The sequence below is a fragment of the Protopterus annectens genome, chromosome 7.part0 (genome assembly GCF_019279795.1).
Source record: "Protopterus annectens isolate FY-2018-M chromosome 7.part0, PAN1.0, whole genome shotgun sequence".
Classification (NCBI taxonomy): domain Eukaryota; kingdom Metazoa; phylum Chordata; order Ceratodontiformes; family Protopteridae; genus Protopterus; species Protopterus annectens.
The window spans coordinates 1945678532-1945822710 of record NC_056739.1 but is presented as its reverse complement, the minus strand read 5'-3'; positions in this window follow the sequence as shown (position 1 = coordinate 1945822710).

Genomic DNA, 144179 nt, shown 5'->3' with positions numbered 1-144179 from the left:
AAGTCGTTGAGGGCTTGCAACGTTAAAAGCACTGCTCTCATCTCTAGGACATTTATGTGCAGGTGGTATTCGAATGGTTGCCACATCCCATGAACCATCCTGCCCTGATAATGCCCCCCCACCCGATCAGGGAGGCATCCGTAGTGACAGTGGCTACCGGGGCTGGGGGTACAAAGGGTCTGCCTTGGTGAATCTGGGGAGAAGTAATCCACCAAGAAAGATGATTCTTGCAAATCTGTGTCACCAGTATTTGGTGACGCATCGGAAGTTGTTGGTAAGACCACTGAGTGAACAACATCCACTAAAGAAGGCGCATATAGAAGCGGGCCAGGGGAAGAAGGGTAATGGCCGCAGCCATGAGGCCCAACACCTTTAGAACCATTCTGGCTTGTACTTTCTTGCTGGCTAGGATGATTCTCACGTGACTTTGTATATCTGAGATTCTTTGGTCTGTGAGGGTAGCTGACATCCGAACAGTGTTTAAGTTTGCGCCTATGAAAGTAATAGACTGGCAGGGCAATAAGGAGGATTTTCCGTAGTTGATCGAGATGCCCAATTGAGTGCAAAGATTTATTGTGTAATCCCTGGCTTGAAGAAGCTGATGCCTGGTGGTGGCTGAAAGGAGCCAGTCGTCGAGATACGGAAACACCTGGAATCCTTGGCGTCTCAGGTGAGCCGTGACCACTGCCATACATTTGGTGAACACTCTGGGGGCTGTAGTGAGACCAAAGGGCAGGGCTCTGAATTGGAAATGACTGGACCCCAGCCGAAAGCGGAGAAACCTTCTGGAGCGTCTGTGAATCATGAAGTGAAAGTACGCAACCTGAAGATCTATTGAGCACAACCAGTTGTCCCTCTGTAAGAAGGGCAGAATTGACTGAAGTGTGACCATTCGAATCTTGTCTTTCTCACAGACTTGTTGAGTCTGCTGAGATCCAATATTGGTCTCCAGTCTCCCGTCTTTTGGGGACCAAAAGAATCTTGAGTAGATTCCGGGCTCTGAATGGTCTGTTGTAACTGGCTGAATGGCTCTTTTTTGCAGAAGTTTTAAAACTTCTAACTCTGCAATTTCCCTTAGACCAGGTGGTACATCTGGAAGGGAATTTGAGTGAGAGAAGGGAGTTTCCTCGAAAGGAATTTTGTAACCCTCGGATATGATCGACTGTACCCATCTGTCTTGAGTTAGGGAAAGCCAGGCTTCTGGGTACAGCGATAGTCTTCCCCCGACTGCCTCCAAGGATGGACAGTCGGGCAACATCTCAGGGATGCTGAAAGGGCTTGTCAGAGAGAGGCTCTCTGCTTCCCTGGTTTTGTGGACCCCCTCTGCCTCTAGAGTGGTGTCTGTTATTGTTACCCCCTCTGCCTCTAGGGGTAAACTGACCACGTGAATCCGGTGTGACTCCTTGGGATTTGCGGAACCACATTTTGCCACCCTTCTGTCCTTTAGGGTAAGGTCTAGAAGGGGTGGAAAAACGGACCACGGCAGAAAGAGTCTTGCCGTCCTGCTCACACCTGGTCAATGTTTCCTTCACTTGAGGGCCAAACAAAGCTGACCCATCAAAGGGAGAGTTTGTGAAGGATGCCTTAAAGGGATCTGCAAAATTACAGAGCCGCATCCAGGCTTGGCGTCTAAGAGCCACACCTGTACCTGCGGCCCTACTCGCTCCATCTGCTGCATATGATATCAGTCGCATGGAGGAGTTAGCAATAGAATTAAGGGTTCCTAGCTGCGAAGCAATTTTGTCTTGAGCCCCTGCAGCTGTGGGATCCTGTACTACTTCACCTAGCTCCTTAAGGATATCCCTTTGGAGTCTGGTGAAGTGACATAAGTAGTTCAGCGAGCGCATAGCAAAGGTCGCTGAAGAGAACATCCACTTACCATACCTATCCATGGTCCTAGAGTCCTTATTAGGAGGATGGACAGGTACGGAAGGATCTGCAAGTTCCTTCTTAGTGGCAGCCGCCACCACCATGGCATCAGCAGGGACACCTTTCGTAAGGAATTGCTTGTCCGAAGGGGCAGTAATAAATTTAGACGGCCTCCTAGGAACTGGCTCTACAGAGTCAGGAGCAGCCCAAGCCTTTCGAGCAATAACCTGCATAAGGGGGTCGAAAGGCGGAGACACACAGGAGGTGGAGGGCCGAGATCCAAACGCCTCCAGGTATACCGACTCCTCCTCAGAGGGATTATTGGAGGGCCAGTTTCCCCTCTGTTTAAGGAGTTCTAGGATGTCTGAAAAGGAGACATCCTCAGAGGGGGATCTTGGGGATCCCTCCGACTCATCTAAGTTGGTATCTGAAGTGATAGACTCGGGGGAGTCTACGTGTTTCCTCTTACAGGTCCTCTTGCGCGGAGGATCCCCTGACTGATCAGGAGAAGGGGGTTCTTCCCAGTGGGGAAACCTGAGGTGGAGGATCTCTGGGTCCGGGAGCAAGAGAGATGGCAGAGATATCGACAGGCACCGTAGAGGGAGGAGCTAAGGGAACAGACTGCTGGCTGAGTCCAGTGGCCAGCACACTCTTCATCACCTCGAAGGCTCCCCTCCCAGGGAGGTCCGAGAGAACCCGTTCCGAAGAACCAGGAACTCCAGGGCCCACCGAAAGGGAAGGCTCCGAGGCAGATGTCAGAGCCGAGCTCACCAAGGCCTAGGATCCAAGGGGAAGAGTGGGGTCGGACAAGGGTCCGATGCCACTCACCCCCTCGGAGGAGACCAGGGAAGCCCAACCACCGAATCCCTCTAAGGAAGGTCTCGAAGAGGAGATAAGAGTAGAGGCTGAGGGAGCAGAAGGGGGGGGGGGTATCTGTCCCTCAGCCATAGCAGAAACTATTTCCGAAGACTCCAGCTCCAAACTCTGAGGTAGAGTTGAAGGAGGAACTGCAAGGGGGTGTGGACTAATAGTCGTCTGCTGAGACGGACTATGTAGCATCTGGGCCAGTGCCTGTGATTTTAATAATCTACTGACCACCCTCTCTAAATCATGGTCAGAAAGCCTGGATGACCTGGATGATCGGCTCCGATGGCTCCGTTCCGAGAGGAGAGGCCGGAGCCGAGAGTATCGGTTCCAAGGAAGGGGACCTGGACCTCTTCCTCGAAGGAACCATCGGAGCCGAGGAAACCATGGATGCTGTCGGAGCCGACAACTTTTCGGCACCGACAGAAGGTCTCGATGCATCGGCTCCAGCCGGAGCCGATACAGACATAAAGGTAAGGGTGTCGGAGCCGGTCGCCGCCGACACCGAAGCCTGAGCCACATGGTGGTCGGAACCAATCGGAGCCGACACCGATGTGACCGAACCAGTATCGGCACCGATAGCCATCGGTGCCGAGGGTTTGTGCAAACCAGGATCGGCTCCAGCCGGAGCCGATCTCGACTCTGAAAGAGTCGGAACCAAGGCCGCAGGCTTAGACACAGAAGCCTGGGCCTTGGAAGACTTGGAAGTCTTACTCGGGGCCGACTTAGCCGGAGAGCCCTCCGGTTTAAGTAGGCCCCTCAAAATCAATTTGTTTCTCCTCTCCTGCAGGACTCTCTGGCTAAAGGAATGACAAATCGCACAGGAGTCCTGCAGGTGGAGAGGTCCCAGGCAGTATAAGCAAGAAGTGTGACCGTCTGTCAGAGACATCTTCTGACAGCACGAGTCACACTTCTTAAAGCCTGAGACCCTTTCCTTGGACATGGTTGCAAAAACACACACACAACACAGTCCCAAGAAACAGTTATCCCAAAATAATCAGATAACTAACCTCTCACACACACACACACACACACACCCTAACAAGGGGGGGGATGGGAGGGGAGAAGGCCTGACTAAAAATATAAAGGAGTGAGGGATTTTCTAGTCAGAAAGGGACTTAATCTAACTAAAAACGTTAAAAATAAAGTTTTAAGATGAAAAAGGGGCAAAAACAGTAATATCTAAATCACTTACCAGGAGCTGGCAAAAGGAGGACCTCATCAGCGAAGCGGCAAACGAGATCTGGGTACTTACCGCCTTGCATCATGGGATATGGGGCTGCCTCGAGCTGGTAAAAGTGACTCTCGAGCTTAGCAAGTGCCGAGTCGGAGCCGAGGATCGGCTCCGAACCCATCAAGCAAGAATGAAGGCGAGATTGACAACTTAACATCTAATATTATTGTGAAGCATTCATTACTCATTTTATATTACATACAAAGGTCTGCATAAGCGAAACAAAGTTACAGTTATCAAAAATAATATTATTGCGAAGTATTCATTATTCATTTTTATGGTGCTGCTGCCATAGCGTTGTCGCCTCACAGATAGACTTTGCCCGTTCGATTCTCAGTTAGAGTGTCTTCTGTGTGGCGACATGCGCGAATGGGCGTTCCTTCGTTGAAGGTTGTGCGTTAGGCCCGGCAAGCCAGCACGTCAAAATCTACTGCCAATCATTAGCAGACCGGAGTTCCACTGTGGCGACCCCTAACCGAAAGAAGAAGAAATAAATTCATTATTCATTTTTATAAGGCAAATTCAGAGACATTCTATAACATAGTATATTCATAGACATCCCACCCCAATCGCTTAATAAAAAAGGTAAAAAGAAGGAAAAAAATGAATGGATTGTTTTGTGGACAAGCATGTACTGTTATCATTCATCACAAGTGTAATCAGTGTCCTGCAGGAGAAAAACTGTCCCCGAAGTGCATTAGTGCTTGCCCGGGAAACAGATCAGTTAAGCACTGAGATCGGATCCTGCAAGTATTTGATCTGTTTACTTTACATAGTACCAGGATTTGCTAATTCACAGCCATACTACTAATCATGCCCTTCCATGTAAGTAATCACAGAAAGATAAATTAAATGTTGACACATTTGCCTTGTCCCCCGCACCCCCCAGCCTCTTCAGCCATTAGCAGATAGATACCTTATACTGTGATTAACAGCCATCCCAGTGCCAGTTAGTGTAGGAGAAAAAAGGATAATTTCTGTGGTCAATGGTGCATTTTGTTAACACACTGCCCATAGATATATATATATATATATATACATACATATAAATATATATATATACATTGTATTCTGCTTGCATCTTAAAAACAAAATGTCTCCAAGAGAAATACTGCTTCTCAAAATTAGGTGCCTTTGCTCCCATTAACATTTCAGGTATGGTCTGGGATTAGCTGTTCTTGGCAACTGTTTTTGAGTATACACTGACTGACCTTTACAATTTTGATCACTACTGCTACCACTGACCACAGACATTTCTACAGTCAGGCAAGAACTAAATAAAGCACTTGCACCGTGATTCAAACAGGACCCCTATCAACGTCATTTTCTGTGTGATCTAGACTGCCTATTACAACAGCTGAAGTAAGAAAAATGTCAGTATGCAATCCACAGTGCAATCCTGGATTACCAAGTCACATCAATACGATGTTATAGTTTTATAAGTAGCATGTACTACTAACAGCTTAGCATTTTGTTATAATAATTTAATTTATGATTGTAATGTATAAGCAAGCAATAATGCCGAATAGGGTGCGTGTTACTGTGTAAATAACACCCCCCCGGGTTGTTATGAGGCTTGGCGCTGCAGGTGAGGGGCATTATTTACACAGTAATACACACCCTGAAGGGGATTATTGCACTTAGAGAATGGGCTGTATGTAAAATTGTTGTGATTTATTTACCTTATGTATTTTCTTTATTATTTTTTTATATACATGTTCTTGATGTAAAGTAGCTCCTCTGCCTAATGTTTTAACCTTGTTGCAGTATACGTAAATGTTGTTGGAGGAAGTATTTTACACTCAAAATATAACATTTTCAAAAAATACCCAAATATTTACTTCATTTTTTGAAGGGGGTCCTTTATTCCTAAAATGTTTGGTTTATTGAGTCATTGAATATTGAAGTCACTAAGTAATGGCATACATTTGAGTTTCAAACATTTTCTTCAGAAAGTGCATGCTAAAACGAATCCTGTTATTCAAGCAACTCTGTAATTTTATAAGAGCAATATTTAAAATTCATTCCTATTTTTGAGCCTTTTCACACCTCTCAATTGTCCAGATTTTCACAGAATGTCCAGATTTTTCCATCATATTATTGGTCTGCTCCTCATAAAATTTCTGGTTTTCTAGTAAATCACTGAGGACTGAAGTCACTAAATAACGACACACATTTGAGCTTTAGACTTCCTAGTGCTCTGAAATGCAGGCTAAGACGCACCCTGTTATTCTAGAAGCTTTCTAAGTTTGTAAGAGCAACACTTAAAATTTGTCCCTACTTTTGGGCCATTGCTCACCATTATTTTAGGCTTTGACCAGAGTTCTTGATGAAAGACGTTGAAAGGTACAGCCACTGTTATTTTATGCTTTATACATAATATCTTGAGCTAAGAGGATGAGAAGTATGCAAACCTGCTGCCACTGCTGGATCGCTCTCACTCTTCACAAGCTTATATATATATGTATATATATATATATATATATATATATATATATATATATACACACACACACACACACACACACACACACACACACACTTTTGCTCTCATTCACACAAGCATGCATATACTCACACGCAGACAGAAACATACAATCACACAAACATACATACATTTCCTTCTTTTTTAACAATTCTTTTACACTCACTAAAAAGCAAAAGAGCTGCTTAGTGAGTGTAAAATGCTGGATCGCTCTCCCTGTTCACACACAGACACACTTTTGCCCTCATTCACGCAAGCATGCACACACACACACACACACACACACACACACACACACACACACACACACACACACAGAAACATATACAAACACACGTGTTCATACTTTTCTTTCCTTTTTAATGATTCTTTTACTTTTATACTCGCAAAAGTGCTGCTTAGTGAGTGTAAAATAATGGCTCGATCAATCTTGCTTGCACTCTCATCCATACATACATACACACACACACACACACACACGCGCACACACACACACACACACACACACACACACACACACACACACACACACACACACACACAAACACACACACACATACACTTTTCTTTTATTTTTTAATTTTCTTTATTTTTTAACAATTTTACGCTTGCTGAACAGCAAAAGTGCTGATTAGTGAGCGTAAATCACTGGCAGCCATTTAAAGTTTCCATGGAAATCCAACCTTTGCTAGGATGTGGGCAAGCACAATCGTAATGCTTAGCTATGACTGCAATTGAGTCACATGAAATAGCTGCCCAGGGGAGTTGTGACATACATCTTTAAAACTAAATGAAGGCAAGCACATTAGGGAAGGTTAAATCATTATAAATGTAGCACAAGATAAATAGAAGGAAGGAGCAGAAAGATGACACACATGCCTGCAGATCAGAGTGTAAAGTGTGTGTGTTTACTATCTCTAAAAAGCATGCCACAACCTTAGTGCCATTTTGAAGGAGCAGCTTGGGAGTGAGTATGCATGATCATAATCACTAATTTTATACAAGTTACTTAAGTTACAGTCTATAGTCAACAATAGTAATGTGTTTGTATATAATAAAGCTGCTTGAACAGAATCCACGAAGACTTATTTATTCATGTCCTAATACAAAAGTGACATGGTGTCAGAACCGGGATAGAAGAGAGAAGAATATTTGTAGCCATGCGATGTAAAGACGACAGTGACAGTAAAAGCTAGAGAAAAGAGCACAAACATAATCAAAAAGAATCAAAGGTAATGAGAAATAAAACAAAATATATACTCAATGCGAAAGACAATAAAGGGGCATTACAAGGGCACAAACCGCAATATCAGGCAAGCGGAAAGTATGAAAAGTTTGTTAACTAAAGAAAATGTTTAAAATAAAAATATTTGATGAAACAATTAACTGTAAAGCAGAAAACAAGCATGTTTAAAGCAAAACAAGTGTGTTTGAGGCAAAGTTGGGCATTGTTAGAGTAAAACGAGCACTAGAAAAGTAAGTTGGGCATGAAAAGGGCTTAAACAAGCAAAATGATTACAATAAGAAAGGAAAGGGCACATGAAGCGAAAATAAAGCAAGCCGACTGCGTGTGTTTTGGGCAAAGTGCTGTATTTGGGCATAACTATGACTTCGTATTGTATCAAGGGCATGACTAAAGTTATTCAAAGTATCTCAGAGTGTGTAAAAGTGCTTACAGTGTGTGCTTATTACTGTGCACGTATTTCAAAGAGTTCATTGTGTGCAAAGTGCAACAATTTCGTGCAATCCAGTCAAAGTATAGCTATTTCGAGAAAAGTTCTTGTGCTGGGTGTGTCTATTCGCAAAGTACCATCATTACAGAGTGCTGCTTGTACTGTAGAGAGTTGCCTAGCAAGGTACCACCATTCTGGGGATATTTCAGTGTGCTCTATGCAGTTTTTCAAAGGACAATTTCTTTGAAAGTTATTGTGTTTTGGGCAACAGATGTTAGATTTATTTGCATTGTACAGTTGCTTGACATGTTTCTTACACTGATAAGAGGTGTTTTCATGCAAAAGATGACATTACAAGAGTATTACAGTGCTCATGAATTACTCAGTCACATCGTAAAGCTCTCAAATGTTTCTTAAAGTGATTACTTTAGTAAGTCATGGTAAATTACTGTAACATTTCTGCCTTTGCTGACAGTATTCCAAAAGCATCAAAAAGCCCAATAAGTTATTTCTCAAAGCTCAGTAAAGTATCGAAAAGCTTGAGAAGTTTATTTTGCAAAGTCCAGTTATTCGAAAGTACTACAAGTCATTAATTTGCATAATTCCGATAAGCCCAACAAAAGTATAAGCTCAGAGCATGAAGGCATTGGACAAGTTCTGTTTATGCCAGAAACTTATGCATATATGCATGTGTGTATATTTATGCTTACTCACAAAACCCTTCAATGGTATCTGTTAATATGGCAGACAGATTTCAAAAACCCCTACCACTTGTGTTTGATCAGAATATTGTAGAGAACTGGAAATATTTGAACAAGAGTACAACATTTTCATACAAGCAGCTTATGCAGATAGAGATGCATGCACCAGGGCATTCATTTTGCTAAACCTACCCGGGTCAGAGGCCATAGAAAGAAAGCGCTCATTTCTGTATGCACCATCAGTGTAAGAAGGAGAAGGTGCAGACCACCATACTGTTGTACAAGCTGAATCAAGGGAAGACCCTGAGTGTTTGAAGCGCAGGTTTAGAGAAATGTGCAACCCCAGATGAATATTACATTAGAGGGGCATTTGTTTTACACAAGAGATCAGAAACCAGGGGAAACATTTGCAGCTTATATAACTGACTTGAGAAACAGAGCGAAAATGTGCTGGTTTGGTGATTTAAAAGATGATCTGATAAAGGACAGGCTTGTATGTGGCATTAATAGTGCTGCTGTGAGAAATATTTTACATCGTGACAGTGACTTAACGTTGACCAAACCAATAGAGATCTGTCAAATCTATGAGGTGACAGAAAAACATACAAGTATGCTTGTGAGTGACAAGAGCATGGTTTCAGTTGGCTCCAGAGCACATGCAGATAGTATGCAACATGTGACAAACAAGAACAGGCCTAAGCATGTGGCATCTACAGGTTTTCCAAAGAAGCCACAAGGTTTTCTAGAAAGTTCCAAGAAAGGTCCAGGCTCCAGCACCATTTCAGTGCAACAGAGGTGTGAATCAGCAAAACCTAAATCTAGCTTTATTGTTAACTGTCACAACTGTGGTGTGAAACATGAGTCTAAAAGAGAGAAGTGCTTAGCAATGTCACATGTGTAAAAAATAGAATAATTTCCAAAAGTTTTGTAAATCAAGTAAGCCTCACACAGTTGTGAAGAAAAGTCTCCCAAAAATTCAAGTGGATCAAGTACAGCCGAAACAGTCAGCTTTCCATGTAGATGGTGTATCAGTGCTTGGTGAAAGAGTTGATGCATAAGCTTGTTAACAAGGAGTGAAGTGTTTTGTATGATCCGGATCAATGGAAAACCCACAGAGCACAAAGTAGACACTGAGTCAAAGTGGAATGTTATATCAGCAGACACATTTGCAAGAGTGAGAACTAACGAACAACTCAATGTAGCCAGCAGTGCGAGACTTGTTGCTTATGGAGGTGAAGAAATTCAAATCGAAGGTTCAGTGACACTTCCATGTTATTTGGCCGAGAACCGTTACAACTTGTTATTCTACTTAGTCCGAAGACCAATGCAATCTTTACTGGGTCTCAAAGATAGTTTCTGCTTTCTTTTGCTAAAGAAGTTCATCATGTAAGTGCAGTTCCGAGTTATAATTTCTCAGAAGCCATTTTCTCAGAGTATAATGATGTTTTCTATGACAAATTAGGCAAACTTCCAGTAGAACCAGATTTCACTCCAGTGGTCAGACCAGCAAAGAGATTTCCGATAGCTATGCAAGATAAAGTTAAAGCTCATTTGGATAAAATGGTGCAGCAAAGGTGTGATTTTTTCCAGTCACAGAACCAACTGAATGGGTGTCGTCCATGGCAGCTGCTCACAAAAAAGGCTCAGATGAAATCAGAATATGCATTGACCCAAGAGATTTGAACAAAGCATTAAAGAGACTATATCATCCAATGCGCACAGTTGAAAAGTTGCAGCTCTAATACCGAATCCCACTGTATTTTCTGTTTTGGATGCAAGAGTTCATTTTGGCAAGTGATGCTTGATCGCAAATCCTCATTTCTAACTACTTTTGGTACTCCGTTTGGCAGATACAGATTCCTAAGGATTCCATTTGGAATAAATTCTGCAAGTGAAGTTTTTCAGCGTGCAATGGAATACATTGTTCGGGTTATCCTTGTGCCATAATAGTAGACGATCTGTTGGTTGGAGGCAATGGTAAAACAGAGCATGACAGAAACCTGAAGTAAGTACTGGACAGAGCATGTGAAGTAAACTCAATCCTCTGAAGTGCAAATTTAGACTTCCAGAAGTTACATACATAGGTCATTTGTTTACAAGTACAGGCTTAAGACCTGACCCAACCAAGCAAGCAGCTATTCTAGAGATGTCAGCGCCAGACAATGTACAAAGTTTACAGCGTTTTTTGGGCATGGTCAACTATTTAGGCAAATTTATACCAGACTTCAGTGAGTTAACAGCACATTTAAGAGAGCATTGATGCAAAATTGTTGCATGGTTATTGTTGGAACATCATCAGAAGGCATTTGAAGACCTTAAGCAGAAAATTGACACCCCACCTAAGTAAACATACTATGAGGTGAGCAAACCAGTTATTCTTTCCTGTGATGCTTCAAAATTTGGCCTAGCAGCAGTTATACTTCAAGAGGGCAGACCAGCAGCCTATGCATCTAGAACACTAACCCAAACTGTGATGTAGGACGCTCAAATTGAGAAACAGCTTTCAGCTATAGTATTTGCATGCTCCAAGTTTCATGATTATATTTGTGGTTGAGCTATTCAGATTGAAACGAATCCTCAACCTCGTTACTATTCTGAAGAAGCCTATGCATTCCGCTCCAGTGAGATTACAAATAATGATGCTCAAATTGCAAAAGTACAATTTCAAATTGGCCTATACCAAAGACAAATTGCTATATCTGGCTGATACTTTATCCAGATCTCCTAGAAAAACAACAGAACAGTTTGATGTGGCGTTTTGACTTTGAAGTGATGTCAGTGTGTAATTTTTCCACCACTAGACTTAATGAGTTAAGAGATCACACTCAGACTGATCCAATTTCACAGAAGCTCAATCATTATATTAATGTCGGATGGCCATCAAAGCAATCTAGTGTATCATCTGAGGTGCAAGCATATTTTCCTTACAGAAATGAATTGTTGACAGAACATGGCATTATTTTCAAAAGTCCTAAAATTGTTGTTCCTGCTTCCTTACAATAAGAATATATTCAGACTTTGCATCGTGGTCACCCAGGATCTACATCCACTAAGAGAAGAGCAAGAGAACTAGTATTTTGGCCTTCATTATCAAAAGACATTGATAGAATTATTTCTTCTTGTTCAGTATGCAGTAGTACTAGACCGCATTTCCAAAGAGAACCGCTTCAGCTAAGCCGAGTTCCTAAACTACCTTGGTCTACTGTAGCAACTGATTTCTTTGAGCAGAACAATCAACACTACTTAGTTTTGGTAGACTCTTATTCAAACTAGTTTGAGATTGATCTACTACCAAACTTAACCTCAACTGCATTCATTACTAAGTGAAATGTCGTTCCTCAGCTCACGGTAGTCCACATAAACTTTTGTCTGACAATGGTAATCAACTTACTAGCTAGTTGTTTCAGAAATTTGCAAAAGAATGGGACTTTGTACATATCACTAGTACTCCTGAATATTCTCAGTCCAATGGTCTAGCTGAACGAGCAGTACAGACTGCAAAGCAATCACTTGAAAGGTCAAAGCGTGACAATACCAACCAATTCTTGAATTTGCTTAATCTCGGAAACATAACCCGTGATGATATTCTTGGCTCACCTGCTCAAAGACTATTTTCCAGGCAAACTAGAACTATACTACCTATTTCTTCAAGTTTGTTGCAGCCTAAGTCTAAGAGCACTAAAACCATCAAGGCTCAATTGTTTAAGAAGTGTAATAACCAGAAATTTAGTTAAGAAAGATCAAGCAGATTACTTTGTCCATTGAGGGAATGAGAGACGGTACGAATCCAGACAACAAAAGGTTTTGATCGAATAGGACAGATTACAGGCATCTGTGCCGAGTCAAGATCCTACTTGGTAAATTCCAAAGGAGTGAAGTATGAAAGGAATCGCAAACATCTTCTTCCTGTACCAGAACCATCATCATCATTGCAATCACAACATTGTATCCATGATGCAAACTTTAAACCGAAGAGCGAGTCAGATACTGTTTCCAGACCAGAATGTGTTCAAAAGTCTGACTCTGGGGGGCGTGGCCAAGGATGAACACAGGATAGCAGCAGATTTCTTCAGCTCCACCAATTTCATTACATTGACAGGAATTAATTACTTAAAAAATTAATTCTTGAAGTAATTTTCTTTCTAAATATGTTTGTTTTATATAGTTCTTGAACTATATCTAAAAAAGAAAGGAAATATTAATAATATTCCTGTCAGAAATTACTTTGGAAATTTTCCTGTCAGTTTATCAGTCTGAAATGAGTTCCAGTAAGACAAATTCTCAAGACTCCAGCATCAAGAAAGAACTTCAGTCTCTGATAATTATAGTCCAGCAACTTACTGCTAAGATGGATAAAATGGATACTAAAATAGACACTTTCATAGAAAAAACTACAAAACAAATAGACTTGTTACATATGGACCTGCAACAACAGAAGATCCAGATGACAGGCATAGAAGAAGCTGTGAATGACATGGAAAATAAAATACAAGAAGAGGAAATCAACATTGAGTTTCTGCTGAAACAAAATACACATTTACAAACAAAGCTGGATGACCTGGAAAATAGATCTAGGCAATAACATTAGGATTTTTGGACTGCCAGAAAATATTGAAGGTAACAATATTACTTCTTTTTAACAACATGGCTCCCTAAAACTTTAGATTTACCAGAAGCATTCTCTTTTGGTATCGAAGAGCACATAGATCTATAGCTAATACCAACTCTAACAAAAACTATCATAGATCAGTTATAGTTAGATTTCTATCATCTTTGATAAAGAGATGGTTCTTAAATCTGCTTGGGCTAAAGCTCCTGTTAAGTTTAATGAGACAACTGTGCTTTGACAATGACTATTCTTCCATGGTAATTGCTAAAAGAAAAGTTTTTCTGCCACTAATAAGGGAGCTTAAAAAGCACAGTTTAAAACATACCTTCTGTTTCCTGCCAAGCTTAAAATCTTCCTTCCTGATGGTCCTAAGGTCTTCGATGATTTAGACTCTGCTTTACTGTTTGTCAAAGAAAAAGGATTTTGGATAAAATAGAAGAAATGGAATGGGCTAGTTCTTCATTAAAGAGATTGGCAACTGAAGCTTCCTGGAAGACTTCAGAGAAGAAGAAGAGACTAAAAACAAATGATTTGTTATATGTTTTTTTCTCTCTCATCATTTTAGTTCATTATTAATCTTTTGAATATAATTCCTGCATTTCCAGAAAGCCACAAATATTTTGGAAAAGATTTAATCAAAGTTATTCTCTATGTGCAAAGAAATGTTTTGTTTCATAACCAGTCAAAATGCCTGAGGATTTAATGGCAGGCTGTGACTCGATTTGTTTTCTTTCTGAAAAAGTAAGGTTAGTAATTTGATACATTTTTTTATCTTTATCTTTTTTCCTTCTTCTTTATTATTTTCTTTGTTTAAACAATGACATTCTATTTAGATTATGTAGTGGGTAAAGGGTGGGGAGGGCAGGAGAGAACAGTAATGAAAATATCATTAATAGAATAATAACATATTTATTTCTTGTAAAAGTTTATAAGTTCTTCAAATGCTATTTCTAATTATACTTCCTTGATTATACTGCTTATGCTTGTTTGTAAATAATCTGTCATGCTTTAACTAATAATAATCAGAACTAAATAAGAGTAAATAATATGTTTTATTTTTAACTCTATTAATATAAACAGTAAGTAACATTCCATTGTATATACTTCTTACAGCTTTCTCTTACATTTTTTATTTCTGCCTCACTCCCTTTTATTTTCTACTCTCTTTTCTTTTCTTTATTAATATATAGAAATGCTTTTGACTGTGTGGGCACAGTGAATAATAGGATTTGTATGAAAATTGAGTTGGGAGAAGAATGCTGAGTTTTATTGCTTGTTGGTAATTTTGAGTTTAATTTCACTTGCATAGAGGCTGTGATGATCTGTGGAATACATTGTGGAGGTTCTGTCATGTTTAGATGCATTTACACTGCTAAATGAATGTTTGTCACTAGTTTTAATAAGTTTCCGCCAAAATGTTAAGAGAGACAATCTGGGATGTGGGCTGTCTTATGCACAATGTCCTTGAGTTACCTCAGAATCTTCAAATCACAGAATTCTCACAGAGAAACTGAAAGCAGTTAGTATAAACATTGACAAGGTTATCACACTGACACACCACAGATTCAGGAAAAATACTCTGTTCATAAAATATGTCAGTTATAATGAGTTTAAATGATGTAGTTTCTTGTAGTAAGTAAATGTCTTATTTTAGAAGGCATAAAAATGAAAAATTTATTTAAATGTTTTTGAAAATCTACTTAACAGCAGCATAATAATCTGTGTTAAAATTTGTGTTCCAAACATATACTTTACTATAACTCATTTAATTCATCTGATTGACAAACATAAATAATCTTATAACTCTATTCTGGAAGAAATGTCATGTGATATATTTTAAAGCAGTAGGTTAGCATGATTGTAAAATCTGGTTACCAATATGTGTTTGCTGTGCATTGTTTTGTATAAAGCAGACAGATTTATTCTGGGGACAGCAAGTGGGATGGTGCTCTGCAGGGACACAACTCAGTGAGATCAGATATATATATATATATATATATATATATATATATATATATATATATATGTGTGTGTGTGTATGTGTGTGTGTGTGTGTGTGTGTGTGTGTGTGTGTGAGTGTGATGGCTTTTTCTGAGAGTCTGCATGGCTATCCAATATGATTTGTAATGATTTCTATGAATACAATGTTTTACTCTATTGACAAAATGAATGTTTGCCACAAGTTTTAATAAGTTTCCCAAAATGTTAAGGGAGACAATCTGGGATGTGGGCTGTCTCATGCACAGTGTCCATGAGTTTCCTCAGAAGCTTCACTCACAGAATTTTCACAGAGAAACTGAAAGCAGTTAGTATAAACATTGACAAGGTTATCACACTGACACACCACAGATTCAGGAAAAATACTCTATTCATAAAATGTGTCAGTTATGATGAGTTTAGATGATGTAGTTTCTTGTAGCAAGTAAATATCTTATTTTAGAAGGCATAGAAAATGAAACATTTATTTAAATGTTTTTGAAAATCTACTTAACAGTAGCATAATAATCTGTGTTAAAACTTGTGTCCCAAACATATACTTTACTATAACTCATTTAATTCATCTGATTGACAAGCATAAATAATCTTATAACTCTATTCTGGAAGAAATGTCATGTGATATATTTTAAAGCAGTAGGTTAGCATGATTGTAAAATCTGGTTGCTAGTGTGTGTTTGCTGTGCATTATTTTGTGTGAAGCGGACAGATTTGTTCTGGGGATGGCAAGTGGGATGGTGCTCTGCAGGGGCACGGCTCGGTGAGATCAGATATATGTGTATATATGTGTGTGTGTGTGTGTGTGTGTGTGTGTGTGTGTGTGTGTGTGTGTGTGTGTGTGTGTATGTATGTATATGTGTGTGTGTGTGTGTGTGTGTGTGTGTGTGTGTGTGTGTGTGTGTATGTGTGTGTGTGTATATGTGTGTGTGTATATGTATGTGTGTGTGTCTGTGTTTATGTGTGTGATGGCTTTTTTTTTTTTTTTAGGTAATAACGCAGGTGTTTCTGAGAATCTGCATAACTATGCAATATGATTTATAATAATTTTTATGAATACAATATTTTACTCTATTGACAATAATGAGTTTAAGTAAATGCTCATATACAAACAATTTCAAGATTTTTTTGGAAGCTGTTGATAGAATTCACATGACAGAAAATAGATGCATCTTAATGCATGTAATGTCTGAATCATATTAGCCAAAGTTTTGATTTAAATGAATGTTAGAATATAATTTTCTCTCCTCTTGATTTCTAACATTAAGATTATTTGAATGCTATTAGAATACAAGTGTTATATATTACATAGATCTATATAATAGTATGAACAGTTTAAAAAAAAAAAAAAAAAAAAAAAAAGTTTATTTTAGTTTATATGATGCTGTTTTACCAAATGTGTAGTTTTGTCTTGATAGATAATTGAATTGAAAACTGTTAACCTCAGTTAAATATAACTAGTATTAAATTGATAAGGTGGTAGCTGAGGTACTGCTGCTTAGGGTACGGGTTAACTTGAGTAGTAAATACTGCTCTAAGTTGGAGTTTTCAACTCCAGGCGGGATGCAAGGTTTAATCCTTACATTATTTTCACTTGTTCATTGTTATATGTATATAGTTTTGACATCCACAATATATTTTGTACACTCATTGTCACTACAAACAAAATTGAATCCTATACAAAATCCCATAAGAGATTTAATAAATACAGCTATGTTTAAAGGTACACCTAAAAGAGGAGATGTAACATTATTTATCTTGTTATTTGTTATTTCGATCATAAGATTCTTGAGTTTTAAAATGCCAAATGACATCTTTAAAAGGAATTTCTTTAAACATTAATGGATTGAATAATCCGTGTAAAAGGGCAAGCCTAATAAGATACATTAATCTACACAAGGCCAATCTAGTCTTCCTGCAAGAAACCCATCTCTTGAAAAAAAGATATTGATAAACTAGCCACTAATAAGTATACAGTATTGGTTAGTTCAGAGCACACTCAGAAAAAAAGAGGAGTGGCTATTTTATGGAATAAAAGTATGCCCATTCCTAAAACCATTAAGTCTTATCAGGATGACAAAGGAATGTTTTGTATGGTTACATACAAATTAATGGGAAGACTTACACTTTAATTAATGTATATTGGATACCTGGAATTGGTATTAATACAGTGAAACATCATATTGATAAGATCATATCATTCTCTGTAGGGGATATTATTTTAGCTGGTGATTTTAATTGTATACTACATGAAAGTGATACTACCACTATAAAGAAAAGAAGAATTACATCTAATGCAAAACATTTAAATGATTTTGCTAATTCTTATCATTTGAATGATATTAATAATCAGATAGAGTCAAAATCATTACCATACACCTTTTTTCTAACAGATACAAAACTTATTCAAAAATAGATAGGGTCTTTATTTCTAACCAGATGGTAACAGATTTAATTAATTCCAAAATCATTTCATGTCCTATATCTGATCATAACTCAATTGTTTTCGAATTCATGATAAAAAATACTCATAATGTTCAGATCAAAAGGATACCAGCATACTTAACTCAGCTAAAAGACTATAAAGAATATATACTTTCAGAAGTACAACATTTTCTAGACATAAATAATACTCCTGAAGTATCCATAGTCTATGTTTGGGATGCCTTAAAATCATATCTATATGGACAAAGTATCAGATGGTATAATAACAAAAGGAAATCTTGGGATAAGGAATTGTTAGATATTCAAAGTAAACTAGACTCTTATAAACATAATAATAAAGAAAATATTATGGACAAGAAAGTTATTGAAGAAATAAACAAACTAAATGAGAAATACAAAGAAATTTTAACTCATAAAGTTAAAATAACTTTAGAGAAATACAAGTTTTTGTCTTATTCAATAAGCCCCAAATACTTACATAGACTTAAAAATAAAACAAAAAGATTGAATAAACAAAACCATATCAAAGAAATATGTTCTCTAAGGAAAAAGAAGAATGTTTCTAGTATACCAGAAATGCTGGATGAATTTAGAAATCACTTTCACAAGATTAACCATAACAACATTAACATGGAACCTAAAGATAAAATAAAGGAGTTTATAACCACAAACATGAATAAAAAGCTTAATAAACAACAGATTAAACTATTGGACAAGAGTATTTCATATACAGAAGTTATTACACAAATAAATAAGCTTAAATCAAACAAAGCACCGGGTAATGATGGTATTATACCAGAGATATATAAAATCCTTTCTAAAACTACATATTCATTAATACATAAGGTTTTTATTCTGGCCCAAACTGAGTTAATAACCCCCCCATCTTGGCAATATACATTTATTTCACCAATTTTAAAACCTAATAAAGATCCAACTAGATGTTCTTCATATCGACCCATCTCATTACTTAATGTTGATTATAAAATGTTTATGAGTATTTTTGCTGATAGATTGAAGACAATTATCCCCAGCATTATAGACATAGATCAGACGGGCTTCATTGTAAATAGAAATACTTTTGATAATATAAGAAGAACTTTAACATTAATTGATTTTGCAAATAGGAAAAAGAAAGATTTAACACTTATTAGTCTTGATATAGGTTCAGCATTTGATTCAGTAAGTTGGGACTATCTGTTTACCTTACTGAAATGCACAAATTTCTCTGATGCATTTGTAAATTTAATTGAGCATTTATACAAAGGAACGCTGGCTTATATTAAGGTAGGAACATATGTTTCACAAAAATACCCATTCTTAAAGGTACAAAGCAAGGATGTCCACTTTCTCCACTATTATTCACTTTAGTAATGGAGCCTTGGGCTAATTTGATTAGAAACAGTACTGACATAGAGGGTTTTGAAATAGAAGAAAATACAACATCAAAAATTCAACTTTTGCAGATGATGTTCTAATTACATCAGCAGGATCTAATTCTTCTATGCAGTCTTTATTTGATAAAATGATGAATTTTAAAAGTATTTCTGGTTTAATATTCAATGAAGAAAAACTAAAATACTACCTATATATACACGAAAAATACTCTCATTAGTGATTTTACTAAATATGTACCCAACTCAGGTCAGATAACTTATTTAGGTATAATACTATCTAAAGATATTAAATCTATTATATATAATAACTATAATACCTGTTTTCTTAATATACAAAATCTTTTTAATACCTGGAATAATATGTTTTTACTATGGAGGAGAGACTTACAATTATTAAAATGATAATATTCCCCAATATTTTATACTTAATACAATCAATAATACTTTCACCTACAAAAATAACTATCAAGAAACTGAATACACTAATGTTAAATTTCTTATGGGCACCTAATAGACCTAGGATTGCATTAAAGAAACATACTAATAGCTGGTCTCAAGGGGTATTTCTTTTCCAGACTTTAATTTATATATTATCTCTTCTATTATAAAAGTTATTACTTTATTAATAGATCGGTCATATGTCAAAATGGAAAGATTATTGGGAGCTAATTAGTATGCACTTCATGAAAATCTCCTTAACACATAAAAATATGATTATAAATAACTCCATGTTGTGGTTGCTAAAGGAATTTTGTACTTCACCTATTACACCTAAACATATGGTCTGTTACCCATTAAATATTATTATTAGTTATCGTAACTTTATATTCATGCACCCTAAGTATAGGGAATGGAATTTTATTGTATTCCCTATAATTTATACTCAGGGTATGCTTATGTCATCTACTTCTGAAGGAGCTCATTTAGCTATAGATAATAATCTAAAGTACTGGTATCAGCTGATATCTGATAATAAAGTTAAAAATCTAGATTTCTTAAAACAAGAATTTGATCTAAGAGAAACTTGCTGGTTAGAGGTTCAGATCTTTAGACAACATCTCATTGATAGAATAGATCTAATGTCTATAACAGTTAAAGAATCTATTCCAAAACTGATTGATTACTTGATAATAAATTTACAGCATAAAGTTTCTGATAAAGGTAAACTTTCATATATACATAAAATTATCAGACAAGAAACTTTTTACAATGTAGATTCATACTGGAATTATTTCACCTCTATTAATGGGGACCCACTAACTCAACAAGATAAACAATATATATTGGAATCTGCTTATAGAACTACATCTTCCATTGTCTGGAGACTTTATACATGGAAATTTTTACATAGATCTTTTATACACCTTTGATGATGAATAAAATTAATAATAAAGATAATCTATGTAAGAGATGTAATGTAGAAATTAATGCTGACTGGGCTCATATGTTTTATGACTGTATGAAGTTGAAAGAACACTGGAAGTCAATTAATGAATTTTTGCAGGCTCTTTTTACAGATAATTTCATTATTTCTAAGTCTCTTATATTATTCAACACACCTGTACCTCAATGTGTTAAAAAGATTAAGCTTCCCTTGTTATGGTCTATCCTAGCAGTGGCTAGGAAAATAATAACTAGAAATTGGATTTCAGATACACCTCCTTCGCTCAATGAATTTAAAAATGTTATGAATATAATGTGTCATATGGAAATAAGCACAATTAGAATGAGAACAACTAGAAAAACATCACATTTTATTGTATGGGATAATTTACAAAATTTGTTAAAAAAATTCTAATTTCAATAGCACAGTATTTTAGTTTAATTAATTGATCTGATTGTAGTGGATGTCTTTGTAAATACTTTAGTTGTTTTGTTGAATATTATAATAATACCTATTTTAATTATTTGTATAAAATTGTTATGATATTTCTCTTATATGTTAAAACAATAAACTTGTTTTGAAAAAAAAAAAGTCTGACTCTGTTCCAAAAAGTGATTTGAACATTTCACAGGTCAACCATTTTGCAGAAACTGTCCCAGTTGCTAAATATAATTCCCAGTTTTATGTCACACGATATGTACAAGTGTCTAAACCAAGTGTGAAGTATGCAGCAACGTGGACTTGACTGTACATACCTATATGCTTAATATTGTATAACACATGTCTCTACATTACCTGTGATTTCTGTATGCCAAACAGTCTCATAACAATTGTATGGTCTATTTCTCAAAGAGGGAGGCTGTAGATCAGAGTGTAAAGTATGTGTGCTTATATCTTTAAGAAGCATGCGAGGCTGTATGTGCACATATATAACATGCACATATGCACAACCTTAGTGACATTCTGAAGGAGCAGCTAGGGAGTGAGCATGCATAATCATAGTTCGTAATTGCATATAAGCTACTTAATTTACAGTCTATAGTCAACAACAGTAATGTGTTTGTATATAATACAGCTGCTTGAACAGAACCCAAGAAGACTCTTTTATTCGTGTCCTAACACGAAAGCGACAAAACCCATAACAGATAAAGTATTTCTTACAGAATACTGGCTCCATGATAAGCAGACATAAAAGTAATCCTTCAAGAAAACAGATGCGTCTAGCAACTACACTTAGGAGAATAGTTCCTAGAGTTGCTCAGGATCACATTTTTATTGGATGCATAAGCTATCTACTGTACAGATAATTAATGGAGGCATTTCCTGGGTGAAAAGAATGCAGAAGGGCAGTTCATGGGTGGTCCTTTGGCAGCAACAGAGGAAAGAGTGGAAAATAACAAAGGGCTTTATTACTAAGCTGTTCAGTGCCCTTAGAGTTTCTACAGCTCTGCAAGATTGCTATAGGCTTAAAGATGGCTCACTGTACCGGAGCTGTAAGAAACATTCGAAATTGGGATCTAATGTAGTAGTCTGTCTACTCTACAAGTGGTACAATCAAAAGACAGGAGAGAAAAAAATGTCTTGGAAATGAGGAAACAAGCAAAGAAGCAAGTAGTGATCTTTAAATTGTCCCACACTTCATACATGTCCATTTCTTTGTTTTATTTACTTTGAATCTTTACCATGTACTTCTGCTTTTCATTTTCTTCTGCCTTCTTTTCTACTACTCCCCTTTGTTTTCATTTATTTTCGCTGTATATGTTTTTCATCTCACCACTATTCTTCATGGTTGCCTCTGCATCCTTCTTTAGTATTTTCTCCATAATGCCCCTCAGGAAAAGTCTCCTTCATCTTCTGTCTCACTCTGCATCACCATTTCTTTAAGTAAATCATCCTGCAAACCTCACAACTGGAAGGTTGTACTTATACATCCATCATTTACAGACTCATCTCCATCAAGCACATTTCTTTGAAACATCTCCTCAGAATCATGCAGGCATTCTCCGGCCTCAATATTTGCTTTCTCCTCCATTTCTCTCACACTCCACTATCTCCTTCTCTCTCTCCATCTGCATTCCCTGTTTTTCTGGGCTGCCTCTGCACCTGGAATGGAAACAGAAAGTGCTCCTGCAAAATGGGTCCCACTTGCAACAACGATGAGCAGGGAAAGTTCTCAAATGCCCAGGCCAACTTTCTCCTAAGAGCATAAATACCACCTCTGGACTCCCTTGAAAAGACACTGCTATCGTAATGGGACTAACCTCGTTAACAAAGGATAAATTATTTTCAAAACTGGTGGTAGAAAACATGTCTGTACTGAGGAAGCATAAGAGCACAGAGGGATACATATGTAAGAAGTTCTTTTCATGTAGCATGCATCACTAATCCAGATACAACTCTGCGTAGAACTACCATATTAAGGTCAGCATAAGCTGTACATGCAATATTTCTACCACAGCATAATGATACATAATTACTTAGCACTAAATAACATAGAGTAACATCATACAAGCAGTAACTAAGTGAAAAAAGCTAACTGTACATCAGGTCAAACATAGTCTGCAGTCGTGCACCAATAGACTTTGCAATAATCACCAAACCAAAATTAACTACAGAAGGCTACACATTCTTTAGAAGCCAATAGTCCAAAGTCTTCTATTATTTAGCTACAAACAAGAAAATGTATGGTAAAGAAGTAGAAAATACTTACCTTTCAGTTATATATACAGAAAATAGAGTTAAGTGGCAGTTCAGGCACCTACTATGTTCCATGATCCAAGGAGTAACTTGCTTAGTTTTGAAAGTTACACCCAAGCATCAGATAATCCAACTATCTGCAAGTGTGAGCAACTAAGCAACGCAATGCAATGGTAATAGCAGGTCTTCCTTCCTCTCCCCGACCAAATGAGAGATCAGTGACTTGCCTGCTATAAAAACATCTGTGAAATAACGGTCAGTATGGATGGTGTTCTACAATTACTAAATGACCAATATAAAAGGACCAGAATAAAAAAGAACACAGTTACGTAAAATCACCAAAACCTATTGCAGCAAAGCTTTTGGGTTTCCCTTCCTCAGTGCTATGATAAAACTATTTCAATTCACATTTAAATAATGAGAAAGTAATTGATCATATGACACAGCCACCCAATAGAAACATTTGAAAAACAAAACAAAATTAAAAAACCTCACCACAGCAAAATAATTTACAAAATAATAAATTTTCAATTAATGCAGCTTATGCTGCTTCTTAATTAAAACAGGCTTCAGACTTACTGCACTATTAATGCCTGGATATACATCTGCTTGTAGTTTTACTATCCATGAGTAACTATATTTTCCAGTATATTGTTAATATCACCTCCCCTCATATTATGTTGTATAACCTTTATTACTCTAAATGTAAAATTATGACCATTAATATTATTATGTATATGTTTTGCTAGTGCATTAGTGGGTACATTTCTTCTAATCTCTGACTTGTGCTCTATAATATGATCCTTTAGCTTTCTGCTACTCTTATCAACATAAAAAGAAGGACATTTGGTGCAGGTAGCTAGGAATACTATATAGACTGTATTACAACTGGCATAACAGTCAAATTTATAAAGAAATACAGTAACTGGATGCCTAAATTCTGTATCAGACATCAGATCTTCACAACAGCTCTTGCCGTGAGGCGACAACGCTACCACTGCAACACGTCATCCATTTACTGTGTGGCAGTGGTAAGTATTTTTGAGATCTCACACTTGTAAAACACTTCACACTCGTAAACATTTTCCTTTTGAAAGTAGTAACATATCAAAGCAGCTAAAGTTCCATGGACTGCAAACTATTATGATTCTGTCACTAATAATGATTCACTTGTTATATGTTGCAAGTATGGATGTCACCTCTCAAAATCTGTCTCGCATTGCTCTTGGCATGAATTTCTTCATAACCATGTCTCAAACACATAACAAGCTGGCTATGATCAGAGACATGGCCATAATCCTTTCTCTATATCTGGTACTTCCAATCCAACTTTCTATAAACCCTCTACCAGCATTCAGGTAATCAAACCACCTTGCCTGTTGCCTTTAGACAAGTTAGCAATGAAATTCACTCTTCAGTCTCCCCCTGTCACTACCATTATTTTTTCTGCAAACCGATTAACCCATCATAAGTGTCTGACTTTCTGGAATACAAACTCTTTCTGACTGAGGTCAATATACCACCCTAAATCCGTAAATATTAATAAACAAATTACATGACAGATTCTCTTCAGGTTCAGTACTCACCTATGAGCTTACTCCATCTGCAGAGGTAGACCATAAATGCACAATATGCATAAAAACGTTTCACCAGCTGCTGTCAGTTATTTGGGTTTCACTGAAGACCATGCTGTGGATATAAACCATATCTGGACTACTATTATTGATTAATAGAGTACTAGTTAGACCTGCAATTTTTAACTATAACAGTATTCTACAATAATGTCAATAACATCATTCTTTTCTACTAAGAGAGTCACCTAAGTTATTTCATGTTTTAGTATATAATCCAGGGCTAAAATAAAACCATCGCTTCTCAGCAAAGTTGCAAGAACTTTAGTTCTGAACCTCCTCTGACTCTTCCTTTTTCTCTTTGCATATTTATGCATTTTGATCAGGCTGACATCCAAACATACCACAGAACAACATTCTGAATGAATGGCAGAAAATGCAACCTTTGGGGGAATATGCTTGCTAGTTTCACTGATTCTTCTACTTGCATGTATATTATACCTGGTTAGCTTTCTAACCTGCACTTTGTCCTCCTGCATTTTTCCTCAGTTAGCTACAGATCGTATAGTAAGTAAAGCACTGATTGTTCACAACCAACTTTACCACTGTGCTGTTTGTGTGAACATAGTACATGCTTTTCTCCTGCAAAGCCAGCTGAGGCATGTCATCTGTGTCACAGTCAAACTTCAGGTTTTGTGACTCATATCAAACTGGTTTTTACTCACTTTGCCTGTAGCCATTTTCAAAGCATTATTTATTTATTTTTGTTTGTTGACTGGGAAGATCCTCCACCCAGAGCATGTTTTTAGACGAACTATGGAGCAAAGCTCATTAAAAAATTACAAGATAAATGGACTTACATATATTAAAACTGCATGACAAAATGGACAGATACAAATTCAGAAAAAAACAAAGCACCATCTACTACGCAAATCTGAATGTCTATTCCAATAATCCTTGTAATTTCCATTTTTGAAAAAACTTAGAACTGTAACTTGTACAATAACAGCAAAGGCAAACAGAACGTACATAAAGAAATGCAATTTATTCAAATTGACTGCAGTAAAAACTGTATATAATACTTACACACAACAGCATTAATTAAAGCAATACAAAACAGCATTGTAATAAGTTTGTATTAAAAACGGAAAAAATGTTGTACCGATAGTTGTGATTTGACAATATCCAAAGTACTCAAGTGATACTGCATGTTCAAAGTGAGCCACCTTTAAGGTGCTGAAGTGGAAAAAACTGGTGACTATATGGCTTTTTTAAACACCTTTATTAAACTCTTAATTTTTTACATTAGGTATTCATGCAATAACAAAAAAGAAAACACAACAGTTTTCATTGTCTTGCATTGTTGCAAATGCTTTTTTAACAATCATTCAACCTAACATTACATAAACTGCTCAATTTCCATCTTCCCTTAAACATCACTCCACCTCCTGAAGATTATTCTGTGTGCATTGTTCCATTTATTATCACCAGTTCTTTTATCTCGTATGACGTATTCAGTACTTCAGTCAGAAGAAAGTGAAAACTGAGACAGAAGCAAAATAGTGGAAAAGGCTAACAGCTTTAAGTGTCTGGGAGGGGTGGTTGAGAAGAAGTGAAGTCTGAATGAGAAGGTCAAAGCTAAATTCAGAGAGACTGTAGCCAACTGGCAGTGTGTCAGAGGTAGTGTTAGGAGAAAGCCAAAAAGCCGAAAAGGTGGGTGTACAAAACAGTGGTGTAACCAGCAGTACCGTATGGCACAGGAACCCAAGAGGTGAAGACAGAACAGTTGAGGAACCAAGAAGAGGTAGAGATGAAGTGCCTGAAACAGGTGGTAGGAAACATACTGTGGGACCAATGAGGAAATCAGATCTAAACACAGACAACAGTTTACAGTGGTTTGGGCATGTGTGCAGTTGATAATGACGATGAAGACAATATGCAGTAAATTATCAGTGGTTTATATTTTGATTTTGTTTTTCTAGCAACTGCTTTTTTGGTAGACAAATAAATTAGACTTAGTAAGGCCTTCCCATGACTGGGTAATTCAGATCCATCCTACATTCCAGCACCAAAGGATCATTTCCTCAGTTACAGCCATTTGCTCCTCAACATTTCTCACAAAGTACTCTGTACTCGATTTTTAAAATCTACCAGCTCACAACATTCCCCAAAAAACAAACACATGCAAACACTTCTAAACAAAAATCCTAAACCTTTCGACTTTTTTGCATGCTTATGAACCATAAAGATGTCCGCCTATTGCTCTTTGGTCCATTGCCTTTTCATTTACTCTCATCCCAACCTTTTCTAACCTCCTGTGATTGATTCTTATAGTTATCATGCAATATTTCATATGCCCTATGTTATCCATCCCTCGCTAGGTATTTGCTTCCCAGTACCTTGGGTTCCTTTGCTAATTTTTCACCAGTAAATTCTATCCCTCTCATCTATTTTCTAGATCCATACTTGCAGTGAATCCTGTCAGTAAAATCTCCTTTCTCCATTCCTACTTTGGCTAACTTCTTAGAATACTTTTTGCTACTTTTTGACTATAACATTCGGTATGGTTGTTGTTATTCTCAAGGACTTGTATTCAAAATCACATTATCTCCTTAATTCTTACCCCCCTCATTTCACCATCATCCCTTTCCATTTTGATTTCTAACCTTCTATTTGTGCTATGTTTATGACCATTAATTGTGTAGCTCTAATGTACCCCATCAAATCAGACGACCCTAAAACACCTTGTTCTATGGGGAGAATCAACTTATCCTCCTTAACTGTCCCCCCCCCCCCACGACAAATAAATTATTTCAACCCTTTAATAATTATGGTCCATAACTTTGTCTCTGGTTGATAAAAAGATGCCTGACCTGTATATAAAACTAAAGGGAAAAGAAACAATTTCACTGAAACAAAACTGAGCAAGTCTACATGAAGCTTGGTGTAAAGGGTATTTACCTTCTTTGGTTAATTCATCCATCAAAGCTTTCTTCCAAGAAGAAATATTGTTAAACATAACCTTACAAATCTTTACCACTTTCTTCCCTCCCAACATCCGCACTTCCACAGGAATACCAACTGTTCCTGGAAACTTCCCTAAGAGAATAACAGATTACTTTTATTCTACAATACATTAAAACTTCCCTAAGAGAATAACAGATTACTCTTATTCTACAATACATTAAAACTTCCCTAAGAGAATAACAGATTACTCTTATTCTACAATACATTAAAACTTCCCTAAGAGAATAACAGATTACTCTTATTCTACAATACATTAAAACTTCCCTAACAGAATAACAGATTACTCTTATTCTACAATACATTAAAACTTCCCTAAGAGAATAACAGATTACTCTTATTCTACAATACATTAAAACTTCCCTAAGAGAATAACAGATTACTATTATTCTACATTACATTAACCTTTGTCAGCCTCTCTAAATAATTCCTATTACTTTTCCCATCACTCTTTTCCTCTTATTTCTACCATGTTTTTAAACTCCATTTTCATTTTACCCCACTCACTGGCTATATATTTTGAAGACATTTCTATCTTCCCTAACAACTGTCAAATAATTACCACTGTTTATACCTTACATTCCAGTCTTTTAACAGATAAGTAGAAAAGCACTGGTGTCTCATTTTTTTACTTTATTACTCTGCATTTTTATCTTAGTGGGTTTTTTTGTGCATGATTCATGTCACTGGATGGGATTCAGAGTTTCAGTTAAATATACATGATCCAATGAAAAAATAATTCCTATCCAGTTCAGCCCAATTACTGTTCACAATATGTAAATTCTGTCTAGGTCCTACTATTGAATTCACATCTTCCACACAAAACATTCTCATATATTTCTTTAGAAATATATCCTCTTTTGCTGTACGTTCTCTTCTAGGTCACCCTCAGCATTGCAAATCAGGTTCTAGTCTCCACTCATAAATAATATTCCCAGCTGAAAATGTATTTTTTGTAAGCTCCATAACAGCAGTTTTAGATGGAATATAAATAAATGCATGCCAGTGCAATCCTCATTCCCTGCCAAATGGCCATTTCCTACCACAAAACAACCATCATTTTATTTTCTTCTATCATAACTGGTACCCCACTAGCAATCAGTATTATTACTCCCATTTTCATTTGTGCTGATATTCTGATGAATGTCCACCCTGAAATCTTTTCCTTGTCAAATTTGCATGCTTATTTCTACCAAAATGCATCTTCAGTGACAATGCTACTGGTGCTCTACACTTGTTAATATAATTCAATAATCTCTGTTTTTTGTGGATGCCTGTATGGTTATTTACATTCCATTATAATATGGACATAGTTGCCATATAAAGCTATTACTCCAACCTAATATACATGACAGTTATTTCAAATAAATGTTTCAGCTTTTAGCTTACATACATGCATTAAAGTTTGGTAGGTTAATCTCTTATGAAATTGCTTCTTTTCATTTTCATTTGAATTTGTGTCACCTTTTAACGGTTTTTGCTTCAACAAAAACATTCACAAAAGTAAATAAATGCTCAGATCCCTTTAAACATAGATCAAACACACAAAATGACATTTTTTGCAAAGCAAATGTACCCCTCTTGAATGAAGAAGTTGCCCTAAATCAACTGCTGCATCTACAAGGCACTACCTAAACTAAAATTAAGGTTACCCATGCTAAAAAGCAGGCTGCAGCCTGTGCTCCCACTTACTCTGTTATATGATCTTTTCTTACCTATATTCCCCTCCCAGATGTGAAAAACAACTTGCACTCCATCAATAAATATCAACTTTTAGACCTAAGGAAAAACTGCACTTGCTGCCTTTAAATGAATAAATTAAACTGTGTGCTGTTATATTAAAACTAGTGATGTACTAAGGCTGGCAGGGTGTCAAGTATTTATATAACATATTCACTTTCCACATTTCAAAACTCAGGTTATTTTTCACCAAACTGCTTGCCAGTGTACCTCTAAATCTTTATGTGCCTTGCACTATTCTCTGAGCAGACAGTGTTCAAACCTCGGATGGTTAATTGCATGCACTTGCAAAATTCTGGTCTCCAGCATGGTAATGAAAAAAAATACTGCTCTTGCAGATGCACAAAAGAACCTCTGAAAATTTCATACAAAACACATTGTTTTGCATTCTCTTGATTAATTGCTTGCACCTGTAGACTTCGTCTCCACGTAAAGCCTTTGCTAATGGAAAAATAGCTAATGATTTTGAAACTGCAACAATGTGCTACCATTTTCCATGCCTTTTGTCATTTTATTTTAATTTAATCATACTTGTTTTTTAAAAAAAAAACTTGTATATAGCTCAAGACCAAGGATATCAATCTAGATTTCCAGAACTATAAAAAAATAGGGGAAATTATTATCTTTATTTTACATATAATGCAATTGGTACACTTTTAAATCCCCCACCCCAGCAGCAATAATATCACAACATTATATTAACTTTAACTTGTTTCTAACCAGTCTTTCCTATTTTGTTACAGTGTACAGCCTTCATACCGTACAACTAAGAAAAATTTCTTTCTTACTTTAATAGCTTTAATATATACAGCAATTACTGATAAGACCTCCCTTACCTTGCATTTAAATACAGATGACTGCACACTATACAAACTCCTTTACAATACAATATGCAGTTATATCATGACATGTTTATGCAAATATCAGTAAGAACAAAAACTGTTTTAGTTATCTTTACCTCTTAAGTCCCTTTAGTATCTTTCTAAACATTAATGACAAAGTGGGGTAATACGCTTAACAGTTCATCCAACACATTAACACAGTCGGCAAAACTCCAGTCTTTCTCATCTACTTCTTGCAATAATACATTTCACATGTCTATTCCTACATCTACTGGGACTGATACTTTATAGTCTCCTGTTTATTCATTAACTTCAAAATATTGTTAGTCTTCTTCTCATCCTTTCCACTTCCCAACAACATTCTCTGGTTAAGTCCAAGGTGCTCATGATTCTTCGGGTCTATATTGGAACATCAAAGTTTCAAAACTTTGAATGTTCTAATATCGATCCCTATTCAGTGACAGCTGAAAATATCGAAGCAACAGAAAACCAAATTTTTTCCTAGGGAAAGAATTCGGTTGTCCATTTCTGTTGCTTTGGTATTTTCAGCGCTGTGGTGGAAAGTTACGGGTTGGGTTCAGGTAAGTGTGCAATTGAGTGCGGGTTAGGTTAGTTAGGGGCAGGGTGTGAGTTAGGTATGTGTGCGATTGTGTGGACGTGAGGGTTAGGGCGGGTTAGGAGAGTTAGGGCGCAGGTTAGGTATGTGTGCGATTGTATGGACGTGAGGGTTAGGGCGGGTTAGGTGAGTTAGGGCGTGGGTCAAGTAAGTCTGTGATTGTGTGGATGTGAGGGTGAGGGTGGGGTAGGTGAGTTAGGATTAGGGCGTGGGTGAGGTGAGTGTGCGATAGTGACGGACCTTAGGGTTAGGGTTTGGGTTAAGATAAGTGGATAGTTAGTGGTGTGTGTATAGTTTAGTGCAGGGTTAGGTGTAAGATTTTAGGAGATTGCTGTTTGTTTGGTGTTCTTGTGTTGTGTGTATGTGTTTTGGAACAGTAAATTTTTTCCCTAGGAAAAAAGTTGCTGTTCTGTATGTTCGATGTTTTCAGCTTTCGCTGAATAGGGGTCGATATTAGAACATTCGAAGTTTTGAAACTTTATGTTCTAATATAGACACTATTCTTCTAGCAAACTCCTTTGCTTTTGTTCTGTCACGCAAGCACTTTCCTGTAGAACAACAGAAAATGTTCCACTGGCAAGTCTCCCTATGGGCTTTGTTACTGTCAGAAGAATGAAAACAGAGCCCCCTTTTTTTGGCTAAACATTGTTGTTTCCTTCTTAACCTATTCTGCTTCCAAAAATGCATCTGATCCTCCAGGGGAACAAAATATTCTAAAGAAAGCTGGATATAGCAGCTTGAATCTCACATCTGCCTCTCAACATCTCCTTGCTGCTCTTCTGACTGGTGAATAGTGAATAATCATCTTTCACAAACTCTCTGTTGCTCCCAGTCTCTAATACTTTTCCTTCTTGCAAAAATTTTGTCAAGAGTAACCCATTCTGCTGGTATGACTGCATAATTACTAATACAGGTCTCGGATTTCTCATGGCCACTCTTGGAACACACACATATAATGTTCCTTCTCAATTAGCAAACTCTGCTATGGAAACCAGTCCAGCTGCTTATAAATCATGCACTTTGGCCTTCCAGTATCAATGGCACAGCAGAAAATCTCAGTTTTTTTCTGTGTATTCTGTTATTTCATTTTACCACCATGTCAAGCAGCCTTTTTTTTCAATTTCGGTATGATTTTCTGCACATTTTTCAGTTCATCTGAATAGCTAGTTAAAGCTTTTTTCTATTTTCCAGCCTTTTGTTATACAATTTTATAAATTCATATGCAAGTATTAGTAGTCTAGCTGCCCTTTCAGGCCATTTTAAGCCTAGCCAATTTCCCTTTTTCTGCTCAAATTAACCTATCCCATTTGGATAGAGACTAGCCTTACCCATCCCATGGTCAACAATTATATATTACCCCTAATGAGAATAACTGGGATCATACCATAAAAAAATTTGAAAGGACCCAAATACGGCATAAAGCACTTACAAGCTGCCTCTGTCCACTAGCAGCACAGGAGGCAGTCCTGTGGTAAATGTTCTGTTCCCATCCATCAATCCCACTTTACCTTGAATATGGATAGGGATGAACTTTGTTTTATGTGGATAGGGAGCCCGTTCTAGAGGAGCGTTAACCTCTGTAAGACATACTTGTGCCTCTAAACTGTTCTGTTGATATTGCAGAAGAGGTTTGGATCCCTAGACTAAGTATTCATGATGCCATTTTACTTGTTAATGTACAATACATCCATCAGTTTCTGGTCAGAGGTTGCCTTGTATGCCAGACACAGGTCACCTCTTAGCAGCTTATAGGACACCGAGTATAGTGACAGAGCTTTGAGTCGGTGCATGCAGTACATGCTGTTTAGGTCTTGTATCCTTTTAGTAAAGTAACTCAATGGACGTTCCAGTTGTTCCATGTGTCTGGAGAGATGCATACCAAAGGGAACATTATACTCAATGACTGGCCTAATAAGGGCTGAGTAAAGGAGGACAATGACATCCACAAGTCTAGACACAAACCTTTTACTCATAAGCTGTGCAACTTAGAAGCTCTTTCTTACAACAATGGAAAATGCTGGTCAAAGGTTAGGTCACTGTCCACATAAGTTCCCAAATCCTGAACAACTCTTAGGGGTGTATTGTTAATGTGATAGTTCCCTGAGATAGATGACTTTTCAAAGGATATAATAATGCATTTTTTGACAATTGGTTTCAGTCTATGATTTTGGTGCCAATTATGTACCTGGGACAAACCTTCCTACAGGATGTCTAAGTCATTTGGGGCTTCTATGACTGCTCATAGCTTGCAGTCATCTACAGTTATAGTCAGCCAGATCCCTTTGGTATTGATTTTTTACTTCAGAAAAGTAGATGCCAAACAGGAGAGGTCCCAGCACAGAAGCCCAACTGCAGATAAATAAATACACACTAATTTTAAACTTGTAATTTTTTTTTAAGATTACTGGAAGCTATGCTCAGAAGAAGGAGTTAAATTTAAGGGAAGGCAGGAAAGTACAGTTGTGTAAGTTGAACGTACCATAACAGTACAAGACTCAACCCAACAGCAGACACTGGACCCAAGCCAATTTGGTTTTGTCAAAGGCAGATCATGCCTACTCCACCAAATGGACTTCTTCAAGAAGGTCATCAAAGCAATGGATGAAGGCAAAGGCATTCACACTGCCTACCTTGACCTGGCCAAGGCATTTGACACAATGCCCCATTTGGGTATTGCTGACAAACTCAAGAGGTTAGGTACAAACCTGTATGTCACCCGGTGGACAGCCAACTGGCTCACAGATGGGACCCAGGAAGTTAGTTGAGGAGTCCACCTCTACAAAGAGGCCAGTCACAAGTGGGGTCCCTCAGGGATCAGTACTTGAACTGCTCCTTTTTGGCATTTACTTCTCAGATGTCAAGGCCAATGTCAGTGGTCTCTGGCTGACTAAATTTGAAGTTGATTGCAAATTAGGAACTGTCAATGAATCTCACGCTGACACAAATGTTCTCTAGGAGGGGATGACACAGACAAACAACTGGTGTCAGAGCCATGGACTAAAACTAAACGCCAAGAAATGCATAATAGTATCCTTTGGGAAGTCATCTATCCCTGGTAACTATCATATTGACAACACACCCCTTAAGACTTGACCAAGTAGTCAGAGACTTAGGGATACACATACAGTAATCTATTCTTTGATAATCACATGTCTACAGTGGTGAGGAAATCATTCTATGTTGCACAACTTATAAACAAAGGTATGGCATCTAAGTCCAAGGAAGTCATTGTTCCACTGTATTCAGCATTTATCACACCTATCATTGAGTACAATGCCCCCTTCTGAATGTATCTAACCAAGCATATCCAACAATTGGAACACCCTCAGGGGTTCCTCATTAAAAGAAAACAGGGTGTAAGTAATATGTCCTATGAAGACCATCTCAAGGCCCTATCTCTGTATTCTGTCTCCTACATGCTTTTGAGGGGAGATCTATGACTGGCATATAGGGCATTGTCAGACTGAACTCTGATGGACCTCCTGCATATCCACAAAACAAACAGCACCAGAATTACCCATTCTAATGATTTAAACCTTACCTTTGATATAAACAGGACCTGCTAGAGAGATAGGTATATATCCCAGAGACTACCCCATCTATGGAACAGTCTTCCCATCCATGCGAAGCGGAGTTCCTCCCTGACCCAATTCAAGTGCAGCTTGGACAATTGGATGGGAAACCGGAAATTCATCCCTGGTTTGGCACTAATGGACAGAGGTAACTTGTAAATAGTTCATCTCCCAGGCCCATGCTTACACTTATCAAGGGTATCAGAACTTGTCAGAAATTTGGGATGCATGCCTAGGCTTAAAAAGGCCTTTGTGGTTGTTAGCCTAGTAAACACCTAATAACCTATGAGTGATCACTGCTGCAGCAGCCTTAGCTACATGGGTTATATCCTGGCAAGGATATAATGGACTGCCAGCTTCTAAAGTTTCAGGGCACTTTGCACACTCCCAAACTGTCAAGCAGCTTGAGCTGAGCTGACTAAAAGACAAGTTTGGGTGCAAAACCCTTCAAAGTCTTCCTGCCAGCAGAAAGAGGGAGGCTAAGCCCTGAAAGGACTACACTAGAAACAACAAAACATAAATGTCCACACTCAAGCATAAAAAACTCACCAGAAAACAAGGGAGATTGAGGGAGGGAGTGCCTACTGCAGCAGTGATCATTCGAACGTCTACTTTTATGTTTAGTTCAACTTACACAACTGTACTGTGTTTGTCTTATTGATCACTGATGCATTATCCATAGCTATATGGATAGATTACCATAGCTAATTACATTTGGGAGGTGGAAAGAGAAGACTCTAGGAACCCCTAGAAAATGGTCCTAGCAAAGTTTGATTTGGATCTACGGACAGAATCAAGCTTACAGTGCTTTGTAAAAATATGTACTGAGGACTAAGTAGCAGCTTCCAGAACATTTTTAGAATCCAACACTTTCCAAAAATTACAGATGAAGCCAAGGCCCTGGTAGAGATGACCTTGACCCTGCCGAGAATAAATCTGTTATGGAGAGTATAACAAAAGTAACAGCTTTTGACAACCATTAGAAAACAGTCTGTTTTGACATAGGTTGCCTCTTCTGTACCTTTCATAAGAAATAAACAATTGATCTGAAGATCAAAGAGCTACAGTTGTCAAGATAGTACCCGAGTTGTCTGTGGACATCCAAGGTATGGAGTATCCTTTCTCCCTCATTTTTAGATTCAGTAAAGAAAACTGGAAGATAGAGAGTTTGAGAGAAACTTTGATACCACTTTAGGTATAAAAGAAGGATTAGTTATCAAAGAAACCCTGTTCCTATAGAAATTGTGGTAGGGTTAACTCACCATAAAAACTTGCAGCTCAGATACCCTTCTTCCCATGGTCAGAGTAATCAGAAAAACTGTTTTCCATATTAAGAACTACAAGTCAACTAAAATATGAAGTATGCCAATGAGTATCCTTCAGTGCTGACCAGCTCCACCACTACTCCAACAGAAAAAAACAATACCAACTTAAGAAAAACGTTTCATTGTCTAAAAATATAAAACTACATAAAACTGCATAGAACTATTAGATCTTACAATAATAACTTGCGCAAATATTGTAAAACCAGAGAACAACTAGCCCTGAGTGGGTGCTGGTTATGCTGTTGGCACAAAGTAGAAAACATTTTCCATTTGTTAATATATGATTTTCTAGTAGCAGGCTTTCTTGCCTCCATTAATACCTGCTCCACGTCCACAGTAAACAGGAGCCTAAAGGAATTAAGACCTTATCATCCAGACAGTGAATTTAAAATGATTGATGCTGAAGTGAATTAAATACCCCTGCTCTTGTGTGAGTAGATCCAGCCTGTGATTAATCTTGTGGTAATTGCCCCTGGCCATTTCCAAAAGAAGGGAGAGCTACAGTTGACTGGGCCAGAAAGAAATCACCACAGTGATCTTAGGGGATTCCTTCTGAATCTTCAGAAGTACCCTGGATATTAGTGGAAAGGGTGGAAAAGCATAAGGGAACATTCTGTCCAAAGAAAAGAAAGGCATCTGTCTTCCAGGTCTTCTTGCACAGAGTCCTGGAATAGAATCTCGCTAGTTGACTGTTCAAAAAGGAGGCAAAAAATTGAGAAATTCCCCACAGATGGATCAAATGGTGGAAGACTCCCGATCTAATTTCCATTCATGAGGATATGCCCTGGTCCAGTTCAGCTCATCTGCAACACAAGTTTGCTCTGACAGACTGTGGGATTCCTGCAGAGTGAGACTGCCCTGTGAACCTATATCCCAGGCTAACCTGGTTAGTCTGCAAAGGGGGTATGACCTGGTTCCCCATTACCTGTTGATGTACCAAATGACTGTGGTATTGTCTGAAACCAGTTTGAACAGTTGCAGGCCAAAGATGGTTCAGAGAGCTGAATGCCTTGATCAGGGCACGCATCTCCTACACATATATGTAAAATGAAACAATCCCTCAGCACTGGATTAAGTAACCAACAAGTAAAATGATCCAAGATATAAGAAAAAACACACGTTGGTTACACAAAGCAGATATCTTTAATGAAACAAGTTGAGATAGTAAGTGCTTTCACGGACACACTCTGCTTCATCAGACACAATACATGTGCCTGCATCTGTCCTTAGTGTCCCACACTCTTGCACTTTTATCCTTCCTGAAACTGATGCCCAAACAAAGTCTGAAGCATCTGTGCTGCCCAACTGCTTTGCAGCAGGGAGGAAGAAGGGAATACCTGGATTTAAGGATATCTGTTATCACCACCAAAAGATTTCTCTTCTGACAAACCACAGTACTGGGATCTGAAAAGATAAAAGGCATTGATGCTGAGACCAAAGAGATTTCAGATACCACTGTATCTTTGTCATGTGGAGTGTTGCCAGGGGTATCATGAGAATCACAGATACTGAGAGACCCAAAATCCTGAGGTATTCCCTTGCAGTAACCGAAGTCTGAATGGAAAACCTTAGCAAAAGATCTAAATAAAAATCTATTTTTCCTGTGGAAAAAAGCTCTTTAAACTGAGGTGTCTAGCTGACATCCCAAGAACACAATCCTGTGTGAGGGAGTCAAGAAAGACTTTGACTTTTCTCTTGGAATCCCAGCTTGTTTAAGAGATCTCCGACCCCACAGAGTGATTCCTGACTCTTTCAGAAAGACTCTGCAACTAAGCAAGTCATCTAAATTTGGAAAAATGTGGACCCCTGTAGTCTGAAATGAACTATATAACTGGAGCTAGACACTTCTGAACACTCTTGGTTCAGTGGATAGTTCCAAGGTTAAGGTACAGAATGGATAATGTGATCCAGATATACAAAACCTTAAGAAATGTCCGAAGTCTGGATGAATAGGGATGTGATGATAACAATCTTATAAGTCTAGTATTACAAGGCAAACTTGAAAGATGAAGAAGAGGTAACAGGTTGTGAAGTGACATAATTTAGAATTAGGGAGGTATCACAAACAGTTTTAATAAAGAATGACCCAAAACTGGTCCCAAGCATTTTCTTTCTTTGGCACTAGGAACATCCTTGAATAAAAATCCTTCCCCACTTGTGATGGAGGAAATAGTTATATCAATCACTGGGATATTATGTGATGAAGAACAGGTGGAAACAAGAGTCTCTAATCTGGACGATGAAGAATGAGCCTCTGGAAAGGAGGAATTTCCTCTCACTGCCATCTGTAACCTTGATGAATGATTTTCAGAATCCATTTGTCTGAAGCAATCTGTTGCCAAAGAAACAGCAAAATGGAAATTAAGACTTTCTGTAAGAAATAGGAGGCCAGGGTGGGAGTAGGACACAAGGTCTCTTGAATAGCCATTCAGACATATTGGACTGTGCTTGGTTTTGAGAGGTTAGAGACTTCTTTTTGAACTCACTTGCATGCCTTCTTAAGATGCCTGTTTTTATTAAATTCTGCTGAGACTGTTTACCCTGTTTTCTGCCAGAAATGGAACAGAAGAAAATCCCTTGGACAATTTGAAAAAAGGAGGGCTGAAAATCTTATAGATTCCCTGGATCAGCTTGCCCCTTTCATAACACTTTTTGATCACATCAACAGCAGAGAGATAATCTCTAAACCTCAAGCCACGGGAGAAATTAAAATCTCTTATCATCATCTGGAAGGTTCTGGGATTTCAGCCATTCAAATCTCTTTAAAAATATACCACAGGCCATAGCCCTGGAAGAAGTATCAACAGAGTCATGCACACGCTGCAAAAAATAAGCATACCTCTCAACTGTCCAGATTTTTGCCTCATATTTTTAGTCTGTTCTTCATAAAATTTGTGGATTTCTGGCAAATCAGTGAAGACTGAATTTACTAAATAATGATAGCCATTTGAGTTTCAGATTTCATATCTTTCTGAAAATGCACAGTATCTCAAAACCTTTATTCTAGCAACTTACTAAGTTTATAAAAGAAATGTTTAAAATTTGTCCCACCATTATTTTTAGCTTTGTCCAGATTTCTTGCCCTAAGATGTTAAAAGGTTTGCAATAAGTAGTGACCTGTGCAAAAGAAGAAACTAAGTTATTTAAAGCAAATGTTTTCCTTACAATAAGAAACTGGAAATAAATAATTCCTCATACTTTCACAGTTTGTCATGACAAATTAACATAAGAAACCGACAATTCAAAATTTTGAAAACCAAAGTTGCAGAAGGATACATTTTCCCCTTACCTACCTGACAATAATATTCCCATCTTTATCAGAAAGAGTAGGAATGGAATTAACAAAGTGCTTAGCAGCAGTGGGATCAACTAAGGCTATAGCTGCTGGGTCAGGTTTGGGAATAGTGTATACAAAAAAAAACAAAAAAATTAATTTCCGTGGTATTCCCAAAGTCTCAAAACAACCCACTAAACAAGTACAGTGGGTCCATAAACAAAACAGCGTAAGAAACTTCTCTGTGTGAAAGATTTTCAGTCCATATATCTCTAGTTAATCACTGCATATTAATCAGATCAAGTAGTAGAAGTAGTGAACTTAAACTCGTGTAAAAAAAAAATAATAATAAAAAATATATAATTGTACAGAATTACTAAGTATTCGAAAGTAATCCAAGCAAGGCAGGCAATCTGGTTCCAGTCGAAAATCCTTATTAAATACACAGACAAGCAATCCAAGTAAAACAAAAATAGAGTAATAGTTTCCTCACAAGCTTTCTAAATATATATATACTTTGTATCAGGTAAGGGAGTGGTTTATTGTGCTGTAAAACAAAGAGTTATTGGTTGTTGTTGTTGTCTTTCAGCTTTAAAGTGTTATTGGTACACATGTTAAATTCACATCCCTTCCCCCATCAGTGTGACATTCGAGGTGGTGCTGCCCTACTTAGTAGCTGTCATAATAATATAACCCTTATGTACTTTAAATAAAATTTATAATGATGTGGTACCTCTTACTTAACCAGATTATTAAGTAGATTATTAAATAGCTTATTAAATCTGTGATTTTATCCAAGACAATATAAAGGACGAAAACGATCTTTGTTAACAATAAGGTTATGAAAATAGAATATGATTTTTAGAATTGATTTTTTACATGCAAAGTGTATATGTATATATTTATATATATTTTTTGATTGTCAAATGGACTAAGGTTGATATATTTCCAGCCATGTAGTACATTGTCTTGGATAAAATCACAGACTGACAAATTTTATATATTCTGTTTGCCTTTTTAGGGGCAGTTGGCTGACTGCAGGCAGTAACACACACATGGATCAAGCCAGAAGCTTCACATTGTCTCAGGAATAAAAGTAGCATCCACTAAAGTATGAATGGCTAGGATAGAAATGGTAGGCCAGGGAAACAAATGGGGACAAGGGAGATTGCATTGTAAGGGTGATATTAAAAATACCTGAAGGTATTGTCTCTACACACAATGGTAGAATCCTAACATGGAAAGGATTTCATATTTTCAATTACAGTCTTTTGACAACTGATACATTTTTTTCACGATTTTTCAGAAGGGATTTAAAATGTGTCCCTACTAGAAGGGCCAATATTTCTGATGCCACATTGGAGTTGAAATTATATATTAGAAAATTAAACTGATCATTATTAAACAACAATGCAAGTTTCTTGTTAGACACTGATGACTGTAGAAAAAGACTTTACACCCCCACTTTAAATAAGACAATCTCACTTTTTGAGAAAGCTTGTGAGAATGACTTGTATTTCATTTTTAGAGAGAAATGAAAAAGTATTTTCAGCTTAATACAGGATGAGTGTCAACTCCTAGACATCCTATTTCAACATAAATCTATAAGAATTTTGAAGCCAGATAAGGGCAATGGGGTTTTAACAGCTAACCAGACTGACCATGCTAGTAAGACTTTTGATTTGCTACAAGATGATACTAAATATAAAGTAATCTCTAGAAATTAAATGAAATTAATATTGCTTATATAAAAACTAACTGGTTCAGGCATCCAGGCAGCGAGACATTTTTCTGTGGTACATTTGACTGGGGACACATGGCTGAAGTGACATTCAGCTGTAGAGAAATATGGCTGTTTGCAAATCCCCTGTGGCAGGGACGTCGGGAGGCATACGCACTGTACTGATTTCAGTACAACGTATGTAGAAGGGGGGGTAGCATTTTAAATTTTCTTTTCCTTCGCGCTTTACTGCACAATGACGTCAGCGCGCTTTAGGCAGCCAGTCGGAATAGCGCTCCAAATGCTTTCCGAGCGGGTAGCGTTTCAAACTTTCTTGTTTTCGCACTTTAAACTTTCTTTTTGTCACGCTTTACTGCACGTTGGAACTGGGAGCTCCAAATGCTTTTCGAACAGGAGGATTAAGGATTCGTTATGTTGGTCTGAGCGGGAGGAGGATTCCCGAGCTGGTCTCACTTCATGGAGGGTTGGTAAGTACTATGAAATGGAGGTAGGTGTAGGTGTGTGTGTGTGTGTGTGTGTGTGTGTGTGTGTGTGTGTGTGTGTGTGTGTGCAAATGCCCCAGGTGGGATGTACTGGTGTGATTACTCATGGTGGTGTGGTAGGGAATACCTCAGGCTTGAACCCTGTACCTTGTATGCAGGTGCTAAAGACCTGAATTCCCTACCCACCACCATTTGTAAAAAAATTGCAGATTTTTGCCTCATATTTGATCTGATTAATATTTGTATGTATCTGTGGGTTTTAAATATTGCAATGCTTGAAATTTGATGGTGCAGTGGTAGCAACGTAGCATTGATGCCTCACAGCTGTAGGTTCTTGGGTTTGGTTCTTGGCTGGGGTGCCTTCTTTGTGTGTGGGGGGTCTGTATCTTCTCCCTGTGTTTGTGTGGGTTTGCTTTTGTGTCCTCCCATGTTACAAAGACATGTCTGCATTATTTCTTCCTGGGCCTCTGCTGAGAATTGTGTTTTCTTTTGCTCCAAGTCAGACTGTCCTGATTAACAAATTGACAGGCATTTAAATGTCAGACTTCAGGTTTCTGAATGTTTACTTCCTTACATATTTGATGGTGCAGTGGCAGTATTGTTGCCTCACAGCTGTAGGTTTTCTGGTTTGATTCTTGGCTGGGGTGCCTTCTGTGTGGAGTCTGCATCTTATCCCTGTGTTTGTGACATAGTAAAACAACTTTTATTCTAGCAATAAATATATACTAACACAACCTTTTTTATAGCAATTTTTTTAAGTTTATGACTATTTGAAATTTGTCCTTATTTTTGGGACTGTAATACCCTGTTATTTGCTTTGTCCAGGTTTTTTGTGCTAAGGTTGACAGCTATGGCAAGTACTGAATTCACTGAATATGTTTGAGGGCTGCATTCCCTCATTACTGGGTTTGTCCAGGTGTTTTGTGCCAAGAGGTTGACAGCTATGGTGAGAACTGAATTCATTAAATGATAGCCATTTAAGTTTCAGTCTTCCTCTCTTTCACAAAGCAGGTGATTTGGCATAGTGGTATGATGTTCTGACTATTTTTCACAGTGACTTTGGCAGTAAAATGTATGATGGTAACACAGCATTTTATTCTAGCAGCTTTCCAAGATTATACAAGCAATGTTTAATGTGTTCCTGTTTTTTGCCCTTTTGACCCACCCCAATAAATTTGGCTTTTTCCCGATTTCTTGTGCTGCGAAGTTGAGATGTAGTTGAGTATTGCGTAGATTTTACAAGGAACTGAGAGCTGCAGGGGAAGAGAAGTTTAGTGCTGATTATGCAAAGTTGGCTCACATTGCTAGTAGCACAAAATGTTGAGTACTTGCTTTTAATGCAGAAGGTTGTTGGTTCTACTCCCATAAGGGGTGAATGCTGCTGTACTGAAAGTTAAGACACTAACTATGAGCCTGTTATCAGTTTGCCATCCATTTCCTATTGCAATATTACTAGCTGCTTATTAATGTAATTTAGGCAATTTATTCCTCAGGGGCATCAGACACTATTTTTCGGTGAAGTCATGAAATATAAAGGTGATTGCTAGCAGCAACCTCTTCATTAGTTAGATTTATTTAACGTGGAATTATTTAGATGACTTTTTTTACTACTTCAGAGATTGTGCATATTATTTACTGATAATGGTGGACTGTAGAAGTTTGACTAGACTTTTATGATGGAAATGTTCTGAATTGGGCAGTTTTGTTTCATTGTTTACTGGAAAAATGTTCAAAGCAATAGGAAGGTGTATCAAAGAGCACATGTATGTTTCATATGCAAGGGGCCTATGATTTAAAAGCAGCCCAGAATTAATTTTTATCTGCCACGGGTAAAATGTATTTTTCTTTGAATGTGGGTTTTAATGTTGTTTCAATGAATGTGAGTTTCAAGGGCAGAGAAGTTTTAATGCCAAGTTTGTTTAGCAGATGTCTTAGTGTTTGTGCTGTAAAATGCAAAATAAAACTTTCAAATGAAGTTCAAATCATCATAGAAGTAAATCAGTATGTACATTAGTGTTTATGGTAAATGGAGTGAAATAGCAAAGTAATGGATCATTGGAATGGCTGCAGGGGAGGCTCCATTCGACCATGGTTTTGTGAGGGGAAGGGCGGCAAACTTAGACAGCCCCAGCTGAACTATACCTCCCAACTGTCCAGATTTTCAAAGAATGAATAGATTTTTGCTTCTTTTGGTTTGTTCCTCAATTTGTGGTTTTCTGGCAAATGATTTAGGAATTAAGTCACTAAATAATGACACACTAGTTTCAGACTTTATAACCTTCAGAAAAATGCATGCTAAAATAAGACCTGTTCTATCAACTGTCCCAGTTTATACAAGAGCAATTTTTAGTACTGTTTATATGTTCCCTCAATATATTTGGCCTTGTCCAGATTTATTGCATTAACAGGTTGAGAGGTACATGCAAATTGCTTTATAGAATTAGGCATAGCCAAACCTCAACTGTCCCTGATTTTGGCTCAAAATGTTGCTCTTCCCCTAATGATCCCTCCACAAAATATCAATTTTGGAAGAAAACATAGAGGGTTTACTTTACTTTTATAAATAACTGTAATGATCAGAGTTATACATTACATTTATTTCAGAAATGCATGTAGATTCTCTAATTTTGTCGGCTGCTCTGTTAACTGTGCTCATATTAAAATGGTGTCCCTCCTTTGACAGGTTCCCAGCTGTATTGTCTGGCAATTTTATATTTTTGCATCACATTTTTGGTCCGTTTTTCATAAAATTGTAGTTTTCTGGCAAATTAGTGGCAAATTGTTAAAGACTGAAGTTAGAAAATAATGCAGACATTTCAGTTTCAGATTTCATACCTTTCAGAAAATTCGTACTGATGCAAGACCTACTACTATTCTATTATCTTTCTAAGTTTATAAGAGCAATATTTAAAAAAAAATGTCCTTATTTTTGGGCCTTTGCCTCAGTTTTATTTATGAGTTTGTTGCTGTAAGAGGTTGAGAGGTTGTGTGTGTGTGGTAGGTAGCATACCTCTCAACTGTCCAAATTTTGCAGAATGTCCAGATTTTTGCCCCATATTTTTGTCTGTTCCTCATAAATTTTGTGATTTTCTAGAAAATCATTGAAGGCTGAAATTGCTAAATAATGACAGACATTTGAGCTTCAGACTTCATGTCCTTTAGAAAAATTCATACTAGCACAAATCCTGTTATTCTAGCAACTTTCTAAGTTCACGAGAACATTACTTAATATCTGTCCCTGTTTATTTTAGGCTTTGTCCATATTTCTTGCACTAAGAGGTAGGTAGGGGTGTGTGTGTGAATGAAACATCCTAGTTAGTGGTAGTAGGTGGTTAGTAATTTACTCAAGCTCAAAACCTGTACCTTAGTTACAGAAAACAAAAGCATAAAGTCTCTACCCCAACTACCATGCTGCATTTTTCAAAGAACTGACATTTCAGGTTAATTTTCAATTCAAGGAACCGAGTTTGAGTGAATTTATATTATATTACTGAAGAGGCATTACAGCGAATGCCTCTTCATCGACACTAAAAGAGCGAACCGTGAATTACGAGAATGGCCGTAGGTTGGCTGGAGAGGGGGGTAGCAGTTTGAGAGCTGTCAGTACAAATTTGAAAATCCTAGCTACACCCCTGCCCTGTGGGCAAAGAGAAGCACACCCTGCCATGCTCACAGCTTTAATAACCAAATGAATGGTGGCAGAAGAAGTAATGAGTGTTGTGCTCTGTGTACAGTACATGCTTATGTAACTACAACATGTCGAAGTGTGCTAGAGCATGGAGGAAATCCTGCAGGCTACTTTAGTCACATTTATGTTCCAGTATGTGTTTTAGGTAATGTTCCCTAGACACTGTGAATAGGGTAGTGGTCCACACACTCCAATTATAAAGGCACTGTCCAGTGTGCACCGCATTTTTACTGCCACTGACATGCCCTCTGGCCAGCCTGCTGCTGATGCCTGCCATATTGCCTGCTGTCTCATATTCCCTTGGGGACCATGGACATTGTTTTCCCCCTGTCCATTTGGTTACTGAAGTTGTGGGCATGGCAGCATATGCTTCTCTTTGCCCACAGGGAATTTGCAAACAGCCATATTTCGCTGCAGCTGAATGTCACTTCAGGCATGTGTCCCCAGTCAAATGACCACAGGGAAATGTCTTGCTGCCTACGTGCCTGAACCCAAAACTAACTGATGTCTGCAAGACACTTTGGTCATGGTTTGGTAACGTTAGATACAATTGATTTTTTATCTAACAAACACCCCTTGATTCCTGCTTTATTTGGGATTCATAAAATTCATAAAGATATGTTAGACTCCCCTTATAGATGAATTGTTTCAAATCAGGGGTCCAAGATTTATCCCCTGGCTATTTACATTGATAGGAAACTGAAGAATATCCTAAGTCAACATCCCCATGTTCTTAAGGAGTCTTGGGATTTTTTGAGGAAACTAAGCCCAGAACTGTGTAATAATAATAATAAGTTATGTACTCACCATAACGGTCCATCTGAGTAGGTAAACTTCATTTGCCTGGAACCTGTGGCAACATTACAAAGCTTAGATCCGAGCTCCTAGCTCCTCCCCTTACTCACAATCCCCTGCCAACCCTGACTGACCTCAGATCAAGTTTGCCCGCAAGCACTATAGTGGATAACTAACTACATTATCAGAAATGGTACATCACTATATGACATGAAACACATCTGAAGGTCAGGGGGACGGAGGGGGGGAACGGTTGCAGACAAATGAAGTTTACCTACTCAGATGGAACGTTGTGGTGAGTACATAACTTCTTAATCTGAAGTAGTTAACTTCATTTGGTCTGCAACCTGTGGGACAGTCCCCAGCTACCTAAACCTTGGGCGGCCTTCATGGAAGGATATTCCGGAGCACTGCGGAGCCAAAAGAAGTTCTCCCTCTGGAGGTAATGCCCAATTTATAATGATTGATGAAGGTATGAGATGAGGCCCAAGTGGCTGCTGAACAGATATCATCCAAGGAAACCCTGGATTTAAAGGTGGCAGATGTAGCCATAGCCCTAGTTGAATGGGCACGAACTCCTTGACGTGCGGGCCTGCCAGAATTTTGATACGCTGTAATGATATACTGTGAAATCCAACTCGATAAGGAAACTTTCGAGACCGGTTTACCTAGGTTAAATTTGGCAAAGGAGACGAACAACTGGTTGGATTGTCTATGACCAGATGTCCTATGAATGTAAAATCTAAGTTGTCTGTGCATGTCCAAAGAATGTAGTCTGTACTCCCCTTTGTTCTGGTAGTTAGGAAAGAAGACTGGCAAATTGATAGATTGCTTAATATTAGATTCAGAAACTACCTTCGGGAGGAAGGAGGGATTGGTCCTGAGGTAAACCCTATCCTTGTGAAAGGCTAAGTATGGGGGTTTCACAGAAAGAGCTTGCAATTCAGATACTCTCCTGGCTGAAGTAATAGACACAAGAAAGGCTGTTTTCCAAGACAAATATTTGATGTCTACTGAAGACGCCGGTTCGAAGGGAGGGGCTGTCAGGGCTTGTAATACCAAGGTCAAATCCCATGGAGGTACCGCTTCCTTTACTGGAGGTCTAAGAAGAAAGGTGCCCTTTAGGAACATTTTGCACAATTTTGTAGTAATCAAAGGGCCCATTTCAGTACCTACGTGGTAATGAGAGATAGCTGCTAACTGAACCTTAACCGTAGAACAGCTAGCTCCGTCATTAAAAAGAGCTGAAAGAAAGTCCAGCACCGCAGGCAAGGGAGCTGTAAAAGGGTTCAAATTATGGCGTTCTGCCCAGACAGAGAAACGCTTCCATTTACTACCATAGACCTGCCTAGTAGAGGGCTTGTGCGCTGCTACTAGGATAGTTTTAATTGGAGAAGAGATACCGGGAGTCCTAGCTACAAGTGGAACTGGAGTAGCCAAGCCGTAAGCTTGAGGCTGGCCAGGTCGGGAAGTGGGAGCCCCTGGGGGTGGGAGATTAGATCCGGATGGGGATCTAGAATCCAGGGCGGATTCACTCGATGAGACCAGAGGTAAGGGAACCAAGCTTGGCGAGGCCAGAATGGGGCAATGAGGATCATCCTGCTCCCCAACCGACTGGCTTTCTGAAGAAGTTTCAGCATGAGGGGAAGAGGAGGGTAGGCATAGAGAAGACCGGGTGGCCAAGCATGCACCAAGGTGTCCCTCGGGGCTTCCCCGGCAGGGGGAATGAGAGCGAAGTAATTGTTGCATTTCGTGTTTGAGGGAGATGCGAAAAGATTGCAACAGGGCTGCCCCCAAACGGCAAAAATTCGACTCGCTACTCGAGGATTGAGGGACCACTCATAAGGTGAAAGGATGGTGCGACTCAGTCTGTCCGCCAGGATGTTGGTCCGTCCCGGAATGTGCGTTGCAATGAGAAAGCGGTTGGTGGAGATCGCCCATTCCCACACTCTCATGGCTTCTCGACAGAGTGAGTAAGACCTGGTTCCTCCTTGTTTGTTGATATACCATACCACAGACATACTGTCTGTCTGGATTGCAATTGTTCCTACAGGCAGAAGGTTCTGAAGTGCTTGCAACGACAACAGCACTGCCCTCATCTCTAGAACATTTATGTGCAATAAGGTCTCCGAATCGTTCCACGTGCCTTGGACTGTCCTGCTCAAATAATGCCCCCCCACCCAAGACGAGAGGCATCAGTGGTCACCGTGGTGAGAGGGGGGGGCGTGGCAAAGGGGCGTCCCGCCTGGAGGTCTGGCAATTGAAGCCACCAAATGAGAGCCCTCTTGCAGGCCCTGCTGAGAGAAATGGGGTGACTCAAGGGGTATTGATGAAGGGACCATTGGACTTGGAGAGTCCACTGTAAAATCCTCATGTTCAGATGCGCCATGGGAAGAAGGTTTATAGCGGCTGCCATGGACCCCAGGGCCCTCAGAACCAATCCCGCCGGAGATTTTGAAGATTGAAAGATGGCCCGCACATGTGCCCTCAAAGTGTGCAACCGGTCGGGAGTTAAGAAGACTAGTTGCCTGTTGGTGTCCAGTCTGGCCCCGATAAAATCTATCACCTGAGTCAGGGTGAGAGAGGACTTGTCCGAGTTTATAGTGATCCCTAGTTGCGGAGCAAGGTTGAGAAAGTAGTCCCTGGCTAAGCATAGTAGATGCCTTGTCGGGGCGGTGAGGAGCCAGTCGTCCAGGTACGGGAAGACCTGCATTCCCCGGAGTCTCAGGTGGGCCGCTATCACTGCTAATACCTTGGTGAACCCCCGTCGTTTTTGGCACCAAAAAGAACCTGGAGTAGTAACCCGATCCGAACTGGCCTGGCGGGACGTGCTGGATGGCTCCTTTTTCTAAAAGCAGACGAATTTCCGCAGCTGCTGCCTCCCTCTGATTGGGTGGAACATCGGGGAGGTGTCCAGGGGTGTCGGGAATGTAGAAAAAGGGGATTCTGTATCCTCTGGATATAATACAAAGCACCCAGTGGTCTGTTGTAATGGACTCCCAAGCTGCGAGGTGCTTTGAGAAATGCCCCCCGACTGCCTCCAGAGTGGAGCAGTCGGGCAACCCCTCAGGGTTGCTGCGTGGGCCAATCAGAGAAGGCTTCTCTGGACCCAAAGTTCCTCGGGCCCCCTCTGCCTCTAGGGCGGCGTCCACCCTGTCCTCCTCTGCTGCGGAAGGACTGGGAGTCCGGAGTGGACTGGGATTGTTGCGACTTTTGGAACCACATCTTCTTCTGTCCCTTTTGGTTCTTGGAGAAGGACCTCTGGGGAGCAGAGAAGCGGACTCCAACGGCAGGCAACGTCTTCCCGTCCTTTTCGCTCTGGACCAAAGTCTCGCGAACTGTCTTGCCAAATAGGGCAGAACCATCGAAGAGGGCATTCGCAAAGGACGCCTTGAAGGGTTCCGCGAAATCACAATGTCAGAGCCAGGCCTGGTGCCTCATAACTAGGCCTGCTCCGCTGGCTCTAGCGGCTCACTCTGTAGCATGGGATAAAAGACGCATAGAGGTGTTGGATATAGACCTAAGAGTGGCCATGCGAGTCGAGGACAACTGTTTGTCCTCCCCCAACATGGACTCTGGGGGCGATGCAGCGTACTCTTTGATAAGTCTCGCTGCAGTCGAATCACATGTGCCATGTAGTTCCGGGACCTTACAGTGAAGGTCACTGAACTAAAGACCCACTTCCCGAGACGGTCCATCGAGCGAGACTCCTTGCTCGGGGGATGGACCGAGGGACTCTCTTGGGCTAACTCCATCTTTGTGGCTGCCGCCACCAACATGGCATCTATAGAGGGTCCCTTGCTCCAATGGGATTTCTCTGCCGGGGTGCTCAGGATCTTGTCAGGACGTTTGGGGACTGGCTCCACAGTGTCCGGCTCCTTCCACGCCCTAGTGGTGATAAGGTCTGGGTGGGCCGACCCCTTAGTGGACCTTGGGTGGAGGCATTCAAAGCAGGTAGATGGGCCTGCTTCGAACGCCTCCAGGAACACGGATTAGTCCGAGGAAGCCTTGGGGGCAGACCACCCCCCTCTTATCCTAAGCATTTCCATGATGTCTCCGAAGGAGACATCCTCGGGGGGTGACCTTGGGGAGCCTTCCCCCTCATCCAAATCCGTGTCTTCTGTCAAGGACTTGGGGGAGTCCACGTGCCTCCTCTTACACTTCCGCTTGTGAGGAACATCCTCAGGGGGACTGTCCGAGGAGGACTCACCAGCAACGTCTTGTTCCAGGGGAACGACCTGAGACGTCAAAGCAGGCTGTCCCTGTGGCCGAGCGACGGAAGCCTTACCCAAACGAGAGGGAGTGCAGGATGGAACCGTAGCAGGGAGCGGGGGCCTGGATGCACTCAACAGAGCCCTCTCCACCACATCGAAGGCCAAGGGAGTGCCACTTTCTCTGGGATCCGAGAGTCGACCCTCACTCGGATCCGATGGATGGATCGGAGCCGGCGCCGAGACCATCGGATCCGAAGGGCCAGTGTGCTCCGACCTGGACGGAGCCAAAGGCACACTAAACCCCTCGGATCCGAAGCTCAGAGCATGGCTCCGAGAGCTCGGATCCGACAAGGACAGATCCGGTAAACTCGAAGGAAGAGTCGGAGCCGAAGTACCAGATACTGTCGGCACCGACCCACCCCCGGCTCCAACACTGCCCGGCTCCGAGCGCTCCGAACCCGGGAAGCGGGTCGGAGAAGGAGCTATCGGGGCACAGAAGGGTGTTGAGCTCCCCCCCCCCCCCGGAGGGGGGGGGGGAGGCAGGAGCACTCCCATCTGCATTTGGGCCTGGATGAACCTTCGCATCACCCGGTCCATATCAGCTTCAGAAAGGCTACACGTTGTTCTCGACGAGGCCACCGAGGCTGGCCGGGAGTGCCGCCTCGATGACCTCGATGGACATCGGGTCTCCTCCTCCTCTGGTCCCGGTGAGAAGCATGGAGACCGGAGCCGAGTAGGAGGAGACCTGGAAGCTGTGGAGGGAGAAGCCCGCTTAGCCGGGGGGGGGGGGGGCGGAGGCCTCGGCCCGCCGCTTGTGGTGCTTCTCCCTCCTTTTTTCTTTCCTGGCCTCCCTCTCCTCTGGCGCCGAAGTGGGAGATTGAGTCCCGTCCGGGGGGAGAGAGGCAGGAGTGGCCGCCACAGAAGCCTGGGAGGAGGCCACAGAAGCACCGGAGGCCGAAGCCGAATCCGGGGGCAAGAGTCCAGCTAGGATCAGCTTCGACCTCCGGTCCTTCAGTGCCCTGGGGTTGAACGCCATGCAGATAGAATACCCAGAGGAGAGGTGTTCAACCCCAAGGCACCGGACACACCGAGTGTGGCCATCTGCTGGGGAGAGCTTATGGCCACACTCGGTGCACTTAGAAAATATTGGTTTTGGGGCCTCAGACATGTTGCTAAAGAAAACTCACTCAGTAGGCCCCAAACACACTAAACACGCACACACAGACTACGACCAGTGAGGGATGGGGAGGAAAATTTGACTAGAAAAATTTAAAGAGGTTATATAAAGTAAGGTTATAAGAAGGGAAACCTACCAACACAACACAATCACACAAGTTTAAAGAGAGAAATTTTAAAATACAAGGACTTATCTGACCAAAAGACCAGAAGCTCGCAATCTAGCTGCTGTTCAGAAGCGCGGCAAACTAGATCTGAGGTCAGTCAGGGTTGGCATGGGATTATGGGTAAGGGGAGGAGCTAGGAGCTCGGATCTAAGCTTTGTAATGTTGCCGGCTCGGATCCGAGATCGGATCCGTATCCCACAGGTTGCAGACCAAATGAAGTTAACTACTTCAGATCATTAGTTTTCTCAGAGTGGATGTTATTGATCTTTTCACAAGCCCACCTCATGATGTTGGTTTGGAATATTTTCATGAGGCTCTTACTGATCATCAGCTAATGGATGATAAAGACGTGAGGCTTATGATGGATTTGATGAAGATGGCTTTGCAGAACAATTTTCTGTTTTTTGAGAGGGGAATTTTATAGGCAGGTTAAAGAGGTAGCCATGGGGGCAGCTTGTGCCCCCATATATCCCAACCTAGTTACGCTGACATGGGAAAAGGCCAGTGTTTTGAGTTCAACTTACCAGCAATGCTGGAATTTTTACTGTAAACACCTGGACTACATATTTATCATATGGAAAGATAATGCAGTGATTAAAGATGAATTTTTGGATTATAACAGACACTAACTTTTTAAGATTTACATATAAATATTTGGTTCAGACTACACATTTTTTAGAAATTTAGTGAATTTAGCAATTGAGGGGGATGCTTTTGTTTCATCTATTTATAGAAAAACTACATTTTCCAACTGCTGCCTACATTACAAAAATGTCATCCTTGGTTTTGCAAGAAGAATTTCGTTAAGGGACAGCTCATCAGAGCAGCGAGAACGGTTTGTAAAGACGGTGATTTTAGGACTGAGGTGAAAACTATATGTGAAATGTTCTTGGAAAAGGGATACCATAGTGATCTACTCTCCAATATGCATGCAGACGTGGTTAGAGGAAGGGCTGTCAAATACATTCCCTTATTAAGAAACCCTGTAGAGAATGATGAACGGAACCTCCCCTGTTGTAACACCACATTTTATGAATTCCATTGCTATAAAATGTGATGATATTAACAGACTGGTTAAGAGTACTATCAGGAACAACTAGTTGTTGTGTCTTTCGGCTTTTCCCGGTTAGGGGTCGCCACAGCGGAACTCCGATCCACTAATGATTGGCAGTAGATTTTTACGTGCCGAGTTGCCAACCCTGGCACACAACCTTCAAGGAAGGTACGCCCATTCACGCATGTTTCCACACATAAGACGCTTTAGCTGAGAATCAGACAGGACAACGTCTTACTGTGAGGTGACAACACTACCGCAGCACCACCACAGCTGTCTGTTCTTAAAATAAATGGTGACATTTATAAAACAGTTGGAGAAGCCCTGCAGTTTGTATACAATGTGTATAAAAAATATTAAAAGAATATTGGAGAGTATAAAGGTAGGAGGGGACACAGGAAGGGGGTATCGCATTTTGGAACTACTAAGTGCAGGAGATGCAGTTATTATCAGTATATTTTGGATCAAGAAACCACAAACTTGAAGAATTTTTGCGATACTAAAATCAATTTTGTGAAAGGTAATTATGAAAGAAGAGGTCTAACTTTTATGGCAGTTTGTAATACGTCAGTCCTGCTACATTGGTAAGACCAAATGTAAACTGGGAGGAGGATTTATGAACATATTTAAAATATTAGAAAGGAAAATGACAATGCTTTATACAAAAACTCCTGGGTCTGTGATGGCTTCACTAAAAATAAATAAAAAAATACATAAGGAAAAAAGAATCGATTTTTATTATTAAATATAATACATTACAACCTAATGGTTTAAATAAGGAATGCAACTGACAAAGTTTTATTTAAGAATGTTTTAGCTTTAAGAAAAAAATGTTTTCAATTTTAAATTAATTGGATGTTGTACTTGATTAATTGAATAATAGTGTGTAAATAAAAGGAGAATTTGATGAACAGGTTTTTTACTCTGTAAAGGCTGATTTCGGCCAAGGCGCTAAGAGATTCTATGGTGATATTTGTTGTTTATCGTGAAATAAAAAACATTTTGTGAACATAAGAACAATATTTATTGTTTTTTTTTGCCATTGTGGTTCCAGGATAATTTCAATATTGCAGTTTTACAAATAAAGAAATACCCTTTGACATCAGAGGTGGGCAGTGGGAAGCCAGGATAGAATACAGGGAGTTAGCTTTGCAAAACAGATTGGATGCCACGTCTCCTTCAGGGCTTAATGACTGTACTTTTATATACACTGTTTGAAATATGAGAACTGCTAAGTTGTGGTATGTTAATTATTATTGAATTCTCTTTATTTTAAAAAGTATTCAAGAGATTTTTGTGAAATATGAGGGATCACGATTGTTTTTATAGTTTAGATGTTTTTATTCTTAGTTAAGGGAACCAGAGTTTTAACAAAAAATATAAAATGTATTGTGTGTGAAGATTAGCTTTTATGTCTTTCAGGGAAGGTTTAAGTGTTTCTTTAACATATTTATTTGGAGGTTTAACTACCTAATCAATTGTTAATTGTATGTGTTTAAGATTATGGTGGTATAGTAGAATTGTTCTGAAGAAGTTCTATGTATTGGGATGAAAACACAATGATTTTTGGATGTAATACACTTGTTTTCTTCAAGAAGTTTGTTTTTTCAGCCTGCTACTCACTACTTTAGTGGATTCTGCTTTTATTCCTGAGACAACATGAACCATCTCATTTGATTCTTGGTTGTTTTAGGGTTGCACTGCATGCACACCTCTTTGTGGGAGTAACATACACATCCTCTAAAGCTGACAGAACAGGACGAACTGGTGTACGTTCTGAAAAATCCTTCTATAACAACTCATAGCATTTTCTGAGGGACTGAGAAATCTCGGTGTTCTCCCACTGAAAACACTGGCACATTCTAGCAAGAGCTACCGAGAAACCCCCCCCCCACACACACACACACACAGGGAAACTCAGAAACTGAGCTCTCCTCTGAGTCTGAATCAGAAATCTAAGGGACAAAACCCTGAATCCATCTCTGTATTTTCCTGTTCAGCTTCAGAGTCTTGCATCTCTTCAGGAAAAGAGGATATCCCTCTTACTTCTTCCAGAAACTACCTTCCAAGAAGGATCAACAACCTGAATTAAACCCCAGGGACTGCCAGAGTACAGGTAAAGAGAAATAAATAGGGGGGGTCCTAAATGAAATACCAGCACTGGTAGAGTTTTTAGAAGAATCTAGAACATATCCTGCCATTAAAAAAGTAATAATTAGTAGAGCATATAAAATATTACATGTTAACTATAAGATAAGAATCAGAGGAGGTTTGAAAGGCTTGGGAAGAGAGATTGGATAAGCAATTCACAAAGAAACAATGGCAGGATATATGTATGTCTCCCAAATATACAACTAATCTAGAAGATTTAGGATTTTTGCTTGGAAATGCTTACAAATATATTTTTATACCCCAAGTAGACTCCAGAGAATTTTTCCCCAGGTAGACTGCAAATGTTGGAGGTTAATACTGCTACACACTCAAGTGCGCTAGCTTGCACTGCACTTGCATTGTTTTTAGTGCTGTTTTAGCTGCTTTCTGAAAAAAAATCTAAGCTTGTTTCCTGCCTTTCCTGTAATAGTCTAATGCAAATACATATTTGCTGTATCCAGGACTGTTGGTAAGCTTCTGAGCCCCCCAAGCCTTTCTGTGTTGGATGGAAGCCTCCTAGCTTATCAGTGGGAGTGGTAAGCACTAGGTAGCCTATCTACCACAAAAGGAGTGGTTTCTGGCCCAGAAATTGTAGTTTATTGGCTGTTTGGGTAGATTGTCCATCTCTTTCAACTTTCTGGTTAAAATCCCGCATTTGCTATTGTTTTCTGCCTTTCCTGTAACTAGTCTAGTCCAGATACAGATTTGTTGTATCCAGGACATTTGGTAAGTTTCTGAAACCTCCAAGCCTTTCTGCGTTGGAGGGAAGCCTTCTAGCCTTTTAGTGGGAATGGTAAGCACTAGGCAGCCTATCTACTACATGAGGAGTGGTTTTTGCCAGAAATTGTAGTTTATTGGCAGTTTGGGCAGTTTTTCCATTTCTTTCAACTTTCTGGTGTAAAAGCCTGCATTTGTGCTTGTTTCCTGCAACTAGTCTAGTCCAGATACATATCTGCTATATCCAGGACTGTTGGTAAGCTTCTGAGCCCCCCAACCCTTTCTAAGTTGGAGGGAAGCCTTCTAGCTTATTAGTGGGAGTGGTAAGCACTAGGTAGCCTATCTATCACAAGAGGAGTGGTTTCTGGCCCAGAAATTGTAGTTATTGGCTGTTTGGGCAGTTTTCCATCTCTTTCAACTTTCTGGTTTAAAAGCCAGCATGTGCACTTGTTCCCAGCATTTCCTGTAATTAGTCTAGTCCAGGTACAGATTTGCTGTATCCAGGACTGTTTGCAAGCTTCTGAGCCCCCCAAGCCTTTCTGTGTAGGAGGGAAACCTTCTAGCTTATCAGTGGGAGTTGTAAGCACTAGATAGCCTATCTACCACAAGAGGAGTGTTTTCTGGCCTAGAAATTGTAGCTTATTGGCCGTTTGGGCATTTCTTTCCATCTCTTTCAGCTTACTGGTTTAAAAGTCCACATATGTGCCTGTTTCCAACCTTTCCTGTAACTAATCTAGTCCAGATATAGATTTGCTGTACCCAGGACTGTTTGTAACCTTCTGAGCGGTGCCAAAATCTGGTCTTCAATTTTCCCTTAGATCTGCTAGTTCTCTCCTCTCCTGCACTTTTATTAGCTTAGCACTTTACCAGACTTCTTGCAGCAATTATTGTAGCACACAAAAGTGCTACCAGCACTAAACGTTCTACAAGGAAACAGCTTCAGTATTTATTAATGTCCATCCCTCCAGGCATGTCTAAAGATCAGTTCCCTGTGCTTTCTCCTATTAACCTGGTGAACTTGGGCATCCTGAGGCAATGCAGCAACTGCCTCATGTACACTGACAACCCTCTCCTCTTACCTCCCAACACTCAAGTCTTGTAAGAGATGCACTTATATATCCAAACTGGAAGCCACACAGTTTCCAGCCAAGACCAGAATAGCTGGTCAAGAGGAGAAGGTCAACACTTGCACCACACCACATGGAACACATAGCCCTCCAGAACACACACCAGCATTGCCTTCACATAAAAACACAAACCACACACCCACCTTCACGGAGGCTCTCAATAAAAATCTACCCAAACAGCAGAGACCTCCAAGGCAGAAATGTACTCGACCATCACAATACAACACTAATCACGAGACACATAACTCTCCTAAACAGTGTGCCACTCAACCAAAGCCCCTAAGGCAAAACAGCATGCCCAACACACTAGTCATAGGTGGCTCGATAGTGAGGCACACTGATGTCCCACTCACTAGGCTGAATAAGGAGAAAGTAACAGTCAGCTGCCTGTCAGGCACCAGAATCCGCCACATAAAGCATGCACTCAGGTCCCTCAACAACAGGTACAAATATGACTCTGTCATTGTACATGTGGGTGTGAATGACCTGAGACATACCTCCCTGCACTATACGAAAAGAGACATGGAGGATCTCTTGGATTATGTACCCCAGGCGGGTATGACCCTAGCCCTGAGCAGCATCCTACCATCACCCAGAATTACACCACACTACAAGCAGAAAATAATTGATTTCAACAACTGGCTAAGGTTCTGGTGTCATTCTATGGGGATACAGTATCTGTCTGCCTGGGATGACATGATTGATAGACCTCAATGCTTTGCCAGAGATGGTCTGCATCTGTCACCCCTGGGCTTCCGGATACTGGCTAAGGCTCTTGCCAACCCTATAGTGCTTTTTTAAGGCGGTGTTCCAAAGACCAAATTACTACCGTAACAGCTACAAACAAATGCAATCCGAGAGTCATGCTGCTCAATGCTAGAAATCTAAATCTCAAAATGCACTCACTCGAAGCACTCCTTAAAATGGATAACATCGACATTTGTGCTGTAACAAAGACCTGGTTCAAGGCAGCAGAAAGCACCCCTGCACTACCAGGCTATAAATCATTCCAAACCTTTTGGCCCCAGAACTTGGACCGAAACTCCCAAGGCAGAGGTGTTTCCATTTTTATAAAGGATGCACAGACCTCCAGACTGGTAGCCCATCATAACACATCTGAGATACTTCAGGTGCAGCTAACATTGGGTAAGACAGCGATTCCGGTCATAGCCTGCTACAGGTCCCCAACCATGTCCCAAGACTCACACTCCACGTTCCTAAGCACCCTGGAGAATATTAGGGTCCAACCTAATACTCTCACACTGGGCGACTTCAACTAACCCTCCATTAACTGGGAAAACTACTCATGTACCAATACACTTGCCCAATGCTTTCTGGAATTCATTAACGGCAATGCTCTGGACCAGCTCGTTCTTACCCCCCACTAGAGGCAGCAACATCTCTGACCTGGTCATTACTAACATGGGTTGACCGTTGCTCTACACCAGTAGTCAGCTCCTCCCTGGTTAGATCCGACCGCAAACTAATCACCTTGGAAATCCACCCCCCCACAAAGGTAACTACTATGAAAAACTTCTCTAAAGATAACTTTAGGCTCCTAAAAACAGAGGTGGCTAACTTCACGGTACCCATGCAAATGGAGAATAGTTGCATGACTGCCGAGTCATACACCAATGCACTGTACGAACACGTACACAAACGCATGGATCTCACCATACCCAACAGAACCAAGACACTCTCCTCAAAAATAAGGAAGCCAATCTGGTGATCCCTGCCATAAACAAACTCTACAACAGAAGGAGGAAACTGATGTGGAATAAGATGAAATCCCAACACTGGAAAAACTCCCTTATCAGTCTCAACAAAAGGTTGAGATCCCTCATCAGATCCTCTAAAGCTAGCTATGAAAACAGAATTGCAGCAGATAGTAAAGAGATCCACAAGGCCTTCTATAGTTATGTAAAGAATCTCCACGGCAATAACCAGATTTGCTCTGAGCTACTGCACAATGATACCTCCTATACCAAGCCAACAGATATTGCCAATATACTGGCCGACAGATTCAGTGATAACTTTACCACCCCCCCCCCCCTCAAAGGACCAATCACAATAGCAGTAGATTGCCAAGCACCCAGTATTACTGCTGCACGGGTTAAAACAGCACTGTCCAAAGCCAAGAATAAAACTTCTATGGGACCTGACAATATCCCTGGCTGTGTTCTACATGAACTAAAGAGTGAACTGGCACCTCACCTGTGTGCCATGTTCAATCACAGCCTCACCTCAGGCTCTGTCCTTACTAAATGGCGCACTGCTACAGATATCCCTCTTCACAAAGGAGGAACGACTACAGATGCCGGGAATTATCACCCCATTAGCCTGACGAGTCTGACATGCAAAGCTATGGAATGCATCATCATGGTCCTAATAAACAAGGATATAGGGAATCTCCAAACTCTGGATCCTACACAGTTTGGTTTTGTGAAGGGTAGATCATGCCTGCTCAACTTGGTTGACTTTTGAGTCAGTCATCAGAGCTGTGGATGAAGGCAAGGTGGTTCATACAGCCTACCTTGATCTGGCCAAGGCCTGTGATACCATTCCCCACTCAGGAATCATAGAAAAACTCACTAAGCTAGTCATCAACCCTTATATCACTAAGCGGGTTGCAAACTGGCTCACAGATAGAACCCACAGTGTGAAAGTAGATTACTCCAAGTCAGACTGCCGACCAGTCACGAGTGGAGACCAACAGGGTTTAGTCCTGGGTCCTCTCCTGTTTGGTATCTACTTCTCTGGTGTCCAGGTCAACACAAAGGGACTCTAGCTGACAAAGTTCACAGACGATTGCAAGTTGGGACATATTATTAACTCCCTTAAGCTCAATGACAAAAAATGTGTCGTCATCCCCTTTGGGAAAAACCTGGTTCCCTTGAATTACCACATTGATGGTAGTCCACTGAACACAGAAGGCTTTATAAGAGATCTGGGAACACAAGTTGACAGCAACCTCTCTTTTGACCACCATGTTGCCACTGTGGTCAGAAAGTCCTTTTATGTGGCACATCTCATTACTAAGGGTTTTGTATCCAGGATGAAAGAGGTCATTGTCTCCCTCTACTCTTCCCTCATTAGGCCAATCATCGAGTACAATGCCCCATTTGGCATGTACCTCACTAGACACCTGCAACAACTGGAGAGGCTGCAAACGTACCTCACAAAGAGGATCCTAGGCCTTAGACACTTGTCCTATATGGACAGACTCAAAAACTCCAACGATTCTCTGTCGCATATCGCCTACTTAGAGGCAATCTCTGCTTGACTTACAAGGCCATGTCTGACCCAGCTCTGTTAGAAATGCTACATCTAAAGAAATCCCAATCCCTCTGCACCACACGCTCCAGAGACCTTAATCTCATTACCACAATTAACAGAACATGTTGGAGGGACAGGTTCACAACCCAGAGACTGCCCATGCTATGGAATAGACTTCCCATATATGTCAAGCAGAGCACCTCACTGGCCCTCTTCAAGAGAAATTTTGATGAGTGGATGGGAAATAGAAAATTCATCCCGGGGATCACTCCAGTGGCTCTACTCTGCATAGGCACTAGGAACTAAGGCTGAGTGGCACGATGCCAGGGTAATCCCATGGGCTAGGCTTGTAAAGGCTCCAAGGCCATTAGCCTATTACACATCTATGAACCTATGATGTGGAAGAAAGAGGTACTTGGGAACATATTTTCTGGGAGTGTGGCAGACTGGTGGACTTTAAGGATTTCCTGTGGGATGCACTGTCAGAGATGCTGGGTATGCAGATTGGTGTGATGAAGGAGATGATTTTTTTTCAGCTATGACAAAGAATTGGAATTGCTTAGACATGGTAAGGTCTTGCTGTGTCTAATTATGGTGGCTGCCAAAAAAGCAATTACTAGAAAATGGTAATCCAAATCTAAATTAACTATTAGAAGTAGTGAATATAGTAACAAAGATAAAATAAATGGAACTGAGATCTTTAGAAAAGGGTAGGAACAAACTACATAGGAAAATGGGAATTGTGGGAACAATACATAAAGGGAGGGGAATGAGTTTTAAAATAAGGCAGGACTTAAATATGCTATGTAATGCTTGACTGAAAATGATGGGGTAGATTATAAGTGATGTATACTGTTTGCAACTGGGAGTGTGTCAGTATGGTTTGTGATGTAAAATGCTTGCAACTATGATTGTGTCAGTGTGATTTGTTTTCATTTATATAAATGTATGATTGCTTATGTCATAAGTGATGGTTTAATAAAGATGTTTCTTGTTTTAAAAAGGTGGCATGATTTGAATAATTTATGTAATGTTGCTTAGGTTATATCATATATAGCAATATGTGTGAAGTATAATATTTGTTAATGTTAATTTGTTAGTACAGTTTGATTACTTTTATATAAATGTAAATTTGCCTATGTCACAAGTGATAATTCAGTAAAGGTATTTAAAAAAATAGCCTGAATTAAACCCAGAGTCAGGCCCAGTAAACTACCCCTGTTTAAAGAAATTTGAGGAGGAGTAGATACATGCTTGATTTTCTGTTTCTTTTTGACAGAAAAAAATGGGTCAGCCATGTTACTAATGGCAGTAAAGTACAGTTGTGTACACTTACCATAAATGTAGATGTTCGAGTGCATTCACTGTTGCAGTCATTACATTTGGGTAATCTGCTGGCAGGTTGCCCACAGTCAGCCTGAATAACAAAGTCTTGGGTCCTCCTTTGGTTGCTGTCCCTTCTTCCATGACGTCAGGTCGTCAGGGGTATAAAACATGCAGCCGGTGCCATTACATTAGTTTTTCTTGCCCCAGATGTCAGGTGCCCCCCAAATGGGGAAAAAATAAAATTAAAAACACAAAAAATATACCTCTAACCAAAAGCAAATATATCAAAAGGGCTTTTAAGCATAGTGAAAGAAAGTAAAGATATAGCCAGAGAAAAATAGGGGGCTGGAGGGAGGGTAACCAGGACGGCAACAGTGAATGCACTCGAACAGCTACATTTATGGTACGTGTACACAACTGTACTATGTTCTTCGTGTTTCACTGTTGCAGTCATTACATTTGGGTAGATTCCCAAAGCTATGGTTGGGTGGAGGGAATTATACCACATTAGGACCAGCTATAAGGCCCTGTTGGACAGCAGTGGCAAAGCCAGCTCTGGATTTATAGAAAAGTGGTAAATGGTAATGTTTGGTGAAAGTATGAACTGAGCTCCAGGTAGCAGCTTCTAGAAAGTCCCTGGTAGGAACACCTCTGAGAAAGGCTGTTGAAGTAGATGCAGCCCTGGTGCAATGGGATCTGATCCCCTGGGGGATAGTTTTTCCATGGTGCATATAGCAGAAACAAATACAATGGCTTATCCATTTGGAAATGGTTTGCTTTGAAACAGCCTTTCCCTCTGCCCCTGCAGCAAATGCCACCAGCAGTTGTTCAGATTTTCTTTGAGATTTAGTCCTGTTTAAATAAAATCTAAGTTGTCTGTGTACATTCAATGAATGCAGAATCCGCTACCCCTTGTTCTGTGGATTGGGAAAGAAAGTGGGCAAATGAATGGTCTGATTAAGAGCCACACTGGATACCACCTTAGGCATGAAGGATGGATTGGTCCTGAGAGATACCCTGTCCGCATGAAAAATGATGAAAGGCTCCACTGCCATAAGAGCATGTAATTCGGAAATCCTTCTACCTGAAGTGACTGCTAAAAGGAAAGCTGTTTTCCAGGAGAGAAATTTTAAGTCTGCAGTAGCAGCTGGCTCTAAAGGAGGGAGAGTGAGTTTCTCCAATACAAAACTGAGATCCCAGGCAGGGGTTGGAGCTATCCTGGGTGGTCTTAAGTTTTTGGCCCCTCTGAGATACTGCTTTAGCAGAGGATGAGAGAAGAGGGGAGGTTCTGTGTTGTAATGAGCTGAAATGGCTGAGGCATGGATTTTTATGGAAGAAAAGGACAGGCCCTTGTGAAGTATCTCAGTTAAGTATTGCAAAATCTGAGGAATGTTGGGCACTGCTGTGCTTATCCCTTGAGACTGATTCCAGGCACAGAATCTTTTCCATTTATCAGCATAAGATTTTCTAGTACTAGGTCTTATTGCCTCCAAAATGACATCCATCACAGTTTGCTGAGGGATGCTAAGGGTGAATTTAGGTGATTAGCCATGCTGCAAGGTTCAAAGTTTGGAGCAGAGTGTGCAGAGTTTGATATTTCTGCTGAGACAGTAAGTAAGGTGTCTGAGGCAGGTGCCATCGTGGAACTTGTGGCACAATGCGCAAGAGTGGGTACCAGTGTTGGTGAGGCCAGTCTGGAGCAATCAAAATCATTTTTGGTTTGTCCTGTTTGACTTTTAATAGAACTTTCGAGAGCAGAGGCAGAGGGGGAAAGGCATAGATTGATAGGTTTTTCCAGCTGAAGGACAGAGCATCCACTTTCCAGGCTTTTTTGTCATGAGTTCTTGTGCAAAATTTGTCCAACTGATAGTCCTGGGGTGAGGCAAAAAGATCTATGTCTTGGCTCCCCCATTTGCGTATCAACATGTTGAAAATCTGTGGTTCCAGTTTCCATTCGTGAAGGTCCATGAGATTTCTGCTTAGTTCGTCTGCCAGAGTATTCAGCTTTCCTGGCAGGGATTGAGCTTGTAGTTGTATTTGATAGGTCAAGGCCGTGTTCCACAATGCCATGGCTAGTCTGCAAAGGGGGTAGGAGTGTGTACCCCCCTGCTTTTTTATGTACCACATAACAGTGGTGTTGTCTGTCTTTATCATTAATCGTCCTGGATGAAGGTAGTCCTTGAAGGTTGTCAGTGCATTCTGTACAGCTAGCATTTCTTTTTGATTGATATGAAGGTGCATTTGATTTGGGCTCCATTTGCCCTGAATGCACTTCCCTGCCAGATGAGACCCCCAACCATAGTCTGATGCGTCTGTAGTTAGGGTATGGGGGGCAGGGGGTGGTGTGAATGACAGTCCCTTGTTTAGGTGGCAGGCCTTTGCCCACCATAGGAACTCTACTTGCAGGCAAGGTATGACAGGAATCATTGTTTCCAGGCTGTGACAATGCTGAATCCATAAACTTTTTAAGTACCACTGAAGCTTCCTCACATGCAGTCTTGCATATGGAATTAGAAGAATGCAGGAGGCCATGAACCCCAAGGCTTGCAGAATTTGTCTTGCAGATAGCAGGGTTTTTGTGGCCAACTGTTTGAAGTAAGTCACCAAATGAATTTGCTTTTCTGGCATAAGGAAAGCCTTCTGGGCAGTTGCATTCAAGCTTGCACCCAGGAATGTAATTTTTGAGAGGGTACCAGTTGTGATTTCTTTCCGTTTATAGTGTACCCTAGACAAGTTAGAACCCTTTTTACAAACACCAGATGTTTTAGAAGAATGTCTTTGTTTTCTGCCTGAATTAGACAATCGTCCAGGTATGGATATATTTGAATATTTCTTTGCCTGCAAAATGCAATTACTGGAACCAGGCACTTTGTAAAGACCCTGGGCGCAGTAGATAAGCCAAAGGGCAGTGCAGAGAACTGGTAATGCAAGTAGCCTGCTTTGAAGCGGAGGTACCTTCTGCAAGATTCCCTGATTGGGATATGCAGGTAAGCCTCTTTTAAATCTAGAGTTGCCAACCACGCATCTTTGCCTAGCATAGGAAGCAACTGGTGAAGAGTCAGCATCTTGAATTTTGGGATGTCCAGAAAGGTGTTTAGAGTAGATAAGTCCAGAACTGGACGCCATGATTTGTCTTTTCTGGGTACCAGGAAAAGTCTTGAATTGAAACCTTGTCCCTTTTCCTCTTCTGGTACTAGTTGAATAGCCCCCATGCTCATATGGGAAAGTACTTGTTTCTGGGCCTCCGCCCACAGATTTGGGGACAGGTCTGGCCATCTGTTTGGAATTGGCAACGTATGAAAATGAAATCTGTATCCCTGGGATACTATATTCAAAACCCATTTGTCCTGGGTTATAAGTTGCCAGTTTCTTGCATGAAGAGCCAGTTTTCCCCCCAAAGGAGCAGCTAAAAGGTAAGTGCTTGGTAAGTGTGAAGGAAAGCCACTGAGACTGCTTACCATAGGGAGGTGTCTTTTTGTTTCCAGATTTGGAAGAGGAGTCACCCCATTGTTTTGTTCTGAAAGTCCCTTAGGAATGAAACCTGGTGCCTTTGGAATGTCTGGGTTTGACTTGAGTGGCTCTCGAAGGAACTGGAAAGGACCAGTTCTTAGTAGGCCAGTGCCTACTAAATCTTGGAGGTTGCAATTGTAAGAACTCTTTCACAGTTTGCATAGATTTAGCTTTATCTTCCATCTTTTTTAGAACTTCTTCAGCCTTATTACCAAAAAGACGGTCCTGTTGTAAAGGAGCATCCAACAATTTTGCTTTAACATGATCAGGCAGAGTTTGCTCTTTGAGCCAATCATGCCATCTTAGCACAGACCCAGTTACAGCAGCCCTGCAAGAGGCCTCCAAAGAATCAAAACCACATTGCAAAGTATGTTTTCCAACTTGTTCAGCTGAATGCAAAAGATCCTGTAAATCCTTATTTTCCACACAGTCAGAAATTAACATCATTTTCTGTTTAAGTATTCCCATGATATGCTGTTGATATTTAAGCATATGAAATTGACAGTTTAAAACCCTGACTGCCAAGGTTGCAGAAGTGTAAACCTTCTTACCCCATCTATCCGGCACCCTGGAATCTCTATCAGTAGGGGTAGGATTTTTAGCAGTAGAAGCCTTAATGCCCTTGGGACACTGAGAAATGGCTTCAGGATCCGCAACGGAATTTTTGAAAAGGAATTTGTGGGAGTCAGGAACCCTGTAGTATCTGTCTGGCTTACAAGGAGCCGGAGGCAGAGAATCAGGAGCTATACCAGGTTCGGAAAAAACATCATCAACAATGTCTAGAACAGGAGGTATAGCCAAAGGCCTATGCTGAGGAAGAAGAAGAACATTCTTAAGTCTCTTTTTAGATTCAGAAAAATCCTGACTTTCCCAGTGGAAATGTTCCCTTAAGGTATGCAAAGTTTCCCCAAAAGAAAAATCTTCAGGGGGGAAAGCAGAAGGAATGAAATCTTCTGCATCAGAGTCCTCATAAGTAGGTATAGACAATTCCTGTTCGTTAGAAGAATCAGAAGAAATAGAATCCTGTTCAGAAGATTCATAGTCAAAATCTTGCCTAGGCCTCTTGGGGGGGGAGGGGGGTGGTTGACTACCCCTGATCAGAGTAATTAAATCTTCAGCCATTTTGATAATTTGCTTCTTAGGCATAGGGGCCTGCACATGTGGCCTAAGCGTCGGTTTGTTAGACATAGGTTGAGATTTTGGCCTTAGTTTTGAAGATGGCGTCGGTCTAATATACAAATCTGTATGCCTAAAAACACCCTCAGAAGCCGGTGCCTGCACAGTGGCTCCGGACCTATCGAAGGTAGAGACATCTGTGGGTTCCATAACTGAAGCATCTCGTGGCATACTGGACTCCGAATGGGTCTCAGTAGAGGCCTGCAAATCAGAATTAGTGGGTATCAGGGGCTGCGAAAGCACCTCACTGAGTACCGGAGAACTGGTGACTGGCTTAGGAGAAGCGTCGTCGGCAGTTTTGGACCTCAATGGCCTGTCTCTGTCTTTTTCTTTGCGTTTTTTAGGTATTCCGGTAGTCGGATTGCTAGCCGACAACATTTCTGGATAATTAAAGCGTGAGCCAAAATATTTAGAAGCAAAAATGTACTGACGTTTAATAGTGCATTGATTAAATAAAGCACAGAACTGACAGCAAGGTATGTTGTGGTCAGGGCCTAGGCAAGGAATACAGTACAAATGGAAATCCTTATGAGGTATTTGCTTCCCACAAGTAATGCAATTATTAACTTTTACTGACATCGGTAAGGAGCAAGAAAAAGTTTCCCCAACGGGGTACTTAGCTTTTTAGTTGAAGTCTTCGGATCTGAAACTCGAAAATGAAAATTTCAGGAGTCGGCCGACCAACACTTGTGAACTGCTTCTGCTTCGGGCACCGCGTGGCAAGAAAGACTAATGTAATGGCGTCGGCTGCATGTTTTATACCCCTGACGACCTGACGTCATTGAAGAAGGGACAGCAACCGATGCAGGACCCAAGACTTTGTTAATCAGGCCGACTGAGGGCAACCTGCCAGCAGATTACCCAAATGTAATGACTGCAACAGTGAAACACGAAGAACATCTGCTCCTCCAAGGGTGGGTATAGCATTATGGCACAAAAGGGAAACCTTCCCTGTTTCCTCTCCCAGGACTGACAAGAGTGGCTCTCCCTTGCCACTAAGTAGACTCCAACCGCCACAGAGAATGTGGCTAACCCATGGTCCATATTGGCTTTAGGTGCTACACCAGAGGGATCCAGGTTAAAAGATGAGTGGTCTAAGGCACAACAATGGACACTGCAAAGTCACCCACCTGTGGCCGTGGCAAAATGCTAGTTTGCTGTGGTGGCAAACGCTATTTGCTTAACTTTTTCATTTTGTGGTTAGAAGACCGACCGTGGGTCTGTTCCATGGTCAAGCCAAAAATGGTGCCCCTTTCCCAGGTAAGAGAAATAGAAAATGCCAATAAAACTACCATTTTATGCCAGCCCCACCAAGAAAAAATAAACACAATTTCTCCAGAGAAGTTATGCTTTTAGTTAGTTAACATTACTTTTAACTAACAGAAAAAATTGATGCAATCTGTTAGAACAGAACACTCCAAGCTTTAAAATAAATTTATTGATGTTTTATTACTTTGAGGAAAGTTTAAAAAATAAAGCTCTGAAGGGCTTTGCCTTCACACGTCTCGTCTCTTTTAGTCAGGTCAGTGTGAGGTGCTTGACAGTTTGGGCACATGGAAGGTGCCCTGAAGCTTTGGAAGCCGGCTGGCCGTTATATCTTTGGCAAGATATAACCCATACAGCTACGGCTATTACATCAATGATGAATATGATGAACATCTGAGGAATTTATGTAACACTAGACTGAATGTCTACTATTAAAAAGAAAACATATGTGTATGCTGTATGAAAATAAAGGATATATTATTATGGCTTTTTTTTCTTACTCTATATGTACCCATGTCACTTGTTAAAATGTCACATTTAATAAGATGTTTAAAAATAAATTACTAGAAGTCATCTACCATACCAAAGATGAAACCTGAACTACTTTTTACTGAACAGCTGCAAAATTCTTCCCAGTCAAGAATTTTTCTTCTTTTCTGGTTGATTTCTATTACTTTCTCTACATTTCTTCGCTTTGTAATTAGTAGCTAGTAATGCGATTTTACCCAAAGGAATAAATTGCATTAGATAGCCGCCACAAGTTTCAATTTTCACATCAGGAGAGCTCTAATTAACCTGTTGATCAGTGTACAGCCAACTTTGATTGGTGACTTTGGAAAGCACGCTGCCTGACAGACTGTTGCACAGACGTGCTACAGCACAGCTAAATTATGTGCTGTCACATTTGTCAGATAACTTGCTTATAGTAAGGGATCCAAGGCTGCAGTGTAGAAGACACTGGGAGAGAAGGTTGATAAGAAAGGGCATGAGTGTTTGGCTCAGGAAATTTCAGGTAAGCCTTAGATGGCACTGCAGAATGAAAGCAGGGAAGGAACAGGCTCATTGTAGCTAGGCTAGTGCAGTTAGGGGTTTCTATGCTCAAGTCTTCCTTTGGTGAAGGTGCAGTGTAGCTTGATTAGATTTAGAAACACTGATACATACAGAGTAGGATAAGGAGGAAACTCAGCAACCATAAAGGAGGGTTTAAGGCTCTACAGTATGTCAAGGCTGTTGTTAATGATGCAGCACACTACTATTCAAGTTTCAAATAGTTGTCAAAATAGATTTGAAGGTGTTTGATAATTATTACTTTTTCTAAGCAATGACCACTTAAGGTAGAAATTGGAAAGATGCTGGTTAGGTTAATTTTTTCCGTCTGATGGCAAACAACCTAAGATTATGAGAAATCAAGTGTTAATAGCTAAATCTGAAAGTCAGGTTTCCAAGTTGGGGAAAAATGCAGAATATTCAGTATTCCTTTGGGGTTCAGAACTACTGCAATTAGATATGAGTAATCTGTATACTTTTGTTTTTTTTTTTTTGCCTCTGGCTTACAGTACTGCCACATGGCATTCATAAAAAGAGAAGGACTGGAATGAAGCACTTATTTCTCCTGTACTCCAGATATAAGGAGACTGTTTTGGGAATGGATAACACAGTCTACCAGCAACCAATGAACCTTCAGCTGGCCAAGAAATTATTGAATAACAGCCCAGAAGACAGGTGAATTCTAGTGACTCAGACTCTGTAGAAGTACATGGTGGCTAAAATTCTTGAGTGCTTTTGAAACTATGCAAGTCTTTTACAAATGGATCTAATAAGCTATCTTAACTATCAGTGCAACTTTATCAACACCATGGTGGATAAAAAGTCATGCTAGGAAGTCAATTAAAAAACTTACTGGATATGATTTTGAAGCTGCTTTAGGACAAATTTCCCACTAACTTTTCCAATGGCCAAGTGAGAATACAGCTATGCATTCTACAAATGCTGAGTTAAGCTAAAGAAAAGAAAGATGAAGTAAAATGTCAAAATCTCATATGAAATGGAATTTCTTTTCAATAATACTGCAAGTTCATTAATACAGACGAACAAGAAACAGCATATTATCAAACTTCAGGAAGGTTGGTGGAAAGTTGCCAAATGAAAAACAAAAGATTTTAAATTGTATTGGAAGCAAATAATTAGAGAGGGAAAGGTAACAACGGGAAGATCCCAAAAATTTATTTGGACTGCAGGCAAGAGATTGCCTTCCCTATCAAGGATTGATATCACAGTATACGCAAAGAGAAAGAAACATGAGTCCCAAGCAAAAGACCAGCACTGGTAGAGTTTTTAGTAAAATTTACAACAGAAGTTGCTCTTAAAAAAGGTATAATTAGTAGAACATACAAAACATTGCATGATAACTATAAGAGTCAGTCAGAGAAGGTTAGAAAGGATTAGGATGAGAGAGTGAATAAGCCATTCACAAAGAAACAATGGAGGGTTATACATATGTCATCCAAATATGCAACAAGATCTAAAAGATTTGGGATCTTTGCTTGGAAGTGTTTACATAGGTATTTTTATACCCCAAGTAGACTCCAAAGAATTTTTCCTCAGGTAGACAGCAAATGTTCGAGGTGAGGTGTGATGGGGAAGAAAGAGGTAATTGGGAACATACTTCCTAGGAGTTTAATGAGTTGCCAGACGTGAAAGATTTCCTGCAGACTGCTCTGTCAGAGATACTGGGTGAGAAAATTGGTGAAACTAAGGAAATTATTTTTTTGAACTATGATACAGATTCGGAATTGCCTAGACAGAGTAAGGCTGGGTCTAATTATGTGTACTAGAAAATGGACCTCAGTCTACACCAACTTTACTAGAAGTAGTGAATATAGCAATAGAGATAAAACAACTGGAATTGGGATCTTTAGAAAAGGGTAGGAGCAAATTACATAGAAAAAAATGGGAATTGTTGGAATAATACATTCAGAGGAGGAAAGAGGTTTAATAGAAAGCAGGATTTGAAAGACCTATGTAATGTTTGACTGAGAATGACTGGATAGATTATATGTGATTTATAATTAAAATACAGTTTGTGATGTATATTTGCAACTAAAATTGTCAATATGATTTGTTTTCATTTATATAAATGTATGATTGCCTATGTCACACGTGACTTTTTTTTTTTTTAAATCTAACATTTGTTAACTGGGAAAGTGTGACTTGGAACAAAGTCAATTTTCAGTAGAGGCCGGAGAGAAATGCTCCAGATGCATGTCTTTGTTAACATGGGAGGAAACCGGAGCACATGGATGAAACCCTCATGAATGCAGGGAGTACATACAGACTCCACACAGAAGGCACCCCAGCCGAGAATCAAACCAGAGAATCTCTTGCTGTGAGGTGACAACGCTACCGCTGCACCACTGCGCTGCAGATAATTTAATAATGTTCTTCTTCTTTCGGCTTTTCCCAGTTAGGGGTCGCCACAGCAGAACTCTGGTCCGCTAATGACTGGCAGTAGATTTTTTATGGGTGCCGAGGTGCCAGCTCGACGCCCAACCTTCAGTGAAGGCATGCCCATTCTACGCATGTCTTTCGAACGCCACTCGACTGTGGGGAGGACATGCAGACAGAAGGCACTCAAGTCGAGAATCAAATGGGAGAACCTCTTGCTGTGAGGCAACAACGCTACCTCTGCACCACCACAGCTTGTTGCTGATAATTTAATAATAATGATAATTTAATAAAGACATTTCTTATTTAAAAAAACAGGATTTAAACTATGAAATTAACTTCCTCATTTCTGATTGCATTCTCCAGTTGTAGTACAAACAGTACAAGGATAAAGGAGCATGTTTCACTAGATCTCCCTAATATTAAAGAGGTAATTATGAACTACTCTTCCTGAAGCTGGACATCTGTTCTATTCTGTTTGATTCATAATTCCATATTTTTGGGTAGTATTTACTTGGGAGTCTGCTGACCTTTGAATACACTTCAATCAAAAGTAGATTCAACAGAAACAATTATGCCAAAGCCACTTTTGACAATGGAAGTTTTTCCCTTTTTCTACTGCTGTGCAACCTCAGTGTAGGTAGGTGCAAGTTCAGGATGTGGGTGCTAAACCACACTGGGGTGCAGTGGGGCTTGCCCCTCCCCCCCACAAAAAAATTGATTACCTCCAAATATTACAGAAAGTGGTTTTGGCATAACTGTTTTAGTGGAATCCATTCCTGATAGAAGTAGATTCATCCAATCAACATGAATCACATTTAATTTAAGATTTGAGAAGGTCTTCTGTTTGAATGAAGTGTAGATAATATTTCTAAATGAATGGTTCGATACTGCCAACTGTTTCTTTGGTAAGTGTTTGACATACAGTTGTAATTCAACTTTAGTGTTTTTAGCTGCACTGTGCAAGGAAGACATTACTCATTTCAGGCTCTTTCCAACTACTTCACAGTTGTGAGTCCATGGAGTTAGTATAGTTAATGTTGTGAAAAACCTGGACAAAGCTTGACAAAATGGGAGGAAAAGGCCCAAAAATAGGGACACATTTTTAAATTTTGCTCTTATAAACTTAGATATTTGCTAGAATAACAGGATTTATGCTACCATATATTTTCTGAAGGATATGAAGTCTAAAACTCAAATGCATGTCATTACTTATTGACTTCAGTCCTTAGATCGTTCCAGTGATTTGTCAAAAAAACACAATTTTTATGAGGAACACACCAAAGACATGAGACAAAAATCTGGACATTCTGCGAAAATCTGTACAGTTCAGAGGTATGAATGATATGTGTGTGTGTGTGTGTGTGTGTGTGTGTGTGTTCCAGAATGGCTTGTCCTCACTACAACACTCTTTTCATGTTCTTTCATGCAATTTTTGTATCTAAATGTATGTTTTTTGTTTGGTTGATGTTTGTGTTTTGAATGTGGTACAGGCACTTTTGGCAGGTTTTGCTGTTGTGCCGCAATGCCATCTGATGTTGCTACTATTGGGTGCATGGACATAGTTAATAAAGTAGTCCATGAAGCTAAGAAGGGTTTTAAGACTTTAGCTTCTGGTAAATGCTCACTGTTCATGTGAGCAATGGAATGGAATGAAGTATTTATTTATTTATTTATTTGCTTTTGTGACTGCTTACTGGCATTTCTTGTTTTTCTTCATTTATGAAGGTCAGACATAGAGTTTGTCACTTAAAGAAAGCTTTCTGGGAAGGATGCATTGTATTGGGAATATTTTGAAGTGTTGTCATCCAGGGTTGCATGCTAGACAATTTAAATTCTTCTAGTCAGCACTAGGGAGCTGACCACACTAAGAAAAGCAGAGTTAAATAAGTTAATGTCTTCTTCCAAGCTGCTAAAACTTAAACTGAGAAGCAAGTAACTGTGTAAAGAATGTCCTGAAATACAGCAAAGATGAATGAACTGGTATGTATGTCACTGAAACTGGCAATTGCTTTTCCAGGCAACAGAGTTTGCTGAGTGATCATTTAGAAAATATAAAATGACAAAGCAAACTATATTAATTCAGAGATGAACAAAGTCTGCTCTTCACTTTTTCCCTTAGAACTGATCTAGTTCTCATAATAAACACCCTATTCCTACTATAAAGCCTGGCACTTGCTCACTAAAGCAATTATATAAGTCAGCACTAAAAAATTAAAAGCACTACACCCTCACAAACTCTCCTTGAGTACCTTGTTCCCCATTGGCCCTTTGTTCAATTATAAAGGAATTCCAAATACTATTCTAGCATGTCCAAAGGTCAGTTGTCAATCTCCTCTCCGGTCCAGCTGGTGAATCTGGGAATCTTGAGGCAATGTTACAACTGCCTCATGTACACAGACAACCCTCTCCTCCTCCCAACAAATTCCAACACATGTGAGAGATGCAACCATATAGCCAAACTGGAGGCTAAGCTCTCTCAACTCAGTACTGGCGTAACCAGTCAGTAGGAGAAGGAAACCACACTCACTACAATTCCAGTCTCACACAGACCTACCACGACAGCAAACCAAACACATAAACACACAAAAACATACTCGGAGGCTCTAAATAAAAATCTGCCTAAGCAACAGAGACCTCCAAAGCAGACACCCAAGCAACCGCTACCCCAAAACAAAACACGTGCAACACATAGCTCAGAAAGCCAGTGTGCCGAACAGTCACAGCCCTTAAGGCCAAACAACACACCTGATACACTTGTAATAGGTGACTCTATCGTCAGGCACACTGATGTCCCGAACACCAGGCTGAACAAGGAAAAGGTCACGGTGAGCTGCCTGTCGGGCGCTAGGATCCGCCACATAACACAAGCACTCAGGTCACTCCAAGGCAAGTACAAATATGACTCAGTCATTGTCCATGCTGGTGTGAATGACCGGAGACGTACCTCCCTGGACTACATGAAAAGAGACATACAGGAGCTCTCTGAGCATGTAGCCCAGGCCGGTATGACCCTGACCTTGAGTAGCATCTTACCCTCACCAAGAATGATGCCACAATATGAAGACAAGATGATCAATTTCAACAACTGGCTTAAGTATTGGTGTCATTCAAAGAGGATCCAATGCCTGTCAGCCTGGAATGACATGCTCGACAAGCCACGATGCTTCGCTAGGGACAGCTTGCACCTGTCACCCCTGGGCTTTCGGATATTGGCAAAGGCTCTTGCCACCCCATAGTGCCTTTTTTAGGCAAGGCTCAAAAGACAAACCCACCTCCATAGGTATCACAAGGGATAAGAAACTAAGAGTAATGCTACTCAATGCCAGAAGTCTAAACCTCAAGATGCATGCACTCAAAACTCTCCTTAGCATGGAGAACATCGATATCTGTGCAGTAACAGAAACCTGGTTCAAGGCTCCCGAGAGCACCCCAGCACTACCAGGTTATACCTCATACCATGTTTTTTGGCCCCAAAACTTGGACCGAACCACAAAAGGAGGGGGAGTATCAATACTCGTCACATATACCCACACCTCCAGGTTGGTGGCACAGCACGAAGCATCAGAGACTATCCATGTGCAACTAACAGTGGGTAAAACTGCCTTCCAGTTTATAGCCTGCTACAGACCACCCTCCCAAACCCAGGAACCCCACTCGGCCTTCCTGAGAACACTGGAAAATATGAAGGTCTCTCCAAACACCATTACATTGGGCGACTTCAGCTACTCAAACATAGACTGGGAGCATTACTCTAGCTCCAACACCCTAGCCCAAAGGTTCCTAGAAATTATAAACTCAAATGCTATGGAACAGCTTGTTACCACTCCCACAAGAGGGGAAAACATACTGGACCTGATCATCACCAACATGGGGACTCTATGCTCCAGACCAGAAGTGTATCCCTCACTGGTAAGATCAGACCATAAACTAATCTCTATAGATATTCACATCATGACACCAGCCCCTGCCCAGAAAACCACAGTGAAAAACTTGTCTAAAGCAAATTTCACACTCCTCAAAACCGAGGTGGAATCCTTCAAAGCCCCCGGGCCTGTGGAAAATACGGCCCAGACCGCAGAATCCTTTATAAACGCATTCTATGAACACCTTCAGGAATGCATGGATCATGCAATCCCAAACAAAACCAAGACCCAATCCTCCAAAGGCAGGCGTCCTGTCTGGTGGACCCCAGCCATAAACAAACTATACAATAGAAGGAGGAAGCTACTACATGATAGAGCAAAATCCCAAAAAGGGAAGGCATCTCTGATCAGTATTAGCAAAAAACTACGGACACTTATAAAATCGTCTAAGGCCAGCTTCGAGAGAAAAATTGCACAGGACACTAAGGATAATCACAAGGCTTTCTTTAGTTATGTTAGGAACCTGGGTGGGAATTCCCAGATATGCTCAGAATTAGTCCAAAATGACAAAAAATACACCGAACCCACATACATTGCCAACATCCTAGCTGACAGGTTCAGCGCAAACTTCTCCCCCCCTTCCCCACCAAAAGGGCAAATATCTATCCCAGCAGAGTGCTGCCCCTGACATCTCAGATGCTCAGGTAAGAGCCGCCCTCTCCAAAGCAAAAAACACAGCATCAATGGGACCAGATGGTGTCCCGGGCTGCGTCCTACATGAACTCCAAGAAGAACTATACCCAAACATAAAACTACTGTTCAGTCTCAGCCTTACTACAGGATATGTACCCAAAGAGTGGCATACAGCAACAGTGGTCCCTCTCCACAAAGGTGGTGTCTCAACGGATCCTGGAAACTATCGCCCCATAAGCCTGACTAGCTTGGTCTGCAAAGCTATGGAAAGGATCATCATGGACCTCATAAATAGGGATATTGGGGACCTACAGACACTGGATCCTACCCAGTTCGGCTTTGTTAAGGGCAGATCCTGCCTCTTAAACCTGGTCAATTTCTTTGAAACAGTCACCAAGGCCATTGACGAGGGGAAGGTGGTCCACACAGCCTACCTGGACCTCGCAAAGCCTTTGATACAATACCCCACTCGGGCATTATAGATAAGCTCACCAGCTTAAATATAAACCCCTATGTCACTAGATGGGTTGCAAACTGGCTCAAGGACAGAACCCACATGGTTAGAATTGCTGGAGCCATGTCAGACTCCAAACCAGTTACAAGTGGCGTCCCACAAGGCTCAGTCCTGGGACCTCTCTTGTTCGGTATATATTTCTCGGAGGTACAGGCCAACACGGAAGGACTGTGGCTGACCAAGTTTGCAGATGACTGCAAACTGGGTGCCATAATTGACTCTCCAGCCGACACAAGCATCCTACAAAAGCGCCTCATAGAAACAGACAACTGGTGCCAGAGCCATGGCCTCAAGCTAAACGCCAAAAAGTGTATAGCCATCCCCTTCGGCAAAAACAAAGTGCCCACAAATTACCACATAGATGGTAATCCATTAAGTACGGAAGAAGTAATTAGGGACCTGGGGACCCAAGTTGATAGCAATCTCTCATTCGACAACCACGTGGCCAAAGTGGTTAGAAAATCATTTTATACAGCCCATCTAATCATGAAGGGATTCACATCTAGATCAGGGGAGGTCATCGTGCTTCTTTACTCATCCCTCATCAGGCCCATAATTGAGTACAATGCCCCTTTTGGGATGTACCTTATCAGACACCTGCAGCAACTGGAAAGACCCCAAAAGTACCTCACCAAGAGGATCAAAGGGCTCAAACAGATGCCATATGCTGCCCGGTTAAAGAAACTCCAGCTCTACTCAGTGGCATACCGCCTGCTCAGAGGCGATCTGTGCCTGATGTATAAAGCCATGTCCAACCCGGAATTAATGGACATGCTGCACCTCAAAAAATCCAAATCCCATCGAGCTACGCGCTCGAGAGACTTGAACCTCAGCATTGAAATAAATAGGACATGCTGGAGGGACAGATTCATAACCCAGAGGCTCCCTTCACTCTGGAATAAAATCCAAGTCCAGGTAAGGCAGAGTCCCTCATTGACTATCTTCAAGAGGAATCTTGATGAGTGGATGTGAGATCGTAGATTTACTCCGGGTATCACTTCTGTGTCACTGTTAGACAGATGCACAGTATATTAACTTCGAAAAAGGGCATAGCAAAATTCATTTTAAAATGGGTGGCAAAAGCCAAACACACTCTGGCTAGGCTTGTAAATGCCCTAGGGCAGATAGCCTAGTATGAACCTATGAACCTATAAGGGAATGTAGTCACCTGCTGAATCTTTGCTGTAGGTATTACACATTTATAACTGGATGCTTAACTGAGTGACTACATAAATACTAGTTTGGCACACGGCTGGAATTGTATTGTTGTAGGAGGACTTTAGATTCCAATTTATTATGACATCTCCCAGGAGTATATATTATGTTGGTATGCTGTGAGGAACCCAAAAAAGCTTGTCTTCAACCTTGGACTTTGTAAGTTGAAGAAGTTTGCTGTCTAACTCCTGATATTTGAGGAACAATTCTGAAGCAGCTACTGATGCACCACTGTGATTCAGATGGAGATAAGAGTAGAAGGTTTGTGGGTGGCGTTCCAGAATTTGGCAGGCTGTCTCCACAGTGACAGAAGATTCCTTTTCATACCCTGCCTTGAAAGTTCAAGTACCACATGAGGTAGATGTCTATTACTTGAGCAAAGGAGCCTTGAATATTGGAAACTTGAACAAGTGATTCTGAAAGAAAAATGAATTAGTTGTAGCAAGAAAGAAATGACAACTGAGTGAAATACTGTAAACAATGTTAATTTTGAACATATGTCAGGAAGAGAGGATGCAGACATAACAAAGATGATTAATGGGAACAGAAAAATTAAGAGATATGCAGGAGTGATACATGATGTATTACAGTATAAGATGGAGCAAAAAGTACAGGCAGAGCCCTGTTCTTCTCTGCTCTGTACAGCTGCAACGATCATGGATAATCGCTGTCTACCACCTTCTGTTTTATGCTGATGCTCAACAACTTCGTATGCTAAAATGCAACCTGTCATTTCTTCTTCCACAAGTTTCAACAAAGATGCACACAGACCTGTTCTCTGCACTTCTCACTGCTTTTGGATTTGTGGTGATACGACAACTTTAGACTACTGTTGATGTTGCATATGCTATATATATATATATATATATATATATATATATATTTATAAAATCACTCCACTGCGTTCTTCTGATAACAGATTCTGTAGTAGGCTGGTTTAATCAGGTTAATGCTGATCTTGTAAAATAATTTTTTTAAATCTATTAGTTGACAACTACTGAATGTAAGCAGGCAGTGCATCTGGAATCTTTTGAGTTGTTTTAGCTATGCCTTTATGTAGGCCCATTACTCACATGAGTACAGCAGAACAGGGATAATTACTGAATTGTAGATTCCCATTCTGGTTTTCAAAGAGATATGACTGCATGTCTGAAGTTGCATTAAGGCCTAGAGAAGGAATCTGATGTCTGGCTGATCCTGGATGTGATTGCCTCAGAATCCAGTGCTGACGATGTGCTTGATATTTTTGTGCGCAGTTACGTGAAAAGATTCACACATTCTTGAAATACATCTTCAAGTACCAGCTGGGTGAGTTCTATAAAATGTATGGTCACTGTTTTCGTAGAGTGCATTTGAAGACAGTGTGGAGACAGTTATATGTAGTCATTTCAGTTGATTCTGGGTAACTAGTTCTGAGTTTGGGAAAATGATATTATAAGTACAGTCAAGGCCTACAAAGTCTGTAGTCACCAAAATTCATACCTTTGTGTTTGCACATAGCTTGACTAAGTATCCCATCAATACTAAAGCTGGGCACTGTTGATACTACTGAGCACCTCAGTTGGATACCTGCAGTGATGTTGTCTATCTTGCTTTGCTTTGGTTATATGAGTGAAGTGCCTCTAGAATGTTGATAAACTTTCTTTTTTTTTTTTAAACAAATTTATTGTTTTAACATATAAGAGAAATATCATAACAATTTTATACAAATAATTAAAAATAGGTATTATTATAATATTCAACAAAACAACTAAAGTATTTACAAAGACATCCACTACAATCAGATCAATTAATTAAACTAAAATACTGTGCTATTGAAATTAGAATTTTTTAACAAATTTTGTAAATTATCCCATACAATAAAATGTGATGTTTTTCTAGTTGTTCTCATTCTAATTGTGCTTATTTCCATATGACACATTATATTCATAACATTTTTAAATTCATTGAACGAAGGAGGTGTATCTGAAATCCAATTTCTAGTTATTATTTTCCTAGCCACTGCTAGGATAGACCATAACAAGGGAAGCTTAATCTTTTTAACACATTGAGGTACAGGTGTGTTGAATAATATAAGAGACTTAGAAATAATGAAATTATCTGTAAAAAGAGCCTGCAAAAATTCATTAATTGACTTCCAGTATTCTTTCAACTTCATACAGTCATAAAACATGTGAGCCCAGCCAGCATTAATTTCTACATTACATCTCTTACATAGATTATCTTTATTATTAATTTTATTCATCATCAAAGGTGTATAAAAAGATCTATGTAAAATTTCCATGTATAAAGTCTCCAGACAATGGAAGATGTAGTTCTATAAGCAGATTCCAATATATATTGTTTATCTTGTTGAGTTGGTGGGTCCCCATTAATAGAGGTGAAATAATTCCAGTATGAATCTACATTGTAAAAAGTTTCTTGTCTGATAATTTTATGTATATATGAAAGTTTACCTTTATCAGAAACTTTATGCTGTAAATTTATTATCAAGTAATCAATCAGTTTTGGAATAGATTCTTTAACTGTTATAGACATTAGATCTATTCTATCGATGAGATGTTGTCTAAAGATCTGAACCTCTAACCAGCAAGTTTCTCTTAGATCAAATTCTTGTTTTAAGAAATCTAGATTTTTAACTTTATTATCAGATATCAGCTGATACCAGTACTTTAGATTATTATCTATAGCTAAATGAGCTCCTTCAGAAGTAGATGACATAAGCATACCCTGAGTATAAATTATAGGGAATACAATAAAATTCCATTCCCTATACTTAGGGTGCATGAATATAAAGTTACGATAACTGATAATAATATTTAATGGGTAACAGACCATATGTTTAGGTGTAATAGGTGAAGTACAAAATTCCTTTAGCAACCACAACATGGAGTTATTTATAATCATATTTTTATGTGTTAAGGAGATTTTCATGAAGTGCATACTAATTAGCTCCCAATAATCTTTCCATTTTGCGACATATGACCGATCTATTAATAAAGTAATAACTTTTATAATAGAAGAGATAATATATAAATTAAAGTCTGGAAAAGAAATACCCCTTGAGACCAGCTATTAGTATGTTTCTTTAATGCAATCCTAGGTCTATTAGGTGCCCATAAGAAATTTAACATTAGTGTATTCAGTTTCTTGATAGTTATTTTTGTAGGTGAAAGTATTATTGATTGTATTAAGTATAAAATCTTGGGGAATATTATCATTTTAATAATTGTAAGTCTCTCCTCCATAGTAAAAACATATTATTCCAGGTATTAAAAAGATTTTGTATATTAAGAAAACAGGTATTATAGTTATTATATATAATAGATTTAATATCTTTAGATAGTATTATACCTAAATAAGTTATCTGACCTGAGTTGGGTACATATTTAGTAAAATCACTAATGAGAGTATTTTTCGTGTATATATAGGTAGTATTTTAGTTTTTCTTCATTGAATATTAAACCAGAAATACTTTTAAAATTCATCATTTTATCAAATAAAGACTGCATAGAAGAATTAGATCCTGCTGATGTAATTAGAACATCATCTGCAAAAGTTGAATTTTTGATGTTGTATTTTCTTCTATTTCAAAACCCTCTATGTCAGTACTGTTTCTAATCAAATTAGCCCAAGGCTCCATTACTAAAGTGAATAATAGTGGAGAAAGTGGACATCCTTGCTTTGTACCTTTAAGAATGGGTATTTTTGTGAAACATATGTTCCTACCTTAATATAAGCCAGCGTTCCTTTGTATAAATGCTCAATTAAATTTACAAATGCATCAGAGAAATTTGTGCATTTCAGTAAGGTAAACAGATAGTCCCAACTTACTGAATCAAATGCTGAACCTATATCAAGACTAATAAGTGTTAAATCTTTCTTTTTCCTATTTGCAAAATCAATTAATGTTAAAGTTCTTCTTATATTATCAAAAGTATTTCTATTTACAATGAAGCCCGTCTGATCTATGTCTATAATGCCGGGGATAAATGTCTTCAATCTATCAGCAAAAATACTCATAAACATTTTATAATCAACATTAAGTAATGAGATGGGTCGATATGAAGAACATCTAGTTGGATCTTTATTAGGTTTTAAAATTGGTGAAATAAATGTATATTGCCAAGATGGGGGGGTTATTAACTCAGTTTGGGCCAGAATAAAAACCTTATGCATTAAGGAATATGTAGTTTTAGAAAGGATTTTATATATCTCTGGTATAATACCATCATTACCCGGTGCTTTGTTTGATTTAAGCTTATTTATTTGTGTAATAACTTCTGTATATGAAATACTCTTGTCCAATAGTTTAATCTGTTGTTTATTAAGCTTTTTATTCATGTTTGTGGTTATAAACTCCTTTATTTTATCTTTAGGTTCCATGTTAATGTTGTTATGGTTAATCTTGTGAAAGTGATTTCTAAATTCATTCAGTATTTCTGGTATACTAGAAACATTCTTCTTTTTCCTTAGAGAAAAGATTTCTTTGATATGGTTTTGTTTATTCAATCTTTTTGTTTTATTTTTAAGTATATCTAAGTATTTGGGGCTTATTGAATAAGACAAAAACTTGTATTTCTCTAAAGTTATTTTAACTTTATGAGTTAAAATTTCTTTGTATTTCTCATTTAGTTTGTTTATTTCTTCAATAACTTTCTTGTCCATAATATTTTCTTTATTATTATGCTTATAAGAGTCCAGTTTACTTTGAATATCTAACAATTCTTTATCCCAAGATTTCCTTTTGTTATTATGCCATCTGATACTTTGTCCATATAGATATGATTTTAAGGCATCCCAAACATAGACAATGGAGACTTCAGGAGTATTATTTATGTCTAGAAAATGTTGTACTTCTGAAAGTATATATTCTTTATAGTCTTTTAGCTGAGTTAAGTATGCTGGTATCCTTTTGATCTGAACATTATGAGTATTTTTATCATGAATTCAAAAACAATTGAGTTATGATCAGATATAGGACATGAAATGATTTTGGAATTAATTAAATCTGTTACCATCTGGTTAGAAATAAAGACCCTATCTATTTTTGAATAAGTTTTGTATCTGTTAGAAAAAAGGTGTATGGTAATGATTTTGACTCTGATTATTAATATCATTCAAATGATAAGAATTAGCAAAATCATTTAAATGTTTTGCATTAGATGTAATTCTTCTTTTCTTTATAGTGGTAGTATCACTTTCATGTAGTATACAATTAAAATCACCAGCTAAAATAATATCCCTATAGAGAATGATATGATCTTATCAATATGATGTTTCACTGTATTAATACCAATTCCAGGTATCCAATATACATTAATTAAAGTGTAAGTCTTCCCATTAATTTGTATTGTAACCATACAAAACATTCCTTTGTCATCCTGATAAGACTTAATGGTTTTAGGAATGGGCATACTTTTATTCCATAAAATAGCCACTCCTCTTTTTCTGAGTGTGCTCTGAACTAACCAATACTGTATACTTATTAGTGGCTAGTTTATCAATATCTTTTTTCAAGAGATGGGTTTCTTGCAGGAAGACTAGATTGGCCTTGTGTAGATTAATTTATCTTATTAGGCTTGCCCTTTTACACGGATTATTCAATCCATTAATGTTTAAAGAAATTCCTTTTAAAGATGTCATTTGGCATTTTTAAAACTCAAGAATCTTATGATCGAAATAACAAATAACCAGATAAATAATGTTACATCTCCTCTTTTAGGTGTACCTTTAAATATAGCTGTATTTATTAAATCTCTTATGGGATTTTGTATAGGATTCAATTTTGCTTGTAGTGACAATGAGTGTACAAAATATATTGTGGATGTCAAAACTATATACATATAACAATGAACAAGTGAAAATAATGTAAGGATTAAACCTTGCATCCCGCCTGGAGTTGAAAACTCCAACTTAGAGCAGTATTTACTACTCAAGTTAACCCCCTACCCTAAGCAGCAGTACCTCAGCTACCACCTTATCAATTTAATACTAGTTATATTTAACTGAGGTTAACAGTTTTCAATTCAATTATCTATCAAGACAAAACTACACATTTGGTAAAACAGCATCATATAAACTAAAATAAACTTTTTTTTTTTTTTTTTTTAAAAACTGTTCATACTATTATATAGATCTATGTAATATATAACACTTGTATTCTAATAGCATTCAAATAATCAATGTTAGAAATCAAGAGGAGAGAAAATTATGTTCTAACATTCATTTAAATCAAAAACTTTGGCTAATATGATTCAGACATTACATGCATTAAGATGCATCTATTTTCTGTCATGTGAATTCTATCAACAGCTTCCAAAAAAATCTTGAATTGTTTGTATATGAGCATTTACTTAAACTCATTATTGTCAATAGAGTAAAATATTGTATTCATAAAAATTATTATAAATCATATTGCATAGTTATGCAGATTCTCAAAAACACCTGCGTTATTACCTAAAAAAAAAAAAAAAAAAAAGCCATCACACACATAAACACAGACACACACATACATATACACACACACATATACACACACACACACACACATCCACACACACACACACACACACACACACATACATATACACATACACATATATACATACATACACACACACACACACACACACATATATATATATATATATATATATATATATATATATCTGATCTCACTGAGTTGTGTCTTTGTAGAACACAATCCTACTTGCTGTCCCTAGAATAAATCTGTCTGCTTTATACAAAATAATGCACAGCAAACACATATTAGTAACCAGATTTTACAATCATGCTAACCTACTGCTTTAAAATATATCACATGACATTTCTTCCAGAATAGAGTTATAAGATTATTTATGCTTGTCAATCAGATGAATTAAATGAGTTATAGTAAAGTATATGTTTGGGACACAAGTTTTTAACACAGATTATTATGCTACTGTTAAGTAGATTTTCAAAAACATTTAAATAAATGTTTCATTTTCTATGCCTTCTAAAATAAGATATTTACTTGCTACAAGAAACTACATCATCTAAACTCATCATAACTGACATATTTTATGAATAGAGTATTTTTCCTGAATCTGTGGTGTGTCAGTGTGATAACCTTGTCAATGTTTATACTAACTGCTTTCAGTTTCTCTGTGAAAATTCTGTGAGTGAAGCTTCTGAGGAAACTCATGGACACTATGCATGAGACAGCCCACATCCCAGATTGTCTCCTTAACATTTTGGCGGAAACTTATTAAAACTTGTGGCAAACATTCATTTTGTCAATAGAGTAAAATATTGTATTCATAGAAATTATTATAAATCATATTAGATAGTTATGCAGATTCTCAGAGAAAAAAGCCATCACACTCACACACACACACACACACACACACACACACACACACACACACACACACACACACACACATATATATATATATCTGATCTCACTGAGTTGTGCCTTTGTAGAGCACTGTCCTACTTGCTGTCCCTAGAATAAATCTGTCTGCTTTATACAAAATAATGCACAGCAAACACATATTGGTAACCAGATTTTACAATCATGCTAACCTACTGCTTTAAAATATATCACATGACATTTCTTCCAGAATAGAGTTATAAGATTATTTATGTTTGTCAATCAGATGAATTAAATGAGTTATAGTAAAGTATATGTTTGGAACACAAATTTTTAACACAGATTATTATGCTGCTGTTAAGTAGATTTTCAAAAACATTTAAATAAATGTTTCATTTTTATGCCTTCTAAAATAAGACATTTACTTACTACAAGAAACTACATAATTTAAACTCATTATAACTGACATATTTTATGAACAGAGTATTTTTCCTGAATCTGTGGTGTGTCAGTGTGATAACCTTGTCAATGTTTATACTAACTGCTTTCAGTTTCTCTGTGAGAATTCTGTGATTTGAAGATTCTGAGGTAACTCAAGGACATTGTGCATAAGACAGCCCACATCCCAGATTGTCTCTCTTAACATTTTGGCAGGAAACTTATTAAAAACTAGTGACAAACATTCATTTAGCAGTGTAAATGCATCTAAACATGACAGAACCTCCACAATGTATTCCACAGATCATCACAGCCTCTATGCAAGTGAAATTAAACTCAAAATTACCAACAAGTAATAAAACTCAGCATTCTTCTCCCAACTCAATTTTCATACAAATCCTATTATTCACTGTGCCCACACAGTCAAAAGCATTTCTATATATTAATAAAGAAAAGAAAAGAGAGTAGAAAATAAAAGGGAGTGAGGCAGAAATAAAAAAATGTAAGAGAAAGCTGTAAGAAGTATATACAATGGAATGTTACTTACTGTTTATATTAATAGAGTTAAAAATAAAACATATTATTTACTCTTATTTAGTTCTGATTATTATTAGTTAAAGCATGACAGATTATTTACAAACAAGCATAAGCAGTATAATCAAGAAAGTATAATTAGAAATAGCATTTGAAGAACTTATAAACTTTTAAAATAAATAAATATGTTATTATTCTATTAATGATATTTTCATTACTGTTCTCTCCCCCACCCTTTACCCACTACATAATCTAAATAGAATGTCATTGTTTAAACAAAGAAAATAATAAAAGAAGAAGGAAAAAAAAAGGTAAAGATTAAAAAATGTATCAAATTACTAACCTTACTTTTTTCAGAAAGAAAAACAAATCGAGTCACAGCCTGCCATTAAATCCTCAGGCATTTTGACTGGTTATGAAACAAAACATTTCTTTGCACATAGAGAATAACTTTGATTAAATCTTTTCCAAAATATTTGTGGCTTTCTGGAAATGCAGGAACTATATTCAAAAGATTAATAATGAACTAAAATGATGAGAGAAAAAAACATATAACAAATCATTTGTTTTTAGTCTCTTCTTCTTCTCTGAAGTCTTCCAGGAAGCTTCAGTTGCCAATCTCTTTAATGAAGAACTAGCCCATTCCATTTCTTCTATTTTATCCAAAATCCTTTTTCTTTGACAAACAGTAAAGCAGAGTCTAAATCATCGAAGACCTTAGGACCATCAGGAAGGAAGATTTTAAGCTTGGCAGGAAACAGAAGGTATGTTTTAAACTGTGCTTTTAAGCTCCCTTATTAGTGGCAGAAAAACTTTTCTTTTAGCAATTACCATGGAAGAATAGTCATTGTCAAAACGCACAGTTGTCTCATTAAACTTAACAGGAGCTTTAGCCCAAGCAGATTTAAGAACCATCTCTTTATCAAAAGATGATAGAAATCTAACTATAACTGATCTAGGATAGTTTTTGTTAGAGTTAGTATTAGCTATAGATCTATGTGCTCTTCGATACCAAAAGAGAATGCTTCTGGTAAATCTAAAGTTTTAGGGAGCCATGTTGTTAAAAAGAAGTAATATTGTTACCTTCAATATTTTCTGGCAGTCCAAAAATCCTAATGTTATTGCCTAGATCTATTTTCCAGGTCATCCAGGTTTGTTTGTAAATGTGTATTTTGTTTCAGCAGAAACTCAATGTTGATTTCCTCTTCTTGTATTTTATTTTCCATGTCATTCACAGCTTCTTCTATGCCTGTCATCTGGATCTTCTGTTGTTGCAGGTCCATATGTAACAAGTCTATTTGTTTTGTAGTTTTTCTATGAAAGTGTCTATTTTAGTATCCATTTTATCCATCTTAGCAGTAAGTTGCTGGACTATAATTATCAGAGACTGAAGTTCTTTCTTGATGCTGGAGTCTTGAGAATTTGTCTTACTGGAACTCATTTCAGACTGATAAACTGACAGGAAAATTTCCAAAGTAATTTCTGACAGGAATATTATTAAGATTTCCTTTCTTTTTTAGATATAGTTCAAGAACTATATAAAACAAACATATTTAGAAAGAAAATTACTTCAAGAATTAATTTTTTAAGTAATTAATTCCTGTCAATGTAATGAAATTGGTGGAGCTGAAGAAATCTGCTGCTATCCTGTGTTCATCCTTGGCCACGCCCCTTGATAAACTTTCTTGATATGCCTATTCTTTATACAATTTTCCAGAGACTAGGCCAATGAACCAAGTCAAAAGCTGCAGAAATGCCTACAAAGACCATAATTAGTGGTCAAATGTACTATGTGCTTACTTCCAAGACCTGAAAATCAGTAAGTATATGGTCACTGCACCACTGACCTTCTGTGAAGTAAGAATGTTTGAATTATTGTGTTGATTTTGAAGAGTAGTGGTAATCTGCACCTGATTACTAATGTTAGTATTCTACTAGCAACAGGAACTAAACCTATTTCCTGGTAGTTTTCCAATATTTTCTTGCATTCCTTCTTATGGATGGGAATAATTGAAGTGTTATGCAATCTCTTGATTTTGTTAACAGGCATTTTGGAACAACTGCTTGAGTACTTTTGGACAGAAATATACATAATTTGTAATAGCAAAAATGTTACTACAGTCTAAGAAATTATGACCTAAAGAATATATAGGTAAATTACTGAGAGGCAGGAAAATAGTTTATTTATGTTTGTTTACTGTGGTAATGCAGTGATCAACAATGACCAATTTTAGACCCACCACAGATTGCATAGAAACAATTACCGAAACAATACAAAATATATAAACTGTTGTAAACAAATGTTGCAGTCAGCAACAAACAGTGTTACAATATATTTACATATTTTATAAAAATATAGAAGAGGGGAGGGAAACAGAGGAAGGGGTTAATTACCATACGTTGTAAGAAGAACAAATTTAAGGCAGGACAGAAGGTAAAAGTTTGGATAATTCTTGGGAGGACAGGAAGGCAAAACAGACCCCTACTTGTATTTCAAGCAAATCGAGCGATATGCAAGCAAGAAGAATGCAGATGTACGTACAGTAAATGAAACCAAACTAATAGAGCACAACTGTGCATTTCCTCTATAGTTCATCGAATACGGATTCTCACAACCTTCATCTGGATGAAACACTATTTAATGCCTCATCTCAAAGATATACAAAAATAAGCATTTCCAATACTATCTAACTTAACTACTTGATCAGATAACTTCAGAGAAAAGAGGAAAGCACACACCCACTGATCCACTGCTGACGCACAAACAGGAATTGTACCAACAGTGATTTCCTATAAGAAAATCAATTAGGGAGTTCAATACTGGGGAAGTAAACAGCTTTATGCATTTTACACTCTACTTAGTACTGGGGAATGTAGATGAGCAATTTAAAAGTAAGAATACTTTGATTCCTGAATGAATTATATGCCCCAGAAAACACTGTTTAGGGATGCAGTTTAGCAGAAGGAATACTTGAATGAAATGCCTGCATTACACATATAAGGAAGACATAATATAAACAGAGAATGCGTGTGTGTGTGTGTGTATGTGTGTGTGTGTGTGTGTGTGTGTGTGTGTGTCTATATAAATATATAAATATATATATATATATATATATATATATATATATATATATATATATATATATGTGTGTGTGAGAAATGCAGGAAAAAGCATCACTACTACAGCAATCTGACCAGGGCATCCAAGCCCAATTTTTTTTTTAGTACACTAACTGGATTCCAGGAGAGCTAGCTCAAATAAAACAGACAACAGATCAGATTTCATCATGTTTCAACAATTGTGAAATACTTACAAAATTGACAAATAAAATTGCTAATGTATTTGGCACTCCTGCCACAAGCTCACGTGATGGGCAGGGAGCCTGGAGTTCTGTCAAGAAGCATGTACAGCACAACAAGATGGCACTTTCTGCCAAATAAAAGTAAGAAGCAAAGCAACATCACTTAATGCATCACATCAACAAAACAATTATAAACATATGCACAGTGACATCGCTGGCAGATACGTTTTAATGAAAGCAGTAACTGCTATATTAATTTATTATCCACATTACGAAAAACTCACTATACTGGCAACAGCAATCACGGAATATCAGATTCAGCTAGCATCCATATTACTTAAATCAGATAATCAAAAGATAAAGCCAGGTACTGTTATGTAAGTGGTCTGACAATGGAGCAGGATATAAAACAAAGCATCTGCTTGCATAAAAAATGTGAAGCTCAGATACGCAAACAAATTACTTACATAAAGAAGAGAAAATACCAGCAGTAAGAGTAACCTAAGAAAAACTGCAGCTATAACTGTCCTAACATATATATGGCAAACTGTAAATTCTCTGGTGTTTATTAAACATAGTAAGGTTAGATCTACTGATATGGCTTGTTATGCAATTACCTGAGAATCTTTGCTGGACTGTCTTGTTACGAGACAATGCAAGGTACCTATGGAATTAATTAGATTGTACAGATCAGAGCACACTACTGATTTCCTTAGATTTCACTTTCACAGCAATAGTGTTGTACTGGTTGTCAGCTCCATACTACAAAGGGATGAAGGTTTGCAAGTTTTCCCAGATTCGATTAGCAACCATGCCCTTAAGCAGCCACCTGGGAAGGATCTAAGTGAATAGCTACTGCAGGCTGGTCTATCTGGGGCAGAGATGACTGCCTGGTTTGCTGTAAACCTCACATATAGCAGAGGCTTAGTGTGCAAACTATGTAACACGAACTGCTGAGGACAAATGTGCACCATAAGCTAGAAGATGCATATATGCATAGTAGAATGCATGTGTTTGGGCTCAGCACTGGTGGAGTTCTGCTCACTCAGGCTGTCTCACAGGTAAAAGTAGGTAACAGCAACGAGGGAAAGCACAAACTCTTTAATAGATGTTTAGATGGCAGTCCCACTTCTTAGAAGAAAGTTTGCTAAAGGGGTAGGTCACAGTTAGCAGGAAATGAGGAGAAAAAGACAGAAAAAAATAAACCTTGTAGTACAACTCTCCTCTATAAGCATCAAACGTAAGTTAAACTCAATGCACAACTTTTACCCTAATGCCTATGTAAAAACAGTTAATGAACAAAGTGCACTCTGCCATTTGTGCTTCAAGTTTGTAATGCTAAATAATATAAATAATAGCAAGGAAATTGCACTCAAAAGCCTTACTTGTACCTGGCATGGAACAGTAAATGAACAAAGCACAATTAAAGTGCAATTTAAATTGACAAAGAAATATGCATCTTTTAAAAATGTTACCAAGTACTATTTGTGCTTACAGTGAAACAAAGCTAGGAAGAACAAAAACTGTGCAAAACCTTGCACTCAGTGGCAGATTCACCTTAATAGCAGATACTTGTGGGCAGGGTGTTAACTGAATTACACCGGAAAGAGAGATTTCTTACCACAAACATGACTTAATGTTTAAGAGCGAGAGAAAATATGACTGTATGTATGTGTGTGTGTTAGTGGTGGAGGCAGAACGCCACAAATACTCTCCCTCTTTTTTTCTTTCTCATATTTTCAATCAGACTTCTAACTGGAGCATTTTCTATGGAGGTGCTACAAAACAAAACTTCATCCATCTCTGCCCTCATTCAACCATAGCAAGCTTAAAAATGAAGACAGATTTTTTTTAAACGTCTTTAACCTACTTTTTCCTATAAAGTCAAAAAGTGTTCAATGTCTACTACTCTGGGCACAACAGCTGATCCACCTGGTAAAAGAAGCATGTACAGATCCATCAACACTAGACCTGGGGGAAGATGTGAAAAGAAAAGCTACCTTAGGATCTAGGCCAACTACCGAGGTGACAACAAAGGACTGAAAAGCCTAACCCTTGTTGGACAGCTGGTCTATCATCTACTGCTGCTTGGAGGGATGTGGCACTGGTACCCCAACTAACACAAACCACCAAGGATGCTTGCCAGGGAAGCAGCTCTCCTGCCTTTTTTCTATGTCATTAGCCAATGACTGACACTAAGAGGCTGATCACTTGTTAGCTAAGGGACAGCCGATTTTTAGCCTTCATTGTTGGTGGAGGCCAGGATCTAAGCGTAGCCTCATTCCTTACTTTCTTATGTGTGGCTCATTAAAGGGGGAATCGTGCAAAGGGCTCTTCTCCTAATCTCTGTGCTGTCTACTCTCCATCTTTGTTATCCTCTGAATGGGTAACAGACCTCAAACGTCTCATGCCTTCTCCTTCTGGTAACTGGGTTACAACACTGAGAAATGCACCAAGATAACACACAGCAAAACGTTTAATCACAACAAAGTACAAAGTACAAAATGGTAAGCGCTTTCACAACTGAAGTTGCTTCATCAGACACCACAGTAAAAAATGCACAGGTTTAAATAGATATCTAAAGTGCCAATTAATCAATAAATATCACACAATGATTAAGTAGCAGTTAAAAACAATAAAGCCTCATGCTCAAACTAATAAAAGCATTGCTTAAAAACATTGTACAAGAAAAATTCAAAAACCATACATAAGAAAGCACTTAAATAACTTATAAAATCATAATAAAACATGGAAAAATACTAGTCAGCAAAAAGTTAACTAGAATACCTGGAAACTAAAAGCTAGTTAAGTACATAAACTAACTTTGAAAGCTAATCTTAATGCTTGAGATGTCTAGCCTTTAAAAAAGGGACAAAGGAAGTAGTAGCATTCAAACCAGGATACTTTTCAGCATTAAGTTTCAGAATCCACTTCTGTTCATGTCCCTCTGTGATATTCTCAATGTCACCGCCTCTGGGGTTTCTATAAATATGTTGTAAAACAAAGAACTTTTTATTATTATTTATTGATTAATTGGCACTTTAGATATCTATTTAAACCTGTGCATTTTTTACTGTGGTGTCTGATGAAGCAACTTCGGTTGTGACAGCGATTACCATTTTGTACTTTGTTGGGATTAAACGCTTTGCTGTGTGTTATCTTGGTGCATTTCTTACTTTTTACTTGGATTTATTTCTGCACCAAGGTTTTACCCAACACGGTTTCTTTGGTTTTCTGGGTTACAACACTGGCATTTGTCGCACTTCTTAATATTATGCTCAATCTGCAGGCAATAAAGATTGTGCAAATGTAAGTTCGATTCAGTGATTTGACGATTGATTACAGAAACACTTAGAAGTTTGTTACTTTAGTGCTGATCACAGGAAACTTTTTATGACATATTTTAGGATCAACGTCCAAGCTCAGTAAATAGCAAAAAAGAATGGAAGAACATGTGTTTTAATGCACCCTCCCAGTCCCTTCATGTGACACCAAATGCTGGTAGACCTACCACTCAATTATCCACATTTTCTTCAATGATGATATTCTTCCTCTCATATTTTTGGTCTGTTCCTCATAAAATTTTGCTGTTTTCTGGGAAATTATTGCAGATCAAAGTCACTAAATAATGCATATATTTGAGTTTCTGAATTCATATCCTTCAGAAAAAGCACGTTAATGCTAAACCTGTTACTATAGCAACTTTCTAACTTTATAAAAGCAATGTTTAAAATCTGTCCCTGATTTTGGGCCTTTGCCCACCCCACTATTCAGATTTCTTGTGCTAAGAGGTTGAGAGGTGAGCTGGTAGAAGGCACACATGTACACCTGATTAATGAGCTACAGAGTGGAAAAATGTGCAGAAGAGGAAATCAAAACTGTCACCCTCTTGTACCTCTCAACTTCTTTGCTCAAATTTCTGGAATAAAACAGCCTAGAATTAGAGACAATTTTCTAAACATGACTCTAGCTCACTTAAAAAGATAACAGAAAAACAGGTTTTGTATCAGCATGCATTTTCTGAACAATACGATATATGAAACTCTAATGCCTGACATTAATGACTGTAATTCTCAGAGAATTTAAACATTTGATAAGGGACAGGGCAAAAATATCAGGCAAAATCAGGTAGAGGAATAGCCAGGGTGGAGCGAAGGAGACAGTCGCCCTGGGTACAAAGTTTTGAGGAGCAACTGTGAGAAACCAATTGATCAGTAGTGCAGTGCTGATGAATGAATACCGGCACTGATTCTTTATTCATGACTACAGTAATGAAGTGCATTTGCAATCAGAACTGAAGAACTTTAACGCTTCATGTTTGGCATAAAATGTAGCAAAGCAATTTGATACAGTTTAAAAGGACAGAAGAACCCCCCCCCCCCCAAGAAATGGTACCTATCATCAAAATAGCTAACTTTACCACACATATAAAATCGGGGTCAGCTTTTTTGTTTTAAGATATTTCGAACATCATCTTTCCTGGTTTCTTGCTATGAATACTTCTGGAGTAATCATTTCCTTATAATACGGTATTAGTCTACCAATCCCTAGCTAATGGAATGCAAATGTTCTCTTAATGTGCTGGGAATGGATCATACAGTAGGGGTATAGTGTGCTAAACGGTTACATGGCATAGCATACAATGTTAAGGTAATGAAATGCAAACAATCTACTCTTTTCAGTCCTGAACGAGGTCAATAACTTTTACTGGCATACTACACATTGGCAAAAATCATTAAATTCAACCAGTGTTTTTGGGTTCAATTCAGGTTTACTTAGGTGCTTGCAATCAGTTACCATACAATTTAAGTGATAAAATACAATAAATCAAAGAAGCACGTAAAACAAATACCCTTATGTCACCCAGTGGACAGCTAGCTGGCTCACAGACAGAACCAACTAAGTAAGAATTGAGGAGTCCACCTCTACAAAGAGCCCAGTCACTAGCAGAGTCCCTCAGGATCAGCTCTGGGGCCATTCTTTTTGGCATCTACTTCTCTGAAGGTAAATCAAAGGTCAAGAGCCTTTGGCTGATCAAATCTGCAGGTTACTGCAAATTAGAAGCAGTCACAGAATCCCCCTCCAGCACTAATGTTCTCCAAGAAGGGCTGATACATATAAATAACTGGAATCAGAGAATTGGGTTAAAACTAAATGCCAAGAAATGCTCAAACATTTCTTTCAGGAAGTCAGCCACCCCTGGTAACTACCATACTGACAGCACACTCCTAAGAGTCGACACAGAAGTGAGGGACATGAAGATACACGTGGACAGCAATCTAGCCTTTGACCATCACATGTCTATAGTTGTGAGGAAATCATTCTATGTTGTGCAACTTATAAACAAAGGTATGGCATCTAGGTCCAAGGATGTAATTGTTCCACTACATTTGGCATTCATCAGACTCATCCTTGAGTACAATGCCCCCTTTGGTACATACCTAATCAGCCACATCCAACTATTTGAAAATCCACAGAGGTTCCTCACTAAAAGAATACAGGGCATAAATAATATGTCCTACACAAACAAAAGACGAGCACTGGTACATTTTTTAGTAGAATCTAGAACAAAAGCTGCTGTGAAAAAAGGAATAATTAGTAAAGAATATAAAATATTGCATGATAACTATAAGAATCAATCAGAGGAGGTTAGAAGGGATTGGGAAGAGAGACTTGATAAACAATTTGCAAAAAAACAATGGGGGGATATATGTTTGTCTCCCAAATATGCAACAAAATCTGGAAGTTTTAGGATTTTTGGTTGAAAATGTACACATAGGTATTTTTATACCCCACATAGACTCCAGAGAATATTTCCTCAGGTAGATAGCAAATGTTGAAGTTGTGATGGGGAAGAAATGGTAACTGGGAACATACTTACTGGGAGTGTAATGAGATGGCAGACTTTAAAGATTCCCTACAGACTACTCTGTCAGAAATACTGGGTAAACAAATTGGTGTATCTAGGGAATGTTTTTTCTGAGCTATGATAAAGGATTGGAATTGCCTAAACAAAAGTAAGACCTTGCTGAGTCTAATTATGGTGGCTGCCAAAAAACTGATTACTAGAAAATGGAAATCAAAGTCTAAACCAAGTGTACTAGAAGCAGTGAATATAGTAACAGAGATAAAACAACTGGAACTGTGATTTTTAGAAAAGGGTAGAAACAAATTACGTAGAAAAACTGGGAACTGTGATAACAATACCTACAGGGGTGTATTGAGGATTAAAAGAAGACAGAATCTGAATGAGCAATGTTTGACTGTCAATTAATGGGTAGATTACAGTTGATGTATAATGTTTCAACTAAAATTATGTCAATATAGTTTGTGATGTATAGTGCTTGCAAGTAAGATTATGTCAATATTTGTTTTCATTTATATAAATGTATTATTGTTTATGTCATAAGTGATAATTTAATACAGGTGTTTCTTGTTTTAAAAAAAAGCCCTATCTCTGTATTCTGTCTCCTACAGGCTGTTGAAGGGAGGTCTATGCCTGGTATATAAGGCAACTTTGGACCCCACTCTTGTGGACCTCCTTCATGTCCTCAAAACTAGCAGATCCAGAATTACTCATTCTTAAGCCTGTGATATAAAAAGACCTGCTGGAAGAGAGAGGTATATATCCCAGAGACTATCCCTCTTTGTAACAGGTTCCTCATCCATGTGAGGCACATTTCCTCCCTAACCCAATTCAAATTGTACTTGGACAACTGAATAAGGAACCAGAAATTCACCCTTGGTTTGGCACCTATGTCTCTAATGGACACAGCCAGTCTGTAAATGGTTCATCTCCTGGGCCCCTGCTTGTAAATGTTTACTCTCCCAAACCATGCTTATACTTCCAACGGTACTGGAAAGTGTCAAGAGATGTGGGATGCATAGTTAGTATTAAAACGGCCCCAGTGGGTTGTTAGCCTAGTGCACACCTATGAACCTGTGTGTAGGGCTAAACAGACTATCGACAAGACTTTAAAGGTGACATGAAATAAAAATGGGAGCCATTACAGTCTCTGCAAATCCAAAGCATTGTGAAGGTAATTCAGAGTACCTATAAATAAAAGAACTGTAGAGTTCTACACAAGCTATAATTAAACAAGTCTGTTGCTAGGGAACCTCAAGTAAAGTGAGTTACAGTAACTGAAGTGAGAGTGTACCAAGGGATGAACCACCGCTGAAAGGTCTTCTGGAGAAAGAACGCACTTAATTCATGGGATATTAAAATGATGAAAAACAGAATTAATTTTTTACTGCAGATGGCATCTGGCCTCTGTCAATTTGTCATCAATAATCACACCAAGGTATTTAATATTCTTCACAAAAAAAAAAAGTATGTCATCACTGCAAACAATGGAAGGGCTAAGGACTGAGTAGTCAAAATCCCTTTAGGTGGCATGGACAGTCATAACAATGGTCTTGGCAGTGTTGTGTCTCAGATAATCAATCGTCATTCAGTTATGGAAGCATTCCAAGTCTCTACCCAATGAATCAGCAGACGAGAAACTAATATAAAGAAAGGAGAGGTGGTACTGAGTATCATCAGCATAACAATAATACTGGAAACCTCTCCTTCTAATGATCTCACCTAATAAAAGAAAATAAATAGAGAACAACAACAGATCTAATAGTGAAACCTCTAGAACTTTTGAAGGAACAAGTAACAAGATAAATGGATGATGAATTTCTCACAGACACAATCCACTGACTGCATCCTGAAAGGCAGAAAACAAACCATTTCATGACAATTCCACAGCTTTGTAGTAGACTGTCATTATCTACTGTGTCAAAGGAAAAAGACAGATCAAGAAAAACAAAACATAATATCACTTGCCATTAAGAGATCATTAAAGACCCATTTAAGAGACACTTCAGTACAATATCTAGTGCAGAAATCAGAACCAAAATGTATCACGAACACTGTATTCTTCGAGTTGTGAATAAATAACCTTCTCACGTACCCTACACCTTCAAAAGAAAGTCAGAGATTGGGCAGTAGGAATCTAAATCATCAGGAGCTAAGCTATGCTTCCTTAAAACTAGGGTAACTAAGGACTTTCTCTAAGGCAAATGGAAGACCTCAATTAGTAAAAAAAAAATAAATAAATAACTGGAACAAGTACACAAAGACAGTCCTCTTGGGCATAGATTTAGTCTGCAAGTAACATACTACATATCTGACATCAATGAAACCAGTTCAATATAGTAAACCAAATAAAATTCACCCAAGGACCAAACTAGCAAATCTGTATGACTAATGCAAGTGTTCACTGAGCTTAACATAAAAGAGAAACTACATGAAGTTATACCAGCTTAGCTTCAAAAGACCAAGTGGCCAAGTCACAGTACTCAGAGGAAAGTACTTAATGGATGAAAAGACAAGGCAGATTGCTCTGGCTGTTCACTAACTGAATCTGAGCCATCTGTGCACATCTAGAGAGTGAAGAATCCTTTCCCCCTTGTTCTAAGGATTAGGAAAAAAGGTGGGCAAATGAATGGATTGGTTGAGAGCCACACTGGACACCACCATGGGCATGAAGGAAGGGTTAGTTCTGAGGGATACCCTGTCTGCATGGACGATGATGAAGGGTTCCACAGCCAAGAGTGCTTGTAGCTCAGCGACTCTTCTGGCTGAAGTGATGGCCAGAAGGAATGCTGTCTTCCAGGAGAGAAATTTTAGCTCTGCAGAAGAAGCAGGTTTGAAAGGGGGCAGGGTGAGCTTTTCCAATACAAAGTTAAGGTCCCAAACTGTTGTTGGTGGCCTCAAGTTGCTAGCCCATCTTAGGAACTGTTTGATCAAAGGGTGTGAGAAAGGGGGCTGCTCAGTGTAAAAATGAGCAGAAATAGCAGAGGCATGAATTTTTATAGAGGAGAAAGAGAGGCCACTGTGTAGTAGGTCAGCTAAGTATTCCAGGATGAGAGGGAGGGAGGGCTGTGCCGTACTGGTTCCCTTAGCCTGGATCCACGTGCAGAACCTTTTCCATTTATCAGCATAATACTTTCTGGTGCTAGGGCATCTGGCCTCACGGATAACAACCAGAACCTGTTTACTGAGGTTGGCAGATTGGTTCGGGGTTAGGGAATAAGCCAAGCTGCCAAACTGAGTATCTGCAATTGTGGATGCATGAATTACCCTTCCCTCTGGAGGTTTGGAATCTGAGGAAGATGCCATGGAGGCAGCGGGGACAAGCTGCGCAGTAAGGGGTACCATTGTTGCCGAGGCCAGTCTGGAGCTATACGAATAGTCCTTGGTTCTTCCTCCCTTATTTTGAGCAGTACGCTGGGGATGAGAGGTAGGGGAGGAAAGGTATAGACTGATGGATTGACCCAGGGGAAGGACAAGGCATCCACTTTCCAAGCCATGTAGTGATGCTCCCTGGTGCAGAATTTGCTAAGCTGATGGTTGGTGTGAGAGGCAAATAGGTTGAAGGTACTTCTGTTGAGTTGCCACTGTGTGGGTCCAGAAGATTTCTGCTTAATTGGTCTGCCATAGAGTTGAGAGAGTCTGGTAGGAATTGTTCTAACTGGTGTAGTTGCATGGCAGAGACTGTGTGCCAAAGGGTCATTGCCAGCCTGCATAGAGGGTAGGAGTGAGTCCCTCCCTGCTTGTTGATGTACCACATCACAGTGGTGTTGTCTGTTTTGATCAGGAGAGCCCCTGGAGAGAGAAGGGGCTTGAAAGCTATCAAGGCGTGCTGCACAGCCATCATCTCTTTTTGACTGATGTGCAGAGGGATTTGCTGTGGGCTCCATTGGCCCTGTATGCACCTGCCATCCAGGTATGCACCCCAAGCATAGTCTGATGCATCTGTGGTGAGGGTCTGGGCGGTGATGGGGAGAGAGGCAGTCCCTTGTTGAGGGAGCATGCAGTTGCCCACCAAAGAAAATCTTTTTTGAGGCAAGGAATTATAGGTAGAAGAGTTTCCAGGTCTTGAGAGTGTTGACACCAAAGGCTCTTTAGGTACCACTGAAGTTTCCTCATATGCAGACTGGCATATGGAATGAGTAGTATGCAAGATGCCATGAACCCCAGAGCCTGCAGGATCTTCCTTTGCAGTTAGCTGGGGTCTGGTCGCTAGTTGAGAGAAGTAGTATGTCAGGAAAATGTGTTTCTCTGGTGTAAGGTATGCCATCTAGGATGCTGTGCCCAGACTTGCTCTCAGGAAGATTATCCTTTGGGTAGGCACCTGCTTGGATTTCTTTTTGTTGACTGTGTACCCTAGAGAGGTTAGGAGGGTCTTTACAAAGGCCAGGTGCTTGAGCAGCTTTTCCTGGCTGTCTGCCTGAATAGGGCAGTCGTCTAAGTATGGGTAAATCTGAATATTTCTTTGTCTGCAAAAGGCAATGGCTGGAGCCAGACATTTTGTGAAAACTCTGGGAGCAGTAGATAAGCCAATGGGAAGCACAGAGAACTGAAAGTGTTGAGCTCCCACCCTGAAGCGGAGATATTTCCTGCATGATTCCCTGATAGGAATGTGGAGGTAGGCCTCTTTTAGATCTACGGTGGCTAGCCACGCATCCTTGGAGAGCATAGGTAGCAGCTGCTGGAGGGTGAGCATTTTGAATTTTGGGATCACCAAAAAGGTGTTTAGAATGGATAGATTGAGGATGGGGCACCAGGTGCCCTCTTTTCTGGGTACCAAAAATAGTCTGGAGTAGAAACCTTGGCCTATCTGTTCTGCAAGAACGTGCTCTACTGCCCTCATAGAGAGCAGGGAAATGATGTGCTTTTGAGCCTCTGCCCACTGATTTGGTGGTAGATCTGGGAACCCTTTTGGGGTTGGAAGGGTGTAGAAGGAAATTTTGTATCCCCGAGATACAATGTTCAAAACCCAGTTGTCCTTGGTAATGGTGGCTCAGGTGCTTGAGTGAAAGGAGAGTTTTCCTCTTAGGGGTAAGTGAAGGTGGGCAGAGGAGGGGGTGGAGGAGGTGAGTCATTGTGAATTCTTACCATAAGGGGGTGGCTTAGAACTCCCTGGTTTTGAAGTGGAGGTAGTCCACTGCTTAGATCTCTGCATTTCCTGTGGCTGCTGTCAGGGGGTTCCGTTTCCATGGGGTTTAGGCTGGGCCAGTTTACTGGGAGCAGGAAAGGACCAGTGTTTGGAGGGACAATGCCTGCTCAACCTAGGGGGCTGGACCTGCAAGAAATCCTTAACTGTTTGCATAGATTTTGCTTTTTCTTCCATCCTTTTTAAGACCTCTTCTGCCTTAGTGCCAAATAAGCTATCTTTGTGCAAGGGGGCATCCAACAATTTAAATTTGACATGGTCTGGCAGGGGCTGTTCCTTAAGCCATGCATGCCTTCCAATGACAGAGCCAGTGACTGTTACCCTGCAAGAAGCTTCTAGGGCATCAAAACCACAGTTCACGGTGTGTTTAGTTACTTGACTTGCAGAATGCATTAACTCTTGTAAATCTTTAGATTCTGCCCAAGCAGGAAAGGAAGACATTTTTTTTGTTTAAGGAGTTCCAAGGTATGTTGCTGAAATTTCAGCATATGGAACTGACAATTTAGTGCCCTGATAGCAAGAGTAGCTGAGGTGTATACTTTTTACCCCATCTGTCCAATGCTCGGGAATCCCTGTCTGAGGGGGTGGGATTCTTAGCAGAGGTTGCTTTAATCCCTTTTGGTCCTTGAGAAATGACCTCAGGGTCAGCTGTACGATTTTTAAAAAGATATTTGTGTGAGTCAGGGACTCTATAGTACCTGTCTGGTTTTCTGGGGGCTGTAGGAAGGGTGTCAGGAGTCAAGCTGGATTTGAGGAAAACATCTTCCACAACATCCAGGACTGGAGGGATGGCCAAGGGTCTGTGTTGTGGAAGGTCTAGGAATTCCCTGAGTCTCTTTTTAGACTGAGGGTAGTCCTGACTCTCCCACTGGAAATGTTCCCTTAAAGTATGCAGGGTTTCCTCAAAGGAAAAATCCTCTGGGGGAGAGGCTGAAGGAATGGAATCCTCTGCATCAGAATCCCCATAAGTGGAGAGGAGTTGCATGTGTTCATATTCAGATGCATCAGATTCCTCTGACTCTTGTACAGACAAAACTATAGGGGACAGATCTCTTTTCCTTTTGGACGGGGTAGCTTGACTTTCCCCGATCAGCATGATAAGGTCTTCCACCATTTTAAGCATTTGAGACTGAGGCAATGTAGCAGGCGCCTGAGAGTGGGTCATCGGTTTCTTGGGTGTGGTTCGTACCCTGGGCCTAAGAAACTTGGTCGTTTTTGAAAGAATGGTAGTCTCGAAAGAAGACGTCGGTTTGTGTCAAGATTCGGTAGTGCAAAGGACTTCCACAGAAGCCGGTGCCTGCTCAGCAGCTCCAGACCCATCCAAGGTAGAGACGACTGCAGGATCCTTAGTCGAAGAAGGAGGGTCTCTCAATCAACAGAAGTGGGCATCAGGGGCTGCGAAAGCACCTCACTGAGTACCGGAGAACTGATGACTAGCTTAACGGAAGTGTTGTCAGTAGGTCTGGAACTGTGCGGTTTGTCTCTGTCTTTATCTTTACGTTTTTTGGAAGATCTGATGTCGAATGGATTACTGAAGCCATATCAGAATTCGAGGACTGTAAGTGAAAATATCTGGCTGCAATAAGGGCACGACGATGGATAGTTCTGGCATTGAACAAAGCACAGAAGTGCAATGGGGGGCGTCGTGGTCCGGCCTAAACAAGTGACGCAGTAACAGTGGAAGTCTTGGTGTGGTATTTGCTTTCCACAGGCGAGACAATTATTAACTTTTTCTGACATCGGTTAGTGCAAGAAAAAAAAGGATCCCCAACGGGGTACTTAGCTTTAGAAAGCTTCAACTTCAATTCAGTAAACAAAAACTCGGGTAGTGGCCGGCCAGCACTTGTGCGAACTGCTTCTGCTTTGGGCTCCATGGCAAGAAAGACTAATGTAATGGCGTCGGCTGCCTTACTTTAAACTATTGATGACCTGACGTCAGTCCTCAAGCGACAGCAACCGATGCAGAAATACTAAGTGTCTGGTATTCGGGCCGGCCAAGGGCTACCCTGGCAGGGATAACCCAAATGTGATGACTGCAACACTGAAACACGAAGAATATCACAGTGTTAGCTCAAAATAAAATGTTAAGAAAAAAAGAGTTCTTTTAACCCCCCCCTCTGCACCCCACTATACAAGCTTTTGAAAAAGCATGCAAGGGTGATTTATATAAGGAATTAAATCACAGAACTAGTCAAATACATTTTAATTTAAACAGGAAAGAACATTGTTTAATAAATAGAAGTAGACAGGATGATTCATTGGGAGTAATGAAACCTGATAAGGGTGGGGGATTGTCCTGTTTAATAAAGTAGATTATGTAAATGAGCTAACTATGGTATTTGCAGATATGGAAAAGTACCGAATAGCTTCTAGGAATGAAGTATTCCTGGCACATAAAAAAATTCAACTTTTTTTGGAAGATTCTCTTCTGCAAAGAGCCATTTCAGGAGAGCTTTATGAATTCCTTAAAACTGACCATCCTGTAATACCTGTAGCCTTTGGTATTCCAAAGATACATAAGAATATACAGCATCCACCTTTTAGGATAATTATTTTAGCTCAAAATAGTTCAACCTACGCATCGTGTACCTTCACTGACAGGATCCTGAGAGAGTCTTTAAAACCAGTATATATATAGTTTGGGACTCTTGGGATTTTCCTTGTAAATGTAATGACAGATGGTACACAAAACATTGCATGTTCACCACAGTGGATGTAGTTGATCTACTTACTTCAATCCTACATAATGAGGGTCTGGACCTTTTTTATGAGGCCATAAGGGAATTAACAAACTTAAGTGGTAATCAAGGGCGCCCGCAGGCAGGTGCAAGGGGGGTGCACTTGCACCCCCCTGGAACCGGCTGGCTGAGAATTTAATTTTATTTTGATTAAAAAAAAAAAAAACTTTTTTCGTTTTTTTTTTTTTTTTTTTTAACGTCGTTCCCCTTTAAGAATGCCCTTTGCATCCTTTCCAGTTGCACAGACACAACAGGTCTTTGCGACCTGTTTTCGTCTTCTGTGTCTGTGCGATCATTGGTTTACGTCTTTTGTCTTTTCGCGCCTACCGGGGATTTGAATTGCAGAGGACGTTTGGACTGTGGACGCGCCAGATGAATGTAGAAGGGAGAGGTAGGTGTGTGCGTGTGTGTTTTAGTATTTAACAGATGTGCATGTGTGTTTTAGTATTTAAGAGATGTGTCATGTGTGTGTGTTTTAGTATTTAAGAGATGTGCGTGTGTTTTAGTATTTAAAAGATTAGTTATAAAAAAACTAAAACAGTACTTTAGTTTATTTAAAACCAGTTCTACCAGTTTATAAATAAAAAAGCACTGCTGATAATTATGAGCTGTCACATAAAATTTTAAGAAACCTCTGCCCTCTTCTTTATAACTGACAGCACACATTAAACACAATCTGAATATCTTTCATGCAATGTTTTACCACAAATGTAAAAACAGTTTACTTGTTTTGGAGATATAAGTATGGTTATTTACTGACCAAAACAAAATTACATGAACTGTTCATGTGCTGTGCAAGTTGCTTATGTGCTGTGCAATCAATTTTTTTATTTTTTTTGTGCCCCCCCCAAGACCTTTCCCGATGGTTATTGATTCCTTGCCCAACTGACCCATACATAGAGCAGAAGCCAGGTAATTCTGGACTAGTTCAGAGCCTTATGTCATATTCATTCCTGCCCATAAATTCATGTCAGTCTTCCATTTCCCAGCAAGAACTAGGCAGTAGGGAGCAGGCCGGCTTGCTGGTCCTGGGAGGCAGTCGACATTCTCCCTATGGGAGCAGTACCTCATGCATTTGTATCTCCTCTAAGCCTAAAATCACTGCCTCCAAAAAGGAAAGGTGCTGCTGCTTGCTAGTTTCTCTTTCAGCTACTTACTGCAGATGCACTATGATAGTGTGAACTTGGCCAACTTGAAACTCCATTGGTTGAACAACTAGCGCTCTTGCAAAGTGTCACCCAAGTGGCAAGCCACAATCACCTTCCCCCAGTACAGGCATGATGACAGCAGCACTTACTCCCACTCTCCCTGGGCATCTCCTCCAGGCACCTGAGCCACTAATGTCTCTAATGTCTCTCAGGTTACCTGTAACATAGTCTGGGCTTTATAACCATTACCCCATAGAGCTGACTATCTCAGCTGAATTTTTTGCAGTACATAACATTCTTGCTTATGTTGTTCTGTACTGTTTGTCAAAGAGACATGACTAAAAATGCATTATCAATTGTTTGCCAAACATAGGGAAAAGACAGTATGATTAAAAAAAAAGTTCATTTTTTTCTCAGTTGTGTGATCTCGGATTTAATATATGTAAGTACGTGTGTGAGGGTAAAACCCTCTACATTAGGAGTGAAGACCCCCTACAAAAATGATTACAGCTAATGTTTTGTAGGGTTTATTTTAATGTTTTTTTTTTCCTTTGGGATGACAGTTGGGATCTCTAGTAAATCAGTTTAAACAAGCTATATATACAAACTACTCAACAAACTAAAACCTTCCTCACTAGGAGTAGACCAACTCCTAATGAGATGGTACACAATGTCTTCATGTTCATCCACAGATATCTGAAAAAGAATATGTAAATTGGCAGTCTTTTAATTGCCTTTGACATTAAATGGTGGCATTTTAATGTTTAATTCCTGTTAATGGATTACCATATGAAAAGACTGTTGACCTTGGTTGCTTCTGTTCTTCATAAAAATCTGTGGTTTCTGTATTTTTGTGCCCTCGCAAAGCCAGTAGTGCATTAATGCAGTGGTAGCAGTGTTGCCTGACAGCTACATGTTCTTTGGTTTGATTCTTGGCTGGGGTGCCTTACCTACTAAAAGTTAGCTTTTGTTCCAAGTCAGACGTTTCTGGTTAACAAATGTTAAAAATGACACGCATTTGAATATCAGACTTCATATTCTTCAGAAAGTGCATGGTAACACAAAAGCTTTTATTCTAGTAATTTTCTAAGTGTATAAGATGGTTATTTGAAATTTGTCCCTATTTTTGGGACTGTATTCCCCCATTATTGGCTTCATCCAGGTTTTGTGCTAAGGTTGAGAGCTATGGTAAGAACTGAATATGTTTGGGGGCAGGGGGCTATATTCCCCCATTACTAGCTTTGTCCAGTTGTTTTTTGCTAAGAGGTTGATGAGAGCTATGGTGAGAACTGAATTCACTGAATGTTTGGGGGCTGTATTCACCCATTATTGGCTTTGTTCAGGTGTTTTGTGCTAAGAGGTTGACAGCTGTGCTATGGTGAGAACTGAATTCACTAGATGGTAGCCATTTAAGTTTCCGTCTTCCTCTTTCACAAAACAGCGTATCTGGCATAGTGGTATGTTGCTCTGTTTTCCACAGGGTCCCCTGGGTTCAAGACGTGGCAGTGAAATGTATGGTGGTAACGCAGCATTTTATTCTAGCAACTTTCCAACATTATACAAGCAATCCTGTAAACCATCCTCAACTGAACTGATCTCAGTGACCCAAAATACCTTTAATACTGTAGAAACTTGGTTTTCTAGACGGTTTCTCCTACTAAATGCCAAAAAAACAAAACTCCTCCTCTTCTCCCCCACCACTCGGTCCCCCCCTTTAAACTTTACCATTTCCTCAAATAATGGTACTATCATCTCACCTGATCCAACTACAAAACTTTTAGGAATAACCATTGACAATAATCTCTCCTTCGATCAGCACATCAACAACAACATCAGGTTAGTTAACAGAAAAATAGGATCCCTATATCGTATCAAACCTTTTCTAACCCCAGCAACTAGAACCAAGATTGCACAATCTCATCTTTTATCAACTCTCCTATATGCTTCCCTATTTATACAAACCTTAAGAAAATTAATCTTAACAAACTTGCTACTTGCTATAACAACATAGCTAAACGCCACTAGTAACCCCTTTAGGACCCACCATTGTATAAACCTAAAACAACTAGGCTGGCTTGAATTTCAAAACTACCTTATAATTCCTCAACTCACTATTGCCCACAACATATTACACCTACCTGACAACACCCCAATACTCTCTCAACTTCTAATCCCTTACAATAATCTTAACTCACTTCGCTCCTCTAGTAAACTCATGACAAAATCTATAAAGGCAAACAACACAGCAGGTGATTCTCTATTCACTAACACAATAGGTAGAAGTTGGAATCTCTTACCTTGTGACATAACTCTGACTTCATCCCTGCCACTTTTCAAACAGAAAATTAAACTGTACTTCCAAAATCATTGGCTTTGTTCCTGCAGTACACCTGACTAACCTTTTTTTCTTACTCTGTTTCTCCTTCACTCTTTTTATCTCTACCCTATTCACTTCTGTTCTTTTTACTGTTGAGATTTAAGTATGTACATTTTGTACAATTGCTGATATTTAATGAACTGCATATTGTAAACTTGTTTCTCTTTGAAATTATCTTTCATTCTTTTTGTTTTTGTAATTTCTGATTTAGCTATATCTTAGAGCAGTCAATTTTTTATGTAATGTACTTAGTATATAGTGGAGCTTTTCTCCTCGGGCCTCTGCTGAAAATGGACATGTATCCAGCCAGACTAGCCCGGTCAACAAATGTAAAATAAAATAAATAAAATAAATGTTTAAAATGTGTCCCTGGTTTTTGGCCTTTTGTCCCCCCCCTCCCCAATAAATTTTGGCCTTTTCCAGATTTCTTGTGCTGCAAAGTTCAGAGATACAGCTGAGTGTCAAGTAGATTTTACAGGGAGCTGACAGCTGCAGGGGAACAAAAGTTTAGTGCTGCTTATGCTTAGTCTGCTTGCATTGTTAATAGCACAACAGCTAGTGCACTTGCTTTTGATGCTCAAGGTTGTGGGTTCTACTCACACAGTAGATAGATGCATTGCTTATACTGTACTGTGTTATAAAAGGGGTGGATGCTGCAGTCCTTTTTGGCAAAGATACCTAGTAACTATGAACCTGTTATCAGTTTGCTATCCATTCCCTATTGTGGTATTACTAGCTTATTATTTTTTTAATGCATGCAACATAGGCAATTTATTCTTCAAGAGCAACAAGCACTTTATTGTAGATGAAACAATGATTTTACTACTACAGAGATTGTGCATATTTACTGATACTGGTGGACTATAGAAGGCTGAGTAGACTTTTTATGATGGAAATGTTCTGAATTGGGTAGTTTTGTCATTTGGTGTATGCATTTTGTTTCATTGTTTACTGGAAAAATGCTCAAAACAATAAATTTAAAATGCCCTCTAACAACTGTACTATATTGTACAAGGAATATAATGTAATGCAGTCGGGAAGGTGTATCAAAGAGCATGTGTATGTTTCATGTTCAAGGGGCCTATGATTTTGAAAATAGCCCAAAGTTAATCTTTATCTGCCACTGGCAAAATGTATTTTCTTTGAATGTGGGTTTCAATGCTGTTTCAATGCATGTGAGTTTCAAAGGCAGAGAAATTTTAATGCTAAGTCTATTTTCATTGTGAGACTGCATTGCTTTGTTTAACAGATATCTATTAGGGTTTGTGCTGTAAAATGCAAAATAAAACTTTCAAATGAAATCCAAATCATCGCAGAAGTAAAGCAGTATGCACATTACAGTGCTTATGGTAAATGGGGCAAAATAACCAAGGAATGCGACATTGGAATGGCTGCAGGGGGGAGGCTCCATTCGACCATGATTTTGTGAGGGGGGGGGGAGCAATCTCAGACAGCCCCGGTTGAACTATACCTCTCAGTTGTCCATATTTTTGCAGAATGAATAGATATTTGCTTCTTATTTTTGGTTTGTTCCTCATACAAGTTGTGCTTTTCTAGCAAATAATTTAGGAATGAAGTCACTAAATGACAGACATTGAGTTTCAGATGTCATAACCTTCAGAAAAATGTATGCTAATGCAAGACCTGCTATTCTATCACTTGTCTTAAGTTTACACAAGAACAATTTTTAGTAGTGTTTGTATGTTCCCCCAATATTTGGCCTTGTCCAGATTTCCTGCATTAAGAGGTTGAGAGGTATGTGCAAATCGCTTTGTAGAATTAGGAATATCCAAACCTCTCCACTGTCCCCAATTTTGGCTCAAAATGTTGATCTCCCCTAATAATCCCTCCTCAAAATGGCAATTTTGGAAGAAAACGTGATTGAAGTCTCCAAGAATAATGGTGTTGGCTTAATGCATAGGGACACCATATTAGTTAGGTAGGAGATATGGACTGATGGGGTACATAGAGAGTTAGGTATGACACAGTAAGGAGTTTTGTTAATGCTAAGTTGGATGTAGAGGAATTCAACGTCATTATCTCACCTAGCAAGTCTGGAGATGAATTGTTCTTTAAGAATATGTAGACACCATCACCCTTTCATCTAAGGTGGTAGGCCTGAACTTGTGGCAGGTATTGAAATCCTGCATTAAAGGAGTGCTGTCATCGGTCTTGAACTAGGTCTCTGTGGTGATGCATATATAGATGTTTTCCAGGGGAAGCAGTGCTTGTAAGGAGTAGACTTTTTAGCTTAGGCTCTGAAAAGGAAATTGGTTATTTTCTAATTCATGTAGCTATAAAATTCAGTATAAAAACTGTAACAGTTTCTGAATGCAAACACACTATTTATTAAAGCAGCATCATGGTAGGGAGTACTTCATTACAGAGAGATTCAACTATGTACATAGACATGAGTTCCTTTATACAGTAGGTATAGGACAGAGTTCCTTTATACAGTAGGTATAGGACAGAACCCTACTATGGTGCGAATGCACAAACCTATACTCTCCATCTACTTTTATTGAAAAAGACTCTAGGGAACCCCCCCCCCACTAAAATACCACCGCGTGGCTCCCAGGTACTTGGCGTCGACCCTGACAGAACCCTACTATGGTGCGAATGCACAAACCTATACTCTCCATCTACTTTTATTGAAAAAGACTCTAGGGACCCCTCCCCCCACTAAAATACCACCGCGTGGCTCTCAGATTCTTGGCGTCGACCCTGACAGAACCCTACTATGGTGCGAATGCACAAACCTATACTCTCCATCTACTTTTATTGAAAAAGACTCTAGGGTAAAAGCTATACCCATATTTTAAGTATACCTAGCTAGGACAGCGTTCTGTAGGCAGGAAACCTAACTGTACCTTACAAATTTACTGGCAACCTAACATTACGCTGCCAAAACTCCAGGTCCTTGCAATTGGAAGGTGCTATTCAACACCTGAACCCTATACTTACATCTAGCTGCCTCTAAGGCCCTGCAAACTCCAGGCAGGTTTTCTGACGTCAGGGAGTTTTCATATTCCCCGCCAGATTCCGCCATTTTTACTCTTAGACTTGCTGGTACTGTTCTGTCCTCCTGCCCGGATGGCTCTCCTCTCCTAAAGGTACAAACAATTTGGAACAAACTTTTTTACTCTGAATATCATTTCTGCTGTTTTATTCAAGTATCGCCTCTCTGCAAGAGCGACACACCATCCAAGGCTCTTATGGGATGGCGTTGTTACTGGCGTTACATGTTTAAGCTAATTTAACATCAGAAAAAGTACAGTTTTGTACCTACCATAAATGTAGATGTCCGATAGGCATGCATCTGCAGTCCTTACAAATGGGTTGTCCTGTCGTCAGGCAGCCCTTCGGTCGGCCGGATTCCAAAGTCTGGGTCTGGCCTCGGCTGGTGTCGCACTTCACCCGACGTCATAGCGGCAGTTCTTCGGGTATAAAGGCATCAGCCGACGCCATTTTCCTCAGTGTTTCTTGCCCCAGATGCCAGGTGCCCTCTAGGAAGGCTAAATTTGGATAAATGCAAATGGTTCCAAATAGTAGAGAGCAAACAAAAAATAAGCATGTATGTACATATATACAAACAAATACACCATAATAGATTCCCCAGCTAGCTACAAGATGGGCAAATACCCTAGGAGTACCACAGAGGGAAGGAGGGTGGGTAATCCTGACTGCAGATGCATGCCTATCGGACATCTACATTTATGGTAGGTACAAAACTGTACTATGTCCTTCAAGGATGCATCTGCAGTCCTTACAAATGGGTAGAATACCATAGCCAAACTGGGGAGGAGGAGAAATAAGATTATGGTGTAGTTAAGATCCCTTGCAAAACAGCAGTGGCAAAACCTGCTCGGGATCTGGAGTATAAAGGTAAATTATAATGCTTGGCAAATGTATGCACGGAGCTCCAAGTAGCAGCCTCTAAAATGTCTTTGGTAGCCACTCCTCGTAGAAAAGCTGTGGTAGTGGCTGTAGCCCTTGTAGAGTGAGGCCTGATGTTTTCTGGAGTTTTCTTCCCATGGTAGGAGTAACAAAATCTAATGCAATTTCCTATCCACTTAGAGATTGTCTGTTTTGAAATTGCTTTTCCTTCCATTCCTGTTGCATATGCTACCAGTAGCTGGTCAGTTTTTCTATTGCTCTTGGTCCTGTCCAGGTAGTAGCGCAATTGTCTATGTACATCCAAGGTATGCAAAAGTCTTTCTCCCGTTCTGTGGGTTGGGGAAGAATGTAGGTAGGTGGATAGCTTGATTTAAAGATACCCTGGAGACCACCTTTGGCATAAAAGTAGGATTTGTTCTCATGGACACTCTATCTTGATGGAAGATCAGGAAGGGCTGTACTGCCATTAATGCCTGTAGCTCAGATACCCTTCTTGCTGAAGTGATTGCAAGCAGGAAAGCAGTTTTCCATGATAAGTATTGTAATTCTGCTGTTGCTGCTGGTTCGAAAGGAGGGAGTGTCAACTTTTCTAGCACAAAGTTCAAGTCCCATGCTGGCAATGGTGGCTTCCTAGGTGGTTTTACATTTTTAATTCCTCTCAGAAACTGCCTAAGCAGAGGATGTGAGAAGACTGGAGGATCCAAGTTGTATTCTGCTGAAATAGCTGATGCATGAATCTTAATGGAAGAATAGGACAGGCCGTTGTGGAAGAGCTCTGCCAAGTATTCTAGGATGTTGGCTATGTTTACCAGTGACACATTTTCTCCTTTTGCAGTACTCCAAATGTGATATCTTTTCCATTTTGCTGAATATTTTTTTCTTGTTGAGGGTCTGCGAGCCTCCAAGATAATGTCTTTAACCCTTTGGGATAAATTTGGGTTATTTGGTGTTATGCAATGTTCCAGGCAGTCAGCTGCAGTGTTTTCAGGTTTGGATGCAGGGTGTTGTAGTTGTTCTGTGTTAACAGTAAGGGAACTAGGGGCAGAGGCCATATTTGTTCCCGAGACATGCTCCTCAGTAATGGGTACCAATGTTGCCTTGGCCAGTCTGGAGCTATCAGGATGATCCTTGGACGGTCCTCTCTGGTCTTCAATAGCACCTTGTGCATCAAAGGAAGTGGTGGGAATGCATATGCTGTCAGGTTTTTCCAACTGAAAGATAGTGAGTCCACTTTCCAAGCAAGTGGGTGGTACGTCCTTGTGCAGAATTTCTTCAGTTGGTGATTGCGTGGGGATGCAAATAAGTCTATTTCTGGTAGTCCCCATTTCCCTGTAATGGTTTTGAAGATGTCCGGATGCAGCATCCATTCGTGGGCATCCGTGGTAGTTCTGCTTAGTATGTCTGCCAGAATGTTTTCTCTTCCTGGCACAAAAATTGCTTGTAACTGAATGTTGAAGCTCAGGGCCACATTCCAGAGGTCCATTGCCATCCGGCATAGAGGGTACGAATGTGTGCCTCCCTGTTTGTTGATGTACCACATAACTGTGGTGTTGTCTGTCCTTATCAACAGTTGACCTTGTCGAAGAAATGGTCTGAATGTCTGAATTGCCAGTTTTACTGCCAGCATTTCCTTTTGATTTATGTGTAGGTGCAGCTGGTCTTGAGTCCATACGCCTTGTATGCACTTGTCCAGCATGTGCGCCCCCCAACCGAGGTCTGAGGCGTCCGTTGTGATGGTCTGGCTTGGCTGAGTGCTGTGGAAGGGCAGCCCTTTGTTTGATTGACAGGCCTGAGCCCACCATTGGAATTCTTGCTTCAGGCATGGGATTATTGGAATTTGGGTTTCTAGGCTGTGCTTGTGCTGAGACCATAAATTCCTTAGGTACCACTGTAACTTTCTCATATGCAGTCTGGCATGTGGAACCAATATTATGCAGGATGCCATGAAACCCAAGGCTTGCAGGACTTTTCTTGCTGTTAGCTGGTTCTGCTTTGTTAATGCCAAGAAGTAGAGAGGTAGTTGCTCCTGTATTTCTACTGTTAGGAATGCCATTTGTTTTGATGTGTCCAGCTCTGCACCCAAAAAGGTTATCCTTTGGGATGGTATCAGCCTTGACTTTTTTATACTGACTGTGTATCCCAGGGCTTGCAGTAGATAAATGACCCTTTTCAAGTCTTCTGCTAGCTTGTTTTTGTTGTCCGCTTGCAACAGGCAGTCGTCCAGGTAAGGGTAGATTTGGATTCCCTGAAGCCTGCAATGAGCAATTACTGATGCCAGGCATTTCGTGAACACTCTGGGCGCAGTAGATAAGCCAAAGGGCAATGCTGAGAATTGATAATGCTCTGATCCTGCAAGAAATCTGAGGTATCTTCTGCAATTTGGTCGTATGGGGACGTGCAGGTATGCCTCCTTGAGATCTAGAGTTACCAGCCAAGACTCCTTGCCCAACATGGGAAGAAGTTGCTGTAGGGTCAGCATTTTGAATTTTGGGACAATGAGGTATGTGTTTAAAGCGGACAGGTCGAGAATAGGTCTCCATTGGTTTTCTTTTCTTGGTACCAGGAAGAGCCTGGAGTAAAATCCTTGTCCTTGCTCCATAGATGGTACCTTTTCTACAGCTCTCATCCTTAGTAAGTGAGTTATTTGTTTTAGAGCTTCTGCCTTTTGATTTGGAGGTAGGTTTGGCATTCCTCTCTTCCTTGGTAGAGTATGGAAGTGAAACCTGTAACCTTGGTCTATTGTCTGCAAAATCCACTTGTCTCCTGTGATGTAATGCCAGTTCACTGAAAATAAGGCTAGTTTTCCGCCTAAGGGTGCTTCTAGTTGTTCCCTGGTAGGCGGTGCCAGAGCCAAGTCACTGTGATTGTCCTGTAGTAGTGGTGGTGGCTGTATCCGTGGCTGTACCTCGCTGGTTGTTAGCCTGCCACTGACGTTCCCTGTAGGCACCTCTGGATTGACCTCTGCCTCTTGAGCGCCTATTCCTGCCTCTCTGAGCTCTGGAGGTGTCTGGAAAGGACCAATTCTTGGAGGGCCAATTCCTGCTAAACCTTGGAGGTTGGACCTGTAAGAAATCTTTGACTGTCTGGACAGATTTTGCCTTCTCTTCCATCTTCTTCAGCACCTGTTGTGCAGGAGAGCCAAACAAATTGATCTTGTCCATGGGAGCATCTAGTAGCTTTGATTTGACATGGTCTGGTAAGGCCTGCTCTTTTAACCATGCATGTCTTCTGATCACTGTGCCAGTCATGGCTGATCTAAAGGAAGCCTCCAGTGCATCATAGCCGCATTTTAAGGAATGATTACTGACCTGCTGAATGTTATGTACCATTTCCTGAACAGATTTTTTGTCTAATGGTTCATCTGAGGACAGCTGTTTAGTTAAATGGTCTAACATAAATTCTTGATACTGGATCATGTGGAATTGACAGTTCAAGGCCCTAGCTGAAAGAGTAGCAGAAGTGTAAACTTTTTACCCCATCTCTAAAGCCCTGGATTCCCTTTCAGAGGGAGGGTTTTGGCAGAGGTAGCTGCTACCGCCTTAGGTCCCTGGGAGATAGTTTCGGGATCTGCAAAAGGAGCCTTATACAAATGATAATGTGTGTCTGGTACCCTGTAGTACCTATCGGGCTTAGCAGGGGCCGGAGGAAGAGAATCAGGAGCAGTACAAGCATCATTAAATGTATCATCCACAACAGTAAGAACTGGAGGGATGGCTAAAGGCCTATGCTGTGGTAAATGCAGAAAGGTTCTAAGCCTTTTTCTAGAGTCTGAAAAATCCTGGCCCTGCCACTGAAATTGTTCCCTCATAGCATGCAAGGTTTCCCCAAAGGAAAATTCCTCAGGCAGAGAGGCAGAAGGAATGGACTCTTCAGCATCAGAGTCTTCATAAGGGGAGAAAGGGCCCTCTGGAGGGTTTGAATTATCTGAATCATCAGAGGAGTCATCTGTAGAAAATGGCTCAGGGGGCTCTGCTCTAGGCCTCTTCTCTGGAGGTGGGTGAGAGGCCCTGTCTGGGTGAGGTTGGGATCCCCGGATCAAAGAAATGAGATCCTCTGCTAGACTAAGCATTTGTGAACTAGAGCTAGGCCTGTGAGAGGGGGTCTAAGCAGGCACAGTTTTGGTAGATTTAGCTGCTTTAGCCCTGGCAAAGGTCTTAATCGACACGGTAGCAGGTGGCCTTGCAGCTCCACGTGCAGGGGTTGAAATATCCAAGGGGATAGTATCAGATAAATCCTGGGAACCTGCAAGAGCAGGTGGGATTTCAGTAGCCGATTCCACCAGGTTGGATGAGGCCTCGGTAGGAGGTAAGCTTTCGGCTGAAGGAAGAACCGCGTGCTCGGTTTCAGCCGAAACCGAGACACTCGCGGTTGGCTTAATCGTGGTTTCGGCCGAAACCGTGGACCGCGAGTGTCGGTCCTTTTCCTTGCACTTTTTAGATATTTGCGTAGTCGGAGGATCCGACGGCATAATGTAAGCAAAAGCGGAGCCGAAAAACTCCTCAGCAAATTCCGACCGACGTCTAAGCATCCGTCGGTTAAAAGAAGCACAGGCTAGACAAGCTGCTACGTCGTGGTCTGGGCCTAAACAAGGTAAGCAGTAAGAGTGGAAATCTTTATGAGGTATTTGTTTCCCACAAGTTAAACAGTTATTCACTTTTTCTGACATCGGCTGAGGCAAGAAAGAGTCCCCAACGGGGTACTTAGCTTTTTAGAAGTCTTCGGTAGTAGTAGAAGTATTCGGTAGTAGTAATCTCTGGTTCTGACCGACCGGCACTTGCGAACAGCTTCTGCTTCGGGCGCCACGCGCCAAGAAAGACTGGGGAAAATGGCATCGGCTGATGCCTTTATACCCGAAGAACTGCCGCTATGACGTCGGGTGAAGTGCGACACCAGCCGAGGCCAGACCCAGACTTTGGAATCCGGCCGACCGAAGGGCTGCCTGACGACAGGACAACCCATTTGTAAGGACTGCAGATGCATCCTTGAAGGACATCTGTGTTTTACTCTGCATTGTATCATTGTTGTAATGTTTATTTCCTCTCTGAGTGAGCGACAGACTACTTAACTGTTAACCAGTCATACCTAACGTTTAAATATATTCAAATTGCTACTGGCGTTCCTAGCATAGACTACGCTTAATGTGGCATAGCTGACTTTTACTGTTGTTCAATGGAATGATTATCTCTGTGTAAGAGCGAATGTCTAGCAATCGCAGGGCAGGCATACCTAAAGATTATATCTGTAGATGATGTTACTGGCGTTCCTAGCTTAATCTAATGATACCAGATGTGTTAGTTTGCTTATATTTGCTTATATCAGGGCCAGGCTGTTAAAACCAATGTATTCGGCTATACACTAACTGTTTTTATTAGCATTTAAGTGAAGTTTGATGGTGAATGGTACTGTGTATTATCTTCGCCTCTCCCCTACTGCCTACCTCAATCTAACTCAAGCTACTATAACCTGCTGCATATTACTGTAGTTTCTAATACCAAGCTATTGCATGTAACGTGTCATTTAAACGTGGTATCTCTCCTTTATCTTATTCTAGGAACCCCCCACACTAAAATACCACCGCGTGGCTCCCAGCTTCTTGGCGTCGACCCTGACAGAACCCTACTATGGTGCGAATGCACAAACCTATACTCTCCATCTACTTTTATTGAAAAAGACTCTAGGGTAAAAGCTATACCCATATTTTAAGTATATCTAGCTAGGACAGCGTTCTGTAGGCAGGAAACCTAACAGTACCTTACAAATTTACTGGCAACCTAACATTACACTGCCAAAACTCCAGGTCCTTGCAATTGGAAGGTGCTATTCAACACCTGAACCCTATACTTACATCTAGCTGCCTCTAAGGCCCTGCAAACTCCAGGCAGGTGTATTCCCCACTCCGCTTCGCCCTCGCTTCGCTCGGGCTCGCTCCGCGCCCCACCCTGCCCCCACTACCTCTAAATTTATAGGGATATCTAGCCCATCCCACCCTTCTCCCTTCCAATCACGGCTGTCCTCCAATTAACAACTCCTCCTCCCACACTCTTAGCCATCCCCCTAAATTTAGTAAGCCCTCCTAATCCTTCCATCCCATACGCTACCACTTTCTCATTATCATGGTCAAAACTATGTATTCCATCATCTCTTCACTAATTTTACTTCTTCTTATCCCTTACCTTTTATCACGATATGAACACCAAACACTATTAGGAATTCCCTTCCCCAAGGCTCACACTACCACACACACACACCTTCCACCTAACCTAATAGTACCTTCTCCCCACCCTGCAAAAACTCTAGGCTTCAATAAAATACATCTAACCCTTCACTACCCTAGCTCATCCAAAAATAAATCTAACCTCAAAATACTATACAAACTTCAAAGATTCTTAGATCACCTAAAACAATGTATTACTCAACATGGTGACATTCACCCTAATCCAGGCCCCGCCACCAATCGAGATTCTGTCACTTCAACATTACCCCAAACTCCTACTAGCTCCCTCCTCATCTTTCATCTCAACCTAAGAAGCATAAACAACAAAGTACATAGCTTACATGCTATGATAGCCACACATTCCCAAGACATCATGTGCCTTTCAGAAACATGGCTCAAACCCGCCACAAAGGATGAAGAAATTCTTCCACCTGGCTATAACATCCTAAGGATTGATCGAATGACCAAAAAGGGCGGGGGAATAGCTGTAATGTTTAAGAACAGATTAAACATCATTAGGAACCCATTGCATCCTCCCCAGGTCTCTAATATTGAACTTATTGCACTAAAGATTTGCCTAAACTCCCAAAAAATGTATCAATCTTGTAGTAATCTATATTCCACCAGGGAAGAACCTTGAAAACCTAGAGCAAACTTTAAGTTGGTTAGCCACCAACTACCCTCAAGAAACCATGGTACTAGGGGACTTCAATATTGACTGGTCCCACTGCTCCGCCAAGACAAATCCCCATCCAATCAATCTATATGGCTTCTCCCAAAATATTACATCTCCAACTAGAATTGGTAACATACAGCAAAAAGAGAGCACGATTGACTGGATTCTCACCAATAAAGATGCGAACAACTATACCACTGGTACCCTCCCCAACGACCTTAGTGACCACCTTGTCACTTACATTATAAAGCACAAACTTTCTTGTACCAACCCACCCTTATATAAACTTATCAAAAATAGGAAAAAGTTCAATCCAGAACTATTCCTAGCGGAACTAAAATTCTGCAATTGGTCTATCCTAAATACTCTACCCTTAGCCGAGAGCGTGTTATACTTCAATGACACATTCCTAAACATTCTCGACTCCCATGCCCCAACTCGTCTAATTAGAACCAAGGACCGCATAGCTCCCTGGCTAACAAGAGAAACCAAAGCAAAAATTAAACTCCGTGACCAGGCTTGGGACAAATGGAGAGCTACCAAAACTCCCCTAGATCGCATTAAATTTCAGCAGCTTAGAAACTCCACGAAATCTGACATTACTAGAGATAAAAAACAGTATTTCTGTCACCTCCAGGACAAACACCAGACTAACCCAAAAAAGTTCTGGGCTGGATTTAATAACCTCCTCCATCCTGGTAAATCTTCTACCCCAACACCCGAGAAACTCACTAGTAAAGATCCAGAAGAAGTAGCCAATACCTTTAACACTTTTTTTACAGAGACCATCCAGTCCCTAGCCAATCATCTACCTACTTCCTCCCCCTCCTTAACTCTTCCTAATGACTCACCTCCTCTCTCCTTTAACCTACAACCAGTATCTACCTCCTATATTCGTACCCTATTAAAAAAACTGAAACCGTCCACCCTAGCGGCCGATCGTCTCCCAGCGGAATACCTACAAATAGCGTCTGATGTCATTGCCTATCCCATATCAATCTTGATTAACAGATCCATAACTGAGGTTACCATCCCCCCATTTGGAAAATTTCGTACATCATTCCACTTCATAAGGGAGGCTCCTCCACGGAAACATCTAACTATAGGCCTATCGCAATACTGTCTCCAATAGCTAAAATTATGGAACGGTGTGTTCACAAACAACTCCTACACTACCTCACCATCAATAATCTTCTGTCTATAACCCAGCATGGTTTTCGTCCCCATCACAGTACTACCACTGCCCTCCTCTCCTTTGTTGACTCAGTAAATAGCAACCGTAACAAAAAACTTATATCCTCTGCTCTCTTTCTTGACCTATCGAAAGCTTTCGACATGGTTAACCACCAACTATTACTCCACACCCTGCAAACCCTTCATCTTGACAACTTGGCTCTAAGCTGGTTTAAGGACTACCTTTCTGGCAGGCAACAAGCAGTCCAATGGCAAAATAGTCTATCTCACCTGCTCTCTAACAACATTGGTGTTCCACAGGGCTCCATACTTGGTCCCCTTCTTTTCTCTGTTTTTATAAATGATCTTCACACAGTCATCCCCAGAGCCACCTGCATTCAATATGCAGATGACTCTACCCTGATCTGCTCTGATCTTTCTCTCCAGAATCTCCAAGCAGACACCCAACAATGTTTTGCCAAAGTTGAAAAATGGTTCTCCGACCTGAAACTCATACTAAACCCAACTAAAACCAAGTTACTTCTATTTTTCCCCTCGTCTACCACTCCCCTAGCACAAGAACCCCAACCTGCTAATCCTAGGACCTTTTTTGTGGAATCCTTTAATGGCACCATCATTGAGCCTGTCTCCTATACCAAACTATTAGGTGTCACTATTGACCACAAGCTTAAATTCGATATGCACATTGCCCAAACCATTAAGTCAGTTAACAAGAAACTAGGCTCAATGTACAGAATCAAGAACTTTCTTACTCCTCATGCAAAATTAACCATTGCTCGTACTCATCTCCTTTCCACCCTACTATATGCCTCCCCGATATTTTCCTTCCTCAATAAACGTGAGCTCAATAACCTCTCTACTACCTACCATCATATTGCCAGATTCATAACAGGTACACCCTATCGTACCCGCCATTGCCTCAACCTCAAGAAACTTGGCTGGTTAGAACTGCCCAATCTTCTTAAATTAAATCAACTCACGGAAGCATTCAAAATAATTAATCAACCTGATAAAACCCCCTCACTGAGCAAAACCCTGACCCCCTACACCAACTTAAGTTGCCTTCGATCTTCAAACAGTATTCAGGTATTAACCATCAAATCTAATAACATGGGCGGCGATGCTCTTTATGCTAACTCCATTGGAAAGCAATGGAATTCCCTTCCCAACAACCTAAGGCTCATGACTTCACTCAATCTATTCAAAAATAATCTCAGAGAATTACTTAAGTCTCACTGGTTATGCCCATGTCCTAACCCAGATTAATTCCTATAGGTCTCACAGTACCTTTACTCTCTTCTTCCTCTCAAGTTATTAACTAGCATTTCACTACCTCCACATGTACCCGTGTCATGTGACCAACTCAACAAATGATTTGTTCAAACTATCAGCATGTATATGAAGATGTCTTAGCATTTTATTATTATACTAATGTAGTTTCTTCTATCTAATTGTAGTGTGATACTTTTCTTAATAGTGGGAGCTTTTCTCCCCGGGCCTCTACTGAAAAAGGACATGTATCCAGCTAGACAAGCCCGGTCAACAAATGTAAAATAAAATAAAATAAAATAAATAAAATAAAATACCTTTCTGTCAAAAACAAACACACACCATGGTCACACAGAGTTTAAAGTTGTTGTAACTTTGAAAAAATCTATTTATGTATTTCTTGCACTAAGAAGTTGAGGTGTGTGTGACAGATTCAGAGAGAGAGAGAGAGAAATGCCCTAGTTAGATCTAACAGGTGGAATTTATTTTCAAGTGCATTTTCAAGGAATTGTGAGCTTCAAGGGAAGCAAAGGTTACTGCTGCTCATGCTAAGTCTGCTTAAAATGTGCAACTGTTTTGTTTAGCAAATGGTATCATTATTGTGGTATAGAATTTTAAAGCAGTGTTAGGACAGTAGGTAGCATCTTGATGCAAAGGGCTGTATGTTCTATTCATACAGCATGTACATTTGTATTTTAAGGGGGGTATGGTACTGCTGTTCTTAGTATGTCCTCCTTTGGATGAGACACCTAATAACTATGAACCTGTTTTTCAGCCTGCCACCCATTCCCTATTGCAATATATCAACTTACCATTTATTTTAATGCACAGGCAATTTATACTTCAAGGGCAACAGGCACTGAATTTGTAAATGAAACACTGAAATATAAAGCTTTTTCTAGCAACAACCTCTTCATTGGTTTCAGATCTCTTTAATGTGGAATTATTTAGGTGACTTTTACTTCTGCAGAGATTCTGCATATTGATTGATATTGGTGGATTGTATGACAGACGTTTGAGTGGCCCTTTATGGTTGAAATGTTCTGAATTGGGCAAGTTGTCATTATTGGTTCATATGATTTGTTTCATTGCTTAAAGGAAAAATGCTCAGAACTATAAATTTAAAACACACTCAAATAAGTGGTGCTGTATTATACAAGGGATATAATTCAATTATTATGTAGTATAATTAATACAGTCAGGAAGGTGAATCAAATAACTTTTGCATGGTTCTAAAAATGTGTGCAAGGAGCCTATGATTTGGAAACAGGCCAAAGATAAACTTACCCTGCCACTGGCCAGATGCATGTTCGTTGAATGTGGGTTTCGATGCTGTTTCAGTGAATGTGGGTTTCAAAGGTAGAGAAGTTTTAATGCTGTTTGTTTTCATTGTAAGACTATTGCTTTGTTTAGGTTTAGTAAATGTCTATCAGTGTTTGTGCTATAAAATTTGAAATAAAAGTTGTAAATGAAATCCAGATATCTGTAATCATTGTAGAAGTAAAGCATAAAACAGTATGCACACTGAGAGATTTGAACAGTGTCTATGACAAATGGGAAGAAATAGCCAAGTAATGGGACAGTGGAATGGCTGTGTGGGTGGGGGTGGGGGTGGGGCTGAGTGGGTGGGGCAACAGAGGGGGTGGGGCTGCATGGGCAGGGCTTGGGTTTGCACCCCCCTGCAAAAAATCCTGCGGGCTCCCTTGGTGGTAATATGATTAATTTCATAATGGTAACTATGGATTATATTTTGTCAAATAATTTTTTTACATTTGAAGGTGAATATTATAAACAGGTACAGGGCGTTGCAATGAGCGCAACATGTGTCCTTCTGTATGCCAATCTGGTACTGTATGCATGGGAAAAAACATATTTTCAACAGTGCATACAGTCAGTCATTCTCTACATATTTCCGTTACCTGGATGATATTTTCATCCTATGGAAGGATAATCAGGTGAACATTACAGAATTTAAAGACTATGCTAACCAGATTTGTGCTTATTTTAAATTCACATTTCATTGTTCTGAAGAATCTATTAATTATCAGGATTTAACTATTTATAAGGACAAGGTTAATAATATCTTTTCTTCAAAAATTTACAGGAAAGATACTTTTTCTAATAGCTATTTAGACATCCGTAGTTGCAACCCTTCACATTATAAGAAAAATAATTTTAAAGGTCAGCTGGTGAGGGCAAGTAGGATGTATTCTAATAAAGAAGTGTTTAAGAGAGAAGTACAAATTATCACCAATATGTTCAAACTGAGAGGTTACCCTGACAAATTTTTAACAATGATAGTTAACAAAGATTTGGATGGTTGGGGGAATAAGTTTAAACCATTATTGGGGAGTGGTACCCCATTTTCCCCTGCCCCGAAGACTAAAGAACTGAATAGTTCAAGATTTAGATCAGGGATGGAGATACCTTATGGGGAAGGGGAAAAAGTAGTAAAAAACAATACTTAAAAAGAACTGGAATATTTTTAAAAGTAACCAGGAGATTTTTAATATTTTGGGAGAGACCCCCACCTTTGTTTATAAAATGGGTAGAAATATTAAATATTTAGTAGAACACATGATATTCAAACCACTGGTCTTGAAAGGTACCACCAAATGTGGTCAAACCAGTCAATGTCTCTGGATTTTAGATAGTGACGTAACATATATTAAAAGAATAGGCAAGGTATTAATTTGCAAAAGGGCAATTGTAATACAAAAGGAGTGGTGTATATTTGTGCTTGTCAGACATGTCAGAATTACTATGTAGGTAAAACTGAGAGGCGACTTAGAACTAGGATTTACAAACACATGTACGCTATAGCCAAATATAACTCTACTAATGCCTTTTTTAGACACACACAGATATGTCAAAGTGATGAAAAAACTAAATTTAAGTTTGGTATATTAGCTGCTATACCACAGAAGATTAGGGGTGGTTGGTGGGAACTAGAATTAGAGCTTAAAGATATTTATTGGATCATTAAATTAAATGCTAGTGTAGTACCAGGTCTAAATGACAATGCCCCACTGCTTCCTGCGCTGAAAAAAAGAGCTTTACCCTTATAATGTTGTGGTGCACTGTTATATATTTGTAATAATTTCAACAAATTTAATGTTTTGGGAAACAAAATATATGTTTTTAATATGGTCATCTACTAATTTTATGGTTCTTATGTATTTAATATGGTATGTTTGGATTTTCTATTTTTGCTTTTGTATCTTTGTAATGTCATAGAAGATGCATTGATTTTTAAGAATATTATGTCTTTAACAGGGTCATTACACTGTTAATTAGATTACTGGTGCGATGGAGGGTATATAAGGAGGAGAAATGGTCAGGTTCATTTATGTTCTGATGAAGTCCCAGAGTGTTCAAAAAGGGATGAAAGCATTTGCTCAAATGTTATAATAAGGTCGAATAAAGTGCTTTTATTAAATCACTAACTGTTGTGGAGTTTATGGTGAAGTTTAAGCTTGGAGGCACTAATGCTGGTTAACAGGAAAATCTTTTTGCTAGCATCACAGATTAGGCATTAACCTAGAAATTAAAATCACCCAATACTAACAAGTTACGGAATAACAACACTGGCTGACAAGAAAATCTGCAGATTCCTGAAGGAGTGTTCTAGGACTGTCAAATGGACGATAAACTAGGAGGAACCCACAGCTTGTTTCTGTGCTCATGACATACTCAGAGGTATCAGTAGCACCAAACACAACTGTGGTCAGTCATAGTGAAGGGAAGAGAAAAACAAATCACTATTCAACCACTAATCTTGCCAGTTTTGGAGCATCAAGCCAATGGCACTGCTGTTGTTAGTTAAGGACAAAAGCTGTTATCCAGCCAGTTTTTCAAGATGAAAGCAAAATAAACATCCTGCAACAAGTATGAATTAATACCAGATGAACCAGTACTGGAATAAAATATCTGCAAAGGGGACCAGTACAGCCAAGGTCACTGATATCTGGCCAAAATAAAAATACTCCCTGGGTACACTGTACAGAAATGAAACTTGAAAATAGAAATGTTTCACCCCTGGGTTATTCTAATAACTGGATGACCCATAGAGTAAGAAAGCCCTATACCAGTCCACTCCTATGCTAACTACAAATATGACACTTGTAACAGATATAAAAAAACATTCAAATTACATTTGACTGGAGTAAAAGTTTAGAAAGCTAGGAGGTGATTCTTTGAATAATGTAAAATATTTACACCCACTCTCTCTAACTAGCAAAACAGGAAACTGCTAAAAGTGATGAAACAGCTTTGGTGATGCAGACAAAGCTTTTAAAAAGTTTCATAATCAATACAAATATAACACAACTTCTGGACCATGGGAAAACAAACAAAACTGCAAGCCAGTGAAATCTACGTTAATAACTGTGTACTTAAGATCTGCATTATCCATGGACATTGTAGAATGAGATGGTACGTGCCACTTACAATTTGACTCAAATCTGGTAAAATGTGGAAGTCCAAAATACCTCATATCACGACCCACACTATACAAATAATGATCAGTCAAAAGTAGGAAAGTTCAAAAAAATTGATACCCTGTACAGCAGCAAGTGACATTACAGCCCAGAACACTATCCAGTGAAGTTAAGAAGTTAAAAATAAGAACAGCAAATCCCCAAAATAGGAACAGTGCTAAATTATATGTCCAGCTCTTGACACCACCAGGACCCAACTAATAGAAAACAAACATCCAGCTCCCACAGTCCAAATAAGCCATCTGCTAGAATTGTCAGAACAAAATGCTAGGACTTACAACACTAAAACAGTGCTAAAGCTATCACTCCAAAGTACATGGGAGCAGACAAAGTTGCAGACAGCAAAAGTCCAAAGATGTTAGTAGAATTCCAGGAAGGCATTATTGATGCCAGAAGTTAAATTATTACTGTTCCGTCATTAACCAGGGAACCTGTCTTGGAAATAATACATATATGAACAAATGTATATCTGAATGACCAAAGTTAAGAATAAAGTGCTGGAGGCAGTCTGATGTGAGACTACAGCTCTCAAATATGCATGTGAACTGCATTCTTGTAGTCATGATGATTAAATTCCATAACTCAATGTCTGAAGTATGAAGGTCGAGTCTTCTGACGGTTGTCATTATACAAACAACCCAAGTGCAGTGTGTTTTTCTATTTTTCTAGAGTTGCTAGAATCAGTTTTGAATGTCATTGAGCTATTTGGCACAGTATTTCCATATTTCACATATTTTATGATGTTATACATAAAACAGCCCTTAAATACCTCAAAGGGCTACAACTACCCAACACCTTCCCTTACTCTAAACTAATTAAAACTTACAACACAGTCCAAAAACCAGAATAAAAATCCAGCCTTAAAACATATCATTCAGCATTACTCACAGCCAGAACTCTTCACTTAAAACAAACTATTCCTCGCAATACACAAGTCAAAAATCTTAGGTAAATGCCTTGCACTATATTGCTAAAATCTGGAATTACATCCCTCTGTCACAGAGACATAACAGTAAACTTCACAAGTTCAAAACAGATAAAGCAATTTTTGAAAGACACATGGATCTGTTCCTGTTCATGTCCTCGTTAAGCTACTGCACACTTCAATCACTTACTGTAGCTTCTTACAGCCACAGGGACTCAATCCCTCCTATTTATTTATTTATTTAACTATTTAATATTGTTTACAGGGGTAGAGCACACATTAAATCTGACCATTTGCAGCCTCAGCCTGGTATATATATATATATATATATATATATATATATATATATATATATATATATAGTAGCAACAGTTAAGCTAACATTTAAAGATAAAGTTTAAATGCTTGAAACAAACTTTCTTTTTCACACACAAGTGTTTGCATGCATCTTTACTGATGCAAACAATTTTCTCATATTTACAGCATTAATATTTATGGATGGGCAGGAGGCACTTACGTCACTTTGGGTGTCCTGCTCTTAATTATGCTAGGTTAGTGTGGGTAACTAATTTAGTATTAGTTATATAATTGCCAAACTATTATATTAACAGTTTGGCACAAAATCTAACCAACTAATCATTATTTTCTTTCTGCCAAACTGTTAACTTTAACAGTATTCCACTCAAGCAGTTCCTATCTGATCAGCTGCTATTACTGGATTGTCTCACTCTATTTCATTTAATATCTGAAATGTGGTTGTTATTTTATGCATTTATTTTGTTGCTTTATGCATACTGCAATTGTTACATTGGTCCAATGCAGCATACTGTTATTCTATCATATTTTAACATACTAGTTACAGCAGTCATTCACTTATTATGCTTTTTGTTTGACTATGCAGTTTGTTTGCTTACACACACACACACACACACACACACATATATATATATATATATATATATATATATAAACACACGTGTGTGTGTGTACATATGTGTATGCATGTTTACATACACACGCGCACACACATACATTTATATTTGACACTACTAGTGGAACATTTCTCCCTGAGGCCCCACTGAAAGGGAGTTCAGTAAACAAATGCAAACAAATAAATAACCAAAGGACTGCTGTTTTTCCCCAACAACTACTCTTCCTATTTGGTTTCCCTATGACAATGAACTGAAAGTAATTGAATGATACAAAACCTTAAACACGCATATTTGTAGCTATCGAAATTTTACAACCAGATAAGCACTAACAAAAAACAAACAGAAAGAATGCAGAAGTGCATCTGTTCCTTAATCTTGCTCGAAAATGAAGTAAACACTGAAAGACTTTAAATGTGGTGCTAGAAATGGCAGTGCAATGACTTTGCTTCATCTAAGGTCATGGGAAAGTAGCCCTTATATCAGTGCAATGAAGCCTCTAAAATTCGTGACTTGTCATCTTATCTTCCTTGCCTAGTTTTCCAACAACATGCCTCTAACTTAAAGGCAGACTACTGTGGCACTCCATTAAAAAAAAAATCACCCTCAAGCATTTAAATAATAGGAAATTACTCTGAAATCAAAATCCATTTGGCATCACTGTATTCACATATGGACAGAGGTAAGCAAGTATATGAAGAAACTCCTACAGAGGTAAAATTATTTTTCCGGATTAAGAGAAGACTGATAGAATATGATGAATTACAAAATAGAGGATGTCAGGTGTAGGTTAACAAGAGTTCAACCTGCGGCAAAGAGATGTGAACTGAGTTTTGCAGGTTTCATATTCTCCACAGTCTTTCTAGTCACAATGTTTGGGATTTAAGATGCTGCAGAAAAAAATGAAAATGTTGCTTTCTGTTATGTATTACATCTGGAAACATGACAGCAATGTTAAGCATGCTTGAGATTTTGATTGTGCTCTGTCTACAATGCATGTAACCCAGTTAACAAATAAACAAAACAAAGTTTTTTTTTCTGTAATAAAATGTCCCCAACCTATGAGTATTAAAAATCATAGCAATGTCCTAAAAACAGGAAAAAAAAATAAAATAAGAGTCAGGAAAAGGAACACTGCCTTATTTTGCAGAATAAATAATCTTCAGATACTGCACCCTATGCAGATAGTGATCAAGAATTGTTCTACAGGCTTAAATTTAGTTCTTTAATAATGTGTGTATCCTTAAGCTCGCCTAGCTTTATGAAGAAAATCTCTAATTCTAGGTGGAGCAAAGATAAATTTGAGGACAAAAATCAAAGCACTATGCCTAAATCGTAGAAGTTGAAAGTTATGATCCAGAGTACCAATATGCAGTTTACAAAAGAAAGATGTTAGTATCCTCTCAATCATTTGTCTTCTTAATTTATTGCGATCTTTGGTTCACGCGACCACTCGATCAAAGGGTTGGGAAAATGCTTCTAGAAGCCTGGTGGCCTCCAGAGTCCCCAGCTTAATTTGGTTACTTCTTACACAGTTGTTACCAAGCTGTCTTGGTCAGTTGCTGTACTAAAAGGATGCAAGGATAGGCAACATTGAACAGTAACAACACATTTCTTTCCACAATTACTTGTTTGTTCATGCCATCATTGGATGAAAAGGAGGTTTAAAAAACTCAAAAATACATTTCGGAGAACTGAGAAAGCCATGGTGTCCAGAAAGAAAAGCTGAAAAGTAAGACAAAAAGGCAGTAAAAAGTAACCTTTGTTGTGTAGTGAGCCTCGTGAGGACGGGGGGGCACCACAAAGCCCTTCATCTAAAGCACCATTTCACTTAAGGACTACTCGGTATATAGGGTTGTAATGTAACAACAATGCAACTAAATTCCAGTCATTGTGAATGTCACTTTGTGAGATGTGCCAACAAACTGTGGTATGCAGGCAACTCGTAATGTACGACCATTGTAATCACTTTGTGCATAGTATTTCTAAAATTTTGCAGCATGAAAAAAAGCTTGCATTAGAAGGGTGCCAGTGATATGGTGATACTTACCCTGAAAATGTCCAGGGGACTATGACTTGACGCTTGCTGCGGGCCCCCAAAATGTTACCACTGTCCCTGATGTCATGTAAATAAATGGACATATTCCCCAATTAACATAAACGCTTTTGGGTGATCCTAGTATACACTGCAGATTCTGCAATAGACTGCGCACTCAAGCACACATCCTCTCCTCCAAAAAAAGGAGGTGAGCAGACTAAGCCTCCTCCTTACTCTCCACCCCATGCCAGCATTACCAGGGGTGCCACTCACTACTGAACCTGGATCACCTAAGCTATAGTCAGGATTTTATCCCTCCATGCCAGAGACAGCCTGATGTATTACACTGTTTGAGAGGCCTTGCATCATTCTGCCTATCTTCAACAGCTAAATTGCATTAACACTTTGCAAGAAACTAGTACATTTTGTCCTTACTTTTTATAGGATTTATAAGAGTTTTGAGCCAATTTATTCTTTTAACCATAAAAACATTGCAAATACCTGTACACCATTTTTCAAGACTGACTAGGTCAGTTACTCATGGGGGTAAATTTGAGGGCACTCATCCAGTCACCCAGGTTCTTCTGTACGTAGGAAAATAATGTATCACTTTATTTATTTTACATTTGTTGTCTGGGCTAGTCTAACTGGATATATGTCCATTTTTAGTAACATAAAAAATTACAAAGAAATATAAAAAATGAAATTATAGTAATATATATACACTGACAAATCTGGTTAATAGGAAATCATTTGAAGAAGAGCTATCAAATACAATGAAAACTGGAGTTTCAAAAATGACATGGAGGTACATTCCATAATGCAAAAAGGAGGCATACAATCTAGTTCAATGTACAGGTAAAGTACATCACTTAATGGCAAAGAAAAAAAAACAGGAGGTATACAGTCTAATGCCATACACAATACATTACACAATGAAAGAGGCTGCTTAATGATCAGTAGTAGTAATAATTAGTTACAAAGAAAAATTAATAATAAATTGTTTTTAATAAAAAAATTTTTTCCAAATAAGTGACAGAGAGAATGAAATTGATGAGATACAGAGCATAGAGGCCATATGTTGTTAAAAAGGAAATGACAGAAGATTTAATTAAAGGAAAAAAGGGGAGACAGAGCAGAATTTGGGTAGAGGACAGGTTTAGGCAGGTTTAGTACATTGGCATGACCAGTGTGTTTTGAGAAGAAGTTTCAGTCTTTTTTTGTAGAGTGATACAGAGGAAATAGAGGAAAGGTCACAGGGGAGAAGATTCCAGAATTTTCCCACAGTACTGGAGAAGAGAGAATCCCCAGCCCTGTTGTTAGATTTAGATGTTTTGACTAGAAGTTTCTGAGATGAACGTAAGGACTTCAGATTATTATAGGGGGTGATGATGGTAGAGAGACTAGGAGTATCGGAAGGTTGGTAGAGAGTTTTATGTGCAATGATTAGTTGGTGCTACTTGATCAGATTCTGTAGTTCCAGCCATTCAAGCTACTTTAAGTTAACACAGTGGTGAGTTTTAAATGGGTTACCAGTAGCAAATCTTGCTATATTATTGTAGGAGCTTTCCAACTTACTGAGGTTGCTCTTAGATTGGTTGGTGAAAATGGAAGAGGCATAGAAGGGTGTAGAGATTAGATGAGTATGTGCAATAGTAGTTCTAGCTGTGGGTGATAGGAAGGGTTTTATTCTGTACAGAGAGACAAGTTTTTTGTTGACAGATTTAATAGTGTTGTTAACGTGTATGTTAAAGGAAAGGATTGTTATCTATGGTGACACCAAGTAGCTTGGTAGTTAGGTCGGGTGATATTATGGTGCCATTTGTGGAAGAAACAGAAAAATCTAAGGGGGAGGATTTCAGATTAGGATTGAAAAGGAGGAGTTTAGTTTTTTTGGGTTTAAGAGTAGGCAACGATGAGTGAACCATTGTTCCACAGTGTTAAAGACATTTTGGATAATGGAGTGAAGGTCAGAGGAGGTTTTAGTGGAGCATATAAGTGTGGAGTCATCAGCATATTGTATGGAAGTAGCTTGGGGAATTGCTTGATGAAGCTCGTTGATGAATATGGAGAAAAGGAGAGCTCCTAATATGGACCCTTGAGGTATACCGAGGTTAACTGGTAGGTGGGTAGATAGAGTGTTATGCCAAAGTACAGCCTGTTGTCTTTTATTTAGGTAGGATTGGAACCATTTGATAGAGAGTGCATGTAAAGATAGGAATTTGAGGATAGCTATCAGAATTTGATGATTTACCATACTGAATGCTTTGGACAGATCGATAAATAGTGCTGTGGAGAGCAAACTGCAGTTACAGTTTTTGTTGATACAATCTGTAAAGGAAAGGAGGGCAGTGGTAGTCCTATGGGAAGGTCTGAAACCATGTTGACAGGTAGAGAGAAAGTTATTGTGGATTAGGTGGTCTAGTAACTGTCTATGTATGCATTTCTCCATGATCTTTGCCAAAGGGGAAAGAAGAACTATGGGATGATAATTGGAGAATTCGGTTGAGTTGCCACCTTTGTGGAGGGGGACAATATGGGATACTTTCCAGACACTAGGTATGTGGCCTTCACTAACAGTTCTATTGATAAGAATGGAGATGGGGTAAGCAATTGATTTGGCAAATTTCTGTAGGTATTCAGCAGGTATTTGGTCTGCTGAAGGAGAGCATGGTTTCAATTTTTGGATTAGGGCAAGAATATGGGTTGTTGGGACTGGTTGGAGAATAAATGGTGGGGGTGGAGTTTTGTTGTAGGTAGGTAAAGTAAAATTACCAGATGATAATTGACTGGCAAGTGTTTGGATAGCATCAGTGAAAAAGGAATTGAAGGCATTGGCAGTATATATGGAATTTTCTTGGTCAGTATTTTGTGGGTTTGGTGTACTGGATTGACCTAGATGTAGTAATTGGTTGACGCTCACCCAGAACTTTTGTGGGTTCTTATGGTTAGCCTTCTGAAACTGAAGGTAGTAGTTTCTTTTATCTGACAGTATAGCTTTCTTAGTGTTATTTCTTAATTCTCTGAAAATTTGTTGGTCAATAGGATTTTTAGTCATTCTCCATTTAGCCCAGTATTTATTTATAAGATGCATTTTCTGTTTTGTTTCTTTTGAAAGCCAAGGGGCAGATTTGGTTTTGAATCTGATTGCATGGGTTAGGGCATGGTGATCAAGAATGGCTAAAACATTTGAATTAAAGTATTGTACTGCTTCTTCTAGAGGGAGGTAATTTAAGGGAGACCAGTTGCATGCTCTAAGTTCCTTTTGGAAGAGATCAGGGTTGAAGTTCTTTTTGGACCTAATATTCCTGATAGTGGTAGGAAAGGGAGAAAAGGATTTGTGCCTGATAATGTAGGTAAGTGAGTGGTCACTTATATCATCAGGAAGGGTTCCAGATTCATATGTTTGGGGATGGTTGTTTATAAGAATCCAGTCTAATGTGTTCTCCTTCTTGTTGTGTTTGTTTATCCTGGTGGGGGAGGTGATGGTTTAGGAGAAACCGTGAAGGTTAATGTGGGTGGTAGGGTGGCTACTACTACAGCAATTCCAATCAATGTTTATATCACCAAGGATTAAGGTTTCTTGGGGAAGGTGTTGAGATAACCAGCATAGGATATTTTCCATGGTGGTATTGTTGTTACTGGGGGGTAGATAGATACAAATAATATAGATGGCTTTGGCTTTGTTAAGTTCAAGTTTGGATATGAACATTTCTGCATTGGTATTCGGAGGCAGTTTAGTGTCATAAGTAGTTAATTGTAATCCTGATTTAAATAGAATAGCAACCGCCCACCCTTTTTGGTTACACGGTCAAGTCTTAGAATATTACACCTTGGTGGGATGACTTCATTATCTTTAGTTGTAGGTTTTAGCCAGGTTTCCATTAAACAAAGAATGTCGAAGGAGTAGACATCTAAGAGGGCATGGAGTTGAGCTATTTTATTGCTAATGCTTCGAACATTAAGGTGAGCTACAAGGAGTGAATTAGATTGTCTAGTGATGAAAAAATTAGTGGATTGGTTGGGGTTGGGGAGAGAGGTTGAGTTTGTTAATGGCCCTGGGTTTGGGTGAATGTCTCCATCTTTTCATAAGTGGAGTTGCTTGAGATAGTATGGACTAGGGAGTTTGCTATTTGTGAGTAGGGATTTCCTGGGATTCAGGTTGTTATATCTAATGTGGTGTATTCTGTGATATTTTGCTAGTAGTTAACTAGGAGTAGTTGTTATGTTGGCATGGTTAGAGAGGATGGGTAGATATAGGGAGCTGGTTTGTTTGTTAGGGTGGTGAAAGTATGGAAGTAATGGAGTTTCATAGGAGGAGAGTATGTAAGCAACAGTAAGAGGTGGAAGTAGTATAATAATGAGTAGTAGTTGGAAGTGAAAAGTAGAGTGTGGTTTATTCATTTTAATCAGTGTGTAAGTAATTGAGTTATATGTAGGTATGGATGTAAAGTAGGTATGGAGGAGGGGTAGAGAGGGGTGTGTGAGGATTTTAAGGGGAGAGGTTTGAGAAGGGAGGAGTAAAGATAGATGAGCAAATAAAAAGGTTTACCTAGAGTACTAGGTGGAGGAAGGGGTGTGGCTTGTAAGTATAAGTGTAGGACCCTGGGGGTGGGTGAGTGGGAATTGGGGGTAGGGAGGGGAGCAGAGTGAGCCCGCAGGGCGAACGGAGTGGGTAGAAACAGGTAAGAAGCAGCTGTGGAAGAAACAATCAGCAGTGCAGGCCTCAGAAGGCAAGTTTGCTAAGTCATAAATGGGTAAGAACAGTGATGACAGAACCTAGAAATGATAGTAAAAGACAGTATAGAATAGGGTGTAGTTGGAGGAGCTAAAAACAGATCTGGGACTACAGAAAAATAAGGGAAGTAATATAAACACAGGAGGATAAGAGTAAGATAAGATTGGGAAGAAGGGTACCCCCCCTAGTGGACAGGTCTATAATTGCAGGTAGCTCTATGAGGGAGGTAGCTGTGTAAAGACAGGAGAAGAGTGAGAGCTAGGATGGGGAGTTACATGTAGACGGTAGAAGGGGAAGTGAGTGTTAGATACTAAAAAGGGAGGGGGGGGGTAGAGGCTGCTGGCTGTCCTGACTCAGAACGTGCTTAGGCACCTATCGTAATGGTACAATGGCAGAGAAATAATCTGGCAGTAGTTAGACAGCAAATATACTTTTCTTGTATCCTTGAGTGGGGATGCAGGGAGTTTAAGGCTGAGAGGTGAACCCCGCTGGTATTTGGAGAGGGTCCTTAGGTTCCTATATTCTAGTGTTGGAAGCACAGAAAGAGTAGGGAATCAGTAAAATAGATTCATTATTACCAGGGGCTACTGTTGCACTGAAAAGCAGTTGCCATCTAAGTTCCCTGTACTCTAGTCTATTTTCCCAGTCGCCCCTCTGATGGATTTTTTCTTACTTTATCTTCACAGCTTCCCAACTGGAGTTCAACAGGTGTTGGCGAAAAGGACCAAAGCCAGTAACAACCATGATTCTGGAAACTGAATCCATGGGAGCAAACTTTAAACTGTGTAATCTGGTCTTTCCTTAGTAATAAACAGACGTATCATGCTTCAGGCATGTGTGGTAGTCTGGCCGTTCTGGCTGTCTCGTAAGCAAAGCCATAAGCAAACAGAACTCCTGTTTTATGTGCAGTTTCAATTACTAGCCACTACTTGTAGTTGCCAGAAGAGTGCTGAATCCGGTGGTTTTGCTTGGCATTCACATCCTGCAGAGTTTAACCTGCAGAGTCAGCTTATTCCAAAAAAGGAAGAGGTGCTATTAGATTCCTTGTTCTGGTGTTTGAAAAATTATTAGACTTGTGGAAATATAGGAGATCAAGTACAAAAGGGTCTCTAATAGCATGGTAGGCAAGAAACACATCCTTCCTCAAGAGTCTATAAGATACTGAGTAAAGGGACAGAGCTTCTAGCCTCTCATGGTAGGTCAGGGTCTTTAAACCTGTAATCTTCTTAGTTAAAACCTTATGTGGTTTCTGTATTTGTTTGATATGTTGAGTGGGGTGCATCCTGAAGGGAGCTACTGTCTTCTATAATTAGCCTGATCAATGCTGAATATAAGGAAAAAATAACATCTTTAGATCTGGGTGACATACCCCTGGTTATTAGCTGTGCTGAGTGCTTAGTATTAGAATGATGTCTATATTACATGTTTAGGGTAGAAGTTGTTTGCCAAATGAAATGATACTATATTTTCTGCATTTAATTTGAGCCCATTTCATACACTAGGCATTAACTAAGAGATGTTTGTTTTGAAGGGTACAGGTGTTAGAGGAGGGTCTTGACACTAACACCCAGTTTGTGGTTATCTGTAGACATAGTTAACCAGAAGTCCTGGTTCTCAGTTAGGAGATCACAGATGTAAATGGCGAAAAAGAGGGGTCCCTGTACAGAACGCTGGGGAATTCCAGTGGTCACATTCATATTTTCATATGAGGCACTTACCACATACTATGTGCTTTTTTAGCCAGTTTGCTATCCATCTTACCAAATAATAATATATACAAAGCAAATATATTTATCTTTACATGTATTTTCACTTTCCATTCTTATGTTATTTATCTTTAAAAAGGATTATTGTACCCTTTCTACACAATTCACATTTTAAGATGAATACAGCAAAGTGATTCATCTTACCTAGACTACACAAAAACTCTTTGTTGAGCCAGCTCTGTTTTGCAGAAAGAAAACCCCCTAACTATGCCACAGGAGACCAGCATACGATTAACAGCTTGACTGCATATGAGTTCGCAGGTTAAAAAAACAGCATCAAAATTCTACAGTGTCTGTTAAAATATCACATAATTTATATCATGCTCCTAGTCATCTGAATTCAAACTGCAATTCTTCTTCTTTTGGCTTTTCTCAGTTAGGGGATGCCACAGCGGAACAACGGTCCGCAGAACGACTGGCAGTGGAGTTTTACTGTGTTTAGTTGCCAGCCCAGTGCGCAACCTTCCATAGAAGGCACACACACACACACACACACACACACACACACACACACACACACACACACACACACACACACACACACACACCTAGGGTTAATTTAGAGTGTCCAATCTACCTACAGCATGCCTTTGGGATGTGGGAGGAAACTGCAGCACCCACAGGAAACCCATGCGACCGGAGGGAGGACATGCAGACTCTGCACAGAAGGCACCCCAGCCAAGAATCGAACCAGATAATTCTTGCTGTGAGGCAGCAACGCTAACTGGTGCATCACAGCAGCTACTCTGAATTCAAATTGCAATATTTAACTATTTGTGTTATACTCATGGAAAATCTTAAGTGTAGGAAATGAAACCTGACCTACTACTCCTGCAGATAATTTTTCTGTTTGGCTGTAATTGGATGCAAAATTAAGGTTACCTATTATATAAAAAACAAATATATATATATATATATATATATATATATTTATACACACACACACACACACACACACACACACGCACACACACACACACACACACACACACACACACACACACACACACACACACACACACACAAAATCAAAAGTAAGCTTAATCCACTGGCAGCCTCTCAACCAAACAGCACTTAATAACATTCACTTTCTAAACTTCATTCTACTAGTGCCAAACCTCTCAAGCAAGAAACAATCAAAATTCAAGAGCACTACAACCAAGTCATGAAACATATGATCCCATACCAAGTTTAACGACACTAGCAGTCAGTACCCCATACAGGCAATAGATAAGCTCAATTGGTTTCCAATCAAGTGGGGATGGGTGCCTCCCCAACAGGGTAAAATAACAGACAATAAACTTGCATTAATCTTTCCAAGGCCATACACCCAAGTTCCATAAAATGAACCATACAATCAGATGCACTACATTCTAAGGCTTTCAGAGTTAGGGTACAAACAGAACCCAGCAACAAACCTAAATCTCATGTTCCCAGCTGAGTGGACCATAGGTATAAAGCACCCACTATGACACAGAGTACCCATGTTGAATTAATGGCTCAGGAACTGAAGAAACCAAGTGAGGATGATGAGCTAAAGCAACGTACAACAGCTCACTCATCTCATTGGAGGGACAGGGGAGGGGTATGTGCTCCAGCACACCTCAATAGTTGATTAATGGACAGAGGTGTGTGTGTTGTCTTTAAGGGAGGCTGGGCATTGTCTGAATCTTACATGGTAGCCTATTCAAAATGACACACCTCCTACTGTACTAAAATCCCTTGGAGCATATGTCATATCAGTCGCCCTGCTAGACAGGGGTCCAGGAAAGTAAATATTGTGGGAAGAAATATCCAGGGAATTGTTATGGCTAGGCTTGTATAGGCCATAGGGCTGATAGCCTAGTACCAACCTATGTGCAAACATGAGAGGTCTTGATTCAGCAGAAAGGAAAAACACTCCCTTGGTAGCTTTATGATACTGACTGAAAATGCCTTGATATCCTCAATACCCCTAACACGGTCAGAATTAGAAAACTTGGAAGAGGTTAGCATTCCTAATGGATGAGGAAACGTTTTGGAAGCAGGTGGTCAGCTGAGGGGAAGTCAAAAATGGTCGGAAAATCTAAACCTCTTGCTAAAGTGAAAAAAGCTTCTGCTGTATATAATCCCATCAGTGCACATCAATCATCAACTAGTATATGCTACATCATAAGATATACCAGCTTCTCAGCATCATCATCTCTCAGGATCACCCAAAAGTGTTTATGTTAATGGGGGAATATGCCCATTTAGTTAAAGAAAAAAATCTGTTTCCAAAATTTAGATTCTTCTAATCTTCATTCACCTACTACACCTGAATTGATTGTCAAATAACAATTTGTTTATCAAAAACATGCTCAATGTTGAATTGTTTGCTCAAAAAATAAGCATTGAAGGATGCAGATCCTTAAGGAGAATAACAGCAGCCATACAGAATAAAACCCAAAAAGTTAGAATTTTGATAAAACAAATGAACACGATAATTAGTACTGTCCACAGAGATTCATGCAGTACAACAGAAGTAAACAGGATGCATTACTGTGCAGCCAAATTAATAACAGATAAAGTCCTACCACAAGAACACAGGGCAGTAAGGGAAAGGATGGTAAGAAATCGCATGCCATCATGGAAGTATTGAATAGAGAAAACTAAAGCAATTAAGACAAGAAGTGTCACTGCTAGAAGAGTATACAAGAGGGAACAGGTCAACAAAAATACTCAGAAAGATAGATGTGATAAAAGCAATGCGCAGTATAATAATGGATGAGGATTTATTATGCACTATCACAAATAATAACCGAAAAATATCAGCACAGGCAGAAACACTTAGAAGATATACAGATAAATAAAAAGGAAAAGTAAAAAATAAACAATTTATTGATGACTGAAAAAAATTTTATAGAGAATCCGGAAACAAGGTAAAAGGAAGTGAAAGACCACCAAAAAAAGAAGAAAGAGACACATTTTGGAGAAGTATTTATGAAGATCCTGTGGAACATAAGAAAAATGCTAAATTGATAGAAGAAGTTAAAGAAAGAATAAGACGTTTAAAGGTACAGGATATGAAATGAGATGAAGTAACAGCCACAAAGACTGAAACAAAGTTAAAAAAGCTTCTAATTGGAAAAAAAACAGGCCCAGATGCAGTACCTAACTTCTGGCTAAAAGTATTAACATCTTTGCACAAAGACTTAGCCATGAGTAAGAACTATCTATATGTGCACCCTGAGCAAACACCAGCCTGGCTAACAGGAAAAACAATGCTCCTGCTTAAGAGTGAACCTGCAAGCTACCCTAAAAATTACAGACCAATAACTTGTCTTTTAACGACATAAACTATACACTCGAGTTGATGCTGACAAATTTTACAGTCAATTAGAAGAAAACTCATTTATGGCAATAGAATGAAAGGGTAATAAAAGAAAGTCATATGGAACAAATGATCATTTGTTGTTAAATAAAGTCATAGTGGAGAACTGTAAATAGGGGAAGAATCTAAGTATGTAATGGATAAACTACAAAAAAGCATTTGATAGTATCCCACATTCATGGATAAAAGAGTGGTTAAAAATGTACATTATACCATGACCCCCCGATTAATATTCCAAAACATGCACGCTGGCCAATCAGACATCTCCGTTGCTTATTTTAAAGCTGTCTCGCTATGTTAAACCCATTTAACATAGCGAAACAGTAAAAAGCAACGGAGATCTTGCTTTCTCCATTGCTTTTGGCCACAGCTCTGATGTACTGCATAGGCATGCGCAGTACATCAGAACTGCCGTGGATACCAGACAGCTGCGGAAGGGCAGCAAAGAGGCATTGTACAATGCCATTATTTAAGAAAATAATTATTTATTTTCTTAAATAATGTCATAGTATAATAGCAATAACCCACTTCTGGGTGTGGGTAATGCGGGATTTACCCACGGTTGTCTTTGTTTGGTCCCTCGGGACCAAACCACACCAACCCTGGTTAAATCCCGCATTACCCACACGTGGGTTATTGCTATAAGATACAACCTACACTAATAAACTACATCACAGTGACCATGAAATAGTGGCAAACCACCTTGCAATTAAACCATGACAAAGGACAACGTATTACTCCAGGGATAAAAATTCAAAGGGAGATATTCTAGGATGACTCTCTGTCACCATTGCTCTTTTGCCATGCCCTTAACCCATTAAGCTGTCTGCTTAACAGATTACGTTACGGCTATAATTTGGCTTCCAGAAAGCAACAAAGTGTAAAGACTACTCATCTGCTTTTTGTCGATGATCTAAAACTAAATAGCTCATCAGATGAGGAACTGAAAGCACAACCGCAAATTGTCAAAACTTTTTCAGATGATATAAGAATGTCGTTTGGTCCTGGTAAATGTGCAAAAGCAACATTTAAAGCAGGAAAGCTGCAGCACCAAGAAACATCAGTTTGGGACAAGAATGTGAACAAAACATGAACAAATGTGAATAAAACACAGTAAGGAATATTTTAGAAGACTTAAATTAATCCTAAAAACAGCACTGACATCTAGGAACAAAGTTCAAAATATAAACCAATTTGTTCTTCCTGTGCTAACCTAACAGTTTTGGAGTGATAGACTGGCCCCAAAAGGTGTTGGATAGATTAGACAGGAAAACAAGAAGGATGCTTCATGCGCAAATGATTTACAAAAATCAGTGCATACCAAGATTATATATTCTCCATTCCGAAGAAGGTATGGGCCTCCTTGAAATTGATTACATGTATAGATCTGCAATCACGTGAGTGCATACATATCTGCTGACCTCACAAGACCCAAATAGTGCAAATTTTGAAACATGAGGAGAATAAATCTAAGATGACTCCCCTTCTTAGTCAAGCAGAAGCATATTGGAGTTAAGCAGGAAAGGGAATCAAACCAGAAGTACACAAAAATTAGGCAGCAACTGAATGTCCCAAAAAACAAAAGAAATAATAAAAAGTGAAGGATCAGATGAGAAGGCAAGAAATGTGAAAAATACATAAATATAGTTGCAAGTATAGACAACTCCTGGAACTACCTCATGTTGATCAGGATCGAATGCAGGAATTGTTAAGGAGAGGCAAATTCAAACCAAAAGATGAAAGGTTAATGGACTATGTACACATTGGTTTACAAAGTCCACTGAACATGTGAGAGAAAGACAAATGTAGGTTTTGTAAAACAGAATTGGAAACAGTTGCACACCTTGCTGCTGCTTGGTTGTGACATACTAATGACAGAAGGACTGTACACTGAAAGGCGTAATAATGTGGTAAGACTGTTGCATTGAGGATTGTGTAAGCATTACAGTATTGAAATAGCTGAAAAACATTGGAAACATGAGCAACAAAGCATCACAGAAAATGATGAAGTCTACATCACATGGAATCACCCATTACCAACAGTTCAAAAGACAGATGAGAGAAAACCAGATATAGTGGTCCACGAAAAGAAGACAGAAGTAGCATTGATCACTGAAATCGCTACACCCAGTGACTACAGTGCCTTGTGTACACTGAAATCTCTATATCCAGTGACTACAGTGTCTTCTGTACACTGAAATCTCTATACCCAGTGACTACAGTGTATTGCATACATAGAGACACAAAGTCATAAAATATCTGGATTTGCAGGCAGAAACGGAATCTACAATCATATTTAGATAGGTTACCGATACACGTAACTCCATACAAACTGCAGAAGGAGTCATTACTGGGCACATTCTGGGTGCTGCGAAGAGCACTTCTGGCTGACATCAAATATTAAAACAATACTAATTTCATGGTATTAGAAACCCAAAAGATTTGTAGAAATTAAAAATATATATAGAACTAAGTCAACATGAAAATGGAAAAAGGAGATTTTGTCGATAGGGATGACTGGAATCAGTGGTACACAGAATATGCAATAGGGGGCTGGAAATTACTGGAGAAAACTGGCAAATTAATCACGGTACTGGGAGAAAATACTTAGAAAGGGAAAGGTAACAGAATGGGAAAAGGCCAAAGAGATTTGGACTGCAGGCTAGAGACTGCCTTCAATATCAGGGATTGACATCAAAGTATAGAATAAGGGAAAGACCTGCTCTGGCAGACTTTTTAGTTGAAACTAGAACAGAAGTTGCTGCTAAAAAGGGTAGGGCATATAAAACATTGCACAATAACTACTGGAAACAATCTGCAGAGAGGAGAGGAGAGAAGCTATCTGACTGGCTGTATTGAAATAAGCACCAATGAATTATAAAGTCTGAGCAGAACTGAGCTGAGATGTTGTAAATGACAGACATTGCCAGATGACAGTCAGCTGGAGTACGTTAGTCCCTTGCTTGAATTAGTTGATGCCTGGCTGGAGAGGTCAGGAGCCACTGCCAGTTGCCCAGGTATGGAAACACTTGTAATCCCAGCAGTCTCAGGTGACCTGCTACTACTGCCATGCACTTAGTGAACACACTGGGGGCTGTGGTGAAACCAAAGGACAATGTTCTGAATTGGTAATGACTGGTTCCCAGGTGGAAGTGCAGATATCTTCATTTCATCTGTTCATTTTGTTAAGATAGTATGCATTCTGAAAATCTATAAAGCACATCCAGTCGTCATTGTGCAGAAACGGCAGAATGGACTGAACCATGACCACACAGAACTTTGTGTACTGAACAGATTGATTTAGTTTGCTGAGATCCAAAATTGGTCTCAAGTCTCCTGACTTTTTTTGGCACTAAAAAGAATCTTGAATAAGTTCCGGACTCTTTCTGATCTAGGGGAACTTCTTGGACCACTCTTTTTCTAGCAGCTTGTTTATTTCTAGTGCTGCTGCTTCCCTCTGACTGGGTGGAACATAAGGGATTTTCTCTGAAACTGATGGAGGGGGTTGGGAAAATGGCATGCTATAACCTCTGGATACTATCCTCTGCACCCATGAATCTTTTGTGATCTCTAACCAGGCTCTCTGGAGCAAGTGTAAACAACCCCCCCCCCCCAATTGCCTCTAGAGATGGACAGTCAGGCCTCCTTTCGGGAGTGCTAATTGGATTTGTCTGAGAAAGAATCTCTAGAACTTTGATTATGCAGACCACCTTTGCTGCGGGAACAGCATCTTCCATCCACATAGGTAAGGTTTCTAGGAAAAGACCACTGAGGAGTTGAAAAACATATGCTCACAGCAGACAAGGTTTTCCCTTCCTGTTCACACAGAGAGTGCCTTTCACTTTGGGACCAAACAATGAGGTTTCGTCAAAAGGTGCATTGAAGAAAGAAGATTTGAAGGGTTATGCAAAATCACATAAGCGCATCCAGGCATATTTCCTACTGAAAATGCCTGAACCCTCCTCCCACGAGGTACCTTCAGCAGCATAAGAGATAAGCCTAATGGACAAATTAAAAACAGAATGAAGGGTAGCCAACTGCAAGGAAATGGGCCTCCTTTCCTGGGAAGATATGGTCCCAGACAGTTGGAAAGCTCCTTGGTCAAATCTCTCTGAAGCCTTGTGAAATGTGCCAAATAATTCGGTGACCTAACAGCAAAGGTTGCTGAAGCATAAGACATGCTTCCCAGATCTGTGCAGCACCCTAGACTCCCTATTAGGGGCATGGATAGAGGAACTTTGCCTTGCCAGTTCCTTTCTACTGGTCTCCACTATGAACATGGAATCAACAGGTACTCCTTTACTCCAGTGTGGTCGATCTTTAGGCAGCGCAAGGATCCTGTCTGGTCTCTTAGGTATAGGCTCAGCTGTGTCTGGTTCCTTACATTCCCATCAAGAGACTAAATTTATGAGGTCATCAGCGAGGAAAGTCATCTAGGAGGTTGAGAGGCCAGACCTGAAGGTCTCCAAAAACACTGCTTCCTCTTTGGAAGGATTGTCGAGGGACCACCAACCCTTTTGTTTGAGGAGCTCTAAGATGTTTCCAAAGGAGATATCATCAGGTGGTGATCTGAGGGACCCTTCCCCCTCATCAAAATCAGTGTCTTCAGTGACTGACTCCTGTGGAGTGTCTAAGTGCCTCCTTTTGAACATTCTCTTCCAAGGGACCCCCCTCAGTGTGATGCTCCAGGGAGGTACTGGAAGAGATAACAATATCCTGCTAAGTACCCTGGACATTGGTTTGTGCTGGCTGTCCCTATGGAATGGATAAATGAGGCTCTGGACACAAACTCAAATGACACTGGGAAGTCAGACCTGATGTGGACAGAGTTGCCTGAACTCTAGGTATACAGAAACTACCTGGAAAGCAGAGTACTTAGGAGAAGCCAAAGCTGAGTGATCTGGCAAGGCAGGCTTGTGGATCATTGACTCCTGCTAACCTGCAGGCAAACCACACAAAGAAGGAGTTGGAGCTGAGCTCTCTAATGCCGAGGCTCCAAGGAGAAGAGATGGCTTAGACAACTTCAGAGTCAAATCCAACATCCCAGCCCCGGTGCTGACGCTTTGGCTCAGATAGTCATGGGGCAGACAGCTCAGAGAAACCATCGGAGTCAAATAAGCCAGTATGTTTGGATCTGAGGACGACTCCAAGGCTTTCAGACCCAATGGCTCAGAAACCAAAGCATGGCTCGGAGAAGCAACTAAGACAGGAGGTGTGGCTCTATGGAGGGTCTCTGGACCTGATGGGGTCAGAGCTGAAAGGACTCCAATTTGAATTTGCATACTGAGAAACTTACTTATCATCCTATCCACATTTGCTTTGGATAGGCTCATGGAAGACCAAAGAGAGGAAGTGATTGAAAAAGGCCTCAAATGATGTCTTGGAGACTGTTCAAGAAAGGGTGAATGGAGCCTGGATGTGATCGGCTCTGAAATCAAAGGTGGAGAATGGATCCAGGGGATCTTTTGGATCATAACTTCAGGTCCAATTTTTGTTCAAGTTTAGCTACAGGCTTCAAAGATGGAGCTGAAGAAGTTGAAGCAGTAGGAAGATTCTGGGATCTCTTAAGAGACTCTCTGGCTACAGAGTCACCCTTCTTTTGTTGTCTTTTTGGGGGTTTGACCCCCAGTAGCTGTAACAGAATGTTTAGAGGGAAGTAAGCACCTAGTAATCAGCTTGTTCTTTCTATCAAGAGCATCTGAGTTGAATCCCTTACAAATCTCACACTTAACATCTAGGTGTTTAGGGCCTAGACACTATACACATTCATTCTGGGCATCCAAATTAGGGATTTTATGCCCACATGCCACACATTTCTTAAAGCTGGATGGCTTATCAGACATGTTGAAATAAAAATGGAATTAAAGGGAAAAAAGAAAGGTGTTTTCTCTATAAAAAAAAAAGAGAGAGAGAAAGAGAAAGAAAGGACTACCATCAATGGTAAATTAAGGAGCACTACAAAAGTACTATAAGCAGAAAAGCATAAATGGATAGGACTACCAACAATGTTATTAACAGTACTAAAAGTACAAGAAAAATATAATTATAGGGCTAAAGGGAGTAAAAGGTAGTACTACAGATTTTATAGAAAAATCCTGAAAAAATTAGTGAAAGTTAAACTTACTGACCAACGAGATAGATATAACTAAAGCTCGACAGCTCAAAATCTATGTCTGAATGCCATGGCGGCAAATGAGACCTCAAGTATGTTAGGTGGCTGGGGCATTGTGGGTAACGGGAGAAGCTCGAAAGTTCAAGTGTTCTACGATCTGGAAGAAGCGTTAGAGTTAGCTCCAAAGAGCAAATCCAAACCCAAGTGCTGAGAAATGAATGAAAACGATTTCATCAGATCAATGCTTCAAGCATCAATCCAACCACTAATTCTACCCATATCTCTGAGAAAGAGAATAAAAGAAAAAAAAACAGAACAAAGCAACTGAACTTTGTGGTCAGTTACCAGCTCCCACTACTTGGGGACCACAGGGTTATCTTAGGAGATCCTAGAATACCAGAAGCCCTGTAAAAAGATGTGACCTAGTGTGGCCATTAAACTGTGAGGAATCTTTTGAGTCAATCCCACACTAGAAGCTCCTTTTATAAGATGGCATAAACAGAAGCTATGTGAATGGTTACAACAGTGATCAGACCACACTGAACAGAGAGCGACAGACAGGAAGAACTGTGAAAAAGTAACAGAAAAATGAAAAAGTACAGTTGTGTACACTTACCATAAATGTAGATGTTCGAGTGTATTCACTGTTGCAGTCATTACATTTGGGTAATCTACTGGCAGGTTGCCCTCAGTCGGCCTGAATATCGAAGTCTTGGGTCCTGTGTCGGTTGCTGTCTACTCTTCCATGACGTCAG